General features: G+C 36.8%; 2 long non-coding RNA genes across 2 annotated transcripts; both read left to right on the top strand.

The window, feature by feature from the left end:
• Window positions 1-27,234: 27,234 nt before the first annotated feature.
• On the top strand, window positions 27,235-123,905 carry LOC140001419 (uncharacterized). The gene is made up of 3 exons (XR_011806638.1): window positions 27,235-27,347; window positions 39,131-39,223; window positions 123,327-123,905. It is a non-coding gene; the product is annotated as an uncharacterized lncRNA (long non-coding RNA).
• LOC106017520 (uncharacterized) lies at window positions 80,654-93,674 on the top strand. Its single transcript, XR_001191015.5, has 3 exons — window positions 80,654-80,991; window positions 88,852-89,088; window positions 92,147-93,674. It is a non-coding gene; the product is annotated as an uncharacterized lncRNA (long non-coding RNA).
• Window positions 123,906-144,179: the final 20,274 nt, after the last annotated feature.

Below are 144,179 nucleotides of genomic sequence, written 5' to 3'. Positions count from 1 at the left end.
AAACATTTTTTTCAGAACTGGATATTCTACAGAAAAAAGACACAATCAAAAGAGAAAAGGAAAAAGCTGGTCTTTTTATTAAACCATAAGTTGGAAGTCATCCAAAGATAACACTTGTATGGTAATTGATGTAGAGGTTATGCGACAGCAAGCTGAGGAGATACACAAAAGGTTGACATATCCATGTGTGAATTGTATGGAGTGTTTGTTTTCTGTGTTAAAAGAAGTCAATGTGCATTCCTCCTGAATGTATTCAGAAAAAATATTTTAAAAGACAAAGGGAACAGAGACCTCACGTGCCTCATTACTACACATTCTACCTTTCTGTCTCTTTGTCCCAGTCTCTTCAATCAGACCGTCACAACATTTTCATAACTTTGTCATCATTATACACAAGCGGAATATCAAAGATGAAAGAAGGGATAGAAATAAGATGACTGCAGAGTATGCATGTCATTTGGTCATGTCAGCAGTTGCTAATTAACTTATCCCGTGTCTTATCACTGTACAGTACGTGTCATACATACAGCCCAGTGATGAGCTGTTCATCAGATATTCAGCTGAAATTAACTCTGGCATCTTAAACCACAGAATCAACTAGCTTGAGAAGAGAATATTGTAAATAATTAGTTTCTTCCTCCATTGCAATTACTCAAATGTGTACCTATAACCACCAAAATTACTATAAGCCACATCCTATATAACATGCTTATTCTCAGTTTTTCCCTTAATTCTGTCCCAATTTACAACATATCAGTATATTGAATATTGAGCTGTTATAGTGACTGTTTTCCTTTATTTTTTCTTTTTAATGTGTGTACTTTTAAGTAAGCCTTGAAGCATTTGCTCTCTGCTGCCTCCTGAACAAGCAATGTCTGAGATTGTATGCATTTTTTTGTTTTGTTTTGTCTGAAGAGATAAAGGCAATAGAGAGATTTAAATTTTATTAAGTTGTAAAATGGGAATTTCTTCCTTATAAGGAAAGGAAAGTGAGGGAGTTTGTAGTGTCAATTGAATTGAATAATCTTTTTCTTACTGACACAAAACAGCATGAACTTCTTAAAAATGTAGATCCACCTAATTCCTCTTTTGAAGGCCCTACTGACAAAGAATGGTCTTTAAAAATTACTCTGAACTGTATAGTTGCCTTTACATGAATAACAACCTGTTAAAATATCACTGTGTTTATGCTCCATGTGATTGTGCCTAAGAAGGGAGCAAGGACTGCTGGCTCTGTACACACCCAGGGCTCTGCCAAGCAAATTTGGGTCTTTCCATCTAGCATCTCTTCGCATGTGATTAAAATTGAACAACAAAAAAATCTGGAGATGTTTCTGTTGGGTAATGCTAGTTCTATAGCATTAAATTCTGGTAAACTGTGCTTATTATGTCAGATCTCTGGGGGTGTCAGCATTTGAGAATCTGAACCCAGTAGCCCAGGGGCTTCCACCTCCCCAGCAGCTGTGGTGGACCTAGGCAGCCACCAGCCTGTTTTAGGTTTTCCCAAACTGTAATTTTTAAGGTTTCTGTTAAGTATTCATTTCCCATTTTGCTCTTTGAATACTTTTTTTTGTTTTTGTTGTTGTTGGTTTTGTTTATTTTTTGAAAAATTTCTCAAGGTATGCTTGTCCTGATGGGAGGCACAGAGTTGCTGTGTTTAAAAGGAAAGTTTGCCAACAGCTACCATTAAGTGGTGCATGTGCAGTGCTGGAGAGCTTGAGAATGACTGTCACATCAGGACCTGCAAAGCAATGGTTGTATTTCAATGTTGGAGCCAACACCCAAAAGGTCTGAATCAAGTTTTACACTTTTCATTATATTATAAAAAAATCCACAATACCACTCACAACCTTTTCACATTGATTCACCTTTTCACTTGCACCTTTTTCGCATTGATTCTCTCTGAGAAAAACATTAACACCAGAATTTTTCCAAAAGGGCAAAAGGGTGGAGATTCTTTTTTTTTTTTTTTTCCTTTTAACTTGACCTTTTCTACCTTAAAAATGTAGGCCTGATAGATGTGGACATGTGGGTAGTAAATAATGATCAGAATTGTCCCTCACGGCTGGAGTCCCATCAGGAGAAGGTTAGGGTGGTTGGGACATGCTCAGAGGGGAGGTGCTGCCAGGACAACCTTGTAAGTGGTGGGCTGCCTTATGCAGAGCACTCCTTTGACAGCATGATAGTGACAAGCTCATTCATTACAGTCACAAAGAAGTTTTGCTAAGTAGGCTGAGGACAGTTTCTGAGGCAACATCAAATGACTTGGAGGTTAGGAGTGAATTAGCAGCAGACAGAAATCCTTAACAAAAGCAATGTTTCTGCTTTCTTTCTTGTGTGGGCTTGCAAAGCTCTGGAGTCCGAGCTTCCCGAGTAAGATTTGTTTCTCATGGTTGACTGAGGGGGGAGCCTGGGGAACTAGAGGATTATCTGAGGTAAATGCACTCATGAGCTGATTACTCAGATTGTATTCCCACCTAATTGGGTTTTCATTTGACGCAGGATGTCACCCAGCTTCCACTGAAGTCAGGGGAAAGACTCCCTTTGAATTCAGCTGCCATTGGATGTGCTCTGGGTGCAGAGTGCTGGCACCTACTTCAGCTGTCAAAAATTTTGGTTCCTGTCATATAGATGACAGGAGATAAAACAAGATTTAAAGACAGAGAAGGAAATTTAAATATGTTTCAACATTTGCTGCATTTGGAAGCTGAAATGCTGCCAGCAATTTGATGTGTGTTTTCATATGCTGTACAAGCTTGCATTTTTGTTTGTTTTTAATACAATAGAACAATAGTCAACAGACTGTGGCCTTAGACTCAGGCTCTGACAATTCTTTACACTTCCCCTTTACAACCATGTGAAGCTTTGGCTTTGCACGTTTGGTATTTACATCTTATCTTATCTTATCTTATCTTATCTTATCTTATCACAATTATTCAGATATTAGCTTGGGAAATGAAAGCAATAATATATGTCGGCATATATGATGCTGTGGTTTTGCCTCATTTCTTCTTTTCCTTTCTATTTAATTTATTTTCTATTTAATATTAAAACAGTGGTAACCTGTGAACACTTGTTCTGGAAACTACATATGAATATATATGTTTGTGTGCCCATGTCTAGTTATAAATAGATGCTGCAGGAAACCGAGGAATTCACTATGAAATTATGAGGTGGGCACAGTGAAAAAATAGATGAAGCACAGTGAAGCACAATTATTTCCTCTTTTTCACTTCAGTGCAGGGAAAAATGATCCAGCTATTTTGTTGCTAGACAGGTATGACATCTTTCAAAGAGGTACAATTCTTCTATCGTCTATTGATTAGCAGAAAAATTGGAAAAACAATTTACTTTCCAGAAGCTGGCAAACTCTTTACCTAAAGGCAGATGTTATAGAGTTTTGTGCAAAATACTTGAGGGTTTGCTCAAGGGAAGGCAGAAATATCGACATACTGATCACCAGTGTAGCAATAGGTTAAGGTCAAAAGAGTAAATTAGACAATGAGCTGAACTTCTGCTCTCCTTTGCTGTAAAAGGAGTGAATATGAGTAACTAAGATGACATTAGCTCCTAAATTTCTCCTATAATTGAATTACATTGATAAAACTGTTCTCCTTGTTTGGTAGATCCCTGCATAATAAGATTTCTCAATTTGCATGCAGATTAAATTGACCTATTTGCACCCCCAGGGAGCAGAGAATGTAATCTGCAGAAAATTTGGGAATTCCTGCTGTATCTAATGTCAGGGAGTGATGGTTGCACGCTGTGGTACTGTGGAAGCTCCTCAAAATGCTGGGAGCCTTCAAACGACTGCTATAAAATATATTTTTCTGCCCAGGATGTGTTTGTATGGGAAGAAAGAAGACAGATAGGTAGTCTGGTCGTATGTCCCTATTGTATCTGTCTTTGGAGTTCTGAAAAGGCCAGTGGCTACAATTTTTTGACAAGGAATAATTGCCTTAGAGCTATCAACACTTTTGCCTGTATTTTCTTAACAGGGGTAACTTGCAACTGCCATGTCTTTAAAGTTAAGTCTTCCACTCCTGCTTTAATACTGTGCTTCATTAACCACATGGAAGTGTGGAAACTTCATCTCCAAGAAATCTTTGGGAGAAGGAAAATAATTTATGGGGAATTAAAAATGAATTTTGTCAAATCAAAAATAAAGAGACAGTTATTTTAAAGAAGGTACGAATGCAGGGGTTGACTGGAACTGGTAGCCTGGATACTATTTTAAGAAAATTTTATTGTATTTTTACTTCTGTCTGGAGCAAACTTGGAAAGGACTAGAAATATCAGAGGAATTGGCCCTATGCCAATAGCAATTTTTTTTAAGAACAACACTTTATTGTTTTCACATGCATTGACAGCTTTTCTTTGGTCTTCAAAATTATATTTAGACACAGATTGATTTAAAATGCTTTCTTTAGAAACTAATGGTAGGAAGCTGGTTTCATTTTGCCAAAAAGTTTGTATGTGGGAGGAAGGGAGGAATCTTGTAAAGTTTGGAGGCTGATGTATTGTACACAAGGACCACCCTTCAACAAATGAAAAAGCAAAAGTTTAAAGCCTTTCAGGCCTTTCTTAGACTGTGTATGGATCTGTCAGCATTGTCGGTACAACTTATTCACACTGTTCAAGTCCTTATGAAAGCTACTGAACAGCCTGATGTATAAGTGACTGAACAGACAGCGCTCTAGAGCTTTGAGTAAAATAAAAAGCCACTGTTTCAGGCTCCATGCATCACAACTAGTGCTTTCTAGGAACACAGCCAGTCTAAATAAAACACAATCTTGCTGTAATTTTATACAATACTTGAAAAGAAGATGAAGGCTGTGCCATGCCATTCAAAAATGCTTCTCTCCCACATTTTTCCATAACCAAGTGATAATTTGACTTGACAATATGCATGCCAGATTTAATTATGCTTTCACATTCAGCTTTCCATTAACTATTATACTTTCCTTTGTTAGCTGATTATGCTATAACATTTTATTTTCCAGTGCCAGAATTTCCTGATGCCTCATTTACTTGCTTTGAAAAAATAACATCTAGCCTAGGTGTTTGATCTATTATGCATTTGGGAAGGATATATTTTAATGAATACATGGTTGATCCATTGAGTCTGACCGTTACTTCACAATATAAGGCTAAAAGGGCAAATGTTTTTGATGGCTGAAACTAAGATGCAAGTGCCCATCCTTATATCTCTTTTGGGTGCATATGGCATTCTTATTTGAGGCGAGGATAGTAGGAAACACCAAGTGCAGAATATAGACTTAATTCATGTACACTGAAAAAACAACAACTCTGAAGAGCATAGAATTTACTCTTTCTGTTACACGTCTCTGGTTGGGAAAGCCGTACCAGAAAGGTTTTATCAAATTTTCTGGAGGATGCTAACTTGGTTGAAGACATGAAACAGCCTGACAGTTAATGAATTTGATATACCTTGGAAGCCTTCCTTTGGATTATGCCCATGGCATATTTTATTTTATTTCTATTTGAACTGGTACTCTAAATACCTCACTTGTATACCAAGATTATTTTCTATTTCATGTAATGGAAAATTTCCTGACTAGATACTGTATAAAGCTCAAGATTGTGTTCACTTCTTCTTTTTATGGACAAGATTATTATATTTTTAATTATTTTTTTGTCTCTGCATGGGCAAACCTTCCACTAGACCAGGTTGCCCAAAGCCCAATCAAACCTGGCTTACACTTCCAGGGATGGGGCATCCAGAACTTCTCTGGGCAGCCTGTTCCAGTGCATTGTCACCATTATAATGAAGAATTTCTTCCTTATACCTGATCTAAATCTATCCTCTTTTAATTCAAAACCATTACCCCTTGTCCTGTCACTATACTTCCTGATTAAATGTCCCTTCCCATTTTTTCTGTAGGCCCCCTTTAGTACTACAAGGCTGCTCTGAGGTCTCACTGGGGGCCTCCAGCCTGAACATCACCAGCTCTCTCAGCCTTTTTTCATAGGAGAGGTGCTCCAGCCCTCTGATCATCTTTGTGGCCCTCCTCTGGACCTGCTCCAACAGGTCCATGTCTTTCTTATGTAGGGGGCCCCAGAGATGAACATATAAGTTCAGATAGGGTCTCACATGAGCAGAGCAGAGGAGGAAAATCACCTCAATTAAGGTGTCATGTAAATCTGCATTTTCACTGCTAAAGAGTGGTATATCTGAATATTACATTCTTTAGAATAATTTAATTCTAATATCTTGGATATTCCAAATTAATTGTGTCTAAACTGCTGTATATAGTCTTATACTGAATATAGGTTTTCATAATAGTTTAATCTGTGAAATCATTTATTATCATGTCTTGACAAAACAAACAAACAAACAAACAAAACATCGATTCCTAAACTGCTGCTTTTAAAAATTGTTCTAAAATAGGACCTCTTTCCAATTGCAATCCCCAGTGTTCAAAAATGATGGTACCAGCTTAAAAATTATAAACTGCAAACATAAATAAATTACAGGGTCTTTTTTGTATTTTGAACATTTAGGTTTCATATTTCCAAGCAATTTTTTTTCTCAAACCACAAGTGTGGATGATTCATTTATTTTAACAGAATATAGATGAGAAGAGAACCACAATAACATTACTCCAGGAGAAGAAAACAACAATTCTCATGAGTTTAAAATATAATCATGAAAATTTGCACTGCTGGATTCTCCAAAAAGGCTTATTTTTATTATTATGCTGAAATTAAATTATTTAACTGTAGCAGGACTATAGTTTTCTTTGTAAACCAGATTAAGCTGAAATTGGCTTCCATTAAAGTAAGCAATGAACATCAAGACTTACTGACACGAGAGTTAATATTTTGCTGAGGTAAAGCCAAAGTCTACATTCATTTTGAAGGGCAGTAAATCTTCAGTTTTCCACAACATTAAGTCAGTAAATGTCATGTATTAATTTCCTTTATTTATCTTTCTACCATAAATACTAACTAAAAAGAAAATGCACTGCATAATGGAATCAGGTATAAAAGTACTTCAAAAACATTGAACAATGAAGTAAATAGATTGGCTCTGAAACAACTAAACAAAAATCTGATTCTCTTATACAAATATTGCACACACTAGAGCCAGATTTTCTCTACTGTTGCTTTCTGAGCTTCATAGCTATTGTCTGTCAGTGAAAATATATTTCTTTATGCTAACCATTGCATGGCGTTGATGACAGGATATTTCTCAGGTCACCAGGAACTATGTGTGCATGCTGTAAAGATCAGTAACACCTTCTGTTATGCATGAGACAAAGCCAAGAGGAAAGCAAGGCAGCCTATGGAGGACTTTTATGATGTATCCCAGACACAACATCTGTAGGTCAGGCTATATTCTTCGTTCTTTGAACTTGCTGATTGCATAAAGGCAGAGGATTCCTTTTCCAGCTTTGCATCTGACCTGAGTCACAGTGACCTAGTATCTCAACTCTGATGCTTATGATGTAAAACTGCTTGCTTTCAGCCCTCTGTCCTGCAACATGGCCTCCTTCACACTTCCATAACCTAACATGTCCTCAAGGACTGGGCTCCTATGCAGCTTCTGTTTTGGTGCATGTACCCATTTTGACGCCCCTTTTTCTGTACTAACTACATTTCAGGTTTATTATATATATATATGTGTGTTATTTTTTTTGGATGTTTCTATATCTGAGTTCTCCAAATATCCTTTGAAAATATGGTTAGATTTATGGTCGTTTTTCTCTACATTTTTTTTTTTCAAAATCAGGTAGAAAATTTTAGTACAAATGTAATTACAAGATTAGATATACTTAGTTAATAAAAAAGTATAAATGACCCCTTTTTGATATTCCTTTTCCCAAAATAGATTGACTGAAAGTGGCAATCGGTCATCCTTAATTACACAGGCTGTGACAGAAGAAATGCTTTCTAGCTTCTGTTCCCTATTTTTTTTTCCTTTGGCTGTAAAAAAGGACAAGCAGAGATAGAGATATTTATCTGCAATGTGTACCCAAACTCCCATTATAATCAGGGGTGATACAGGCAGTGTAACAAGTACAATCTAGACTGCGATTCTTAGTCTAAAATGGATATCTAAAATTGCTCTGCAAAGTGCCTATTCTCACTGCTTGTGAAAAAGTCTGGAATAGGTGTCTAGTTTCAGAATCCACTTTGTCTGCAGTTAGTCATGAAGTCACATGAGATAAATCTCATTCCAGGCCTTCCCTTTCTAAGCTTTCCCATTCTCAGTCTTTTTTATGGTTTAAGTATGAAATTCTCCTCAGCAACTGAACTAAGTTGTCCATTAGCTAACTGGGCTAATATCAACCTGACATGGTTGTGTTAGAACACCAGCTGGTCTTCTGTATTTTCTAGTGTTGGGTTAGAATACGATTTCCCAAGCATTCATTTATTGTTTAAAATTGACTGAAGAAATCAATAGAAAAGAAAATCTATTGAATGTCTTCTGAATACAACCTAATAATAATAGGCAAACAAATGATTACTGATAAAACCCAGAAAACGCTAACATATTAATATAAAATTTTCTCTCAATTTTTTTTTTTTTTTTTTTACGCGAAACAATTTCCTGTTGATGTTTTACTGACATCTTAATTCCTATAACATGAAAATAAAGGGATAATAGGAGTTACTGTGATATAAAATTATTCAGACTTTTTAATTAAAATAATAAAATTATTCTTTTCAAGACTGTAATAAAAAAGGAGAAGAACAGAGAATATGATATGGCAAAGCTTTGGCTTTCTAAGTGACATTATATTTCTATTACAAGGAAATTCTCAATAATCAAAAGATCTTATGACAATTTCACTGATTTTATTTGTGCACTATTACTGATGGCTGAAATTTCATTCACTTCATTCACTATAATTTGTACTACTTGTACACTAGTTCATAGCTAGAACTGAAATCTACTTGTTCACTCTTTCCTTTTTTCCTCCTCCCTAATGGTGTCTAAAACTACAAATTACAAATTAAAATTACAAATTCTGTGAAGGGTATAGGTAATGTATCTGACAGCAAGTCTTAGACCCTGAACTTTGATAACAGCTGTATAGCAATATGCAAAGACATTGAAACAGGTCTTATAGATTTCACTGAGGGGATAGGTCATGGGTGATGGAAATTTTGCTGTTGTCAGTAAAGATTCTATCTTTATTGACATCTATGGGAATGTGGAAATTTATAAAAATGCTGATGGATGTTTATCACAATCTAAGTTTCACCACAGTTGCAAGACCGTAAATGTAAAGTTATACTCTGGATTGAAGGAATCTTGTGGGCAACATCCAAAGCAGAATAATGAGTGGGTAGGAGGGCTGCATTGTAGCTTTACTATGTTTCATCTCTGAGGCATGTTAGATCAATCTAAACATTTGTCTAAAGCAGTTCTAAGAAGAACCTTTTTCTATTCCTGGAAAAGATGTATGTTCCCCCCCCCTCAACCATGTGCTTTGTGTTTTGTAGCTGATGTCTGTGTAATCATTCATGAGTATTTTTCCTTCTTAGTCCAACAAGTTTCTCAGCTACAGCATAAAATAATTTTATTTATTTATTTTTTTAGAGAGGGTTAGAAAGAAGGAGAAGGAGGTTTGAAATGAGAAAAATCCCAAGGAAAACTTTTTTTTTTTTTTAAGAACTTTGGTGAAAAGAGAAGATTGACAGCATGCCCCCCCCCCCCCCCAAAAAAAAAAAAAAAAAAAAAAAAGATTCTGGAATATTTCTTTCTAAGAGTCCCATAAGTGTTTTTAAGAGAGGGAGATCTTTAAATTGTCTTCATAAAAAAGAAAAGCTCAGATTTTAGAGAAGACACTATTACCTATTTTGATTTGTTTTCTTGGAAGAACGTAGACAATTCAAGTAGGCTTGGTTGAAGCACTTGACCAAGCTAAACATGAAACTGCTGAGGCATAATAGGAACTTTTTTAATGCCTATTTCAGATCTTATGGTCTGTCACACTGTACTACAGTCTGTACATTATGGTGGAAGGTTTATTTTTAAAAAGTAACTAAAAATATGCTGTCCTCACTACATTCAGAGGAGATATACGAGATTATGACTGGAAGTGACTGTCAGCAAACACTCATCTTACATCACTATCTACAGTGAGGCCATGGCTCCTAGTCCCACCAAAGTAGGACTTGAAATAAATATTCCAAAAGAAGAAGAAAATGTTGTAGACAATCCTGTAAGCTATTTTGGAATAAAAGTAAATGTGCTAAAATGGGAGTAAATTAATCCAATCAGTCTACTAAGTGATGTGAATGATATGGAGGAGCTAAATAGAGAATGATTACTGTTTCTTGTAACAGGAAAATATGGAGACTATTCAATGAAATTGTTAGCCAGCAAATCTAAAGAAAACAAAAGGAAGTAATTTTTCCCATAATATGTAATTAAACTGTACATCATTTTGCCACAGAATGTTGTAATAGTCAGAATATAAACTGATGGAAAAAGAGATTAGAAAAATTCATGGAATAAATCTTGGCCACAAAATTTGAATGCAAAATCCAGCTCAGAAGGTCATAAACCTCTGATTTCCTGAAAATGAGAAAGCAAATGAGCAGAAGCAGCACTATCAAGTTTCTGAGCATCTTTTCCTATGCATCTGTCACTGGTTACTGTCAGAAATGTGATATTGGACTAAACAGACAGTTTGATATTAACTAGTATGAAAGATATTACACATTAAAAATGATAGAATATTTTTCTCAAAACAATAAATTTGTAAATATAGAAACAGAAAAGTCTTAGAGATTAAACAATATTTCTTTTACTCAGCAACTGTTTTTCACAAAGAAAATGTTCAAATAAACTTTACTGACCTGCCAGCATACAATTTTTTCACCTCACTTGTGGTTAGAAATAGTAAAGCTGAAATAAGTTATCAATTTAAATATTTTCTATGCATTTATTCTCTGTTGAGAAAAGAGAAATGGATTACTTGTGTCTGTTACAAAAGCACTGGTCAAGTAAGATGGGTAGCAAAAAGTGACCATCTGTCACATGTTATTTTAGTGTTAACCTCAGTCTCATAAAATGGGGCCTTCCCAACTCTCCTGTGGCAGTGTAAAGCTATTTTAATTCTACTCACACCCTCTGGGCATCAGCATGATTTGGAAACCTAATAAAGTAAGTCATCAAAGAACAACCCATGTGTCCAGAATTTGTATTACTACACTACAGGGAACCCAAGCAGTGCTATCTTTTAAGCCATATGTCTTCTAAAGCTCTGTTTAAAGACATAGAAATCAATGTGATTTTGTTGGAAAGTGCCAAATAAGACTAAGTAAGAAAAGGTACACAGAATGCTGACAGTGCACTTGAGTGTTTCTCCCACAGGAACAGAAATGTTGCTAGCTGGTTGTTCCATCTTCTTGAATCAGAAGAATCATCCTCTGTGCATTATTTTTATATTAAAGAATGAAAACAAAACCGACCACCAACCAAACAAACAAACCACAAAACCCAGGGCTTTTCCTAGTCTGTCCCACATTTAAACTTGTTTCTCGGATGGAGAGAAGAAATACTTAACTTCAGCCCTGTCCACATTGTATGAGAGTTAAAAGGGGCTTTGTGCATTATTTCCATTGAATACTTTGGGAAAATTTCTTAAGAAATTTGACATGTAGGCAAGAAGACTGAGATAATCCTGTGCTGTTGGCTCTAGTCATTTAACATCAATACATAGGCTTAGACTTCCTTGATAATCATGTGAACTTAGTCATTCTAGCCTGCTACAACTATTATTTTCATCCTGAATTAACTGTCTAATAAAGATTAGATAAACCACATCCTATCAATGTTCATTTTCTTCTATCAACTTTAATGGAAACATATGATGACCAGCTCCAATGAAGCTGCATATGCTCTGGATGTGTAAAACTAGGTGAGATGAATCTTGTGTACTGTTCCCTGACTTCCCATGTCCACCTACTGGAGCAGGTGAAAACCTCCTTGTGTGATTACTCAGGGATTCAACATTAATTAACTTGAGAGTCCATAACTGAGCATTCACCCAGTCAATAATGTATACAGAGACATACCTAGAAACAAAACAACTAAGATGATTCTTAAGTAGCCATCGCTCGTCCTTTCTCTAGCTATTGCTTGCAGTTGTTTTCTTTTATTTGTTGGCATTTAATCCAGTGAAGTGTTAAAAATCTTAACACTTGAAAGGCCCTTTCTCTTCCTCTGTGCTTCCTCTGGCACAATTGTTATAAATAAGAATATTATTAAATTCTTTTAAGGTAATACCCAACAGTCTTCATGGCTTGTCACTGTATGACAGTCACTATATGATTAGAGGTCCAGACCCACAGGCAGTTCACCTAGGACAGTGATGACAGACATATCAGTACTTAGATATCATCCAAGTATCAAATAAAACTGTAGAGTAATTGAGAATTAAGGACAAGCATAGACTGAATAAAGAGGTAAATAACCTACATGAACTTTAATTTAGTACAATTCTTAAAAAGATCTCAAAATATTGTTCCACTCACATTACAAATTCAGCTGTAAATGAAAACATGTGCATCCTTCAGATTACCATTATTAGACCTAGGATCTTTGAATACATTCATTTATACAAAAGATCTAGTTCCCAATGAGAGTGTTTAAGCTCTTGCATTCCTTTTGTATAGTACACAAACATATTAGAAGCAATATATTCTCACTTTTTTTTTTTTTAATAAGTATTAAAGGCATATGTGGAGAATAGCTAGAGCTTAGTGAAAATGCAGACTCAGCACTTGGTAGTTTTTGTTTGAACTCTCATGGACTGGCAAGTTCAACAGTGATTAGAGTAGGAGACTGAATGTCCAGGTTTATAGGCTCTTTTCATTATTATTATTATTATTATTATTATTATTATTATTATTATTATTATTATTATTATTATTTATAAATTCCTATGTATCCTATACATAAAGTTACTTATAAATAAAATTATGTAGTCTCTCATGATAGGCAAAATACAGACAGAAGTGAGCTCTCCCAGTTTGCCTGAGCTTTCAGTCACAAGAAAACCAGGTGAAATAAACCTAACATAGTGCTGAGCTTACGTAAATATACTCTGACTCTCACCAGGGTTCATCATTTTGGTCTTCTCTCATCTTCTCATGTTTGCTGAATCTAAAGATTTAAACCTGTTTCTAGAATGAGGACAGGACCTTCTCCCTGGAGATCTTCAGAGATGTCAGGCTTTCTCTATTATCTGCAGAGAGAACTGAGGAAGGCATTTCAGTCATAGTATCATAAGGTCATGGTATAATAAAATCATTTAGGTTGGAAGAGACCTCTAAGATCATCTGGTCCCACCGTTAACCTAGCACTGCCATGTCTACCACTACATCATGTCCCTAAGCAAAACATGTACAGATCCTTTAAACACCTCCAGGGATGGTGATTCAACCACTTCCCTGGGCAGCCTGTTCCAATGCTTCACAACCCTTTCAGTGAATACATTTTTCCTAATATCCAACCTAAACCTATGCTGGTTCAACTTGGGGCCATTTCTTCTTGTCCTGTCACTTGTTGTTTGGGAGAAGAGACCAAACCTCACCTTGCTGCATCCTCCTTTGAGGTAGTTATAGACAGCGATAAAGTCTCCTCTCATCCTCCTTTTCTCTAAGCTAAATAAGCTCAGTCCCTCAGCTGCTCCTCATAAGACCTTATCTCCGGACCATGCTGGACCAAGCCAGGATGCTGTTGGCCTTCTTGGCCAGCTGAGCACACTTCTGGCTTATATTCAGCTTATATCAACCAATAGCCCCAGGTCCCTTTCCACCAGGCAGATATCCAGCCACTCTTCCCCCAGCCTGTAGTGCTGCATGGGGTTGTTGAGCCCCAAGTGTAGGACTTGTCACTCAGCCTTGTTGAACCTCATACAGCTGGCCTCAGCCCATCAGTACAGTCTATCCAGATCCCTCTGTAAAGCCCTCCTAGCTTCAATCCTACCTTCAAGCAGATCACCACGTCTGTCTAACTTGTCATCTGCAAACTTAATAAGGGTGTGATCAATCCCCTTGTTCAGATCATTGATAAAGACGTCGAAGAGAACTAGATCTGATTCTTACCTTAAACTTAAAAGCAAATTAAATGTCTATGTAAACTGAGCTGGATCCCATCCCAGAGGTCCACCTCAGTTGGACACTTAGACAATACAGTTAGAGGAATATTATTGTTATAATTGTTAATTCATACCTTAACATGTAACTATTTTTCTAACCATGTTAATCTATGTATTTTTTAGTATTCCATTGTGCAAAATAATTAAATTGAAATACAAAACCATCTAGAATTCCTGAGAATAAAAATAGTTGTCTGCAAAATTACATGAAATAATATTTTAGTACAAATTAGGGATTTTTTTTTTTTCCTGTGAAAACTATTTCCATCAATTTTCAAAAAAGTATAAAGCTATTTATTCTAAGTGGCTGGTATGATATTACTGAGATTCAGAATGGGAGCACTAACACAGAAGAAGATAATTTTATGGTACTTTCATTCCAAGATGGGGAAAAGTTATGACATTAGTTTTATTATTTTTACTTTGAAGACAGATTTTTTTTTTTGTGATTATTTTTTGGCGATTTTTTTGGTTATTATTATTTGGTGATTTTTCTTTGTTTCGTTTTGTTTTGTTTTGTGATTAAAACAAAGAACATTAGCAAATCCCATCTATGGTGTTTCTGCTTTTTTATTTTTGTGCCAGAAGACTCACAGTGATATAGGACAAACTATGAAGCTTTGACTGGACTAAACCTTCCCTCCTAAGCACTATGTTTCCTGAGACCATAAACTGTAAATATTTTATAATCAAAGCAGTTGATGTACTATTTGTCCTGGGTGTTTTATCCCTCTCTGTAGTGACAGATTACCAGGAGCTGATTGAAAGGCTACTAAAGTCAATATGGGTCTTTTAAAGGACATCAATAGGCTTGGAATAGGTTCTTACTTCAAACCATTTGTGGCTCAGGAAAATGTTTACACTTTATCATCACAAACACATAACAAGTTTGAAAATAATATCTGCTCAGAACTAGAGCTTCTGTCTCACAAGATAGAAACAGTGGTTGTATGTTGGAGGAAATCCACAAACACAGACTGGAAGAGAAAGAAAAATGCTTTTCCAAGAGATTATATTTTTTCTTTCTTAAGGAAGTTTTTTTTTTTTTTATTTTTTTGTACTATCAAAATCAATCTTGTAGAGGTGGAAGGGAACAGAAAATAGAGTCAAATAATATCACAACAAACAAATATCACAACAACTCAACACAAGTATGATGTGTTTGAGTGACATTTATGCAGTAGGCAAGGGGAAGAAGGTCGAAACTAAATGATCTTTAAGGTCCCTTCCAACCGTTCTATGATCCCATGCTTCTATAGCAGTGTATATTCAAACAGCATCAGGTTTGAGTGGCTGTGATTTTTTTCCGACAGAAATGATCAAAAGTTTGCTGAAAATAATAATCCATCTTGGTGTGGATAATAATAGCAGCCTATGTTGATAGGAATAAATCAGTTGAAACTAGATTCATTTAAATATAAAATTTTCCTCTATAAATGAATCCTACTGAGTACTTAAGAGTGCAAGAGAAGATTTTAGGACCCTGACATACTGCCACTGGTTTTGGAAGGCTGATCCATAGGCTTTCATCTGAATCTCTTCTCTGGGAGAGAATGCCTTTTATTCTTGTCCAAGCAAGACAGTCAACCAACTGTGATCTGTTGGATGCTCCAAAGACTCATATGTTATACAAAAGATGAGCAAATTATAGCAAAATCTTAAAATGGTCTCTAGGGCTTAATCATAACAGTGGTACAGGAAGCAACAATCTCTGCTCCTTGTTTTCTTGTCTCCTTAAATCTCTTTCTGTAGTCTGTGGTGTATGACCAACACAAAGTAATGTGTACAGGGACAGTGACAGACAAAACAAGGAGGGAACTCTTTATTAGAGGGGGAATTCTTTCTACCACTTTTAGGAGCTACAAGCAGTGCTGGCAGATCCTGAGAAATCTGCCTAAGTTAAAAATTAAAAATAGGTAGTTAAAATGATAAATGTTTGTAGCTTCTTCTCCTTTTTATTTTTTTTTTTTTGATTCTTCATTTAATTAAGCTCTGTTGCTTTAAAAAGATATTTAAAAACTGCATTATAATCTAAAGCAGACAATTAGTAATATCTCTGTAATTGTATGAAATTGTATGTGGGAGAACAAAAGCTTAATGTTGTTTTGGGGGAAGCAAGCCAATTGTAAATTTAGCCCTGCAGCTGATTCCTCAAGGGCATTGGCACGTGCCACTGTGTATAGCAAAAGGAACATGACCCACCTAATGCATGCATGATCTCCATAATGGAAAAGAAAAAAGAGTGAGGTCTAGTGAGGTCTAACAGAGGGCAGGGACCAGAATTTTGAACAGATGGTATTCAGGGGCCCACCGGCTGCTTGAAAGCCAGGGAGTAGAGAGAATAGGCAGATAGTAATTAGCAGAAGGTGATAAAATAAAAGGGCATCCAGGATCCCCCAAACATCTGTTTAAAAGAATAAAGAGCCTGGTCTGACCCTGAGCCTTAATGATCTTAAAGGATACAGTTTAATTGCTTGGAAAAAAAAATACACACGCACTCCACGCTGAGCTACAGTGAGTCCTGTTTGGGGAGCATTGCAGGAGTTTGTGTAATTATTAATTTGGTGTATTTGTTTTAGAAAGATTATATACAGCATTAAGCCAATAAATGAAGTGGCTATAATCAAAATGCCAACTGTCTTTTCTTTGAATCAGCAGGCTCTTAACAAAAATTTGAATTTCAGATAACATACAAATTGATATTACTTGCTCTGCATTTTAAAATGGCTATTTTTGCCTGTTTGTCTTGTATTTATATGCCTACATCTGTCTCTCTTCCTATTTATTTACATAGAAAGAACCTAGATCCTGAGTTTGTTTATCTGATTTAAAGTATTTTGTGCTCCACAAATAGCTGCTAATTACAGCATCAGAGACCTGATTGCAGTTGTCATCATTTACTACTGACCTAGTTACTTAAGAATCACTGCTGAAATTCAACCAAGGAAAACCCTGACTCACAGTGAGGTTTTATTTATTTATTTATTTTCCATTCCAGCAACAATTCAATACCAAAGTCCATGATAAAAGTGTTGTTTACATCCTAGGTAATTCTTTACTTTAAACTTTTTTTTTTTTTAATTGGTGTTTCCCACAATGAATAGCTTCATTCACTGTTATTAAACAAAACAGAATGAAACAAAACAACTTCTTTTCAAACCAGAGATAAACAGCAGTTGCATTGCAGTAGAAAGATAGAGCTAATGATTTTCTGGAAATGTGTACTTATATACCAGTGTGAATGTATGTGTTAGATCTGACCTGTAGAATATTTTCATTTGCATTCTGAAAAATAGGGTAAAAAGCACTTTGAGAAAATCACAGGTGATGCTAAATTGGAAGGTGCTGTAAACATGAAAAAAACGACAGAAATAGGTCTAAAGGGACCTGAAAGAGATGAGAAAATTAGAAGAAAATAACTGTGTGCCCTAAGGAGTTTGAAGTATAGTATGATTAGTAGATGCAGTGCAGGTGAGGTAATTAACTGTGCATAGTTAAAGGCAGCTATCATTATCACTGCAGAGGGGTGCTATTTCCCCATTCAGTATGAATGAAGTTGCCTTATTGTTGCACAATGTAATAATCACATACTAAAATAAGCATTGCAGAGAGGTAAAAAAATCTTCAATAGCATACAAGGAAATTACTTAAAGATCATCAGGACAGAAATTTAATGGTTCTGTATTAAAGCACTATATTCAAAATGTCATTTCTCTGAGCTTCAAGCTGAAAGTATATTAGAGATTCCATACAAATTTTGCTTCAGGACTTCTGTGTTAGACTTTAACAGCTAGATTAAATTTAAGCCTGCTTTATTTAAAGTAAATTTTCAATGTAAGCACATCATGAACACAACAACATTATGTTCAATTGGCTGTTGATGACTCAAGCACTTTTTATTTGTTAATTGCTAAATTCAGGCAAAAAGCAACCAAACAACTAAACAACAGCAGTCAAATCCTATTAGCTTTTACTAAATTATTTATTAGGGTCTACAATGTATTGAGGAAATATCTTTGAATGTGGGAGGCTTGCTTGCAAAATCTTGATCTATGCATTGTTCCTTTTGGATTTTATCTCTGTAGTAAATGGAAAAATGGAAATAGATTAATGGTTACAAATTAGTCTCAGCAGAAGTTAGAGAAGACTCCAAGCTTTACAGGGCTCTTCTAAGTAACATCTGATATGAAGTAGGGTGTGGTTATTTTATTTTGCTATGTGATTTTGTAATGAGTCTCCACCACAATCAAATGAAAATAAACAAGAAATTGAGCAATATGAAATGTTAATGAACTGAGATCTGAATTGTGCATCGTTACCTATATGGATGCATTCCTCAGAGCATCCTTTCCTTTCTTCATCTCCTTCCAACCGGGGAAGGAATTTGCTTAAGAGATTGCAACCCTAAACAATAGGTGCTATGAAATGGTGTGAGCCATGCATTGGTAATTAGGTGCAAGTCAGTCTTACACACTTTACAAAAGAACCTACATCAATATAATTTATACTTTCATGCACTATGCCCTTTGGCTGTGTTAACCAAGGGATGAGGCGATAAATATAACAGCACAGTTTTTCACAGTAGTCAGTGTAGAAGTGCATCTGCACAAAATGCTGAAATGCTTAAAAATTGCACAATCTTTTTTATTTTTCTTTTTATTTGTGGCTAATTATTTTGGAATTTTTATTTTTACCCCAAAAGGCTAGAAAAGTACTTTATTCTTAAAAAATGAAAACTGCCGTTCTCATGTAATTACTTGGTTGAGAAACCAAGGCATAATGAAAAATTCCAGGAAGAAGGAAACTCAGAAAACTCAGGAATCTGACCATAATGTATACATTGTACAAGGCAAGAGAAGAACACACACTAGTTCCTCTGTGTGAATTCTACATATTTTATGAAGTCTCATTTCCTCCATATTTTATTTTTTCCCCTATTGATTCAAAGAATTATTGTATCTTTGGCCTGCAGTCCTTAAATATTCAGGGTTCATAGCATAAACATAAAAAGAATATAAAAAATTTGTAACTTTAGTGATATTGCATATATTTGTTCATAAGGCAGTTCAGTGGTTTAAACATTTTTCAACACTTGAAACAATTTGCATATAGCTTCTGATTTCTTCTGGAAAATATCATTTTTGAGATAGGCTTGTGCTCTTTGTTAAAGTGCCACAAAGGCATATTTCTCACGTGCCTGTAATACAGATTGGATCTGCAGGTATAATCTTTATAAACTTTGTAGTGGTTGCATAATGATCAACATTTTTGGTGAAAAGCACTTGGAATATATTTTGATAGCTATAAGAATACTTCAAATGATGAATTGCAAGACCTTGATTAAAAAAAAAATATAAGAGCCCCTGATTTTCATTTACCTCTATACCTCTATAGAGGTCTCTCTATATCACATTAGAAGTGAACTTTCAAGCTTTTTTATAATTCCAATGCACTGGTAAAGGTCATCAAGGTAAATCCACTTCAGAGTATCCTGGAACTCTTATTTGTGAGTAAATTCATGTGAAAAGGTGAACACTCTACTGTGAGAGGCATATGTCCGTTTGTTGGTGTTTTTATACCCATTGTTGTAAAAGCATTCTGTTATTAGGCTTGTGTGTATGACTGTCAGCTCACTGTGGGTCAGAAGACACTACCTGAGGAGGGGATGGGGAATGATGTGAGGAAGGGGATGGCAACCCCAACTGGTACTGGGCTATAGGACTTTTTGGCCTTTTGGAGGGACCCACCTGCTGCTGGCTGGCTGAGGACTGCAGGAATCACAGAATCACAGAATCTCTAGGTTGGAAGAGACCTCAAGATCATCGAGTCCAACCTCTAACCTAACACTAACAGTCCCCACTAAACCATATCCCTAAGCTCTACATCTAAACGTCTTTTGAAGACTTCCAGGGATGGTGACTCCACCACCTCCCTGGGCAGCCCGTTCCAGTGCCTAACAACCCTTTCAGTAAAGAAATTCTTCCTAACATCTAACCTAAAACTCCCCTGGCGTAACTTTAGCCCATTCCCCCTCGTCCTGTCACCAGGCACATGGGAGAACAGGCCAACCCCCACCTCACTACAGCCTCCTTTAATGTACTTATACAGAGCAATAAGGTCACCCCTGAGCCTCCTCTTCTCTAGGCTGAACAAGCCCAGCTCCTTCAGCCGCTCCTCGTAGGACTTGCTCTCCAGGCCCCTCACCAGCTTCGTCGCCCTTCTTTGGACCCGCTCAAGCACCTCGATGTCCTTCTTGTAGCGAGGGGCCCAAAACTGAACACAGTACTCGAGGTGCGGCCTCACCAGAGCCGAGTACAGGGGGACGATCACCTCCCTAGCCCTGCTGGTCACAGTGTTTCTGATACAAGCCAGGATGCCGTTGGCCTTCTTGGCCACCTGAGCACACTGCTGGCTCATATTCAGCCGACTGTCCACCATCACTCCCAGGTCCTTCTCTGCCTGGCAGCTCTCCAACCATTCCTCTCCCAGCCTGTAGCTCTGCTTGGTGTTATTGCGCCCCAGGTGCAGGACCCGGCACTTGGCCTTGTTGAACTTCATACAGTTGACCTCAGCCCATCGGTGCAGCCTATCCAGATCCTCCTGCAGAGCCTTCCTACCCTCGAGCAGATCGACACACGCACCTAGCTTGGTGTCATCTGCAAACTTACTGAGGGTGCACTCAATGCCCTTGTTCAGATCATTGATGAAGATATTAAAGAGGACCATCCCCAGCACTGAACCCTGGGGGACGCCACTAGTGACTGGCCTCCAACTGGACTTGGCTCCATTTACCACAACTCTTTGGGCCCAGCTATCCAGCCAGTTTCTAACCCAACGAAGCGTGCGCCAGTCCAAGCCAAGAGCAGCCAGTTTCTTGAGGAGAATGCTGTGGGAGACGGTGTCAAAAGCCTTGCTGAAGTCAAGGTAGACCACATCCACAGCCTTTCCCTCGTCCACCCAGCGCGTCACTTTGTCATAGAAGGAGATCAGGTTCGTCAAGCAGGACCTGCCTTCTATAAACCCATGCTGACTGGGCCTGATCGCCTGCTTGCTCTTCAAGTGCCGCATGATGACTACCAAGAGGATCTGCTCCATGAGCTTCCCTGGTACTGAGGTCAAACTGACAGGCCTGAGTTGAGGTTTGTTCCTGTGTATCCCCAGGAGGGCACACACCCAAGGGAAGTGCCCAGAGGGTTGCAGGATATTTTCAAAGGAAGCCCAGGCTCTGCTAACTGGTGGAGGGATGAGTAAGAAAGATGCTTTATAGATGCACCCTCTTGACACCCAGGCTTATTAGATATACCTAATTCAAGTAGGCAAAAGCCATCCCAGTCCTAGTGGATCAATTTACTGTCATTACCTAATAACCAGCTAATGAATCCCCTGACTTCACCCTTTACCTGCTCTGCAGAATGTGAAGGGCCCAGTGGTCAGAGCACCCCTGGCTGGGTGGGCAGCAGGGAGCTGACTTGTCAGAGGCACCGACATTAAACATGGTGATGGTACTCCAGACACCCCTAGTTAGATGAGACACTGTCAGCTTAAAAAGTAGGTTACAAATAATCTGCATTACCTAAATGTATTTAAAATAAGCGTGTCAAAGTCAAATGTGATAGGCAAAAGGTAGAATGACTGTAATTCATAGAGAAAGGAGCATCATCTGAGGGACCCACTACAGCAGCTCACATGTAGAAGGTGCTTTTAAATGCTGTTTATGCTGCATTGTCTTAATACGGATGGGATGCAGCCTAAACTAGGGTAACAGACGAGAAAGATGCTAGCAGTAAATATTATTAAAACACAGATGCTGTTTGCACTGTAGCTCTACAATTGGAGCTGGCACAGTACAGTTCTGCTGTTGTTTTATATCTCTCTATATAATAACTATATATTTATGCACAACAGCAGAACCTTATCTTGAGCTAGACAGAAGAAATATTTCTATACATTTTCATGTTATTAATGTGACTAATTCTCAAAAAATTCTGCATTATTAGGGCAGGAGAGATAATCTCCAAGCTGGGCATCAGTTATCTTTTCCCAGTGAAAGACCAGGATACAACAGCATTCCAAAATCCTGCTTAGGAGGTGAGTCACTACCTTTGCATTTCAAATCAATTTAAATGCAGTTCCTGCTTACTTGTTATACCTGGTGCTTGGGCTTCTGTGTTTTCCCTACACCTGCTGATGACAGCACTAATCCATCTAAGAGGAGGAAAAAACACTGAAAAATGCCTGCAATCAGATTTGTTTGGGATGTCATTAGTCATCAGAGGAAAGTGTAAAATCTCCCAGAGATAGGTACAATTTTGATTAGTCCTTAAATAATCAGAGAAAAACCTAATAAACTTTAAGTGCTCTAAACACTATTTTGAGACATACAATGGAGATTTACTGTAGGAATTTCAGTAAACTGGGATCTTAAGAATCCAGTTATATCTTCTATATACTTATTTTACTCCATCTTGATTTTTTATATGAATTTACCTTGGGATTGTACTTGGTTGTGTCCTGTCATGTTGGGTTTATGTGAGGGGAAAAAAAGGAAAAAAAAAAAAACCAACCCCACCTGCCCTAGGCAGTCCATATGGAATGATTGAAGTCATGGTCACATAGTTGTTAAGTCTAAACTGGGCATTAGTGACTACAGGCTTAGGTCAGGTATGAACGCATATTTTTACAGCTATGTATACATGTATCTGTTGAATTAGCCAGGGTGCATGATGTGATATTTATGCTGGCTGCAGTATGGCTGCCCCACACTCCAGGCTGAGCTACCTCCTAACTTCTGCTCAGTCAGTTGCTGCATTGCTCATATAACTGAGAGGCTGTACACATGCTTGGAGAAAAACGAATGTAGCAGACATCTCAAGCTCATGAGCAGCCACTGGTGAGGAGGCTCCTTGTGAACGAAGACACAGACCCAAGTTCTTTGGCTCTAAGGCAGACCCCCTGTGTCCATAATCACTGCTTTTTTTTTTTTTGAAAGAGCTCTCTGGAAGATAACCATGGGGAGGATGCATTTTCATTTGCACTGCACTGCTGTCCACAGAACACCCTGGTCTTCAACTTTCCGCATCATTGATCCCAGCTATAGGCCTCAGTAAACTATGTATTTTATATAAATATATATATATACACATTCTACATATATATAGATATGTAGTCCAGTTAAGTCTGATCATGGCTCCCACACCAGAATCTTGCTTGCCATAGCCTAAGCAATAATAGTGTGATCAAAGAGGTGAATGAAAGATGGAAGAATAAAGACACCAGAGCTGCCATTGCCTGTTAAGGACTATTAATCTGCCTCTGAGAACAGGAAATAAAAAATTTTAAGGAGTAATCACAAACTGTTTCTGCATTAAGTGCTTGACTGCTGCTTGTGATTTAACTCAAAACACACTTCCACAACCTTCCCTCAGGGCTCATCTCTGATTATCCAGCTCTACATTCATTCATTCATTCATATAATTATAGAACAATAGAAAGGTTTGAATTGGAAGGGACCTTAAAGACCATCTAGTTCCAGTCCCCTCCCACTAGATCAGGTTGCTGAAAGCCCCATCCAGCCTGGCCCTGAACACTTCAAGGGTGGGGCATCTGCAGCTTCTTTGGGCAACCTGTTCCAGTGCCTCACCACCCACAGAGTAAAGATTTTTTTATATCTAATTTAAACATACCATCTTTTAATTTAAAGCTATTAACCCTTGTCCTATCACCACACTTCCTGACAGAGTCCCTCCCCAGCTGTCCTGTAGGCCCCCGTTTAAGCACTGGAAGGTCCTTCCTGGAGCCTTCTCTTCTCCAGCCTGAATAACCCCAACTTCCTCAGCCTGAAGCACCTAGGAGAGGTGCTTCAGCCCTCTGATCATCTTTGTGGCCCTCCTCTGGACTCGTTCTAATACTTAACATGTCTTTCTTGTGCTGGGATTTCTAGAGCAGAACATATTGCTCCAGGTGGGGTCTCATGAGAGCAGAATAGAGGAGGAGAATCACCTCCCTTGACCTGCTGGCTGTGTTCCTTTTGATGCAGCCCAGGATATGTTTGACTGCAAGTACACACTGCTGGCTCATACTGAGGTCATTGTCAACTGACTCCCCTCCCCTAGATCCTTCTCATCAGGAGATGAGAAGTAATTCATCAATTTTGGTAATTCCCCCAGCCCTGCCTGACCTTGGCCACTCCCACTTACAATTCAATTCATAAGACCCCCACTCCTCAAGGAATGGAAACAGAAAATTTTTGGCAAATGAATAATATATTTGGTTCAACTAAAACAGTATTTTTATCTTTGAAGAAGATATTATAATCTACTCTGAAAAAGTAAATCTGTAGGGTTTCTAGCAATTAAGAATAAGAGAAGAAATGCAGGGTAGTAGTGGGTAACAAATAGCATAAAGACAACCCACTTTTCCTGGTTCCTCCTGGAAATAAGGAGAAGTAAAGTTTTTATTCATCTCTGAAGTGGACTAATGACAATTTAAAAGAACAGCAGATAGCTGAGATGCGCTACAGACCAAGAGTTATTACAAAACTGAAAATATCCCAGAGCAAGAATTAATGCATTTCAGAAGGATGCTTCAGAGAAATCATAAAGTACAGTCATTACTCCAGAATTTTAGAGTCTTTGTAAATTATGTGCTTAACAGTAGCCACTTTATATCTACTGGCTTAGGAACAGAACAATCTTTGCAAGGTTGGAGCTGAAGACCATAGTTCTGCAAATGTTTATGCATGAGTAGAGAGTAAGGAGAGTCCTAAAAATCTCAGTATGCTGTGTGTAAAGAAAAAAGTCTTAAGGAAAGGAAAAGGAGAGTCATATTTTTCAACCATAAATAATGTGGTATCCTTCAAGACAACTATTTCATGGACGTTATGTGTTGAAAAAAACCTTCTATTTTCATAAGTGACTGGCCTTCTAGAAATATTAAAAATTTGGAAGAAAGAAACCTGCAACCATTAAATAAATCTGCAATGTTATTGAAATAATATTTTAATTAAAAAGCTAGAGCATTCCCCACCCGCCTACCCCACTTCCATCCTGAAAAGCACTCTCCTTGCTTTCGTGAGCACAAGCAAATCAACACTCTGTTAGCACAAGGTAGCTCTTGTTTGAATTGTGTGCCCTGGAGATGCATAATGAGTGCACATGAACTGTTCCTAGGGGGTTTCAGATTCTGCGAAAGGATAGAAATTAAAGTGCCCTGCATATGTGGTCTGGATCTCATGAAGGGGGTAGGTTAAAATAAAAATAAATCAGTTTTGTGAATTTGAACTTGATACATAAAAGTTGGGCCATAAAACTATAATTTCCTTCACCCAACATTTTTTATAGCTGAAATTTTCATCTCTGGTGGAGAATTTTTATGGCAAGGAGGTTAATGGCATTCAGAAAAGATTCTATTACCTCCAAAGAGGTTCATTCAGAGCCGGGTGTGTAGATCCAAAGCAAGTCTGTGACTCCTCAGAACTAGAGATAGAAGAATATACAATTTTTAAGTCCAGTAAATAAACCAGTAATGAGAATGAATTTCAGGCCAAGACGGGGTGAAACAGAAATTATAAAATAGTTTTGGCAAAATCCTGTATTAATAAATTTAGGTGATCTGAAAACATTAATTTAAGCTGAATTACCTTTTTTTTTTTTTTTTTTCTTTTTATAAATGTAAATCTGTAGCAATTATGTAACCATTTTTATCCTTTACTTGCTTAGATTTATGACACAGATGGAGAAAAAATCTGAAATAAGAGTTCAGAAGTTCATTTAGAAAGTGATAGAATATAGAAGCAAAATATGTTGATAATAAAATATAATTTTATTTCTTTTAATTTAGTTATTTCATTCATTAATATTTTTATTTCCCTGAAATCACTCTGATTGTAATCACCTTCTTTTCTGGCAAACATTTAGACTATTGACATTACGACATACATGTAACATAAACTATCAGCTTTATCCATAGACAGACCCACTTGGCTTAAAGAGTGCATTTCTTCAAGACTTTGTATTCAGTGAAAAAACTACAAATTGTGAAAATGATATGTATGAAGAGTAACAACACATTTCTGATAACCAGATTCAATATTCTAAAATCATTTTACTTTGAAGCAGTCAACAAATGCATGCAGATGTTACTGGACAGAGCTTTCAAGGCAAAACTTTCATACTTAAGTGTCATCTTGACCTTTTTGATGTCCACAGCAAAACACTGACTGCTACCACTGCACCTGCACATCTGAGCAAAAATAATTTATATGTGATAGTTAGGCTGATGAAAGGTGACAAAAATTCAGTTGTTGAAGCAGGTCAAGGGAATAGTATATTATTTGTGAATAAAATAATTAGCTAAATACTGGCAGAAAAGTTGCTATTTGTTTGCTGACTGGTGATGTCTACAGTAGATTTATTGACTCCAAAAGTCACACATTAAAATCTTTACACAGCAATGATCCAGAAGTCACACATGATCCAGAAGACTAACTCAAAAATGCCAGAGTGGAGAAAAACAGCACCCATGGGATTCCACATCCCATTTGTAACAGAACTGGCAAGCAGTTATGTCCCACTGTGTCTTCACCATGTTGATGGTTTATTCATTCCACATCCTATGGTTCAGCCTGAGCAACCCTGCTGAGGGCTTCCTGGGAGCTACAAGAAAGCAGAAACCACAAATCAGCCAACCTTGATTTAATAATCCTTTGGGAGAAAGAGTGCTTGTGCTTTACTCTGCTTGCCTTTTTGTCTGAAGAAGTTACTTTTGAAATTACTAGATATTTTTAATGGGATTTTTCACTGATAACTCCAGTTTTAGGAGATTTGACTGATTTTTTGTTCAAAGCTCTCTGTTCTGATTTGCTGTTATTTTTATTTTATACTTCAAACAACTTCACCACCAACCCACTCTCTAATTCCTTTGTTCGCGATCAGTCTGTGCCATTTAAGAAATGAAGCCTGAAACGCCTAGATAGTAGTATGAAAGCAGTCAGTGTACAATACTTACTTTTCAAGGAGCCTGTTCATTTCAGGCCTTATTTAGAATTGTCCATCCCTGCCTGCTCTTAAAACAACCTTATTTCTGTCCTAGGGGCTTGTCGTAACTCAAACAGCCCTGCGTATGGCTCATTACATCAATGGCTTCTTATGGACTCCATCTCCCAGCAAATCCAAAGGACATTTAATTATTTTGGCCTGAAAGGTAGGTGTTTGGAAATTCTCTTTGTCCTGGGGATCTGTACTACCTCTAAGTTGGGATGTCTTTCTGTACCTAAATCCCTACATCTTGTCCCACATCACACTCTTAAATGTCATGGCTGTTCCCTGGCATGCTGGTAACCTGTTCTGGGTGATGCAGTCACTGTCCAGTTAATTACTGAATAAAATTCATAACCAACATACTTGTATATGTAGAAAGATCTGTCATGGATGGAGTGCTGAGCATGGTGTATAGTGCTGGAGGCTAGTGCTTTGGTCTGATTCAGCATTCCCATGGCCACACAGATCAAAACTTGGCTTCAGGTATAAGCCAAGCATAGTTGTGGAATATATTATGAGAAGCAGATTTGGGATTGGAGACTGAGCAGATGCTCTTACATGAGGAATATATCCTCTTTTGCCCTGCTTCTGTGTTCTTGTCTTTGGTCATCCTTTGTCTACATTTAACATTTGCTCTATTAAGAAAATATTTTAATATACATCCTTAATAGGTGACTCAATTTTCTTTTAAAGGAAGTGTAGTAAGTAAAAGTCCCTGTGGTCAGATTCTTAGCATGAATAAACATTCATACTTATATTCATTCCACTTTGGGATTGGCAAGTGCCTTCTCAAATACTCAGCAGCTGCCTTAATGCTCCATGGCTAAAAGTTCAAGGTGATGACCCTGTAGCTCTTAATAGATTGACATACAAATGACAGTTCTGGCTCTGTTGAAGGTTAGAGTACAAACCACGCTAATCAGTTTGTTACAGCATCCAATTTCTCAATATTCTCTTTATCTTTCTTATTAAAATGTACAGGCTTTTGCTATTCCCTATCGCTGATTTTGTAATTTAAAAACAATTTCCTTGCTGTGAAACCTTGCACATTTTTTATTGCTCACTTGTATGTGGAAGAACCAGGGAAGCTGGTGATGTCTCCAGGGTTTTTGTAGCCCTCAACACACTGGAAAATGTCTGCTTCACCCAGCTTATGGTCACACAATAAACAGTCACTAAACATTTTGCTATGCCTAACATTTTGCTGCCATAGGCAACCACTTAATCTGCCTACGTAGTGGAGCTAGCCCTGAGGGGATGCAATATGTGTTGGAAAGGACAGATTTATAATAAAGCATTAGCTTTCAGGACTGGTAGAAAAAAATAGCTGTTCATTTGAGATTTCCTGCTATATTCTCATTTGTTCCAAAAACAGAAGTGTTAAAGATTTCTACAACCAAGGTTCCACATAGATTGCTTCTATAAGCAGATTTGTTTCCACCTCACAATCAGTACTATATTTCTGCTTTAGGTTGTACCCTTTTATCATATAAGCATCCTCTGTATAAACCAGACTTGAAAGGTACCCTTGTGAACCATGAAGAGACCAAAGTGAAAATCCATGACAGCCAGTTGGAAATGAATTCAGCTCTCATGGTTTGACTCTCCTTTTTGTTTACATTTGCATTAAGTAGCACAGCAGAAGGAGGCACTATGCCCAGGGTAGAGGGGAACCCCTCTCCTTTGGGAGGCAGGGTAGACACCGAGTCTCCATTTAAACCTCATTATGACATCAATTCATGTGAAAAAAGAAAAATCACAGGTTTGCGGTTCATGCCTGTAATAAGCCCTTTAGAAACAAGCTGCTCTGGCAACGTAATTTAATCCTTGCTACTTCCAGTTTTTTTAATAATTATATATTCCTCTGCCGTAAGAGAACCAGGATTTGTTGTGAATCAGGTCACCCTGTAACTGTTTTATATGAATGAAGAACTCACACTGATTCTTAGAGTCTGTTATGACTCCTCTAATTTAAGACCATTACCTGAAACAGACGTATTTTATTTGGCTTTTTCCATGTTGACAGAGTGTGCAAGCTTGCAAAATGATCTCCAAGTGCCTCTATAGAATAAGACTCATAAGGCTCATTGTGATAAGTGAGACCAAAGTAACCATAAAACTTGTCAGGCTGTCTACGCTCCACGTGAGATGCTTGGGGCTCAGTGAAAATGTGCACCCCACTCCTCCCACCTAATGAAGGAAGAGGGGCTCACTGTGGCTCTTATAAAAGAGATAGATTTGCCAGGAAAACCTTGTTCTCCCAGAGGTATATTAAAACATCCGTGCATGGCTGCGCTACTGCATTCCAATGTCTTAAGAAGGAGCACGGTTCTTGGAAAAATGAAAGCTTTCAGCTCCACAATGTTTCATTAGTCTTATTTTTTTATCCAAACTGAGTATTGTAGTGCCAGCTAATGAGCATACAGAATGGGCAAGAAAGGTGCTCAATGGCAAAAAAAAACACGACTGATATTATGTTCCTCTGTTTTGGGATTTGAGCTCTGAGTCAACTCCTGTTCCTTACTGCACAGGCTGTGGTCTTGATTTTTTGTTCAAGCTGAGATATAGCCATTACAAATGAATAAGAAAAAAATGTGTTTTTATGCCACCTTTGTATTTTCTTGTATTTGCACTCTGGCTTGTTGGCCTAAACTACAGCCACTCCAATGCTAATCTAATTTACACTTGGATTGGAAAAGTTGTTCTGGCATCTGAGAACAGCGACATCTGCCAAGGGTGCAAAAGCAGTCTGTTTATTTTATTTTTTTATTTTTTTTTTTTCTGATCACATTGCATGGTATAAGTGCATGTACCACATCACCTGGAGTCTAAAGCCTTGGTATTTTTCCAATAAATCTCCATCAGCAAGCCTCCACTGACCCAGCCAACTCTTGAAATATCTTTAACAATAGGCATAGTAGTCACAGGATGCCAGGGTCTGTGCTGGCTTTGCTTCATTCAGATCTAACATATATATTTTTCAGAAATGTGACTTGTTATGATCAAAGTTGCATAAAGGTACCATTCAGACATATTCAGCTAAGAAATAATTCTTCTGTCTTGAATCTACAGACTTATGAGTAATGTGACCAGTTCTTTTATGCACCAGTAGATGAAGCTGTTTGTATGTATTAACAATACCCTGAACTTAAAAAAAAAAAGAAAAAAATACACTCCTTTGTTTAGAGAATATTTTTTTCTCTTCTTTTTTTATACTCTTTTTTTTTAGTCTTTCCCTAAAAATCTGGGAATATGCTCTTGCCATGCATTTGAGGTTATTTGAGAGCTTGCTTTGGTCACTTTGAAAAGTTAACGCATCAGAGCTCATAAATGCTGCTGACAGGCATGGTTCAAGCTTAGCATATGTGTTAATACAATCATCTCCATTTTCTGAGTTTGAAGATCTGGCAGAACAAATTCAAGTGTAACATGATAGTGATCTGTGAAATCATAAGAGGCATGGAGAATCTGTATTGGGACTAAACTCCTTCCCTTGAATGTACCAGGACTCATTACATAAAATTAGGAGGCAGACACCGATTGAACACCTAAAAGTGTTTTTTCACAAGGTCTAGCTAAGATTGCCTTGCCACAATATTTGGGTGCACTGAAAGCTTACAGAAGTTCATGGTCAGCCTGGTGAAGTTACTTGGGAAAAAAGTTAAGGAAATCACTAAGCACATACAAAACATCCATCTTCTTGAGACCTTGTCTTCTTGAGACACTGAACCCTTGGTAGCTAGAGGCCTGCAGGTTACGTAGATCAAATATAACTTGTGTTTTTTGGAACCCCTTCTCAAGCATCTGATTTTGGAGACATGAGAGGATATTGGATTAGATGTGCTTTTGGGCTCTTCCAGTGTAGCAGCTCTATGTTACATTATGTTACGCATTATATTACAAATGCCTGAAGTATGTGAAATACCTTGCATTCCTCTGCAAGTCACATGCGTTCTTCAAAGGGCCTGCATCTTCCTTTAGACACTGAGATTTTAACTCTTAATCATCTAAAATTAGGTGAAGTGAATCATTCCTTGAATGACACAAGCATTTCCCAGAGGAAAGAGTATCTCTAGTTAAAAGAGACTTGTCTAAGAAAGAGATTGCTCTCTTGCTGTGTTCATAAAATTAATTTACACTAATAAAGCTTTTCAAGTAGGGACTTTCTCAAGGAATGAGCTCTAAATCAGTTTGAAAAACCTGGACAAAACTTATTTTTTAGGTTAGCTAACTGTTCATAAGTAGGTTTATATACTACTGTTGTGGTATAAATAAAAAGGTAAAATGACAATATGAAGAGGAAATATAGTGTCTTCACACAGCTGGATTGTCAAAAATGTATGATACTTAGTGTCAACTAAGATAGGCTGAAATGCAGGTATTTGCTACAACATCATAGCTTTTCCATCATTAACACATATGACTTTATGTGATGAAGGTTTAAAGATCAAATCTGAAACACATCAGTGCTCATTATTAAAGTAAAACACGTCTTAGAATGATTACAGTTCAGTCACCTTTTAGTCCCAATACCAATTTATCAGAAGGTAGTATATTTGATAAAAAATTGTATTTTCTACTTGTGTTCCTACATACTGTCCATAGATAGTACTCTAACTTGTGAGATTTACATTTGTGATTTACAATGGCTATCCTCAACTCCTGATTTTGCCTGTGTAGTATTATATGTTGTTGGAGCATTCTGATATGATTAATATCCAAGAAAAAAAAAGAGTTTTATAAATGGAAAAATTAAAATGATACATACTTCTCTTATCTGGACTACATGCCACTGTCTTGTAAATAACACACAGGTAGGTCACATAACAGGTTCAGTTCTGAGTTAAACCTTACAAAGAGTCAGCAATATTTTCCTTTCAAGGCAGATAAAAGCAGGTTGTGAATGGGCCCATGTGTAAGGAGCAGATCACTACATCTTAAAGCATCTGGCTGGATGTTAACTCTCCCTGCAGCAGCCCATACAGTGCTGTGCTCTGCACTTGTAGCTAGAACAGCTGTGTTATCACGCCGGTGTTGTGTCTACTGCTGAGCAGTGCTGGCACAGCATCAGGACTCCCTCTAACTCTCCTAGGGGGTGGGCAAAAAAGTGAGAAGAGAAACATCACCTGGGCAGCTGACCTAAACTAACCAAAGGGATATTCCATACCATGTGATGTCACACTCAGCAATAAAAGGTGGAAACAGGAAGAAGAGGGGAGGGGTGGGCTCTCGTTGGTCCTCCTCCCGAACACCGGCTATGTGAGTTGAGGCCCTGCTTCAAGGATGTGGTCAAGCATCACTCATTTGTGGGAAGTAGAGAGTAATTTCTTTCCTCTGCACTTCCACATAGTCTTTATTTGTTTTGTTTGTTTGTTTATTATTTCCTTTTTTTTCACTTTCGCCCTCCCTTTTCCCCTTTCCTTTTTTTTTTTCCTTCAGTTAAATTATTTAGTTAATAATAGTCTTTCCTTAATAATAGTAATTATTGTTATTATTTCCCTTTAATTAAATTATCCTTATCTCAACCCGTGAGTTCTTTACTTTACTTCTTCCCCTCCTCATCTAAGGAGGGGGAGTGAGAGAGCAGTTGTGGTGTTTAGCTGCCTAGCACAGTAAAACCACCACAGGACATACTGCTATTATTCTTTTCATTCAAGTCTTTAGTAATAGTTGAATGTTGACATATTAACGAATTTTGGACGTAGGTGGAAAGACTCCAAATCTAGGAGGCATCATGAAGTGTTATTGGCTAATTAGGGCATGTATTCTCCTATAGTCATGCAGCCTTAAAGCTGATGCGGAGCAGACATGGAATGGGATAGGATGTACTTCAGATTTCTTGGCAATAATGTGCTTTACAACTGCTCCAGATGGTTTATAGCTCTTGCTCAAGCTCTTTGAGTTTAAGAAAGTGTTAGATTAGCAGAGTATTACAAATAAAAAGTATGTTAGAAGCCTGTTAAGGATAGAAGCCAGGAAAGGCTCAAAAGTTATTGAAATTCTGGAAATAAGGTTGTCTTGCATATTTTACTACTCTTTCTGTGTGTGCACTTTACACAGCCCTTAATTATAGGAACACATTATGTTTTATAAGATCTCTGTCTCACTCAGTGTTCGCTGACTGAACAGTTATTCAGTATATTGTTATCATTCTTCAATGTCTGGCCTCTCATTTATTTCACACTACTGAAGATCCCCTCTGGAGTTCTCAGTTGTGCTTATCAATGTGATATGTAGTGCTTTCTAGACAGTAATAAGTCTGTTTCACCGTGTCTGTGCAGAAAGAAGAGCTATTCTCTATCTCACAGATGAAAAACTGAGCACATAGGCTATGTATCTGAGGTAGCCAATCATGAATGCAATGGGTGCTCTCTGAATGAAATGGGTGCTCTCTAGTTTTGTATCCATGAATTCATATTACCCTTAAAAGGTACATGACTTCCTATCTGAAAGATACCTATTTATTCATTTGAAACAGGAAACATCAGCTCTTCTAGTAAGACCTGGAAGAAATTGTTGCCACTCTTTGACAGTCATGTGCTATCGTATGACTATACTGTTAATACAGTCATAACCACACTAATAAACCAAAGACAACCACAATATAGAGTCAAGCACTGGTTTGACCTGGCTTCAAATACCCAGTGTCTCAATAGCAGAGGACTGTTCTCAACAGACAGAGAAGTTATCCTATGATGGGAAGAGAAGAGAGTTTAGCTCTAGGGAAGCAAGTTGCATGTTGCCAGTGGGCATTAGGATCAAAGAGTAGACATGTTTTATTTACTGAAGTAGATTAAGACATTTGATAGCATTCATGTCATCCAGTTTAGATGCCTGTAATCTTATAATTAATCTAGGTTACTTCTGAGCTAATCAGAAATATTAACAAAGCATATTCTTGATAGGAGACAAAGTAGATAGTAGCAAGGTAGGTTCTAAGCCCTTAAGACCATTCAATAAAGGCAGTGAATAGATATAACCAGGGAGGCTTGATTCAAAGGGCTATTACAGACATATTATTATTATTATTATTATTATTATTATTATTATTATTATTATTATTATTATTATTATTATTATTATTATTATTATTATTATTATTTAAATAAACTTATACAGCTCTAAGTACTTTTACAACATTTTTCTGTATGGAGAGTATAAAGTCATATTCTTCTCAGAGGTGTACACTGACAGGATGAGAGGCAAAGAACAGATTTATTTGACAGCATAACCCTGGGCTGTATTTGCCATGTGATGTACTCCTGACCCTTGCCTAAGAGTGTGGTCCTAAGGAAAAACTAGGAAACCCAGGTGCGACTGCAAGCTCTAGGAAAGAGAGTGTTGGGACATACATGTACCTCTTCCAGTAACTCTCTCATTCTCTTATTCCCATTTCCTCAGTTCTCCTCATAGTTCCTATTGTCTAGCTATCTTTATCTCTCCTCTGGATGCCTAATCGAATAACAAATCAAATGTCTTCTTCCCCTTCCCTGTCACTCCATCACAGCAATGGAATCCTCTATCAATTTCCATTTACTTTCTTTTCATGTCCAAATTTTTCATCTTATTTATCCTATTTGCCCTCCTGATTTATATATATATAAATTTATAAAAAATATTATATATATATATAATTTTTATTATATAAAAATTTATAAAGTTTATATATTTATAAAATTTATATATATATAAATTTTTCCTTACACTTTCCACACCCTGGACTACTCATTTGATCTCAGCCACTTGCTTTCTTGTTAGTCCTACATCTCCAACATCTTCTAGGCTGTTCTCAGTGTTGAAGCTCAGGCAAAAGGCAATTTTTCATGGAAACACGGGAAGACATAAGGGGACAGGAGAAGACTTTCCTTGCCAAAGATTCAAACCCTCAGCTACAGAAAGACCCTGTTTAGCAACATTTTTAGTATACATAAAATAATATATTATTTTCCTTTAAGAAATATCTGAAGTACTGTTATGAAATTTCAAGAGATACATTTCTATCCTGAAACAGACACTCATAAGGGAATTTTTCCAATTCAGTGGTTAAAGACTGGTAAATTTATAAGCAACTTAAGATATGGTATTGTAATGGGGCATGACTTAAATCTTGAGAAATGTACGAGGGTTTAATAAGAGCTAGCATGGCTTAAAGCATTGTTTACATTATGCTGTAGAAGATCAGAGTCTATTGAATCCTGTGCATTTATAATTTGAGAGGCATTGGTGATGAGTGAAAACAGTGTGCCATTCCTCACTCTGATGCACAGAGAGAAAAGCATGATAAATCATATCAGCAGCTGAAAATGTGCCAGGCAATAACTGGGAACAATACGGCCCCAAATCCTGCTTCAGTAAGACTGTTCACATTTTTGGCAGTTCTGATTGTCCTCTCTTACTTCTGGTTCCAACCCACTGCAAATTGAAACTGTTTGTAAACTGTCCATAATACTGGCGTCTGATTTTTTTTTTTTTTTTTTTTTTCTGGCAGCATACTTCAGAAGCCAAGTTTGGTACTAGTTTAATTTACAGATGAAATTCATGAGAACTTTCCAGGCTTAGAAGAAATTATTGCCTTCATTACATAAGTTTCCATTGTGGAACATTTATACTTTCTCATGGAGAGGTTGGTACTCCTATTACTAATACAACAAGCTTTCTTTTTTTTGAATAAGCTTACCAGATGAAAAACACAGCGCCCCCAAACATTTCTGTTCTTTCCCAAATTCCAACTTGAGCATCACCAAACAGGACATTTAGTTGCTAATTTTCTATCTGTTTGTGAGCTTGAGGACCTGCAATTTATTCTCCTAGCTATTTACATATATATACCTAGTTATACTTCTGAGAGCTAACGATAGAAATATTTTAAATCATCAAGAACATAAAGACTAATGCCACATTTTGTCTTATCATTTTGTTTAGGTAACATGAGCCATCAAATAGAACAGTCATCTAATTATTTTAAAGCTGAATTAAAGACTTTGGCTTATATAAAACACAAAAATTAAATTGCATAGCACTTATTGGATAGTAATGTATCTGAACAAATCAGTATTGATTTTATATAGCCTACATAGAAAATCCAATTTAAGTGTAGTGTTTTTGGATTCAGTTTAATAAAGTTAAAATCTTCAAAGAAGAGATCATTAAAGTAGTTATTGCAGAAAGGATTAAAAATCTATCAAACAGATGTAGAAATGATCACTCCTACTATCTTTCCTTGAATAATTTTTTCTAAAATATAAATCTTATACCAGAATAGATAAATGCCGTGCTGAAAGGACACATCCTGTTAACTTGTGTGTGAAGAGACAGCATTTGTCTCTTCCTGAACAGTCTAAATTTTCTGTGCAATAACTTAAAAAAACTCAATAGTTCACTGAACCAAGAAAAAGAAGGTGGTAGTGTTCTGCTTTATGAGAGTGATGGCAATCTGTTTCTTCAAAGTTTGTGTTGTTTGCATGCTCAGAGACTGAATATGTGAATGTAGTTGCAAAATCATGTATATACCTTTTAATGTAGTTGCATATGTCTCCTAAGTTACTTGGCCTTAAAGGAAAAAAAAACACACTACACTTTTGTACATCAGTGGATGATTAATGCATCTGAAAATGATTAAAAATATATATTAATCTGACAAACTATCACTTTAACTTATCTTTTTGATCTTATCATCATCTCATCATAAATGTTTTTCTTTCTGAGGCTTGAGTGTACACACAGTTAATTTGTGCACCTATTAAAGAGCTAGGCAGTTGTGATTTTGTGGATTTTATACAGAAATGTGGTAAGGCCATATTCTTTGCTTACTCTTTCAGACTAAATACATCAGACATTTGCTTCCATAGTGAAAAATCAGCTTTCTATAGTTAGTGTAGTCCCTTGTGCAAGCATGTGGAAAGTGGAAGGAACAACTATTACTGAAGTAGGTGTTCAGGACTGCATGAACGATTATTCTATCCACTGTGAAGTACCAAGAACTGAAAGATGAGAAGTGTGGTTATTTTCTTCCTCCTTCATCTAGAATTAGAGTTCCCCTTGCAATGTCAAACAGTAACACAACATGTTCTACCTAGTTCAGATTTATTGATTTTTTTTCATACAATTTATTGCAAAAACATGAGTTTATGCTGGCACAAAATACTGGTCTCAAACATAGGTAATTTCAAAATAGCAAAAACACATCTTGTTTTGGGGATAGTACTGGTGATTTAATTTTAATTTTATTTTTTTTCAGAAGAGTACATAGAGATGGTGTCTGGAAAGGAAAATACTGAGTATGTTGGAAAAAATATCTTTATTTTTGTATGAAAAATGTCTAAATCATGTTTACCTTTAAAATTGCTAGCCACTGCAATAATGTGATCAGCAAACACCAAATGGATGCATTAGTTTTGCAATATTCAGTGATGATATATATAAGGACACACCAGTGCCCATTACCAAATAAGCAACCCATCACTTAAGTGAGACAATGCCATAGAGAAGCTTCTGATGGAATGTGGGATATGACATGTAGACCAAATGTACATTGCATTTGTTAGTTTTCAGTGTGGCTTTTGCATCTGACTAAAATGGCAGATGAGGTTAAAAAGATATCTCCCTGCCACTCAGCCTGTACTAGCTGGGTTATTTGTGTTGCAGGCTCTGTCAAGGAAATGCCAGATATGCAGCTCCCTGCGTTGAGTGCTTTGCTCTACAGTGTTTTAACGAAAGGCTTCAGTGAAATTCTCTCTCTCCTTCTGCTGGCCTGTGATAAACTCTGTCCTCTAAAGAGGACAGCTCTGGATGCATAACATCGAATTAAGAATTTTCCTATGTAAATGGAATTTTGTTTGTTTGTTTTTCAATTACAAGAAAGTGGCAATATGCCCAGTAAACTGCTTAATAGAAGTTTGACCTTAGTCAAAATGTTTAAATTCGTTTCTGGAAAAACTTAATTGGCTATACTGATTAATGTGCACCCTTTATTCTGTGCAATTGCTGAGTACTTGCTAGTATCAAAGGATATCTTTCTCAGTGGGGGAAAGTCCTACACCTTCTCAAAGCTAAACCAATCATGTAGAAAAAGGTTCTGTATGTGGAGTTACTTATAAAGACTGTACATCTTTGGGGAAGTGATTTAGCTGATTCAGCAGAGATAGTGGGCTTCAACAGATGAAAATTGCTGTAATCCTTCTTTTATTTGATTGTAGGATTGTAGCACAAGACCTGGAGAAATACAAGGAATAAAAAGTCAGAATATTGATAAGTTTCCAGATACTACAGCAAAGAAGACTATTATTCATTCAACATTTACAATACAAAAAGATTTTTTTTCCTTTATATTAACTATTTGATTGTATTCATTTTAGAGAAAATTGCAAATGAATTTTTTTTTTTTTTTGTGTCTTCTTCAAATAGACTGATATGTAACCAATGCATCCTAAAGTATAGCTAATTTGTCATCTACAGCTTGATGCACTAGCAAACTAATATAGTGACAACAGAAAGAAGATTAAGCATTTCATACCAGCTAGAAGGTGATCATTCTTCATAATTTATCCACTTTCTTTTTAAGACTGACTTCCACAAGACAAATAGATATTTGCACATGATGCAATAGATTTTGAAATGACTGGGACATTCTTCACTTATCTCAATGATAAACTTCCTCTAGCCTATGGATTTCTACCACTTGCATGTCTTTCAACAGTTTTTTCTCCTGTGGGATCAAAAGATTATTTTGGGGGCATAGAATAGTCTATGTTCCTTGAAATCTAGTTAAAACTAACCAGATTTATTTTATTTTATTTTATTTTATTTTATTTTATTTTATTTTATTTTATTTTATTTTATTTTATTTTATTTTATTTTATTTTATTTTATTTTAATTACTTTATTTTATTTTTATTTATTTGTTTATTTGTTTATTTATTTTTTATTTGTATTTATTATTTATTTTAGATTTGGTATGGAATGCTATTCAGGATGCACAGAGGAAAATCCTCATCTTGGCATGGTCTGACACCCTTCAGCTTTTTACTTCAGAAATTCTAGGTAAGAATTTTTTTTTTATATATATGTGATAATATATTACCCTGTGTTCCAAAGAAGAGAACTGGTTGCTTAGAATAAGAAGTAAATGAAAAAATATCCTATTGTGCTGTGATTCTGCTGTGTGAATGACGAAATTTACTATGGCAGGAAAAACACATATTTTTTTTCACTTAGATGCTGGCAGATAAAATACTTTTTAGCCTACTCCAGAAACTTTATTTTCACTCAATATAATTAATTTGAAGCAATCACTTTCAGTCAACACCCATTCCTCCTTTCCCACCCCATTTTCAGAAAGGTGCTGGAATAATAGATTCAGAATCCACATTTTGTGTGTGTGTTACACACACAAGCGGTACACAAGCAGTAATGCTGATGATGTCTCACATTAATCTGGGAGTAAACCCAAGTACTATGTAAAACCTTTTTTTTTTTTTTTTTTTTTTTCCTAGAATTTAGATTGTGGATCAGCCTCCTTTGCCTATTCTGTTCCGTGAAAGAGTTTAACTGGTTAGAATCATATAGCCAAGCCAAGTATTTTGGAAAAAATATTGGTATTTTTGGTATTAAAGAAGATTTATTTCCATTTATTGGATTTCTGAGACAAGAAATGAAAGAACTGAAATGACGTCCTATGAGAAAACCTTGTCATCTTGATATTTGTGTCTTACCTTACTTCAGGAAATAGCAACGACTCCTATAAAACCAATTATATTTAAAACTGAAGAATATTAACTATCTAATACAAACTCTGGACTCTTTTATTTTCATTTATTGTGTCAATGATACCAATTCTCATTCATTTTGGTTGGTCAAGGAAGCATGCACGGAATCGGTACCTTACATGGAGCAGAATCATTCCTTGTTTGTTTGTTTTTGAATCTACTCAATTTCTTTTCTCTGCGTAATTTTGCACAGTGCAAAAGGCAACAACTGAAAATAAAAATAGGCAAACACTACCTAATTTATTTGCCATTAATTTATGAATTTGTGACAGATTGGTGAAGTTTCTTGCATCCTAGAATAGACTCAAAAATGCTTTGATAATCTGTCTTAAATCTTTGGTGGCTGAAAAGATCTGCTTTATGCTTTTGTCTTCAGTTAGTTGGCATAACATATTTGACTGAGGAAAATTCCTCTCTTCATTTCCCATGTTTGTGCCAGTTCACGTCTTTCAGAGAAGGTTTCTTGGGAATCAATATTTGTCACTATTCTGCTAAAGCAAACTTCGTTCCTGATTATAAATTATAATTTATAAATTATACCTGTTGAGTTTAAAGTAAGGGGTAATATTTTTCTGTTAATTCCTATTTGCACATTTAAAAAAGATGGAGTAGGCGTTTCAGAGAATTTCCAGGTGAAATTCACTAAATTGCAGAAACATTTTAGAAATTACTGGGAAACAATATAATGACAGTGAATTTGCATGTAATGGTGCAACAAAGTTACAACACTAAAAATTAGGTGTAATCTTATTTAATGATTTTGATCATTTTAAAGGAAAAATATTGAATGACTTGAAATTATATTTTTATTTTGCTGAATTTGATGGTCAGTGAAAATTCCTGGAAGCTGGCAGTAAATATTTATTACTTTATTAAATTATTTTTTAAACTTTATTAAATTATTTTATTTTATTTTATTTTATTTTATTTTATTTTATTTTATTTTATTTTATTTTATTTTATTTTATTTTAATTTTATTTTATTTATTTATTTTTGTCAGACACCCCATGGTAGCAGTCACCAAATCTCAAAATATGAGAGAATGAATGCGTATAAGACCCCATGCTTTTATGATTTGTCTATCACTTAAATCATAGGTGCTCCAAGATGAGATAAAAATAAATTTTGTAGTGGTATATTAATGAATCTGCCCCAAACAATTATCTTAAAATGATGAGGATATAAATTAAATTCTTCTCTACTGTTTTGGAGGAATCTTCCACTCAATTCAACTGTCAAATCAAGTCAAATGTCAGCATAATTGGTTGCAAAGTAGTCCTTAATAAGTCCTTAGTAATCAGTATTTCATCTGTCAGTCTAATTTAGTGTGACTGCAATGTTCATAATTATAAGAAGTTTTAGAGCTGTAGTTAACAACTGGAGAGGCAGGGGGGCCCACAGAATGCTTCGGTGAGCTGTCAAGAGATCAGAAACATTTTAAAATTTGAATGTGCTTTTAACCACTTTACTGTGTAAAACGAGTATGTTAAATGTCATCTTTAAAGGCATCTCTGTGATAATAGCATGGACCCAACGAGATGTGAATAATACAATAATTTGCTGCCATTTTACTAAGTGATATGATAATAGTGCTGTGCCATTACTTGGAATACTTCTTATTAAGTGCTAGTGGATTAAATATCAAATGCCCTATTGTTCTAACCAAACAACTTATCCATCAATTTTCTGATATTTTTATCCAAAAGAAAAGAAAAATTTTAATGTTACCATAGTGTTCCTATAGTAACAGTTTTGAATGGAACACATTCACTGTGCTGATAACAGGATAAAACAAAATAAAACAAACATTGCTGAATTAACATAATAGGCATTAAATGGCAGGAAGAGTTGCTTGTGTGACCTTGGAATCCCGGAGTGTCTTGCCTCTTATTTTAACTCAGCTCTAATTTGGGGAAATAAAGTGTAGCATTTACAATAATCTTAAAGAAGGTTACAGATGATTAATTTATAGGACTGACTCCCTTTCCTTTCTTCTGGTATTATTTAACATGATTTACAATTGCATTTGATAGACAATTCCAGTAGAACTGTACTTCCTTGTATACATTTCCATGGCACCTAGAACAGAAATATTCAGTTGTCACATTTTGGTGAGATTTGCTAATTTGTACCAAAGCCATCTGGCTATTTTAGAAGGCCCACTCAGCACACCTTCTTCAGTGTTTTGCATCTGGGACTAGCTGGCTCCAAGCAGCCTGAAAGAATGTTAATATAAATCTACTTTCTACGGGAAGATAGGGAGGATTCAGGAGTTGGACTCAATTATCCTTGGGGGTCCCTTCCAACTCAGATATTCTATGATCTATGTGACCCAAATCAGACCTCCCAAAATCTCTAACCTTTTAAGGTTCAGGAGGAAAAAATGGGTTCTAGGGTATATCTGCCTAGTTGCAGATGAAGCAGATCACTCCTTAGATTTACGTGCTCTTTCCATCAACTGGAAGTTAGATGGGATGAACTGTACACTTGTCTGTAATCTTTGTGATACCTCAATAATATCTGCGTTGGTCCAAGTGTCCTTAGTTTGCCATTTGAATAGCTCCAGAGGTAGCTACTGCAAAGGTTGCTGGGATCACCTCACAAAAACATTGTACTGGGTCTGCCTGGAATGTTAACTTTCCCGGCAGCAGCCCATACAGTGTCGTACTCTTCACTTGCAGCTAGAACAGCAGTGTTATCACACCAGTGTTGTGTCTACTGCTGAGCAGCAGTGGCACAGCATCGGGCCTTTCTCTAACCCTCCTAGGGGGTGGGCAAAAAGTGAGGAGAGAAACATCACCAGGGCAGCTGACCTAAACCAATCAAAGGGATATTCCATACCATGTGATGTCACACTCAGCAATAAAAAGTGAAAACAGGAAGAAGAGGGGAGGGATGGGCTCTCATTGGGAAAATGTGGGTCCTCCTCTCGAACACCAGCTATGTGCGTTGAGGCCCTGCTTCAAGGACGTGGTCAATCATCACTCATTTGTGGGAAGTAGAGAGTAACTTCTTTCCTCTGCACTTCCATATAGCCTTCATTTATTTTATTTGTTTGTTTTCCTCCCTTCTTTTTATTTTTCCCTTTCCCCCTCCCTTTTCCCCTTTCCCTTTTTATTTCCTTTTAGTTAAATTGTTTAGTGCATATTAATAATTATTTAATTATTATTATTATTTCCCTTTAATTAAATTATCCTTATCTCAACCCGTGAGTTGTTCTTTGCTTTACTTCTCCCCCTCCTCATCTAAAAGAGGGGGAGTGAGACATCAGTTGTGGGGTTTAGCTGCCCAGCACGGTAAAACCACCACAAACATAAGGGTTTATGCACATAATTTAGATTAGGCTACTTTTGACTGGATAGAGTATGATACAGTAAATAGAAGCTTGTATCTCTTTTTTAGAGAAAGATGCAGAATGGATAAATTAGACACTGGCTTTTGTTTCTGTTCTTGTTTTAATCTGAGCACACTTCGCTGATGCTAGTGACAAAAGCTGGGAGAGCTGGGAGAATTTATTCTTCCGGTTAATATATTTGTCTCATTGCAACAGATTGTGTGATACGTACTATGTATTAAAGAATTTATTGTTCCATACATACCTAATTTATTTTCAGCATTCAAAACATACATTCTGTGTTGGAGTTTTATTTTAATCCTCACTGGAATTTCTGAAAAGAAGGAATAGTAGTAGATAAATGAGAAAAAAATCTGAAGAGAAAGATTCAACTGAAGCAGGATCATGCTACAACTGTAGTACTGACACAAGACGGATGCTACAACCTGTGAAGGTAGAAGACATATTTTCAGCACTTTCTCCCTATAACTTACACATTTTAAGTCAATCTTAAAATGAACTTTCTACAGTTAAAAGTGTAGAGACAGTGACTTTGTACTTCAGCCACATAGAAGTCACAAGTCAAGAATTATAAGCATAATAGTTCAACTTGTCCATTCCTAGGTTGCAGAAAGACTTCGTGAAGAACTCAACATACGGTATCAAGAAGGTACAAGTGACATATTTTCAGTTATGAGAAGCTGTTTAAAGTGTTCAGTGCAGTGAATTACCACATTTCAAATACAAATCCCTACAGAAAAAAGTGATATGTGTTGTTCCAAAATCCAATAATCACATATCATCTTTGTTTTGAAATATCAGAGGAAACTACAACAAAATCACAGTCAACAAGAACAACAACACCAAAAAACAAAACTACTCCTTACTTTCCTCTAGAGGCTTTCTTATAGATGAGCAAAAAAACCATGAAGTCTGCTTTGACTCTGGCTACATATGTGAATCACAGCAATGTGAATCATACTGATTAGAGCTATGGATGAGCTGTGAAGATACTGAGATGTCCTGCCTAAGAGGAAGAACTTTCCCTTTAAAATCTCATTCAGCTGCTGCAGTATTGATGGTGATGATGAGAGCATACAAATCAATGGTTGGTTTCAAACCAATGGCATATAAGCAGAATCAATTTTATCTGTTGCAGTCTTCAAAAATTCCTAGAAATGCTTGTTCTAGACTCTAAATTCTGTTTAGTCTCTCTGATTTCTGTCAAAATAGTCTGGAAAACTAAAATTAACCAATTAACTACACTAAAATATTATATTGCAATTAATAATGTTTGGGACATTTTTTATGCTTTCCAACAGAAGGTCATGTTTCCATTCGAGAGCTGTCAGAGCAACTTTAGCACGTATAGAGAATAGCAATAATTATAGTGCATTGCAGAACTCCTTTTGCTCCAAGAAAAAATCTCACAGATTGTAGAATACTTATATCCAAAAAAGAAAAAAAAAAAAAAAAAGAAAACTTTCTGTGCTTTACTTAAAAGATTTGACCACTTTTTTTAGACATTATAGAAAGTGTTTTATTTTTCCTTGTAAAGCCAAATACAAATGATACAGTTTAGAAATTGAATCAGATTTAATTGCTTTTGGTGCCAGATGGTATAAAGCTGTCAAGTTTATGGCATTTTAGAGTAGATGTTTCTTTCAAGCTGGTAATATTATCATGTGAAGCCATTTTTTTCCTGATTGTCAATATATCTTTGCAGACATTATTGCACAGAAGGTTATTTTTCAGGCAGCGTGGGGCAGAGTCAGCGTGCTGGGGGTCTGCCCATACAAAGAACAGCTGGCGGTTGAAGAATATAATTTCTAACACTGCTCTGATGCTGTATAGGAATTCAGGCAAAGATGCCTACATTGCACTACTTATTTTTTTGGAGACTAATCTGCAGCATACAATTTCCAGCTGTGTATCTGAGATTCTATCTGAGATGCAAAAACAGGAAAAGAGAACAAGATAGGAAAAATCCTCAAGTGTGATTTTATATTCATTAGTTTGACATGTGGAAAATGTTATTCCCTAAATCAAAAGATAAAAAACAACCAACCAAAAATCTTTAAAAATCAATAGTAAAAATACCTCCTCCAGGTTTCTATGTTGTTTAGATATGAAAAGTTAAGAAACGATTACTCCTGTAGAGATTGTTATCTTTCTCCTGAACTACCAGATCAATTTTAAATTTACTAAGCATGTTACTGTTTTGTTTTATTTGAAAAATTGTTATGCAAGGGGTTCTTAGTATTCTGGAAACTCTGACACAATTTAAATAGTTTTATGAATGTTGTTCAAACCAAAATATCATCCATTTTATCTCAAACAAATAGATACTAACTAGTTATCTATTACAGTCTATTTTTTTTTTCCCTGCAGAGGTTGTGTATCTCTCTTGTGGCACACATTTTATTTGACATGTCTTGTGATTGGAGTGGTTATATGCATTCAACATTTTACAAGGTCAGAATATGAAGGGATCATTTTTTCCAAAATCAAAATAATAAGTCACAGGAAACAGAAAAGCAATCCTCCACTCCTTTGTGGTGATTCATGCAAGTGAAAGGCTGTATTTGAAATAATTCTTACTGAAGCCAAGAATATTTTTATGGTCAGAACGTAGCCCACATGGTTCTCAATGTGAGATTGTTTTGCTAGATGTTATGCTATATAAAATGACAGTGCTGTAGAAACATGAGTCTCTAACAACTAACACCGTGTAATATTTATATACGTTTTCTTTACCTATGGGTTACTCAATTCCTTCTTTTTCTGAGACAAAATGATCCGTGGTTATGTAATTAAGAATAGTCTCAGAATGCAGATCTTGGGGTGTGTGAGATTTCAAGTACCTTTATGACTTACAAGTCCTTTCACTTCAGTCTGAGGTTTTGCATGCATATCTGCATTGTTGATCTTTGAAGGTAATCAGGATGATGCAGTGGATTACTGACTGTTAAAATGGCTGTCATTGGTAAAACAAGACATAAGCAAGATATTTTTAGGGATGTTTTTGTTCATTCTCAATGTTTATGTACATAGCTGTAAAACTGCTACAGTGCTGGGATCCTGCATGTGATTTTATGCTGATAACATGGCCCCACCAGCTAGGGCTATAGGGTGGGACTGGGGCCCTAGGATATACTATAGCAATTCAAGAATGTATAAGCTGCAAGCCATTTGTGGCGGAACAAGAAAGGACAGGTTTTGTGTGTTTTGAGGTGAGCATATGAAACTTGACCAGTTTTAGGGGACAGCTTCCAAAGTGGGTATCCTAGCACCCACTGGAGTGACTGTTCTGGACTCAGGCCTGAAAATCATTGCTGCCGTACTTGATAGGATCATGAGAGAGTTCAGGCTGGATGGGACCTCAGGAAGAACCAGCTTGAAGTCAGACCCAGGTGGCTTATGGCCTTATCCAGTCAGATCTTGAAAATTCCCGAGGATGGTGAGAGACTGTACAACCCCTGTTGAGAGCTTCTTTCAATCCTTGACCATCTTCATGAAGAAAAACGTTATCTAGTTTGAACATCTCTTGTTCCAACTTATGCACATTGCCTCTCGTTTGCCTACCATGTCCCACTGTAAAGAGCCTGGTTTGTCTTCCCACAATCTCCCTGCAGGTGCTGGGGGACTGCTGTTTGTTCTACCTGCAGCCATTTCAGCCCCAGCCTGGACAAGGCCACCTCCCTCTGTCTCTCCTCACAGGTGCTCTAGCTTCCAGCCATCATGACAGCCTTGTGCTGAGCTCACACCTGTCTATTGATGTCTGTCTTGTACTGGACAACCAAACCTGGGCACAGCGGTCAAAGATGTGGTTGAAAGAAGGCTGAGTGGGAGGAGATAGTCCTTTGGTATGCTGCCTCTGCTGATGCAGTCCTGTAGGCTGTTGGTGCTCTTTGCTGCCTGGGCACTGCTGGCTTCTGCTCAGCTTGCTGTCCACAAGAGAAATTAAAACAAACAAACAAACAAACAAACAAAAAACACAACAGAGAAGTGTAAACTAGGTTTCTATTTTTAACTAAATAGCCTATTTTTATTGGGGTCTTATGTTACCCAGCTGTCACTCTTCCCCTGCCTTTGTGATGACTTTGCTGGTTTCAAGAAACCATATGAAGAAAGGGTAGGAACAGTTTCCTTTCCAGATCACTCCTAAATCCCTAAACCACCTCTGATGTTTGGGCCCTTGATCTGGACTCAGCAAGAGGAATATCAGTCATGACAGTCCCCTACATCATTGTAGATTTATTGAGACCAGTTATGTAACTAATGTTTTATATTCCAGTGCAATTAGTAGGAGTGTTTTCATTTTATTTCCTATAACTTCTATGTGTGACTGATATGTTTTTCCCATATTTTGTACAGTTTCATGTGCCATTTTTTGGGAAAATTAACTGTGTAGCAGTAAAAATTGGTAGCATGTCTGTCAACCCAACCAAGTGTCTGGGAGATGATCATTTTTATTGTTCTGAATGACTTGGGTTGTTTATCACAAGCTTTTAAGACTTCAAAGGAAAAATCAATATTAATCCCCTGCTGGAAACTAGAAGCATCCATTTTGTCAATGGGTCTAATCTGCCATATTTGATGCAACTGCCAGTGTAATAAGAAAGCCTCATTAATACCAATGAGGGTGGATGATTATCTGCCTTTTTAAATGATCATGTCCTGAGTTGCTTAATGTTCACATTTTGGAGAGGAAAGTTTACGCTATCATATTTCATGGTTTGGATACAATTAAAGCTCTATTTTTTAAAAATTAAAATTTAAATTGCATCACAGCACAGAATAAACATTATTTTAACTCTGTGTTTTACAATATTTTAGCCTCATGAGATTACAACATACCATAGGGTACAAGCTTCAGATATTGTTTTTGCAGCACACTTAATGAAATCTGTTTCTTAAGTTGATGTTTTGTGTGTCTGTTATGTCAGCTTCTTTTAGCTCTCCTGGGGAAGGGGAGAGGTTTCTTTTTCTTTTAGGAATAACAATACAGATTATAAAGTAATCCATGAATGTTTATGTCTTTTTATTTTATCATTTATATTCGCATAGGTCAAAAATATAAAATAAACTTAATTAAACATACACTTAATTAAGGTGTATGTTTCCACTTTACTATGAAATTTCTGATTTTGATGCCTTCAATTTCAAATGAAAAATCTATTTACCAGAAATTACCACACTTAGTTACCTATATGCAAGGCAACTATAACCTTCCAAAATAATTGCACGTGAATCTCATAATTAAGGGAAAAGCTAGAATATGTGTTATGAGCAACCTATGAAGTGTGTGGCTCACAGTGCAAAAAATCAAATCATAATACCTGGAGTAACATACTAAGTTTTTCTGAATTGTAATAAGGTCATTGATCTAATCTCAAAGAAACAAATTCCTTAGCACCCATCTGCATCCTCTTTCTTTGATTCTTATTAATATTTAAACAAGTTTTAATAAGAAGACATTAAGAAAATTATGGTGAGCTATAATTAAGTCTTATGAAGCATTGCAGTGAAACCATTTTGAATTAAGATGAGCTTTTGTCCTTAAAGCATTCTGTTAAATACATGTTTTTGTTTGTTTGTTTGTTTATTTTGGGGGGGTAGGGAGAGGACTATTTGTAAAATATTATTTATATCTTGAACTATCATTAGGTATCATTTTTAAATCATATAATAACACTGGAAAACAGCACTTATTGTACTACTTTGCAAGTAAACTTTTTTTTTTTTTTGATCTTCATGTTTAAGAACATTTTAAAGATCTTTTATGCTATTTTAGGGGCATGAAAAGTATTATACTTTTTCTAGGTTTTCAATCTGCCTTGCTTATGCTCAGCATATGATGAAATACCAGTTTCAAAAACAGCTTAATATGTTCTGCTGGAAGAAAGGACTGTTGCATATTTTCAGTGGAGTAAAGTAGGCGGTAGAAAACTAAAGAAAGCCAGAATCTGATGTGATGCACAGACTCCAAATACCTGTTCAATCTTTGGCACTCTAGATCTATGTATTTTTATCAAAGGAAAAGGATCACAGCCTCACAGCCTTTTCTTTTACAGAATTCTGAAATGTTTTTGTAGTTGGTAAGACAGATCATTTGGTTTCAGGTTTTTCCTTTTTTTTTTTTTTTTTTTTTCTTCCCTTTTTCTTTCTTTCTTTTTAGAGAAAGAAATCAATACTGTAATCAATCACAGAGGCACTGACTGATTCCTCTGGCAGTCCCCTAGAACTAACAGTTGATGAGGTCAGATAAGGACATGACAGACTGTCAGTGTTGGATAAACCATTTCTCTTGGGTGGATTAACACAATATTTGTATCTGCAAGGAAAGACTGCCATTTCTGAGTGTTTCTTGAAAGGATTGGGAGGAGGGTCAAATAAAAGTTATTTCAATTAGCTCTATAGTCAAATTACCAATCAGTTAAGTGACCTTAAGTCAGTCAAGATGAAAAAAAAACAAAACAAAACAAACCACCACCACCAAAAACAAAAGCATAAACAACAAAAAATCAAATGTAATGGTGAACTTTTGTCTTTAATGGATTCTGTCATGCCCTCCTTTGACTTCTGGTAGTCTGTTTTTCACTTGACAATTGTCTACTTGCCAATTATGAAAACATTTCGGGAACTCACATCAGCTGTAGGCTCCTTGCTTCCTGCCTATTATGCTATAAAATATGAAAAATATATATTAAACACAGTTACCTTTACCATCTTCTGCCTTTTACAAATATTTTACAAATAACAATGATAATAAAAGGTCAGAGTCATGACAGAACTTTCTGAGAAGTCACATAATCTGTTGAACCCTCTCACAGGAAAAAATGCTGGAGGGTAAATGAGAGAAGGCTTTTATAAAACATTGGCTAGGCAGTTACAGCTTTGCATTCCAGTTGACCTTTATTTATAACATTTGCCCATTTATTTATGTGTGACAGTAAGAGAATTACACAGTGACAAGCCAAAACCCTGCACTTGTATATGCTCTATGGAGTTTAAAGGCTTGTCGAGGGAAGGGAGCTGAGCTGAGGTGTTAGGAAATGGGGATTATTGCTGGGCTGTTAGCCATTAGATCTGTGGTAATTACTGAGTAGAACCTCATTGTCCCTGGTTCAGTGAAACCTCCTAGCTAGTGGGATATGATTTTATCTTCAGCTATCTAGCGAAACAGGACATAGAAGAAGATCACCTCTCACTCAGTAGGTGTCACAGTTCTGGTGTTGCATAAATGATGTCTGTAAGCACTTCTGATTCTTTCTCATTGGTGAGATTAAAGCATGTGCTGAGGGCTTGGCAGAAAAGCAATGGATGTAGGCACTTGTTTTTCTGAGATATATTTAAGGACACTGCTGAACTGAAGTCCTGCTGAACTGAGAATGTTTTGCTTAAAGAGGAGACTTAATATATGCCTTCACTATACTATTATAATGCCTCCCACAAATGTTTGTCCACAAAACACTGCTCTGAATTACCTCATTTTATGCTTAGAAATAAAGATCAAAAAATAACAACAAAGTAAGTGTGCATCTAATCTAGGTGTTTGCATTTCCTTCTCTGGCCATAAGGAGATACAAAGGGAAATTAGATTGTTTGGCACCAGACATGAAGTATGGTGGTGTGGAAACCCTTGCCAAAGTGTTGTTGGTGGTGATTTTGTTCTTTTATCAGGAACATCCAAAATGTGGAGGGAAATCTCAAAAAAACCTCTCCCAGTCAACGAAAAAGATACCTAAAGAGGGTGATCTCTCTTATTCTACAACATCTTATCCTAAATTAAGTTGGATGAATCGCTCTCTGAAGATAACTATTTCTCTGATTAATGCAATGAGATGAGTCCCAATCTGAGTCTGACTTTACCGAAAAGAAGCATGCTTGGCTTCAACTAATTGTGGCTAAATATACAATGCCTCCATTACCTGAACATTCCCATAACCATTCATGGTTAGGTATTATGTACCAGTATTCTTAAGTGTATATATTTTGGCTTGATCTGTTGTCTAATTATTTTTACTAACAAAATCCTCTGATGGGCAAGTAAGTTTGACTATCCCTGGAAAACCCTCTTTGGTTGAGGTGCCTTACTTCAAGGACTGTATAATTTTAAAGCTGGCCACACCTCACATTTATCTCTTGGATGCATTTGGATATGAGTGAATTGCAAAGATCACAGAAGTTTGTATGGGAAACCCACGAAGAATCAAGAGCATCTAAAATTCTGTGTCATATTTTATCCCTGAAACCATCCTTTTTTTTTTCTCTCTCTTCGAGGGGCAAGATAGATCATTTCTGAAGAGGAGATGACCTTCAGAATAGCATTTCTTTTGTATTAAGACATGAATTAAAATAGTGCCTCAAAAGATTCTGCACAGCATTTGGTGGTTAAATGTCTTAACTAAATATAGGGAGGAAACACACCCTTCTTTGTCAGCTAGAATGAGAAGTAGTTTCTAGTAAGTGACAAATTACATGAGCTGATCTAAGTAGCCCAGCAATGAAGAAATGCTTGTTACAATAAGAGAATCTGATTATAAATCAGAAGAGTGTTTTCTGCCTGTCCCTCTTGGTACTATAATTTTGCTGCTGTCAGCCTTTCCTTCAAGAACCGAGCTCTGAGCTGCCCTGGAGAAAAGGGTTTTGCCAATACTAATGAGAAGGGTAGGAATGTTTGGGAGTAACTGGGGAATAATTCCTTTTTGTTTTGTTAGCTAGTGAAATAATGGCAATAGAGATAATGTTAATGAGGTACAAATCTTCCATGCATTAGTCCTATTTGACCTTGGCTAATGAAGAGCAGACAAATCCCCTTGAAAATTGAGATATAGAGATTCCTGTGAGACAGTGACCACCACTGTGGAATAGCATGAGTGATCACACACCAGGATGCAAATATATTGTGCAAATACACAGACAAACTGTGTGTAAAATCTAAACATTATTTTAAGGTTAGTTACATCACATGTAATATCAGAGACACAAGTCAAAAGCACTCAGACCAACTCAGCTGCACATCACTGTAAAGCAGAAAATCCCCGGTTGGGAGGTACAAAGCACTCATTTCTGTTGTTCAGGATTCACAAACCACTTGGGACTAGATTCGTATCAGCTATCTGAGACATTTAAGTGAACAGAATAGAGAAAAGATGAGAAATGGCATTTTTAATCGTTGGGGTAAGACTGACACTGCCAGCAGATGCATATGCTTTTTGGAGGGACTATCTCAGTGATAGGACTTATCCTTTTGAGTAGCTTACTTTTCTAGTGTATGTTTTTCATGAGCATATCAATCTCAGAATAATGTCTGAGCTGTTTTTGCTGCAGTTCAAGGTGATGGGGTGAAAAGAAGTGGATCAGTTCAAAAATTAAATTGCTACACTTATGTATTTGGTAGCAGAGCTGTGTCCGAAATCAATTAAACAACTAATAACTATGTCAATATTTTGATACCTTGGCTGTGTGTCCTTTTTTGTATGTGTGATCTCTATCTTTGTGGCAAGGTAGACAAGTAATGTTGGAGTCATTACAGTGATACTGCATACTCTAAAGATTCCTCTCAACAGATAGATTTCTTCTGATAGGATGTACTGGCTTCATGATTGCTTTGTCTTTTGCAGTTACAGAGAGTCATCTGTACAGAAACAGATCTTCGTGGTTTTGTTTTGCTTTGTTTGTTTTTAGGACTATCTTGCTTTTGTCATCATTTTGGGCAGGTGTATAAGAACAGGTGCAAGAGGACATCAGTGAGCTCTGGCTGTGCTCCAAGTTGCTTAGACAGGATATGAAACCCATGTCCATAATGTGACTTTGGAAACCAAGCTCTGTATTTTCAGTTCAGCTCTTTCTCCAAAAGTGTACAAGCTTTTCTGATTTCAGGCTGACTGAGTAGGATGGATGAGTAGGTATAAAGACAGACCAGAGAGTTCACATTTAGACACATATAAAATTTATTTATTTATTTATTTATTTATTTGGAACTTGGCATGTGGGAATTCTTTCTAGTTGAAGAAATAGAGAGGCTGGATAATCCCTTGCCATATCTCATAAAGTCTGAATTCCTGATTGAACCTGAAATTATGGGTGATTGTCATTGAAGCGAGAAATGGGAGCAACAAAGTGGCTTCATCAAATTTCCCTAAATTTTGTGGAATTTATCATGAGTACAGATAGTTTTAGCATACACTGTTAGGAAATACTGAAACAATTTTTAAAAGAAAATGTTGAATAATTGCACCTTTAAACCCTTGGGGAAAACATTATCCACTGAAAATTTTAATAAGAATTTTAGTTCCAGATAAAATAAAAGCATTAGCCTATGCCCAATGCATACTTAATTGCTGCTTCTGTTCTTGGCTGAGAAAATAATCTATGTAAAAGGGTAATTATGAGCAAAGAAAAGTAGAAATCAAGTGCTAGAAGAGAGCAAACTTGTAAGTATGTCCTGGTCAAAATGTTTTTCCCTTAAAGTCCCGACTATGGCTTTTAGCTTATTCTTTGTTATTGCCATATCACCATTTAATAATATAATTTTGTAGAATAAGGAATGGAGAAATGCCAGTCGACTAACAATTGTATTTCAAGGGTAGTAGTTTCAAGACACCCTCCTAACCTATTTTCCCTTTAGTAATATTAGCCTCTGCTAAATCAGAAATTTCATTATGCATATTCTTCATCAGTGATTAATTTCACAAAAGGATATACTACAAAAGGATTTTAATCTTTTGTATATGGCTCATCATATATCTTAGTGTTAAAAGGCAGAATTAGGAAAGTAAAGAGAATCTTCCAATTATTGTTTAATAATGACACAATTTGAAGGATGAGTCTAGTGAGAGGAAATATTTTAAATCTATGTGACACTTGAAAATTGCTTTAAGTTACTTCATGCATTGTGACATATGAAATTCTTCTTGGGGCACAACAGATGAAAAGAAATATTACATTAAAAAATTCAAGGAGCTTATTGTTTCATTAAATATTTACCAGCCATTCAAACTTTAGTGGATTTACTCTGCAACTGAACAAGAGACCTTAGGGTTTACATCTGTAAATCTTTGTGCTAGTGCCTACCAAAAGTTATTAAACTCCAGCCTTTGCCATGGTTGGAAGCTATTTAATAGATGAATTTAGAGTGCAGATGTTCTCCTGTATGTTTTAATCACTGAGATAATAAAACCAGAACTTTTAGATAAAAATTACTAACCAAATGCTTGAGCTAAGCAAAAATTATACATACACTATATTTACATCATAACAAAAATATGATAAGCTTGTGCATGCAATCACAAACTCACTGTCAGGGTCACCAACTCCTCCTTAGAATGGGAAGAAGAGAAAACACTGGAAAGGAGAGAAATGTTTTCCCCGAGGCAGAATTTTTCAGATGAGACTATCAAAAACTGGTTAAATATCTTAACTTTTTGGCTCAGGATATACTTTAAAACTGTAGATGAATATACCACATTTGCTTCCTTTAATTTACACCTAATTCCTTTTCTTATCTAGAGGCTCCAAGGATTACATTCACTTTGCAGGTTAACATCAGATAGTATGTATGGGCTGAAAATAGTCTTCAGATGTATCAGCTATATCATGTGCATAATACTACATAAACAAACGTGTAATCCTGGGGCTGTTTCAGTGATGTTAAGAGTGATGTAATTTGATTAACTGCAGGAAATGATATGGACCACATTAGGGTCTAACTCTCAATTGCAGAACCATAATATTTATTTTAATATGTGCATTTTTGTATATGTTCTGTTCTTTTTGTCATTTTCATTATTGCTGCTGGGTCTCAAATTCTGGGAGTCATATGCCATGGAAAAGTCACACTGCTTTACTTATAAAACATAACAGAAGTCTCGTAGTAGACCATAACATACCCTATTCTGTCAGTTTTTTGTCTTCCATCACTTCTGCTTTCACCCTCTATTGCTTGACACATTAATATAAAACACCTTAATATAATGTGGAATACTGTGTATAAATATTTAAAATTATCTCTAGTTATATAAGCATTTCTTGTTTCAGTTGTTGGAGAATTACTTGGTATTGACTTGAGATAACTATTCTTTATTGAAAAATAAGATTTTTTCATGAAATCAGACATGATGATGAGTGAAATGAGCTGACCAGAAAATCACTTTTTATTTTGTGAAAAAGTATAGAGGTTAATAAATTCCTTAGATACTTTTCTTCATTCTTTTCCAGAGATTTAGGTTTTCAGCCAGTGGAATTTTGGAGATGAAATGGTCTGTTTTTCTGAAAAAGTTTCATTGGAAACTTTTAAGACAACTTTAGAAATAATTTAATTAAAAAAAAATAAAAAGTGGAAAGAAAGTGCTGCTTTTGGAGAAATACAATTACAGCTGGGACAGTGAGAGAGTATCCAAAGAGGAAAAGAGCAATCGTTACACCAGGACTTGTCTTGTGGCACTGGGGAAAAATAATTCTGTAAGTTCCCTATGCATATGTAGATAAGCATAGCATCCCCATCAGCCATGCACAAAAATCAGATTAAAATTTGATGGTAACTGGAAGGAGAAAGGAGAGTCTGATATAGCAGTAAAGTTTGGAGAACAAAAACACACAGCAGGCACTAGAATCCTTCTCCAGTCCCTTGACCCTATTTGTGTGTGTGTGAATGGCAGGGCTCTGCCTCTTGTCACCATGATATTATAGCAAAGAATAGGCAGCTTTTGAGTGAATAACTTAACTGAATGTTGGTTTGCCTTCAGTATCACCTCAGTCAGATGCAAAAATTATCTTGGTCAGGATCTGATTCTTTATGTACTCTATGACACAGGCAGTGGCTCTAATCTTAGTGACATATGTGGAGAATGTGTTCACTGTTCTGGTGTCTGTTCTGAAACAGCCAAAAGTCCTTTAGCTCTTCAGATATGCCAAAGGTTCAGAAGCACTGAGTACTGCATGGTTTCTCTCAGCCTGTACCTACAGAAGATTTGTCCAGCAGTGATACTGCTCTGCTCATGTGTTGAAATTCTCCAGCCCCTGCCCTGTCTTCCAGAGTTTAGACGTGCTGCCACCAGCTCATCTTTACAGTCAGAAAAGAACAAGACACCTAATTTTTACATGTAGTGACTCATCTCAGCTGAAGACACATATCTAAAATATATGGACTGAATCACTTTTTGAAGACATGTTTTTCTTTTATTTTTCTATAATAGGAGCCTGGGGAGACAAATTCAGATCTAGACATCCTACTTATTGTCATCCGAATTGCCTCAAGGTGATTCCCGTTCTTTTACTGGAACAGCTAACATCTATCCTTGGGTCTTGCCCCCAGAGCACATTAAAGCTTACTATTATTGACTGGTACTCAAGCTCACCACTGGACTCAACTGTGAGTTGACTTAATAGGAGCTTCCTGAGCCATCATTATTTATTATAAGGGCTGATATGGTTTGGTGAGCTTTTGCCCTGTTTAGTCTTCTTCCGCCTTCAGTCAGAAGTGGCTGAAATCCCACCCAGGTTCAGAAGTTCATTGCTGCCGAGGCAGAGCCTTCCAGATGCCTTCCAGAAAAGTCTCATATTCTGGGACATTTTTCTGCCTTGCTGCAAAATGTTCTCTTTTTATCTTAATTAAGTGTGGTAATGATGGCAGCATGTTGGGGGCAGCAGCACCGCCTTAGTGTCCACAATACATCTCCTGTTACAACAGCATTCAGCCACTTTCTCCTAAATAACTCCTCCACGAGTGGCAAGTGGAAGTAGCAGGGTGACGCTGCAGCACTTGGCTTCAGGGGTGGCCAATTGTCTGCAGCAGAAATGGCAGCAAGAACTCCAGTGGGGTGAGAAGTGCTAAGCAGGAGTAGTTATCATAGCTCTGTTTCTAAATCTTTCACAGCTGCTGTACCAGGCAGTCCATGGAAATGAAAATATTGCGATAACAGTTCTGTCCAAGCTGATGAAAACTGTGTGATAAATTGCACGGATTACTGGCTAGCCTTTATCAGTTTATGTAGTAAGACCTCAGTTTTTCTCTTTTCCCTCTCATTTCAGCTCATTTTTTTGCATGCACACAATGATTTTATTTCAATAGACTGCTTAAAATTTCTTGTTGACTTTTCACTCTTAGTTCATATTAGTTGTCTGAATTGTAGCATGCAATTGGTAGTGATAGGGACTTTCTTTCGGGGCAAGTTTTGGAACTGTAATCACATTTTCACCTCATCATGTCTTCATATTCTCACTTTTGCAGTGTGCTGGCCCCTGGCAGTTGATTCATCATGCGTCCCCAAGCACAAACATGGACTGGGACATAGAAAGCAATAATAGAGTAGAATAAATCATATTACAGCCTCATGTCTGGGGGAAAAAGATCAGAGAAGGCATGCCGGCTGTGAATGTAAATGTATTGTATGGCTTCTGGTTTGTCAGCTCAATGGTGTAGTTGTGAATTTATGGAGTCTAGGTTTTGAAAAATGCAATGCTAGCTGCTTTGGTCAAAATCAATACCAGTCAACAGAATGAACCAGATTTAACTGGCAAAATGCTCTGGCAAATCATTTAATGTCTGAACTCACAGAGATACTGTATGTGTTGCTCACAGTAAACCAATATTTACTGATCTAAACTGGATTATTAAGCACATGCTAGTTGCACAGGCACATGTTTAATATTTTTATTAGCATGTGACGGCAAGAATACTTTATTAAAAATTAAATGAAGACAAGAAATGAGCAGGCAGTTCTATGCAGTTATTTATTTAATCATTCATTTGTTGTTTTTGTTGTTGTTTTCCTCTCCGCACAATTGCATGACAAGACCTACAGTATTTCCACACATGAATAACAGTGATTTACTGAAGAACGCACTTGTTCTAATCATTTGTGATACATCTTCCAGAAATCTCATATGAAAAATTGTACTTCCAAAGTGTCTTGAAATTGTTCACTATTATCAAAACCCTTTCCTTTCTGTTGAAAACTCCCATCCCTCAATATAGAAGTGTCATAGATGGACTTAGTACCAGACATAATATAAATGCAGGTAGCATGGTTAACAAAATGCTAGTTTGCTATCTATGTATATAGTGCTGTATCTCTCTGAGATGGTAAAAATAAAATCAATGCTGTCCTTACATGTAATATTTATTGTCAAGAAAAAAGATACATACTATAATATAAAAATAAAAAAGATTCATACTATAACCTAAGAATATATAAGAAGTTACACGATTTTAAAAAAGAAAGCTATATTCTTACACCTTAGATGCACAAATTGTTATATTTTGCTTTGGAAAGCATAAACAGCAAAGGGCTAGCTCTCCTTTCTCCACACAAACCAGTATTTCATGTAGGTTTGACAGGTAACTATAATACCTAAATTACAAAGGACACAAACAGCACAAAAATAAAATGTTAATGTAGTTGAGATCACAATGTTTTCTGCTTGTGTAAGTAAACATAACTAAAGTCCAGACTTATGCAGAACTAAAGTATCCCTATTAAGAATATTAAGTCCTTTTTTTCAATTATAGTATTTATTTATTTATTTATATTAGCAATTTCTTCACTAGTTTGGGTCCCTGAAAGTGCTTATGCAGCAAATACAGAACACAAAAATGAACACAATAGGCTAACAAGTCACACAAGAAATACACAGAGCTCTTGGAAAGAGCCACAGAATAGATTAAGGAGCTAGAGACTTTGGCACAGAAAGAGAGGCTGAGAGAGCTGGGGTTGCTTAGCCTGGGGGAAACAAGGGATCTTATTAATGATAGACAGTTAAGAAAGAGACAGTCGCTTTTCAGTTGTGTCTGGTGACAGTAAAAAAGATAATGAGCACAAACTGATGCACAGGAGTTTTCCTCTGAACATCAGGAAACTTTTTTATCGTGAGGGTGATGGAGCACTGGCACAGGTTGCTTGGAGAGGTTGTGGAATCTCAGACCATGGAGATATTCAAAATCTGCTGGGGCATGGTCCCAGGCAAACAGCAGCTGGTTGTGCTCTGCATGATCTAGATGATCTGCAGCGTTCCCTGCCAACCTCAGCCTTTCTGTGATTTTGTGATCTGTTCAGCTTTTTCAATTCTCATTTGTTGTCTGCTGTTATGTATGCAGACTTGGGAGAATTATTGATTTCACTATAATTTCTTTATTACTTTACATGATTACTTGTAGTTATGTAGATTAATTAATTATATATATGTATATATATGCATTTATATTCCCTCCCTCCTCCCCCCCCCCGGGAGATTAGATGATACATAGGTCTACAGTATTTCTGTTGTCTCTTTTGGAATCATAGAATCATAGAATATCCTCACTTGGAGGGGACCCGTGAGAATCAAAAAGTCCAACTCCTGGCTCCACACAGGACCACCCAAAAATCAGACCATGTGTCTGAGAGTACTGTCCAAACACTTCTTGACCTCTGGCAGGCTCAGTGCCACGACCACTTCCCTGGGGAGCCTGTTCCAGTGCCTGACCACCCTTTCAGTGAAGATCTTTTTCCTGATATCCAGCCTGACCCTCCCCTGTTGCATCTTCACGTCATTATAGAATAACAGAATATGTTTTAGCCCATCTATTTGTGCTTTTTGTCTTTTAGGTGCTTTTAATAATTTGTTAATCTCTGTCATGTTTTGAATTTCAGAATGGATTTACGTTCTATTTATTTTATTTATTTATTTATTTAGTATTTTTCTCAAACAAAGCTGATATGGAACAGATGCTAGAAGCTACAGGTTAATGCCTGAACATCTTTCATTTTTGAGAATTCAGAAGTACTTTGTGTTTCCTGAGTTGAACATAAATCCTGTTTATCCTAATACCCTTTACAGTGTTTAAATTATGTTCTGAATGAATTAGAAAATTGTATTATTTCAACAGTTTGGCCTACTGACTCTGAAAACATCACATAAGGATGTTTGATAATCATTAAAAATAATTCATGTTTCTTCTCTAAGCAACAACTTTGTCCTCTAGTATGTTTTAGAAACAACAATTTCTAACCATTATGGGTACCTGTAAACCTGAGGACCCACTCATATAGAAAACAAACTTTACCATATACCAGATTCTTTACAAAAGGTTTTTGAATTTTAATAAGACAGGAGTTAATAATGCTGCATTCTCATTTTATTTCAACCAAAGACAGATATGACCCAGAACAAGAGTGATCCATGCATATGATCCTAGAGAAGATGTCATTTTGTATAAACATTATACCTGGTCCTTAATGATGCATTCAAAGGTACAAAAAATGAAGGAAGCTGTAATGGCGACAGGGTAGAAGGAAGGGTTCAACAGAAAGAATGTCATCAGTGGAGGAGTCTCCATCTGGGTGGGAAGACCCAAGTGCCAGGAGACAGAAGGGAAGCTACGCTGGAAATTCCCATGTTCCATTCCAGGTGGAAGGAGTGGGGTGCAGTGTGAGTAATGTATCTAGGTTAGCTGTGCAGAATTTGGATGATTCTGCTTTCTTTAGGATCCTTTCCTTATTTTGTTCATATCTCACCTATGAAAATTTGGAAAGAAAGATGAAGCAAAATGTCCTTTAAAGTAGGTGTTTCAAGTTTCAGGCTTGAACGTGTGTAATGTTCACTTTAAAATATGACATCTTACTGGGACATTTAATCTTAGACTGTGCAACATTTAAATTTTGTGATCAGCTTGCTTAACAAAAATTGACTGATCCATCTGTTTGAACACATTAGCTCAGAAACAAAAATGTCTCCTATACAATATCAGTACCTATATACAAAGAGAAAATGAATAGAAACTATAAATACCTGTTTGGTTTCCAAGACTGTGAAATGTTTCTTCAAGCTCTGCTGGTTTAATCAATGAATGGAATAGATTGCATTTGTTTATGGTGGTGATAGGCTGGCTAATGACTGACTGCAGTTGGAAAGAAGCATAAATATTCAGAACAAGAAATGCCCAATGACACTTACAGAAGGAGCAGTTAATCCACCTACATTAAAAATGTAGTGGTGGGATTTTGAAAATGACAGCTTTGAAATTGCCATGCAAATTTTCTGTATTACTTAGTGTGCAACAAAAAAGCACATAGTTATATTTTAAGTAGTAATAAATAAAACGTGTTCATAATAACAGTTTGCAGAAGTATTAAAAGCATTGCTTTAAAGGGTCTACTCTCCAGTCCCATTTTTTTTTAGACATTCAGGTGCAGAAATTTGTATTTTCTATATTATTTATCTGGTGATGAAGCATTGTGGAGTTTTCTGATTTACTTGTCAAATGATTAGTCACAAATTTGTATTATTTGTAGTTAGTAGACTTAGGGAGATAATAATGAAATTATTTCTGTTTTGGGAAACAATACCAAACATTTTTATTCACTTTGGTTCAGGTGCCTTTGAAAATGATGCTGTTTTCGTTAGGATTCAAGCCAACACTGTATTTGCAAATGGCCAATCAGTCCAGAATTTTGATTTCAAAAGGGCCATATGGTATGGTCAGGCATGCAGCACAGGTTTTAGTCATGGAGGGATTCTTCATCCCCAATCGGGAGCGGGCAGCATTTCCCACCAAGGAGGAATCACAGCCTCTTTGCAGCTCCCTGAGGTCAGCATACAGTGTTGTAGTAGCTGCAGAAAGGTATAGCATTATATTGTACTTGGAATAAACATAGCTCTGAAGCTGTGACAAAAAATAAGGTTAGAAACTTCTTAGACCTTTCTGCCTGTTCCTGCCCTCCCTCCACCCCCCCATTAATTCTTTGCAGAATATAGACGTATGAGATTGTTGGGGTCTGAAGGAGTAAAGAGAATCCATGACTTTGTGTTAGCAGCTATACATGGGTGTCTACATTTGTAGAGCTGTAATGAATTGCAAAATTAATCCAAAGGTATTACCTTTTGCTGAAGGTTTTGGCCATGAATGTGGTGAGAGAGACAGATTAGGGGAAGGACATCCCAAAACATGTAGACAGGCTGAGTGGAAGAGGTCCCTCTGCAAATCTTGCCAATCCACCCTTCTGAACTGGAAGCCAGAATATTTTGGGGGGATGGAAGTGTTAAAGAAAGTCTTCAAAATAATGCTTGAAACTTGGTTCAGTCCCAGTTTCAGAAAAACTTGGCTTTGAATGGGTTGAGAAATTTGAGTCTACTTCATATTCTCATTTTATTTATTTTTTTTTTTCCAGAGAATATACAAATTCTCTTTTTAATGAAAATGGTAAAAATAAAACACAAAGATCCTGTGCCTCTGCTCACAGCTTCAAGTCTCTTTTGTTATTATTCTATGACAGCTTTTAATTCTCTTAATGTTTTGTTTGTTTTTTTTTTTTTTTTTTTTTCTCGGGGGCCCACATTACTAACCTATGCCTGGTGCTTCTTTGCAGTCTCTTTTCCATTTTTTTTTTCTTTAATTTTATTTTTATTTTCAGTGTAATCCTTCCAAAGCCGCTGGCATATTCAAGAAACAAAAGCCCTTCTCTCCCGATGGACATTTTTTTTTTTCTGTGAAGAAAGATATCTGAGTTGAAAACTTCTATATTCATAAAATAGTCATTTTTTTCAGTCATGACAAAGTTAGATTTGGGTGTTACACACATAATACACAGGTATTCCAGCTCCCTCATACTCATCATAATATGGATAGAGTGAGACACCTCTAAAGAGAGATCACAGGTGTCCATATAGTAGAATCTGTGTTTGAGACTCATGGGACATATCATGAGGGAAATTTGGAATTGCTGTTCTTTGAGAAATGAAAGAATTCCTCCCTCCTCCCACAATGTTGAAATGTTTATGCTTTTTTTAATGGAATAATTCTGTTTGACATTAAACTATGGTGCTGCGGGAACAGTTCATGCCTCCTGTGATCTACAGTCTCCATCTCCCACAGTGTGTGTGAGGAAAACATGGTGCAACAGTGCACGACGTATGTTTTCTTTAGGCTAGCTGAATGGGGACCTGATGTGTATGAATACCGAGAGACATCGTAGTACTATAAACAGTTTAATATTGCACCGATGCAAAACAGTTCAGTTCAGTTAAAAAAATAAACGTTTTTATACTTGTTCCAACAGAACATTGGATTTATATAATTTTTCTTAAGAACTTTGCAAAATCATTTTTACTAGAAGAATAATTACCATGAACAAGGTAATGTTATTGGGTCTGATTTAAAAGGCAATTTCTGAAACAAAATCACAGCATAAGTTACAGTCACATAGTCATACAAAAAACATTTTCTTGCTTTCTGGGGACTTGTAAACTTACTACCATTAAAGGGCTAGATGCAGAGATAGAAGGCTTAATTCTTTAATTAATGACATGTTTTCATATTCTGAAAATGACTGCAGATCAGCATGAAAATCCTGTCAGTAACATATATGATTTTTCAGCTTATGTAGTTCTAAAAATGACTTTTCATACTTAAATAACTGTTTGGAAAAGTTTGGTCTAATATTTATGTTTGTTGTGTCTAAGAAACTCTAATAATAGCAGCTTTTACATTGGTTATAAAATAAAATTATGATCTACAGTATATCTGAATAGTCCAATATTCACATTACTGTCATGATGATAAATTAAAATGCTGTTCATCTATATGTATATGGAAAATTGGGAAAAAACCTGAGTCCAAAAATCAAGTAATTTATACATATCTACATATCTCTGTCTTTTCTTGCTGTTGCAAAACAAACAAACAAACAAACAAACAAAAACACAAAGAAGTGAGTAAGGCAATACTCAAAGATATTTGCTTTTTTTATAGAATGACAGATTAGATGTGGAAACTTGATTGAAAGCCAGGTTAAACAATTGAAATGGCTACAAAACTTAAGACATTCAGAGGGAAAAGTATGGGAAAGAGTAGAGAAAAACAATCAGAGAACTATGCTGTAAAACTGATTTTTTTGTTAACAGGGATCTTGTGGGATGCTTTTTCAGCTTTTGCTTTTGATAGCAAGGTGCATTTTATGGTTTTGTTTGATTCCTGTGCCTTTATATTGGAGTAGAATGTAAGAGAAATTGAATGAGAAATCTGCCATTTACACAACATTGGCAAGACAAGATATTTCAACTTACTCATTGAAATGGAATAATGAAAGGTTAATTCAAAACCACTCCCCCACATTCCCCCCGCCCCCCCCCCCAATAACTGCAATTTTAGTTTAGTCTTGGGGAAGAGAATTCAACTAGTTGATGAGGCTGACCAGAGAAGCATCTCTAAAAACAATACAAGGGAAAGAATCAGGGCAGCAAAAGAAGCTGGTACAAGGAAGAGGAGAATAGGGACTTATTTCGATGACATTGTGAGACTGGTCTAACAAGCACAAAACATAACAGTTTCTTTCCTTAATGCTTACTTTTAGGAAAGCCCAAGGAAGAAGAAACCACAAACCATGTTTTCTGTCTTGCTTCTTAGTCAAAGTGCAACTCAATCCATCTTTGAAGCCTGGAAAAGTCTCTTAGACATCTTTTAGCAAATCTGAGCACCACACACATTAGCTGTTCTCATTCTACTTAATGTCAGGCTATATTCCCTTTGCTAGTGTTTTTGGAGGCACTTTGGAGTATCTTTTTTATTTTTTTTCTCTCTCCTCCGCCCCCCCCCCCCCGAAGAATGCAAGTGTAATACTGTGACAAGATGTAAGTAAATATATGAAATAAGTAAATGTAAAAGAACAGCAACAAGGACCTCTGCAGAAGGATGCTCCTCATACTGTTTGAATTCCCTTTTTGTCCCCAAAGATTGCTAGGGGAAAAAAAAAAAAAAAAAGAAAGAGAAGAAAAGAGGACAGTGGTTTCTCAACCATATTTGAATAAAACCTCTACTCTGTGAAATCAGGGCACTGCTGGTAACAATCACCAAGAACTAATCACAACCCTCTGGAAAGCCTGGGCATACACAGCCCAGACTGATTTCAGTGCAGCTTTTTGTAAATAGTACCAGGAGCATGCATGTGTTGTGCTCTTGCAAGGCTGAAATAGACAAAAATCGTTTCAGTTCAACTAATCAACTTCTAATTTATGGTAAACTGTTTCATGAACATGTCTCCATGTCTCTCTCCCCTGGGAGGAGAGAACATCTTGAAAATACAATATTAAGAAATGGAAATACTACTGGAAAATGGCTCTCTTTAATAACAGAGCATGCTGACTGCCCTCATTTCACCCTTCTTCTGTGCTGCTGCCCTCCTTCTCACATAATTTCAGGTAGTTTCCCTGTCTCTTTAGCTCTACCTCTTGCAATTTTGCTCTTAATGTACTCTGCTAATTACAGCTTTTTGTACTCAACAACATCCTCTCCCCAATACTCTCCTTTTTTTTACACCTGTAGTCCTGATACTTTCATTTGTGGGATCTTCTCTGATATGAAAATCTTCTTTATTCTTACAGTATGCAAATCTCTTCTCTTCCCCACCTGAAACCTGACTCCTTCTCAGAGCATTTTTATTACTTTGATCCTCTCTTTGGTGGCACACATTCCCATCCAGAATTGCTTGAGTACTATACTCTCCCGATTAAAATATAAGCTCATTAGAATTGGCAGGTTATTCAGTTATACATTACACAAAATACCACATAGATCTAATATCTGATTTAGATTTCACCCTCATTTTCCTATCACAATTTGGTTAGCAGAGCCTGATCTATCTTTTTTACTTAAAACTGTTATTGACATATACTGACATATATTGACATATATCTATATGTCAATATAGAATATGAGTATATTCTATGAATATAGAATTACCAGAACAAAAGAGTTTCTTGCACATTTTTGTAAAGACAGATGTGATACTTTGGAGGAATTATTATCTCTCTCTAAGACCTCAGATGAACCTTCACTTTGCACAGGGGAAACCTGAACGGCTCTAATCCTTACAAGTCAATTATCATCTAAACTGTTCATTTCCTGCTACAATGCAAGATTCATAAAATCTGAATGGGATATGCATTTTTAATGTTATGGCAGGAACCATAAATATTGTTGGCCTTGTTTGCCAGAGTCTTAATACAATAATGACTATAAAGCTGCAGGAAGGAAAAATATCTAAGATGTACTGGTTCAGTTTCATAACCCAATAATTTTGACAACCTTTTCAAATGATTAAATAGGCTTGAATAAATCCAGGCCCTGAAGAATTAGCTCCGTTTGTGAAACTCTAAATGTTTTTTTTTTTTTTTTTTTTTTTTTTTTTTTTAATAATGCAGGAGCAGGTGCTGGCATTTCAGTTCAACTAATTAGCTTCTAATTTACTGTAAACATCTTAGAATTCCATGAACATGTCTCAGCAGTATCTGAGAGGAAACAATCTACTGGTTCAATAAATCTTTCCTGAAATACCACTGAGAATTGACTACATAAAGTGCATGGCCTTATTTAATATAACTGTTTCTTTAGAATACAATGAAAAGTGAGAAAACAGTTCTGGTCTTTCCCTCATATTATCATTATCTGTGTAAAGAAATACTCCATAGGAACTTTATATTAATGACACCATTACTTTAATTTAAAAAGCTATGCAATATTGTTTTATATTCAGGTGCACTACTGGAATTCTTCCACACATTAAATGTGTTTGTAGTAATATTATCACAGGAATCTTCAACAATGCTTTGTTACATTTCTACATAGGTGTGATTTGTGTGTCTAATGTGATTATCAAAATGCAGCAGTAAATATTGCAACATTTCTCTCATGTCTAGGTTATCGTCTTTCATAAAGTGGTTGCATTTACAATTAGAAAATTCAGATGCAACCATTCATGAAAAATAATACAGGAAATCTATCTAAATAAGCCAGATTTCAAAATGTTTATGCACATGTTAAGTATATCAAAGCTTAGAATTTTCCCAGCTAATTAAAATTATAAACACTATTGACTTGAATTTCCATACTAGTACCTGTTAGTCACATACTGATTATAATAAATTAGTTTAAAACAATGCTGCCTGCTCCTGTTTCTATTTTATTAACTTTAGTTTATTTCTAAATGAAGATACTTCTTTTAAGATACTCCATAGATATAGAAATGTATGAAAAAAAATGTTTTATTTTCTTCTGACTTCATCTTTGAAAACAAAAGACAATTCCTATTGTCTTAGTACAAACTGTAGGATTTGTATTTCCTCATCTGACTGGAGCCCTAATTACCTCAAAGCGTGTTTGCAAATCTCTTAGGCATGTGCAGAAGTAGCCTTGCTGAAACAGAGCTGGTGAAACAGTGAAATCCATCTCAGTATTGCTACACTTACAGACTTGTTGGTATCAGTGCCAGCCAATGAACATTCTCTGTCACAGATGTTCATAAGCATCATTTGCATTGGTATAGCTTATTGTGGGACTATGCAATGAACAGAACAAGGAACTGTCTGAGGCTAAAAAAATGTTGATTTTGGTTGCAGAGCTTTTTTTGACCCACAGGTGTTCACTGATCTGGTTCTTGTTCTGGAAACAGAAACAATCTTCCCAGAGCAGTGGAGGGGGTGATGATGGGGCAGTAATGAGTTGATTAAAGTATTTGTGTCACCAGAGGAAGTGTATTTAGAACTGTAATTTCTGAGACAACAAAAGTCTTTCAACAAGAGTCTTGCTGAAAACTTGTCAAGGGCCTGCTAATACCAGACTAAATTAAGATTTTGGATATCTGTATTGCTTATTGAACTTCAAAGATACTAAGTTCTCATTGTATTTGAGGAATTCACTCCAGAAGGAATGGTGTTTTTCTGACATGACACTTCCTCAACGTTTCACGGAATATTTTGTGGGAGAAAGTGAACGTAGATATATGTGTCTGTTTTTATCTACACCTAATCATTTCATAGTTTGGATTTTTAATTAGTAAAGGAAATCTTAAAAGTAATTATCATGGATTGCATAACTGGCTAAAAAGCTGGATACCAGCTGGAAAGAAAAAAATGATAGAAAACTCTGAGGCAAGTAGTGTTAATTCTGGGGATTCTGGTGGATGAAAAGCTTGACTTGAGCCAGGAGTGCACACTTGCAGCCAAGAAGGCCAACTGCATCCTGGGCTGCATCAACAGAGGAGTGGCCAGCAGGACAAGGAAGATGATTGTCCCCTTCTACTCTGCCCTTGTGAGGCCCCACTTGGAGTAATGTGTCCAAGTTTGGGGCCCCCAGAAAGAAGTGGACCCACTAGAACAGGTCCAGGGGAGGGCCATGAAGATGATCAGAGGGCCAGAGCACATCTCCTAAGAAGATAGGCTGAAAGAGCTGGGCATGCTCAGCCTATAGAAGAGAAGGCTTATTGCAGCTTTTCAGTAAGTAAAGGGGGCTTATAAAAAAGATGGAGAGTGACTTTTTGCTCAGGCAAGCAGTTACTGGACAAGGTGGAATGGTCTTAAAGTAAAGGAGATTTAGAATAGAGATTAGGAGGGAATTCTCCACTCAGAGAGTGGTGAGGCACTGGACCAGGTTGCCCAGAGAAGCTGTGGATGCCGCATCCCTGGAGGTGTTCAAGACCAGGTTGGATGGGGCCCTGGGCAACCCAATCTACCATGGCAGGGAGGTTGGAACTAGATTATCTTCAATGAGACTTCCAACCCAAGTTGTCCTATAAATCTATGAATTCCCATGGTTTCTATAATTGTTCTTTTATTTGATATCTATTTTATTTAAATAAAGAGTGTTTTGTTAAGTAGGGGTAAATAAACATTATAATTAAAGTAGTGTGAGTTGAGAAAAATAAGATATCCCAGGAGTTAGGATCTGTTTGGAAGAGGGCTAAGAAAAAGTCAAAATACGATTATGTTTATGTGTGGAAAAAAAGATAATAGAAACTGATAGTGATGCACAGAGTAGAAAAACAAATTAGCGTGGAGTTGAAAATCATGTAATTGCAGCCCTTAAGTAACAGGGCTTGACACACAAACCGATAAAACTCTTGGGTTGTTTCAGTAGAGGTTTTCTGTCACTCCATTACAGGAACCACTGTGCAGTTCAGTGCCCATATCCTTGTGCAAAGGAAGCTTTATTTCTGTCTGAAAATCTGTTTCTCATGGGATGGTTTGTATCCTTGTTTCCAGGTTTTCTTAGCAAGATAACAATTATCCTATACCCTAATATAAATTAGTTTAATTGTATTTAACTAAGTTTAATTACATTAAACTAAGAGTGACGTGTGTTCTCAATGTACATTCCAGGGTAAAGGAGACTCTGTCCTACTTCTCAAGGCTTAAACTCTGTACGTGCTGATCTCTCTCTTAAAGGAACCAGAAAATGCTCCCTCCATCCCCAAGCATGATTACATAGATCCAATTGTTTAACAGAAAGGGATATTTATTTTTTTCCTACAGTTAAGATATTGTAGAGATTTTATTTTTAATATCCTGCCAGATTTTCTGAACTGTTTCCAAACTGAACTGAGTTGTCTTCCAAATAGCCTCAGGGAAGTTTATGGCTACATATCTTTATTCTGAAAAATGCAAGCCTTTGGTTTTGAAAGGAATCAATATTTTGTCTCCATGCTTAAAGGGCCAGGCTAGGGAACCAGGTAACCTAGCTTCTTTTCTTCCTAGTAGTGCTACATATGCTAGAAAGTAATTCTGTATGTTTTTTTTTTTTGTTTTGTTTTGTTTTTTACAAATCTGAGACAGAGCAGGTTCCACAATGCAGAACAACATCAGTCTTTCTGTCTGTGAACCTGGAACAAACAATCCCCCTTTTTGGGCTAATAGCTGGCTATTCATTAATGTACATTAATGTAGCTATTTCTATATAAGGAAGATATTTTTGACATGAAAGGATATTGTGATTTTCCTAATGAGAATCATAATGAGAATTTCATTTCTCGTACCTGATTTATTTCTGTTTACATCCAGGAAATGGAATATTGTGGAGAGTGATAGACAAGTTATATCTTTATAGAGAAAAGGGCTTGTGATTAAGGAAGTCAGTACTTATATAAACTTAAGTAAAGCTGCACTGGTAAAAGAGGATACCTGCATCTTTGCAGCACTGAGATCTAACATAGCCAGTTAGCTGAATGCTGATGGATTGATTGATGGACGGATGCCTGACACTCAACTTTTGTATCTGACTGTAGTGTTTTTTATGAATTGCTGATTGTCATTGTCTCCACATGACTAGCTTTGGCTACCAAGTCCTCTGGTATTAAGTCCTCAAGTTATGCCTTGATGGCAATGGACAGCACAATTCCTTAGCAGAAAATTCTTAGCAAGTATACAAGTGACTGCTCAGTGAAGCATTGTAATTAAAGAAGTGATGGAACACAATCTACTAAATTCAGTCTGTCAAGGTGGAGAGGAAAATGCCAGTGCAGAGTAATAATCTGAACAGTAAACTCATAAAATACTCATTCTTTGTTCTGATGTGGACCATTTAATCTCTTTTTCACCTAATCCAGTAGCTGGGGAGGTTCCCATAAATAAATATAGTAAACATAAAAATGTTTATTTAATATAAAACTATTGGAACCTTTTACAGAAAACAGCAGCTGATAGTTCATAAAGTACTCAGTACTGCATTCCTAATGATGATGATTACAAGGAATAGGTTACAGTGTTAACCCTGATACGTCACTTTTTACAGGATTAGTGTGGAAGGTATTTGTCTTCAAACAGTGAAGATTTTTTTTTTTTTTATACTGGGGTTAGTCTTTCTTTTATTTTATTTTATTACTAGTAGTGTTTTACCTTAAAACATATATTCTTTTCCTAAAATTTTTCAAATATATTCAATCATTTTATTTGTCATTCACAGAACAATAAACCTATTATAATTTTATAATGACTATATATATATATATATATATATAATTATATTATATATATATATATATTATATTATATATATATATATATAATATATATATATATATATATATATAATATTATATATATATATATATATTATATTATATATTTCAATATCAGGGAACATATAAATGAATGTTTTTAGGCTTAATTGTTATGCCAGTTTGTTCTATCACTGTCCACACTCATTTCTGGTGTGTTCAATATAAGAGAAAGTAATGAGCACAGAGTGGCTGAAGTGATTGCGTCAGAATCTCTGCAATTCATAAGTATGAACACATACTGAAGATCACTGAAGATTTTTCATAGAATCATAGAATCATAGAATATCCTGAGTTGGAAGGGACCCTTAAGGATCATCAAGTCCAACTCTTGACACCGCACAGGTCTACCCAAGTTCAGACCATGTGACTAAGTGCACAGTCCAATCTCTTCTTAAATTCAGACAGGCTCGGTGCAGTGACCACTTCCCTGGGGAGCCTGTTCCAGTGTGCAATCACTCTCTCTGTGAAGAACCCCTTCCTGATGTCCAGCCTAAACTTCCCCTGCCTCAGCTTAACTCCGTTCCCGCGGGTCCTGTCGCTGGTGTTAATGGAGAAAAGGTCTCCTGCCTCTCGACACCCCCTTACGAGGAAGTTGTAGACTGCGATGAGGTCTCCCCTCAGCCTCCTCTTCTCCAGGCTGAACAGGCCCAGTGCCCTCAGCCGTTCCTCGTACGTCTTCCCCTCCAGGCCTTTCACCATCTTCGTAGCCCTCCTCTGGACACTCTCCAACAGTTTCATGTCCTTTTTATACTGTGGTGCCCAGAACTGCACACAGTACTCGAGGTGGGGCCGCACCAGCGCAGAGTAGAGCGGGACAATCACCTCCCTCGACCTACTAGCGATGCCGTGCTTGATGCACCCCAGGACACGGTTGGACACAGATTTTTAATCTGTTTTAAATTGATCATGAGTGATGAGGAGAAAAGAGGACATGGTATTTCTCCTTCAGGACATCCATTTGTTGTTCCATGTGTTTCTGTATATTTAAAGTTCTGGGCATTGCATTTTAATCTTTTAATACTATCTTTTAATACTAGGTAAAGCTTTTAGCACTTTTCTGTATCATTAAGGAGACTGGTATCCTTTTGGGAGACATGTGGGTTTGTGAGCAGAAACAATTATTCAATGAACTGATAAATTCCTGGCTCCAGCTCCCCTCTGCCCAATCTGCCCTATTATTATTATTTTTTTTTTATGAGTGATTTATGGTGGTAAGGGCTCATCCATCCCAAATTTTAGTTGTCTAGAAATTATACATATATATTATGTATATATACATGTATATATTATATATATGTTATGTATAATTATACATTATACATATGATTAGTATCCTAGGATTCTTTTACATTAAAAACTACAGGCCCCTCTAAGGGCATAGTCACCTTATTTTAAGACTAGAAATGTAGTTAATTTGTTCAGATGCCTGTAAATGTCAACAGCGAGAGAAAGGCAGTTTTAGGGCAAGATTCATCTCTCTTAAAGTAGACATCTAAAATAGATCAAATGAATCCATGTTAGGAGAGGTGAACTGTGCCCTAACACAAGGAAAAATGACTATTTGTTGGCATTGAGTATTGGGGGTTTAGATGATTAGTTTAGATCAGAAATCCAGCTTTGAGATACATTAAGTTGATTGATACTTGCAACACAGACTGCCTGTGAACAACTAGCTCTGCATAATGTTAACTGTTTAGTTGACATAAAAAATGTAAGTCCATAAAAAATGTAAGTCCATGGCACTTGAAAGGAATCTGAGTTTACAACAGAGCCAACTCTTTCATTCGCATAAATCGATGCCAGCTCATAGAACAGAAAAGTACCATGCTGTTTTTTAACTGCTGAGAGATTGACTTAGTAGGTGTATTGCAAATTTTGCTTAAGCTATTTAGGAAAAGCTTAGAACATGCTTACTGCACCATCTAAATAATCATCATCTTATCGTAATTACCAGAATCTTGAAAATTTCGTGCTGTACCTCCAACATCATCAAATATTCCTTGAAATGTGTAAACGTGCACTGATTTAATTAACTCTATGGTAAGGTGTAAGATACCCCACAGATGGATACCCAGACTGGGGAGTGCTGGAATTAGCATAGATTTCCATTTTTTTATTACTGAAATGCACAGAATCCTGTGCTGTCATCCTTATGTAGCTGATAAGGGGATCATGAACAGTATATTTAGCAGGGACTTCTATAAATGAATCACACTAGCCTATGCCTGATCACCATTTCCTCCGTTCCTCCACACTATTATTTCCTCTTTTTTATTTATTTTTTTATTTTTTGTAATTTTTTCCCAACTTTTCCTGCACTGGAAGTGGGTGAGGCTGTCTGCCATCAGTGAAGATGCTGTCTTCCAATGAAAGGTAATTCTAGAAAAATAGTTAGCACATTAATATCATCTCAGTTTAGGCTCCCTAGTTTCTTTCTGGTATTTCCTGGAAAGATGTTCATAGGCCCCATTTAGCTCACTTGTGGTAAATTCTACATATGTGGGGCATACTGGTTTTACTGTACTCACACAAACTACTTGTGTGGTATCTTCTCAGTGTATGTGAGACCTTGGACTCCTTGAGTATCCTGTAAGGTAAATGTGCCCATGAATCATGAACTGAGATTCCTGGGGGTCTGGCAGCCTATCTGGACTCACTGTTTTGATTGTGCTGCCACTCTTCTTGAAGGCCCAACCCTCAGATGCAGGTGTGCATTTGCTGCACTGTATGGCAATTTTCTATTTTAGAATTCCAGTGAAACCTTATCAAGGTCAGTAAAACCTGTACTTCTGGATTTCTGTGCTATAGAAATGTCTGCCAATGCTTTCCTTTCTCCTTTCAGTTTTTGGTTGACAACAACTTCTCACATTACTGTAATTATATTTTGTCAAGCTCCACCCATTTGAAAGCTATCTACAGTTTTGACTAGGAGGCATTGAAGCCACTCGTCCCTTGAGCAGGGTAAATAGGAGTATATTGAACTTGTAATCTGACTGTAGAATGCCTGAATTTTTCTTTTGTTTGGAGAGCAGAACACAATGATATTTACTCTAGGAACAAGTATTCTGGGACTGCCTCTGATGCAATGACAGTTACAGCAGTTATGTTAAGAACCGCACTAGTAATGGAGCAAGGCAACTGAAATGAGGAACTTTAGGCAAAGCTAATTGTTAGAAATCTCTGTTATACTTATGATTTCTGCCTTGCCAGACCTGCTTTCTTTCATGGTGCAGCATAATAAACTCATCTTTTACCCGCATCGTAAATAAGAAAGCCTGACTATATCCTGGTCATTTCTATTGAAAATGGGACTCAATTTATTTATACGAGGACAAACATTCACTTTCGTTGCTCTGAAAGTGTGTGGGGGACTAAATTCAACTTACAATTGAGTAAACATATTCCAACTTATTCAATTGAATAAATAACACACAAACTTAAGCACACTGGTGCCTTAAAATATTAGGATACAACATTTGCTTATTTTATTCTAGGTGATACCATATATGACAGAACTGCTGTGCCATAGGCTATTGTTATTATTATTATTATGTTAAAATAAATAATGCCTGTATATTAAAGGACTGATTTTTATTTGGATGATGCATACCCTGAAACATACTGTGCAGCGATTAATGTGTAGAGTGTATACATATGTGCCAAATAGAGAAAGCTTCTCACAGTGTATGCACAAAAATAACACTTTTTTTTTTTTTTTTTTTTAGGTAAATCTTTTCAGCATTATATCGTGTTTATATATTCCATATATTTTAAAATATTTTCACATACAAAATGGTATGAATAATTCAGCTTTCTGGTTGAAAATTATTATATACATTTAACTATATTTAAAATGCAAGAATTCTTTAATTTAAAGGTCAGATAATTTAGCCAGATGATTTATGTTGGCTACTGATATCTTCATTAATGAAAGTTGTTTTAATATGTTTGTTAATAAGGTGCTTTCTTTAAGTCTATTTGAACATAAAATTGTTCACTCACACCAGCTGTATATAATTTAGCAACTTGGATTATATTCAGTCCTATAAAATTTCCCAGACAGCCCCATAAAAATGTAATAGATCATCTACATGGAAAACACCTCTGCTATTACACTATTGACAGCTAAAAGTGATTACATACTTCTCACTGCAATGGTATTAGTGATGACCTTCAGGAGATAAATTTTCTTTCAACACATTGACACCTGATGAAAAGATGTTAATATGTTCAATGGTCTGTCTGCTATCTATCTCAGTAGATACACATATCTGTATGTATGTAGCTGCTCAGGTGATGAAGAAGTTAAAATAAAGTTTTATGTTGTAGTATATAACAATATCTGGTACTTCTGCAGGGTAATATATGGCCAGCAGTGTAGGACCTGTCCTGTCTCTTAACACATCAGTAAACTTTGTCCTTTATAAATTATCTGTAGAAAATATATCTTCACTTTTAAATGAGATGAAGGATCCTAGTTATAAAGCAGCTCTTTCCCCACCCTCCCACTTTTGTCCTCATGTAGTGAGGAAGGTACTCTCTTATTGCTTTGTCTACCTGGTGAGAAAAAAAAATAAATAAATGCAACAGAGAGGGCAATCCCTCTGCAACTATTTTTTCTGCAAAAATCAGCAACTAGTTTCTAATACCTTCTCCTACAGGTGTCCAAATTCTTCAGGGAAGGGACTCTTGTATTGGAATAGAAGATAAAGGTAAAGGACTCCTGCTAGGAATAATCTACTTTGATTTTCCTAAACAAGCACGAAGTTGCTCTTACTGTTAAAGGCAGATTTACATTGAGTGCATAATGCCAACACCTGCTGAATCCACTTAGTACAGTGTGAACACTCCCGTGGACAAGTCCTGAGCACATAAAAGCAGGCAACAGGTGGAGATGACATGCCAATGAGAGAACAGAAGGCAACAAAAAGGCAGCATTGGTCAGAGCGATAAATAGTTGTCACAATGCACCATCTGCTGAAAGAGTACCAAGAAATCTGTTGTCACAGCCACAGAACAGAATATTTGTGTTATATATATATGCTTTTCCTAGTCACTCAAGATCATCTCCAGTTTGGGCATCCTCCCCAGTCAGAAGGGAATTTAGAATATAATTTTAGGTTTTGAACATTGACTACATTTGACATTTTGTACATTGACTACAGTGTAGCCCAGACCTCGCTCTCACTGCTGCACAATCTGTCTGATCATCAAATCTCTGAAGTTGAAAAATCTTACGCTTATGTAAAGTGGGGAGGTGTTGTATGTGATACTCTTTGCCCATTACTATATGAAATAGAGATGAAATTACCCTAATTTATTTTTATTTATTTTTATTATTTAATGTCAATATTTATATTTACATTTATATTTACATTTGCATTTATATTATTTAATTTTTATTTTTCCTTTCCTTTTTCCTTTTTTTTTTGTGGTCTTTTTTTTTTTTTTTATTTTTTTTTATTTTTACTCACTTGTAAAAACTTGTGCTTAAACCAAATAATTAGCAAAATTAAACAGGGCAGCAATTGAATGAATGGTTGTTATATGAGTCCCGCTATGAGAGACAAATGTTATAATTAAAGAAGCTAAGATCTTAACCTTTATCTGAAGTATAATAATAAAGAGGCAGAATGAAAGAACTCTGATCACCTAATGATGGACTGGTCATCTGAGCAATCCATTGGGGTTATTTTCTGGATAACTGGAATATTTCAGATCTCACCAAATATTCATTAAATGCATCTCTGCCTCAACAGGTTGGATGTTGTTTGATTTCATGAGATTGAAAGGGTTGTATCTTATTTTGTGTTTCAAGATGTGGAATTTGTTATTTTTATGTGGCATACTCTTATTGTAAATTGGCTGGAGAGTGGTTTTCTGTGGAGCTTGGCAGGTACTACGATGGAGAACATGCCATGTCACTATGAAGCTCTACAATTGCTGCCACGCTTGCTATCATGAGTATCTCTTACAGATACAGATAACATTTCACAGCTGCAAACTGAGTCTTTCTCAAAATGGCCATGGCTTTCAGAGACTTTGAAGGCTTGTGCAGGATGACTGCAACAGCTGTGGGAATGTAACGTATGTAACCAGTGATCTTCAGGAAACAAATCTATGACAGATACTCAGCATAGCTTATCATGTTCAAAGACAACATTGCAAACAACAGGGTGAGAATTTTCTTTTTTAACATATAAGTAAAAAATAGTCCAGGCAAACTGAAGAGACTTTTTTAGAGATCCTGGGGTCCTTGCACAGCTAATTCTCTTAAAGAGAATTGAAACTATGAACCCTAAGTGATTATGAAAATTAAATTGTTAGTAAGAGGCGTGATTATTTTTTAACAGCATAGTTATGCTTGTAGAAGTTCCATGGTAGACTTAGGAATGCAGAGAAATGTAATGTCCAAGTAGAAGCACTTTTGCATTGATAAAAATACATAGCCTCATAACATTTGCAGGAACAATTTAACAGCTAACTCTGTGTCATTTGCCTGTGGATGTTAGATAAGATGAGATGAGATAAGATTTTTAATCAAAGTTACATATGAGACTCACACAGCAACTTTGGTCACTTGGCCAGTGGTAGATGCAGTTATCCCACCATAAATATACTTATGATAGCACAGCTTGGTTTGCTCTGAAAAAGTCTGTAGGAATGATTTTATATGGTGTATATGACATGCTTTGCTCTATATTACAGCAGAGGATCGTATTAGTACCTGGCCTTATTTAAGGCTCTTACGTGTAGATTATAACATATGACAACATATAACAATATGACTGAAATTGCAGAACTCTTTTGCACAGTACTAAGAGAAACAGTGCATAATACTTATGGTAATAAGTGCAGTAACAGTAATGATACTTATTGTAATGTAACTATGTCAATGGGGAGTAGAAAAGGAATGGAATCTGACTTATTTTCCAGTTATATTAGAGTGTTTAGAAGCTGAACTGCATCCAAACTAAAGCATTGTATACTTACCACTTAGTGCCCAGTGTAGCATGGATTTAAAATGTATACTATTGCAGTAATGGTAATGAGAAAATACAGGATGCTTGACCTATAATGTATCAAATGCACCACAGAGTATGTAAAAAAACTATAGATTTTAGACTGGCTTTTAAATATCTCCCCGATATCAAAATGAACATCAACAATTTTTGCTTATATTCATAGATGGGCAAAAACTGAGACTATGAGTGTCATTAAATATCTTTATGATATTTAATAATAATTTATCTTAATGATATTTATGATATTTAGGGTTGTGCTCAGTGGCACTGAGTCTAGTTGGAGACCTGTAGCTAGCAGTGTCCCCCAAGGCCCAGTCCTGCTCAACCAATTCATCAATGACCTGGATGATGGAATAGAGTGCACCCTCAGCAAGTTTGCTGATGAAACAAAGGTGGGAGGAGTGGCTGATACCTCCAAGGGCTGTGCTGCTGTTCAGAGGGACCTGGAAAGGCTAGAGGGTTGTGCTGAGAGGAACTTCATGAAGTTCAACAAAGGCTAGCGCAGGGTCCTGCACCTAGAGCAGAATAACTCTATGTACCAGTACAGGCTGGGGGCTGACCTGCTGGAAAGAAGTCCTGAGGAGAAGGATATGAGAGTCCTGGTGCAGGAGAGCAGGTTAACCATGAGCCAGCATTGTGCCCTTGTGCTCAACAGGGCCAATGGTATCTTAGTGTGCATGAGGAAGAGTGCTGATAGCAGGTTGAGGGAGGTGATCCTACCCCTATACATCCTGGCATCCTGGCTTGTATAAGAAGCAGTGTGGCCAGCAGGGCTAGGGAAGTGATTGTGCCTCTTGACTTGGCTCTGGTGAGGCCACACCTCGAGTACTGTGTTCAGTTTTGGGCCCCTCACTACAAGAAGGACATTGAGGTGCTCGAGCGAGTCCAAAGAAGGGCGACGAAGCTGGTAAGGGGTCTGGAGAACAAGTCCTAAGAGGAGCGGCTGAGGGAGCTGGGCTTGTTCAGCCTGGAGAACAGGAGGCTCAGGGGCAACCTTATTGCTCTCTACAGGTACCTTAAAGGAGGCTGTAACTAGGTGGGGGTTGGTCTATTCTCCCACTTGCCTGGTGACAGGACAAGGGGGAATGGGCTAAAGTTGTGCCAGGGGAGTTTTAGGTTGGATGCTAGGAGGAACTTCTTTACCGAAAGGGTTGTTAGGCATTGGAACAGGCTGCCCAGGGAAGTGGTGGTCACCATCCCTGGAGGTCTTTAAAAGATGTTTAGATGTAGAGCTTAGTGATATGGTTTAGTGGAGGACTTGTTAGTGTTAGGTCAGAGGTTGGACTCGATGATGTTGAGGTCTCTTCCAACCTAGAAATTCTGTGATTCTGTGATTCTATACTCAGCCCTGGTGAGACCTTACCTGGAGTATTGTGTCCAGTTCTGGGCTCCCCAGTACAAGAGGGACCTGGGGCTCCTGGAGCGAGTGCAGCAGAGGGCTGTGAAGATGACTGGGGGACTGAATCATCTGTCATATTAGGAGAGTTTGTGAGAGCTGGGCCTGTTTAGCTTGGAGAAGAGGAGGCTGAGAAAGGATCTGATCAATGTGTACAAATATATAAAAAAGAGGGTGTCAAAGAGGATGGTGCCTAGTGACAGGACAAGAGGCAGCAGGCACAAACTGAAACACAGGAAGTTCTGACAGCATATGAGAAAATATTTCTTTACTGTAAGGGTGACTGAACACTGGAACAAGTTGCCCAGAGAGGTTGTGGAGTCTCCATCTCTGGAGATATTCAAAATCCACCTGGATGTGATCCTGTGCAACACGGGCCAGGTGACCCTGCTTGGCAGGGGAGTTGGACTGGATGATTTCCAGAGGTCCCTTCCTACCTCCACCATTCCGAGATTCTGTGATTCTGTGATGATGTAATAATATTTTTAAATATTGAAAGTTCATCTGGAGTGGTGTCCTGGTTTCAGCTAGGATAGACTTAATTTTCCTTTTAGTAGCTGGTATGGTGCTGGGATTTAGGATGAGAAGTGTTGATAACACATTGATGTTTTAATTGTTGCAGAGCAGTGCTTACACTAAGCCAAGGACTTTTCAGCTTCTTCCTCTGTCCTGCCAGTGTGCAGGCTGGGGGTGCAGCAGGAGCTGAGAGGGGACAGACCCAGGACAGGTGACTCAAACTGGCCAAAGGGTTATTCCATACCATCTGACATCATGCTACACAATAGACAGGGGTGGCTAGCTGGGATGGGGGGGCTGTCTGCTCAGGGATAAGCTGGGCATTGGTCAGTGGGTGGTGGGCAATTGTATTGTGCATCACTTGTTTGTACACATTATTAATATTGTTGTTGTTGTTGTTATTATTATTATTATTTTCCTTTCTTTCCTGTACTAATAAACTGTCTTTATCTCAACCCATGGGTTTTCATTTCTTTCTAATTCTCTCTCCCTATGCCTGAGAGGGAGTGGGGAAGGTGAGCTAATGGCTGTGTGGTGCTTAGCTGCCAGCTGGGTTAAACTGTAACAAGTGGTATTTTTAGATTGTGTGTCACAAAAAAGCCCTGCCTGTTTTCCAAAGCCAAGTCCAAATTAACGATCTTTTCTTCTATCTTGTATTTTTGTTCTACCATAAGAATATTATTTTCTTTCCAGATCAATTAATTTTGGAAACAACTGTTTCCAGAACAGTTCATTTCTCTTTACATGATGAATTGATGTAGTCAGAAAGGGGCTGGCCAGTCCTCAGCTGGCAAACAACTGTGTGACGCTGTACTGTAGGTAGATATGTGCCCTCATGCCTGTAGCTGAGAGCATTGAAAGTATTTGAAGTTCATCAGTCTTCCACAAAATAAAATCCTCTTTCATTGAATTCACCTCTGGTGTCACTGAAGACAAATCTGGCAGTTCATAAAATTGCTTAGGTAAGTAAATTATTAATTTTAGCCTTGATTAGCTTATTTGGCCTAAACTGCTGATATTTTCCCTGAAACTGTGGCCAGGCTTCAGGAATACCACACAGGAAGGCAAGGAAACATCTGAAAGACTGAGAGAAATGTTTATATTGATCTTGTCATTGATCCACCTCAAGGCAAATACACACGATAAAATTTGCATTAGCAATGGGCTTTGTGAATCGCACCCCATTTTGCATAGGAAGAGGTCCTGCTTGTCACATATGAAGCAGAAGCAGTTGTGTGACATAAAACCACTTCTCAGGTTTTTCACAAGGAAACCATAGCTCAGGAAAAATCTTTTAAAAATGTTTCAGAATTATGGATGTTTAAGAGAACTCTACTTTGAAGCTATTTTTAATCTGAATAAAGTGTTCCTGAGCTGTTGATCATGGCAAAGTCCGGTCATTGTGGCCTTTGAGTTTTTCAGTGCTTTCATTTCAAAATTAAAAGCAGACAGTTTAAATGATTCAATATGGTAAAAAGCCAAAAAATGTAGTTATATGACATTTTGTGAGTGTCATGGGCCTTTTAAATTTGAAGGTTTTTTTTTTTTCTTTTTTTGTCTTTAGCAGCAGAAGCTGTGCATTACAATATCCACAAGTACTGCATGACTTAATAGGAGGAGGTGACTTGCTTTTTTTTAATTTTTAATTTTAATTTTTATTTTTAATTCCCTATATTATTTTCTTTATAATTAAACTCCTTTTATTTATTTATTTATTTATTTATTTATTTATTTATTTATTTAATTTTTATTTTCCAGAAACAGAATACAGCTAATGCCTTTAAGCTTTTGAGCATGGTATCTTACTAATTCAAACATTTAAGTTTTTAACCTTTGGAAAGGATTCAAGCTATACTAATTTTCATACAGTTACTTATTTTTAACACTATAATCAGACCTTAACTATTGTAGGTGTTTTTGAACACAGAGAAGTTGTTGAATGAAAGACTATTTTAACTTTAAAAATGGATCTAATGTAATCAGTTAGATACTTTGCCTTTTCTCTCTCTCTCTCTTTTTTTTTTTTTTCATGGAAAAATATATGGACATTGAGTTGCAGACTTAAATTAAAAATCCTAACTAGAGAGCTGTAGCCCCAGGATGAGTGTTTGTGCAGAATGTTTTAATCTAGGAACTCCATCTCTGAGGTAAGATTTTCATGAGAAATTTGCAAATAAAAATAATTCTGCTTCTTGCCATTCATACTTGTGAAGACAGTAGGTAGGATAATAGAATTGCCTTAGCAGGTATTTATTGGAAAATCAGTTCTGATAAAAGATGTGGAGGTAGAGTTTCTATGAGAATTAGGTATTCCTAAAGTTGTGGGTGGTGAGAAATGCAAATCCTGTTGTTGATTCCCACTCACAGGAATTTCTGTTCTCTGTTTTTATCCCTTTTCAAGAAGCTATAGTCTTGTGCAGTGAGAGCTGATATATTAACTTGACCCTGTCCCTAAGAAAGCTATTATCTATCCCATTGCTGTGAAGCATCTGAACCATGACTTTGGTATAGTACTTTCAAGAAGAATATAACTTCATTATCTTCAGACACCTTGCAGAGCAAACACACAGGCTATATCACCTGTTTTTGTGAAAAGACATGACTTTTTGGAACTCGTAAGTTACAGTGTTTACTTTTTTTTTTTTTTTAAATAAAAAAACTTGTTTTTCATATGTAGTTTTAGCATATGAAGCTATTTATATGTAGTTTCAACCCACTGCATGTTACCAATTCTAAATTCCATTTACAGATTTAATTTTCCAATCCCCACCTTTTTATTTTAATCTTGTTCAGTGTTTTTAAAGCTGTTACTGCAAAGCAGTCTTTTAAAAACATAAATTATCAGACACAATTGCTTTCAACCACATTATCAGCAAATGGCAAGAGTGCAATCAAACTAAGTGCTTCTTCCTGTTGTCTTTCATGCACACACACACCCCACAGACAAAATCACACTTGAATACATTCAGCTAAAACAGCTGATGAAACCTTTTTTCTGCTTTTCCCATGTGGCAAGTGAAGGGAAGAATGTGTCCCTGCACAGTGGTGTCATGACTTCCGCTATGCCAGTTTCTTTCCTTTGCATGGATCTGCCTGTCGGTCACACTTATGTCACAGAAGTTTGGAGGGGTCATGTTTCCCTCCCACAGCAGCTGCTGTGCTTTTTCCCTTTTCACTCTCTGTGTTCAGTGGTCCTGTCACTACTAAAAGAAGTCAGGTACCCCAGTGCCCTCAGTTGTGCTGCTGTGTAAGAGGTGATATGAATCATAGAAGCTGGCATCCGGTCTCTCCTGCAGAGCACTTCCAGGCAATGGTAGAAGCTGTCCAGCTCATTTTCTCTGCAGCATCACAGAGATGCTGCAATATAGAAGCAATCTGGCAAACAGAGGGAAAGAAACCAAACAGTTCTCACTATGTCTGTGAGAACGTAGTATCTGTCACAATACTTCAATTCTGAAAGAATACTCCAATTTTAAAAAATAGTAATATTTCAAAAACAGGCTAGTTTTATTCACAGAGATGGGAGCAGTAAAATCCCTATGTGTATTAGTTCATTCTGTTTCACTAGACACTAATTGTTACTGCTAGGTTTGTATCCAGCAAATGGTTTGTCACCGTTTATAATGATGTCAGCTGAGTGTTCTTCCTGATGATGATGGCACCAATCTGAACCCCACAGAAACCTGCAATCCCCCTCTACTCTGCCCTGGTGAGACCACATCTGGAATATTGTGTCCATTTCTGAGCCTCTCAGTTCAAGAAGGACAGGGAACTGCTTGAGAGAGTCCAATGCAGAGCCACAAAGATGATTAAAGGAGTGGAACATCTCTCGTATGAGGAAAGGCTGAGGGAGCTGGGTCTTTTTAGCTTGGAGAAGCTGTCCAGAGGTATTGTAGAGTCTCCTTCTCTGGAGACAAACAAAAACCCACCTGGACACATTCCTGTGTGACCTGATCTAGGTGCTCCTGCTTTGGCAGGCAAATTGGACTAGATGATCTTTCAAGGTCCCTTCCAATCCCTAACATTCTGTGATTCTGTGACTGGATATGATGGCTACATCCACAGAGTTATTTAAAAATGCTTTATCATTGCAATACTTAACCACTGTGGTAGTTTCACTTCAGTGTCTAGCTCAGCTTCACCACACTGTTCTCTCACTCCCTCTCCTCAACAGAACAGGGGGAGAAAATATGAAAAAAATGCTCATGGGTTGAGATAAGGACAGGGGGGTCATTCACTAATTAGTCTCATGGGCAAAACAGACACAGTGTAAGGGAGATCAAAGTCACATATTGCTTATTAATAGCAGATTAGAGCAGTGAGAAATAAAAATGAACTAAAAACACCTTCCCCCCCATCCACACTCTTCTATGTCTTTACCCTGAGTGGTGCAGGGGAACAAGGAATGGGGGCTGTGTCAGTCCCTGATGCTGCATCTCTGCCGCTCCTTCATGGTCACTGTCTGTCCCTGCTCCATGTGGGGTCCCTCCCACGGGATGCTGTCCTTCCCAAACTGAGCCTGCGGGGGCTGCCCACAGGCAGCAGCTCTTCAGGAACTGCTCCCACATGGACACCATGGTACCACAGGGTCTATCCATCAGGAGCAAACTGCTCCAACACAGGTCCCCCACAGGCAGCAGCTCCCTCCAGACCCCCTGCTCCTGCGTGGGCTCCTCTCCACGGGCTGCAGCTCCGGCCCGGGGCCTGCACCTGTGGGGGCTTTCCATGGGCTGCAGCCTCCTCCAGGCCACATCCACCTGCTCCACCGGGGGCTCCTCCACGGGCTGCAGCGTGATCTGCTCCATGTGGGACCCATGGGCTGCAGGGGGACAGCTTGCTCCACCAGGGACCTCTCCACAGGCCACAGGGGAACTGCTGCTGCCTGCCTGGGGCACCTCGTGCCCTTCTGCACTGACCTTGGGGTCTGCAGGGCTGGTTCTCTCACATTTTCTCTCTTCTCTCTCCCAGATGCTGTTGCATAGTAGTTTTTTCCTTTCCTATATATGCTTTCACCGAGGTGCTACCACCTCTACCCATTGGCTCAGCTCTGGCCAGTGTTGGGTCCCTTTTGGAGCCAGCTGGAGCTGGCCCTTACCTAACATGGGGCAGCTTCTGGGCTCTTCTCACAAAAGCCACCCCTCCAGCCAGCAACCTGCTGCCAACAGCTTGCTGCATAAACCTAGTACAACCCTCAATATGGCCCTGTCTTTTTATTTAAATCCACAGTAGGTACTCAGATTCCTCACATAACACATCCTTATTCCTCATTATTTGTGATACCTAACTGTATCTGAGGCAATATTTTGCTGCTGTGTCTGTGTCTCTTGTATAACCTCCCCATGCTCTGTAAAGTTCTCACACATCCATGTGTCTCCCAGAGCTCACAGCTCTCAGTGAGGATGTCCTGGCTGCTTTCCTCTGAAGCTGCAGCCATCCACTCCCACAGAAATGTTTCTATCTTCGATATTCTGTCCTGATCCATAACAGAGACATTTCATCTCCTCTTCTATTTTTTTTTTTCTCTTTGTCTTAACTTCCTTTTCTCCTACATTTCTCCTAAAATTCATACATGAAATTATGTTTATTGTCTGGTCTACCTTCTCTGCTTGCCATCACAACCCTATCCAGTCTAAATATTAAAATCTTGGAATCATGGAATCATAGAATGGCTTGGGTTGGAAGGAACCTTAAAAATCATCTAATTTCACCCCCCATGCCATGGGCAGGGATGATGCCCCCTAGATCAGGTTGCTCAAAGCCCCATCCAACCTGGCTCTGAACATTACTATGGATGAGACATCCACAGCTTCTCTGGGCAACCTGTTCTAGTGCCTCACTACCCTCTGAGTAAATAATTTCTTCTGAATATTTAAATTAAACCCAGACACTTTTAGCTTAAAGTCATTAATCCTTGTCGTATCACTACACTCGCTGTCAAAAAGTCCCTCCTCCGTTTTCCTGCAGGCCCCCTTTAGGTACTGGAAGGCTGCTACATGGTCTCTCGAGAGCCTTCTCTTTTTCAGGATGAACAACCCCAACTCTCTTAGCGTGTTTTCATAGGAGAGGTGCTCCAGCCTCTTGATTAGACTTGTTCTAATGCATCTATGTCTTCTGCTGGGGGCCCCAGAGCTAAACATAATACTCAGGTGGGGTTTCACAAGAACAGAGTAGAGAGGGGATTTAATCTATTAAAAATTAAATATTAAGTAAAATAATATTAAATGATAACTATATTAAATAAATATCTTGAAATATAATGGATAAATGTACAATAGCTATAATATAATATGATATGTATCAGAAATGTATCAGAAACAGTGTGACCTGTGGCTTGTATCAGAAACAGTGTGACCAGCAGGGCTAGGGAGGTGATCGTCCCCCTGTACTCGGCTCTGGTGAGGCCGCACCTCGAGTACTGTGTTCAGTTTTGGGCCTCTCGCTACAAGAAGGACATCGGGGTGCTTGAGCGGGTCCAAAGAAGGGCGACGAAGCTGGTGAGGGGCCTGGAGAACAAGTCCTACGAGGAGCGGCTGAAGGAGCTGGGCTTGTTCAGCCTGGAGAAGAGGAGGCTCAGGGGCGACCTTATCACTCTCTACAGATACCTTAAAGGAGGCTGTAGAGAGGTGGGGGTTGGCCTGTTCTCCCACGTGCCTGGTGACAGGACGAGGGGGAATGGGCTAAAGTTGTGCCAGGGGAGTTTTAGGTTGGATGTTAGGAAGAGCTTCTTTACTGAAAGGGTTGTGAGGCATTGGAACAGGCTGCCCAGGGAGGTGGTAGAGTCACCATCCCTGGAAGTCTTTAAAAGACGTTTAGATGTAGAGCTTAGGGATATGGTTTAGTGGGGACTGTTCGTGTTAGGTTAGAGGTTGGACTCGATGATCTTGAGGTCTCTTCCAACCTAGAAATTCTGTGATTCTGTGATATGACATAATGCATAATAACAATAATGTAAGTATATAATTTAAATATATTTAATTATATTAAATAAAATAATAAGTATTAAATCTCACCTCCCTCTACCTGCTGGCCATGCTTCTTTTGGTGCAGCTCAGGATATGTTTGGCTTTCTGGGGTGCAAACACACAGTGCCAGCTCAGGTTGAGCTTCTCGTCAAGCAACACTCCCAAGTTTTTCTCCTCAGAACTGGATTTAATCCATTCTCCATCCAGTCTGTATTAATGTTTTGGACTGCAGAATCTCTTTTAGTTTCTCTTTCCTTTTCATCTGTTTACTTCCTCCTGTCTTTCCATGAACGTATCTCCCGTTATACTTTCCCCGCTTTTGAGGTTGCTTGACTCTTGACCCCAGTTGCCTTTCCAAGTACTGCTTAATCTCCCTTTATGATTTCATGTCAAAGATAATGTGTAGTTTATACATTTTTAGGTGCACAGAGGTGTCAGAAACTGAGAGGCATAAGTTGGTATTCAGAATTGATGTTTGTAATCTGGCTCTAGGTCTTTGTGCTAATGTTTGTTGTATGGAAATGACAGTTCAAAGTACATTGGAGGCATTTCTGAATTAGAATGAACTTGCTTACCTTTATTCCAGGGGAAAGTTTTCCTTATTGATAGTCAACTGTTCAACTCTTTCAAATACAAATTCATCAAGCTTGCAAAGACAAAGTCTTTTCTAATTCTGCCTTATTTCATTCATCAACGTGGCAGTTTTTTGTTTGTTTGTTTGTTTTTCTTCCCCTCACACCCTCTGATACCTAAACAATTATTCTTCTAACAGATGACTGATTTAATTTTACAGTTTAATAGATCTATTTTGCTGATTGCAGTCCTCACATATGTTTATACCACCTGAATAGTTATTGCTGAAATGTATCTAGTTTCTGAGAATAGTCTTTTCTTTGCTCTTTATAGAAGAATAATAAAAATGAGTTAACACTGTGGAGCAAATCTTCAGCTGATGTATATTAGTATTATTTCACTGGCTTGAATCAGGATGAAAGAGTCTAAATTCATTACTTTATTTCCATTCTTTAGTTAATAACATAGACAATTGGACTAGCCAGATGCTGTGCAATGGAGATAACTGTAATGTTCAAAATGCTGTGTCCCATGTTGACACCCAGCCACAAGCCAAAGCTTTGCATCTGTTCAATGGCCTAATAGAAATTCAAGCTATACTGTCAAAAATGGCTCAAAAAAAGTTTAGATTTATCCACTTTTACCAGGGGACTGCAAATGAATATATGTCATGATTTTGGTTGAGCTAGTGTACACTGCACAGTTTTTCTGGTAATGTTTTCTTCCTGAAAGCACATATTTGACTTCATCCATGTTTTAGAAGCATGTAAAAAACATTTGTTTAAGTTTCTGTATTTTAAATAAGGACCATGGAAAGAGCAAGTCTGATCAGTCTATCTGAGCTGATTCAACCAAGTATTGTAGAAAAGTGTGTGACTTCCTTTTGGTATTATAGCCTGGATAAGAAGTATGAATGTAAATTCTGTATGCACGTGTGAATAAATCACCCCAAGATGCTTGTTCTGAGAAGGGCTTTGCTCCAAAACTGGCAATGTCCAAAGGAAATGAACAAAGATAAACTTTGCTTAAGCTGGCCATTAGTGGAATTAAACATTAGGCAGTGGAATGCCAAGTAAAATTTGAGAGAAAGTCATCTTGAGAAGCACTTTAGGAGAAAAGTGAAGATCTCTAATTGGATAGAGACCACATGGTGCAAATGAGGCCAGCAAGGCAGGTCAGATTCCCCTCTCTAAATAGGCCTAGCAAGACCATCTCTGTGGTCACACAAATGTGGCTCAATGGAAAACACACATCTAGCTTTTTAATCTCCTCTTTTCTCCTCCCAAGGCCATGGAAGATTTCCCTGAGCAAACTCAGCCATGGAATACCTGCCACAAAAGGACATTTATATGACATTGCAAGGGAGACACAGAATATACAAGCAAGAAAGACAACAATATGCAGTGATGCTGGGGTGTCTACATATTTACAGCTGTGAAATGTGCTGTCTTGACAAAGATACAAAGGCAGCCAAGTGCACTCTAACAAAATTGCAATGTTGGCAGCTGTGTCCAGGAACAACAGGTACCACTAAAAGTTCCTCACATGGAATTCACGTCTTTAACACCTCTATATTTACTTTAATTCTTCGTCTGATCATTCATGTTTTTCTACTATTTGTCCTATCCCACTACCTTTTATCTTTTGAGCTCATAGCTGAAAAGAAGATTGTATTTCAGTGTGTTCATTAAAAATCACATCAAAAAATACTTACTGATACTATGTATGTACAGTATGTTGATTTTATGCATTACTAATCATAAAATACTGTAAGAAGTTGCAAAAGAATTGAAGTAAAAAACAAAAAAACCCCTCAGATTCCTCTCCAGAGACTATTTTTTCTGAATTCAATTTGACATACATTATGAGTTTTGTATATAAGGCGTATGTTTTCTAGAAATTACATTTGTTCTTAATTCGGAGAGTAAAAGAGCCATCATAGCTATGGATATCAAAACATGTTACACATTTTTCTTCCATACAACAAGAAGCACACCATCAGGACTGTATTAATTTCCTGTTCTCTTCTAGAGCTGTAAACAAGTACTATTCTTCTGCTTGTGGCAATCCTGTCTTTTCTTTTTAACTGCATGGTACCAGGCTTTATTTGCTTCGATTTTATTTTTTTTAGAATCTTTTACTTCCGTTTTTTCCCCCTTGTCTTCTACCATTAAGTCATATATCCTGAACTTCTTGTCCCATTTAAGAAGCCCTATAAAATCATTCCATAAATGCATTGTATGGCACTGTGGGAGCTGTCTACCCAGCTCCGGAATCTGTGAGCCATTCTTCCACAACTCTTTGAATGCAATCTTTCAGCAAATTTTGTATCCACTGAGAAGTTTATCTGTCAAATCCATATCTCTCTAATTTGGTGACAAGAATGTCATTTGGGACAGTGTCAAATTCTTTGCACAAGTCCAGGTAGATGATGGCAGTTGCTCTTCTCTTATCTACTGATGCTGTAACCCCATTATTGAAGGCCACCAGATTTGTCAGGCATAGTCTGCCCTTAGTGCAGCCATGCTGGCTGTCACCAATCACCTCCTTATTTTCCATGTGCCTTAGCTTAGTTTCTAGGACGATCTGCTTGGCACAGTGGTGAGACTAACTGGCCTGTAGTTCCCTTGATCCTCCTTTTTTTCCCTTTTTAAAAATGGAGGTTACATTTCCTCTCTCCCAGTCAGTGGACTGCCATGACTTCTCAAATATAACGGATAGTGGGTTAGCAACTTCATCCACAAGTTCCATCTGGACCCATGGACAGATCTCAACAGGTCCCATGGACTTGTGCATATTCAGGTTCCTTTGATGGTCTTGAACCTGATCCTCTCCAACAGTGGGTGGTTCATCGTTCTCCCAGTCCCTGCTGTGTGCAGATGTGTTTTCTATTCCTACTGATCCATTTTGGTTGGCTACTGTTAAAAAAAACAACAACAAATAAACCACCAACCAACCAACCAACCAAACAGAAGAATTTAGCTATAACTCAGACATAGGTAATTGAATATAAGAATCTTTCTGAAATGTAATGTATAGTGAGACTCAAACATAGTATGAAACCACTGTGAATTAACACTCTGGTAAAATGCACAGAAATGGATTTTGACCTGAAGTCCATGGCCAGGTAAGTTAGTTGAACATTTTTAACTAAGACAAACAAGCAACTGGTTGCAAACCATTTGTCTTTTCTTTAAGAAATAGCTTATCTGTAGAAAGTTTAGGTGATATGTTACAACCATGAACTAAGATTCCTTTACCCCTTCCTTCTTCCCATGCACAAAGTCTCTGTTGGAGATTTCATACTGGTTAAAAGATAGAATTCATAGAAAAAATATAAATAAAAAAATATCCTTCAGAAATTTGTTTCTACAGAATCCAACTGGTTAAAGGAATCAGAGCTGACAGAGAGCACTCAAAAGTAATGTCAACAGCCCAGGTCTCCCTGGCAGAAGTGCTAACACAGTAAACTCACAATCTGAACTGGCTTTTTTCAGCTGAGATCAAATCTCTGGCAGACACCCACTGCAGCTGTAGTTTTATTGACAGTAATGATATTTCTGTTTTCAAATGACAGAAAATATGTTTGGTAATTTCAGATTTTTTTCCCTTTGGGTCAAAGGTCTTTTTCACACCTTTCATAAATGGTGGAAAATACGCAAGTTAAGTTGTCTAAAAAATTAGATCTACAGATTATCTTCAATGTTTGAGTAACAAGTTTATTTTTACCAGAACTTGCTATTGAGATATTCTACACACATTTCCTATTAATGGGTTATACCATTGTACTTCTCATTATTCACTACGTATTTCATGAACTGAAAATTATCTTATTGTAATAACGAAAGATAGCTACCATGGTATTTAGTTGTTATGTCTAATAGTACAGCATTGTTAGAAAAATAATATAAATATTCCTATCTGATAGAATATAATTTTGGATTGTGAAATATCAACATAAACAATTTTCTTAAAGGGGGGAAAATAAATGATTATCATCTCACTTTAGATACTAGGGTTTGAGGCTTAGATAAATCAAATGTCTTAATCTTGTGAGGTAGGAGTTAACTGGGATCTTGTAGTTTGCAATCTACTGTCTGAAATCTAACTATATTTGTGCATGTGCATGTGTGCATCCATTCATCTGTTCATCCAATCACCCATTTATTTCCTTTTTTTTTTCTTTCTAGGATACTAAATAGTGTCTGATTCACAAATATATGGAAAGAAATCACATTAGTAAACTTATTAAGGGAAGATGTTAATGACAGAAAAATCTCAAAGACTTTTGAAGTGCACTAGCATTACTTCTTTGCAGGTGTTTGTCTAACTTGTTCCTTGAGTCCTTCTGTGGTGGAGGCTTCATCAACTTCTCATGCTGTTCCAGTGCTCCATTGTCTTTAATGTTTAGATTATTTCATAATGCTTTTTTTTTTTTCTTTTTTTTTTTTTCCCTTTCAATTTACATCCATTATTTCTTTTTTATCCTTCTAAATGTATTGAAAACTATTGTTCTTTTTGTGTTTGTAGTAACAGCTTATACAGCTGAAGACAGTTATCATGTCTCCTCTCTGTCTTGTAGGACACTTGGTCTAAAGAAGATGTCATGATATGACAAACACAGCTATTGAAGAGGAAAGCTACTCTTAAAAGATAATATGCTAAAGATGGAAATTTTAAAATATTAAAAAGATAAAGCATTTTTAAAAGATCTCCTAAATTACAGTTGTCTATAACAGCAGTTAAAAAAGTATTTTTTGGAACTACCTGCTACTCTAAAAGTGCTAAATATATAGACTTTTCAGACAGCTGGGATAATAAACATGATCCCTAGGCCTTTACAATTGCAAAGACTCTGAAAACATATGACTTTCATCAGTGTAAATCAGAAACGGTGTTTTGGAAGGAGGTGTAAAATGACCGTTTTCTACAGGATACAATGAATTTAGGCTAAACTGCATTATTTGAGGAACACTCCTGCTGTGGCTAACTAAAGAACAGGTCCACGGGCCATTCAAAGTCTACTTTTAGAGACCATTAAAACAATACTTTTATTTGTTTGATTGTTTATTTGCTATTTATTTAATATTTTTATCCATAACACTATTATGAAAGATATTCAGAGCGTTGAGGCTTGATTCACATGAATTCCATACAAGCATAATTCTACATTTATAATGGGAAAAGAGAAAGGAAAAAATGAGATTTTTATATTATCTTACAACATGCTATAATGTGCTGAAATGATTTATTCTTTGTATAAATAATTTACAAACATTTATAAAGTCTTAATAAAGTGATATAATAAATAGCATTTTTCAGTTTTAAGGTAACTACACCTGCACAAAAAGAGTTATCTTTATGGTAGAAAACACAACAAAGGACTTGAACAGTGTTTTCCCTTCTCCAGCTTATTTTGAAGTAGAATTGAAATCATATTTAACTGCAATTTTACTCTGGCAGTAATTTAGAAAAATAAGGGAATATTATGAGCCTGAACTTCTAGTTTCTCTGAAGTATTTTGTTTTGAAATGCTGAAGTTCCCAACCTGTGCTAGTGTATACCTGGTGCAATCTGACACTGAGAAATACTGGAAGGATTCTTTAAAGAAGAATCCCTCAGGTCACAGCTTGTTCCACTGCAGCACAGCACACTATCACTTCTATTCAACTTTGACCATTTTTTCACAGTAGATCTTACAGAAGTAACAAAACCATACGTTGAAAAGAATTTGATGTTATTTTACCTCTGTGAAGTTTGCAATGATATTGTAAATGAAGTGTGTGTCTGTGGGAAGGCTGAATAAAAAATACAATTTACTGTCAAGAAATAGATGAATACTGGTCCATTTGAAACAATAGAAATTGTTCTCATTTACCATTAGATGGCATACATACAGTATAAAATACACGATTAAACAGAATTCCAGTGTACTAGGTGAAAGGTTAAATATTACTTCTGTAGCATAATAGATGCATGCTAAAGCCTGCTAATATTTGTTTCCACTCAGAATTGTTATGTCTAAAGAATTTCAGACTCTTCACTGAATACTTCTACATAACTGGCCAAATAAGTCTATGCTGCTAAAAGCAGCTCAGTGATTGTTAACACTGCAGCATTGCTGTGTATTCAGCTCCTGCACATATACTTCCTATTTTTCCTGTTCAGTGAGGATTTTCCATTAGTTTAAGTCTTGTAACAGACTCAGAATTTTCTCCATTCCTTTACAGTAGATGTGTGGCAAAAGGAATCACAAAAAAATAAAAATTAAAATTTAAAAAATCTGTAGTCTCAAAGTATATGTTCAGTGAAATTCCAAGCATTTTACTTGAAAAAAGAAATGCCTGAGTTTCTTCTACCAAAATGGGACTGTTCTTAATTTAGAAGTGCTCTAAGACAATCTATCATACCAAAATAGTAGCTGACTGTTTTGACTATTCACTGTAGACGCAGCTCTACACTGAATAAGGGCTCTAACATGTTTAATTGTGATCACATGAGATATACACTGCTGTGGAGTTATGAAAAATGCAGTCCTCCTGGCTGTGTCAGAAAGGAGGGGATACTGTTCAAGGCTGAGAAAGAACACGCTACTTGGTACTTGTAGTGCCTGGTAGCATCATCCATCTTCCTCTGAAAACCTATGCGCTGGGTATGTTTGTCTGGCTTGCTCATTAGCTGAGCTTCACAGTGTTGCTTATCAAAACTTTTTAATCTCTTGGTTCAGAAGTGGGAAAGGGGTGGAGGTTAATGTATAGTTACAGCCTTCTTTCTCTCTTAAACAGATGGAGAAAAAATATAAACTGTAAGGTCCTGCCAGCATACTCTTCCCAGTGAAAAGATAGGTAACTTCTACAAAATTTCTAGATAGTAAGTCAGGAGGAGAATTCAACCCAAAACTTAGAATTGACAACTTTTTCTGAAAACCAAACCAAACCATTGAATTTTTGGAGGATATTTGAGTGCAATAAGAGAACTTTTGTGTTTATATGCCCAGAAGCTTATATAGAGAGGATAAGAATTGATATGTTCCCTCTCATGACCTGATTCACTTCTGCTTCTTCCTTAGTGGTCAGATCATCCTGACTCATAAGATGTCTTAGTAGCAGATGTCTTATGCACAAAATGTCACAATAACTTAAAATCATCTCTAAACTAAACTGTTTATTCCCTTATTTGTTTTGGAAAGGAATTTGCTGAAAGTTAAGGTAATATCTTAGCAGATTCTTGTAGAGATGCATACAGCAAACTAAATGTCCTACTGATGCTACAGAAATGGCCAGTGTATTATATTGCATACAGTTAATTTTTAGTACATCTTTGTTCAGCCCAAAAAAGATTTTTCAATTTCGAGTGGGTCTGGAAAACACATTTTTTTCTCTAATAACATAAAAATGATACAGTGAAGCATATTCTAGACAGGAAGAGAGTCTGGGATTAACATGTAGATGTATTAAGCCCAAAAACATTTTGTTGCTTGCTTTAGAGAATCATTTTTCTAAATCACACTTTGTTTCACTTGATTTCTGTCACATAGACAAGGATGTTATTACATATAGCATTGCATGCATGTCTGAGGTATAGCACCTGAATAGTTATAGTCCAACCTTAAGAAGAGGTAAATGCTGCTAGTATTGAATGTGTTAAGTAATGGAATAAAGGGAAGCCCTTGAAATCTGGGAATACAGGAAAACAGAGAAATTTTGGAAAGTTAAATAACAAGGCAGGAAATATTTCTTAACTTTTAATAGGTGTTGTGGCAGGGAAAACTGCTCAGTTCATTTAGTTTATATGAAATCAGTATCAAAACAATTTAGTTATTTACCCTTTATGTGAAATTAGACAGTAATCAGTGAATGCTGCCGGATGGAAAGGCAGCTGTTTCTGGCCCAGGCATAAATTGTGATGCTGGGAGCAACTTGTGTCAGTGTTAATCCAAGCTGTGACTTGTGCAGTTTCCAGTAAAAAGAATCTACCCTCCAATTACAGATGTTCACCCTTCTTTCATACGTCTTCCCAAGCTGACTCTTTCTGTTTTTCAAAAGTCTGTTTGTAATTCTCTGGTCACAGTTCAACCTGCCTGAAGGGTGTCATCCTCTGTAACATAGTCAGTGTTACAGCAAATGCCCTCCTAGGTAGCTTTTGACCATTTAATTCACTTGTACTGGGTACACTCTATATGTTAACAAGTGTTGCTACCCAGGCCATCTGCCAAAGGTGGGCTCTGCAATCACCCACCGCAAAGTTTCTAGTTAATTATGATGCTTTTTAACTAAATATTGTGATTAGTGTTTCTTTCAGAGTTACCTGATACTTCTTCTAGGCATGTGTAGTATTTGTTTCTCTTCAGGACAGATGAAAGTCTTGTTAACTTTGCCAGTCTTAATAGCTGGTAGTCTGCCACACATTTGTAGTATACTTTAATAAAAAGCTCACATAGACAAGGTTGTTATTACATCATTGCATGTGTTTATATTCAACTGACTGGAAATTGGGATTTCCACCTCCTAGGAAATTTTTGCATTTCTGCAAAAAAGAGAAAAAATCAACTTTTTTTCCCAGCTTAAAGTAAAAGGTTGTAAATATGCTTTCTTTTCCTTCATCGGGAGTTGTAGAGACAATGATTGCTTTTTGGGAAACACTGAAGAGAAGAGGAACAGTTTCTTTATTTTCACTTACAAGCTCCCATCTTGGCAGCAGACTGCCTTAGGTCTTGAGGGCCTGCGACATGAGGAGCACAACAGCCCTTGCTCTCTTGAAAGGTCTTATGGACTTGTGTTGCAGAAGAACTCTGAATACTAAGTTCACAGAAGCACACCTGGTAAGCTGCTAAAAAAAATGGGGCATTTCAGAGCTTCTCCAGTGTGACAGAGCTTCTCCAGTGTGACAGTGTGACAGTGTGATTAGTGTGACTAATTTTTAGTGTCATAAAGTAAATTTGTGATGCAGGGGGAAATTGTAAATGTTCATTAGTTCTCTTATTTGACTGAGCTTGAACCATAATCTTTATGTGCATTTCACTCCAATTATAAGTTGTGGGTTTTTGGAGACGGGTGGGGAAAGTCATTGAAATAATATGGTAGCTTTTGGTTCATTTCTCACTATACCTTGAACAGACAGGCAAAACAGATTCTGGTCTAATACCTGGTCATAGCTGGGTACCTAAAAGCACAGAGATGTTGGAAGAGGAAAGTGAACGGAACACTAGTCATCACAAGGATGTAAAAGGCACATTGCAAGTTAGCTTTGCATTTGTTGAAGCTGTTTCATCAGACTGTAAAGTAATGTGATATTTAAATGTAACTACCCAGAAAATAAAGAACTCAGCTAGTCCGTGCAGGACAGAGACTGCACTCCAGTCTTCTGTAACCTTTTGTAACCTTCTGCAATACAACAAGCTGGAGAAAGTGTCCACATCCACCCCCCACCCCCCTCCCAGATTTGTCTGTAGGCTCTCCTCCAAAAATTTATGGCAACAGGAGGAAAACTGCTACCAAAACTTCAGTACTGGATATGGGGAAAGCAGACTTCAGGTTGCTCAGGGAACTAGTCAGCAAGGTTTCCTGGGAAACTGCTTTTGAAGGCATTGGCATCCATCAGTGCTGGTCAGTCTTTAAGCACTGCCTCTTGAAAGCACAAGATCAGGCAATTCCAAAATATCGGAAGTCAGGCCAGCCTGGCTGACCAGGGATCTTCTACTGGAGCTTAGGCAGAAAAAGTGTATGGCTGCTGGAAGGAGGGTCAGGTGATGAGGAAGGAATACAGGGATGCTGTTTGTGTTTGTAGGGAGAAAATTCATGTGGCCAAAGCCCAACTAGAGTTGAAACTGGCCATGCCTGTGGGAGACAATTAAAAAGTATTTTTTAGATATGTGAACAGAAAAAAGAGGACACCACAGAAAACATAGGTCCGCTACTTGATGGGGAAGGTCTCCCCACAGACAATAATATAGGCAAGGCAGAAACATTTAATGCCTTCTTCGCCTCTGTCTTCAACTCTGATGATGGGCTTCGGGACCCAGGGTGCCCTGAGCTGGAGGACCACGATGGTGGGAATGACAAACTCCCAACTGACCCTGAATGTGTGCGGGATTTTCTGCTCTGCCTGGATCCATATAAGTCCATGGGTCCAGATGGGATTCATCCCAGAGTGCTTAAAAAGCTGGCTGATGTCATCGTGGGACCTCTCAATTGTTTTTCAATGATCTTGGGAATCTGGAGAGGTCCCAGTAGACTGGAAGCTGGCAAATGTTGTGCCAATTTTCAAGAAGGGTAAGAAAGAAGACCCTAGCAATTGCAGGCCTGTCAGTCTTATGTCAGTGCCTGGTAAAATTATGGAGAAGATGATTCTTGAAGTTATTGAGGTGCACGTGGGGGACAATGCAGTCATTGGTCCCAGCCAACATGGGTTCATGAGGGGTAGGTCCTGCCTAACAAATTTGATTTCCTTTTATGACAAGATCACCTGTCTAGTTGATCAAGGGAGACCAGCTGATGTGATCTTTTTGGACTTCAGCAAGGCTTTTGACACAATTTCCCATAGGATCCTACTGAACAAAATGTCCAGCGTACAACTTAACAAAAATATCATATGATAGGTGAGCAATTGGCTGACGGACAGAGCTCAAAGGGTTGTGGCAAATGGGGCCACATCTGGCTGGCGGATGGTCACTAGTGGGGTACCTCAAGGCTCCTTTTTAGGGCCAGTCCTCTTCAATGTTTTTATAAATGATTTAGATGTAGGACTAGAAGATGTTCTGAACAAATTTGCCAATGACACCAAGCTTGGAGGAGCTGTGGACTCAGATGAGGGTGGAAAGGCCTTGCAGAGAGACCTGGACAGATTGGAGAGCTAGGCAATCACCAACCACATGAAGTTTAACAAGAGCAAGTGCCGGGTCCTGCACCTGGGACGGGGAAACCCTGGCAATACGTGCAGACTGGGCAATGAGACACGGGAGAGCAGCCCTGCAGAGAGGGATTTGGGGGTTGTGGTTGACAGCAAGTTGAATATGAGCCAGCGGTGTACCCTGGCAGCCAGGAGGGCCAACTGTATCCTGGGGTGCATCAAGCACGGCATCGCTAGTTGGTTGAGGGAGGTGATTGTCCCACTCTACTCTGCACTGGTGCGGCCTCACCTTGAGTACTGTGTGCAGTTCTGGGCACTACAGTTCAAAAATGACATTAAACTGTTGGAGAGTGTTCAGAGGAGGGCGATGAAGATGGTGAAGGGCATAGAGGGAAGACATATGAGGAGCTGCTGAGGTCACTGGGCCTGTTCAGTCTGGAGAAGAGGAGTCTGAGGGGGGACCTGATCATGGTCTACAACTTCCTCATGAGGGAGAGTGGAGAGGCAGGTGACCTATTCTCTGTAAACACCAGTGATAGGACCTGCAGGAATGGTGTTAAGCTGAGGCAGTGGAAGTTTAGGCTTGACATCAGGAAGAGGTTTTTCACTGAGAGGATGTTCACACACTGGAACAGGCTCTCCAGAAAAGCAGTCACTGCACCAAGTCTGTTGGAGTTTAAGAAGTGTTTGGACTGTGCACTTAGTCACATGGTATGAAGTTTTGGGTAGACCTGTGCGGTGCCAGGAGTTGGACTTGATGATCCTTATGGGTCCCTTCCAACTCGGGATATTCTATGATTCTATGATTCTAAAGATTTCAGGAATCACTACATGTGATATGGATTCACTGATTATTTCAGCTCTTATAACTCCTACTGCCTTGCACAATGAGTCTCCCTGCTTAGTGTGCTGCCAAGGAGATATTGCCTAGCCTGCAGTCAGGCTATTCCTTTCTCAGACATTTTTTTTTTTTAATCAAAATATGCTATATATGTACAAAAGACAATCAAAATCCAAATGCAACTTACATGCCTTCCACCACAGTGAAGGATTCACTTTTTGAGGCACTACTACCTCTTAATTTTGAATACCAGACTACAAAAGCAACATGAAAAGCAATTGAACGGGAAACTTTGCAAAAACAAGGTCTTGGTGAGATGTACAGTTGTACTGGAGATATACAGTTCAGGACATCACTAATCACCTCAGCCTATGTTTTTATGGTTCTGTCACACACTTAACAAGATTATCTACATTATAGTTGAGATGAAAACCTAATTCCTCTGAGAACATTATGGAGCACATAAGAATAAAATGTTGTTACAGATAAATTGTCCAAATTCCAACACAATAAATTGTGTTGCCTTTAACCAGGTTACATGTACAGTTACCTAACTTCCAGTTACCTCCTGGTTCTTTTCTTTCTTCGCTAAATGTGTTTTTAACACTGCTGAATGCTTTTCAGCTTTCTGTTTCATTCTACCATGGTTTTCTTTTCTACAGCAGATGAAACAGTGTTCTTGTAAAATAGTATTTTCAACAGTACACTGGATGAATTGTTGTCTAAAAATTTAATAATATATTTTATTTTCATTATTCATCTTTAAATTTTATGAAACAAAATAAAATTGTCATGATACATAATGTTCATTTGACATAGCTTGTGGCTAGGTTCTGGTGTGTGAGTGCAACTGGTCAGAAACATTCAATACCATCTGTTTCCTTTTTTTTTTTTCCTTATGTGTATATATATATATATATATATATATATATATATATATATATTTCCAACTTTTGTTGCTCTGCTAGCTTCAGTTAATTTTGCCAATCATAAACATTTTTGACTGAAAGGAATGCCTAATAGAGTGGATCAGGAACTAAAGATGGGGAATGAGGGCTGTGGTCAGTCCCTGACGCTTTATCTCCACTGCTCCTTCTCAGTAACTCTCTGCCCCTGCTCCACTTGGGGTCCCCCCCACGGGATGCCGTCCTTCCTGAACTGAGCCTGCAGGGGCTGCCCACAGGCAGCAGCTCTTCAAAACTACTCCAGCAAGGGTCTGTACCACAGGGTCCATCCATCAGGAGCAAACTGCTCCAGCACAGGTCCCCCATGGGCGACAGCTCCCCCCAGACCCCCTGCTTCTGCGTGGGCTCCTCTCCACGGGCTGCAGCTCTGGCCCGGGGCCTGCTCCTGTGGGGGCTTTCCATGGGCTGCAGCCTCCTCCAGGCCACATCCACCTGCTCCACCGGGGGCTCCTCCACGGGCTGCAGCGTGGAGATCTGCTCCGTGTGGGACCCATGGGCTGCAGGGGGACAGCCTGCTCCACCAGGGGCCTCTCCACAGGCCACGGGGGAACTGCTGCTGAGTGCCTGGAGCACCTCCTGCCCTTCTGCACTGACCTTGGGGTCTGCAAGGCAGTTTCTCACTCCTTTCTCTCGCAGCTGCTGTTCCCCAGCATTATTTTTTCACCGTTTCTTAAATCTGCTCTCACAGATGTGCAAACAACATCACTTATTAGCTCAGCTCTGGCCAGCATTGGGTCTCTTTGGAGCCGGCTGAAACTGGCCCTTATCTGACATGGGGCAGCTGCTGGATTCTTCTCACAGAAGCTACTCCTATGGAACCCCACTGCCCAAACCTACCCACTACAGACCATTTACCATTTCAGACAGATTTGCTGTAGACTATACTTCAGTTAGTGTCCCCACCACTGTGCTGAAGAGCTTAGATCAGACAACCAAATATATTCTGCTTTAATCAAAACTATATGTCACTTGTCACAGGAGAAGAGGAAGAGTATGAGACCCCATCAGTGTAGAATTGCTTAACAGGAATGGCTGGTCTGTAACAGTAGTTATTCTGGGTTCATGGGGAGGGAATTGTCTGCCTCATGGGGAACTGAAGCTTTGCAGCTTGCTCTATTGCAACCACCTGGTGGTTCTTTTCTTAGGATGCAGAAAGAAGAAGTAACAATCAAGGTCAAACAGTTAGAGACAACTGAGAGTAGTACAAAGATGGTCCAAAAATTACATTAGAAACTGGATATATATATATATACATTTGATCTATGAAACCAGTATCTCTGCTCAAGTACTGCAAACTCTGGGGATGCATTCACTTTCCTTGCCTTGTTGATACAGTATCTGTCTTTATAGGTGAGATTTTCAAGGCTGAATTTATCCATATTTGACTTTTTTCTTTGCATTTAATCCTGCTATACTTTTGTCAGCACGGCTGAGGAGTCCCTCCTTTTTTCAGTTTTTTTTTCTTCTATCCAATGCAAAATATTTCTGCAGAGCAATAGTCGCTTTCAAACTTTTCTATTCACAAGCTTCTAACTTCTGAAATCTTCCCTCAAAGGGCTTGCTCTTCAATGGCTCTTTTTCTTTCCTTTCTGAACTCTCTCCAATTGATTGTACAGCTTTCCTGAAATGAGGATTCAGGTCTGTACCTAGGAAGATGAGAAATGTCTTCCACTCCATTTCATTTTCCCCATCTTTGTGACAACCATTGCTTTTATTATTATTATTTATTATTATTTTCTTATCATAATATTGCCATGAAAGTTCTTGTTGAAGTAAAAAACAAGTTTTGATATTTATGACTTTGCTTCCCAGAATAGTCTTTACTATAAGGAATACAGTGCTCTTACTAAATATTTCAGGTGGGATCCTCTGGTCAACTAGACCCATCCTGCCAGTAGAGAAAACTCTATATACTATGCAGCACAGTTTGCATGCAATAAAAGGAGTGGGTGGTGAGAAATATTGTGGCCTTTCTTCATCTCCATCTCTCTGAAGGACCACAGAGGTGGTTTTCAGTGGTCCCTGACATTGCTGAGTGCAAGCATGTGCTGGCTGGGAGAACCTCTTGAATTCTTTCATGTTTAAAGAGCAAGACAAATGTCAGAAAAAAATAAGCCCCCAAAGGAGCAATGTATTAACATAAGCAAGTTATAATGAAGCAGGAAATGTGTCATACTTCGGTGGCTGAAGCAGGAACTGGCAATGGAGATTCTTAAGCTCTATTTTTGACCTAGTTATCTAGCTTTATGACACTTTTAACTTAACCTTACTGTGCTTGTATTATGTAATATATGGTCATATCTTACCTCAGAGGTTTGCTGCAGATTTTCATTTCTCTACAGAATTTGGTGATTCTCAGGGGAAAAAATATTTAAAATGATTCATTATTAACTTATTCCACATCCAAGATAATTTATTATCTCATGACATTTCTGCCAAAAAAACGCTTTGTCTATGATATTTAAAAAGTGTACTGAGGCATGCAAGCCTTTTAAATCTCACCAATTCTGCAGTGTCATGGGTGGCTTAGGGCAAAAGGAAGATAATAAGTATAGGCCATTATAAATATGAGGCCATTATGATCACTGCTTTCATTATGCATCAATTTAAATGATTATTTTTACAGGTGTGATATTAGAAAGGAATACAGAATTGCCATAAGGAAGAAAAAAATCTTCACAATTTATAAAAGCTTCAGGTTTGACAAAAAAAAAAAAAAGAAAGGAGCGATCTCTTCTGGAATAAAAGTAAAATGCTAAATGTTTATTTTTCTAATTGATAGTTCTGTCATCCATCAGTCTGTTCTCCACTTCCAAATCTGAAGAAATCTAATATGGCAACAGGAATCCCCACATCACAATTTCTTTCCTTCAGAAAATGCTAGGTTTGCTCCTTAAAGACAATTTAAACTTCATATTTTTATCCTCCTGAATTTCAAGAGCTAGCAAGACTTATAGGATGAATTCCCACATTCAGTGATTTTGTTTGTTTTAATTTAATTTTTTTATTTTTTGTCAGAAGACTGAAATAGTCCTTTACATCAAAAGGAAGCGTCTTCAGGGATTTGCTGAGATCAGTTAAAGCACTCAAACCTGGACCTTGGTCTATTTAGGGTGAATGGGGTGAAAGTGAAAAGAGAGAGGATAAAAACATTTATATAAAGAAACTACATATACTCTTTGAAGCTCGTTAAAGGTAAGAGACAAGTTTATCAAAATTCTCTGTAAAAAAATACAAGGACTCAGGATAACTCTCACAGCTCTTGGAAAATACCAGATCAAAAGAAAGAAATTAGACAAATTTTGAATGTCACCATTAATTGTCCAAATGATCTGTTTGTTGATAAAGGGAATCTTTAATTACAATCTAAAAACAGAATAAGAAGATAATACTGACTATCCTATAGGTCTTTAGAGTATATTTGTAGCAACTTCTGTTTCCAAATGCAGCAGAAGCTGTTGGAGATGACTTTTAGACTGAAATTCTTAACTGGAGGTGAAACTCAATTTTAGGGAAAGTGATTCCCTAGTAAGTTTTTGTGTCTATGAAGAAAGTAGAGTTAGAGAAAACAAATACTCTAAATTTCAGGAAAACAAGCAAGCAAGCACAAAACCACAAAACAAACAAACAAACACCTTAGGTCTTGAACCAGTAAATAATGTTCCAAAGGAAATAGATCTACTGAAAAAGATGGCATTTCCTAACAACTAATGCTAAAGCACAGGAGCAAACTGTCCTGATGGTCTGCAAAAGAAAAGAGGGATCACAGCTGAATAAGAGAGCTGTGGCTAGGGCTTGGGAAGAAAAAGAGGGTTTGTGACCTTTAGAAGAAGGGGCAGGCCACTCTTCAATAGCTTTATTAATGATCTGGATGACAGGATTGAGTGCACCCTCAGTAAGTTTGCAGACACCACCAAATTAGTTGTGAGTATTGATCAGCTCAAGGGAAGGAAGGCTCTGCAGAGGGATCTGGATAGGCTGGACTGATGGGCTGAGGCCAACTGCATGAGGTTCAACAAGGCTAAGTGCTGTGTCCTGCGCTTGGGGCACAACAACACCATGTAATTATAAAAGCTGGGGGAAGAGTGACTGGAAAGTTGCCCAGTGGAAAGGGACCTAGGGATATTGGTCAACAGCCGGCTGAATATGAGCCAGCAGTGTGCTCAGGAGGCCAAGGCCAATAGCATTGTGGCTTGTATCAGAAATAGTGTGGCTAGCAGGACCAGGGAAATGGTCATTCCCCTGCCGTCAGCTCTGGTGAGGCCACACCTTGAATACTGTGTTTGGTTTTGGGCCCCTCACTACAAGAAGGATATTGAGGTGCTGGAGCATGTCCAAAGGGCAATGAAGTGCGTGAAGGGTCTAGAGACTAAGTCTTATGAGGAGTGGCTGAGGGAAATGGGGTTATTTAGCCTGGAGAAGAGGATGCTCAGGGGAGACCTTATTGCTCTCTAAAATCGCCTTAAAGGAGGCTACAGTGAAGTGGGACATGGTCTCTTCTGCCAAGCACAAAGTGGAGAGATGGCCCTAAATTACACCAGGGGAGGTTTACGTTGCACATTAGGAAAAATTTCTTCACTGGAAGAGTTGCAAAGTACTGGAACAGGCTGCCCAGGGAAGTAGTTGAGTCACTGTCCCTGGATGTCTTCAAAAATTGTTTAGATGTAGAACTTGGTGACATGGTTTAATGGTGAACTTGGCAGTGCTATGTTAAAGGTTGGATCAGATGATTGTAGAGGTCTCTTCTAACCTAAATGATTCTATGATTGTATTCAAAAACAAAACAAAACAAAACAACAACAAAAACAACAACAAAACATAAACCTGATGGCTGAGATGTAAAAATGACAGCAAGGATGACACAATCTGCTCCTTCCCCTGGGAACACTATAGGAGAGGGGAGACAAAAAAGGAAGCAGGGAGGCAAATATGGAGCTCCAATGTGCAGGAGAGTAATCAGTATAAGCAATGTCCTCCAGCACCATGGAACAGCAAGATAACAAGATAACAGCATATAAGAGAAAAAGAAGAGGAGGAGAATCTGCTTAAGAGTGAGATAAGGTGTTTGTGGATCTCTTATGCTTGAGAACTGTGCTAGTCCCCAGTGTTGCATGCAGTCTTGCTAAGAATATCTATAGCTGGATGGGTTAGCAAAAGCCCTGTGCAGCAGTAGCTGGGAAAGCAAGAAAAGTAGGCATGGAGAGCAGCTGCCAAGCAGGAGTTGGGCAGGAGAACTGACAAAAGACAAATCCAAAATCCAAGACCTAGTTGGTGGAGCGGGCAGTAGTAAGGCATAGCTATCAGGGAAGGCCTGCAGGGCAGGCAAGGAAAAAGTTCAGCTAGTGGGAGCTGAACTGGAAACAGGGAGTTTCATGATGAATGGGAATGAGTGGTGGAAGCAAGTCATACTGCAAGATCAATGGCAGCTTAGGTCAGATGTTGCTACCAAGCAGGACGTACCAATTCCCAGGTGGATGTGATGCTGCTGCAGAAGTGGGCCTAAGTGTTTGTATTTAGTGGAAACCAATGATTAATCAGTTTGGCGAGTAGAAGAAAACAAGGGATTAAATTTATGTTGGCTTTAGTAAGAACATGGACATGATTCTACACATGCAAATTAGGAAGACATGGTTGGGTGAAATTAGTATGGAGTAGATAAAAAGCTGTTTGAAGAAAACTGTGCAGCTTTTATTAACTTTTTGCCAAAAATGGGAGGAGAAATCATGAGGGCTTAGATGGATTTATTACCAGTCGATATTTTACTTAATCATGATGGTAATAAGAATGATGTAAAAGAAAATATACTTTAAGATGGCAATATGAAGTTAAATGTTGTTATGGTAATTTGGAAGAGGAGGAGAGAGATACAAGTTTAGATTTCAAAAAGTTCTCGATGAATTAGACAGAGTTAGTAATCAATAAAATGAAATTCAATAAAGAATAATTATTTTGTAGGAGAAACAAAATTTAGAAATACAAAATGGAGAATAACTGGTTAATTGGCTGTGTTGCAGAAAATATATCTTGAGGTTTGAGCTCACAGGTTCAACTTAACGCAGTGTGCTGTCAGAAGGGCAAATACCTTGCTGGGATGCATCAATAAAATTGTTCCTCTGCACCCAGCAGGTAATTTTCCCTCTAAACAAGTGTAGCCTCAGCTGATATATCCAGGTCTGGGCACCAGAGAGGAGGGCAACGAGAACAGAAGAAAAATGTAATATGAGGTACATATTAAAATAGTGAGAAGGGTTGTAGGGGAAAGGAAGACAGGGGACAGACCCCCCAAAAAACAAACACAATGAAAACAAACCAAACCAAAGTAATCACTAGTTTTATTCTTCTTCATGTCCACTGGAGCAGGAGCTTACCAGTTCCAGGCTAGGAACGATGTTAATAAGAAACCTGCAGTGTGGAAGTGTGTGTCGTAGACATAGGAAAGAGCTGTTAGGGAAGCACAACAACCACGTCAACTACAGCTAGGTATGTATGATGGAAATACATAGGCTAGAGGTTTACAAAAGGCATTTGATTACTCTCACCTCAAAATGCTGTATGGTCCATTCAAAGTGCAGTTGATGTTGCCTCGGGGTAGGGAATACGTAGCCCCTTTTTGCCTCATGTTGTAATGCTTATTATGGCATTCACACACCTTGCAGGGTGATCCTGGGTGTAGTGCCTTCTACAGTATCTAATTTCATAATTACTTCTAACCAGCGAATTATAGTTATTATTTTTACAGATGGAGTTCAAATCAAATGGGGATGCCAGGATCTTTCCCTGCCTCCTGGCCAGTAGGGCTGGAATTTCACTGTGTTTAGGAAAAGTGGAAAACCTGGCTGGCTGCCAGACTGCAGATTAGAGCTGCTGAGATGCTGTCAGCAGCAGTCTTGATGGTAAATATTCATGAGCTAAAATGTGCCAATATTCACGTTTGGTGAATTGCATATTCAATGCTATTGTCTATACCACTTTGTAAAGGTCATTCTGGCATCTAAAGTTAACTAAAATGACTGTTCCACTGTAAAAGAACACCATTCTCTCAGAAAGTGTGAAACCTGTGCATTTTCAAGTAGTCTATGTGGGCCACTTGTAAACACTTCTGTTTCCATTATCAGGTGACAGCCCCAACATACAGTGTAGCTTTAATTTAGCAAGAACAGCTGTTGGTTCTGCCCAGCTTTCACTGATTCTTGCTGTGCCTTATTTGACTTTAAGAGTACAAAAACTGCATCTAGAATCTCAGAATTTCATTCACTTGTGCAATGGGTTTTTATCTGCAGTGCTTTCTTCAGCACAACACAGTCAATCTGATGTCTTTTCAGTTTTTGAATACAGAACAAATTTTATATAAAAAAGGAAAATCATTCCACTTAGTTTTACTTCACAAACTGCTTATTTTGGGATGGGGCAGGGAAATCCCATATTAATTTTCAACAACAAGAAGGTATTGCTGTGGGTGAATTTCTGTCAGAGCCAAGGAAATGATTTTTTCAGCCGCAAGAATTCAGTGCTGCAATGTCATAAGAGCATGTAGTTATTATTCTGAATGCTATGCAGACTGTAACATAAGACAGAAAAAAGTGCTCACGAGGAACATATTGAATTATAATAAATCTGTCTCGTCTGGAGACAATGATGAGCTGGCACATTTTGTCAAGTGGCAGTCACATAGGATGCTGTGTGCTGCATACATATTACTGCATTAGCAATAGGCGGAGAGAGGATGGCACCGACAGGGGAACTGCTCAGACAGATAGGTTGATCATTTGTATTCCAGAGCTCAGCAAGTGCTCAATTCACTGATCCAAACCAAACATGTTGAAGTCAAGGCCTGTTTCTATAACATGTTTGATATACAGCTGAGCAGTAACTGAATCAAAACAGCATCTCACTATTTCTGTCTGGTGCCTTACTGGGTGGTGAAAGCAAGTGAAGCTTTTCCTGGCACTAGGGGTATGTTGTATGCAAATGGACCATCTCCGTGGTAAATCTTTAATGTGGCAGACAGAACATTAATTGCATAGCTCCCCAGGATCATGTTGCATGCCCAGTTTCCTTAAGTTAAATTATTCCAGTGATTCTTCTCTTGATGGAGGATTCCAGACATTGCAATCCTACTGTGTGCCGTAAATTAGCTATTCTGCAGTTTGCCTTCAAGTCCTAACTAACTCTTGGGGCAAATGACATTTACATTCACAATATATATCTAACTAAGAGAGCCCAGTGTGTTAATTACAATTCACATTAATATTGTGAAATACAATCTAATAAATAATGTGATATAATATGGTGTAATATGTCTGTAGTTACGGTATCTTTCTATTGTGGGTACAGATTCCCCTGAAGAAAATGAAAAAGCCACACTTTCAGTTTTTTAAATGACTAAATGGCAAAAGTGATCTTCCTGTACATATTATAAAACTAATTCCTGGCATGCACACTGTGCTGAGGGATCAGCGTTTTGCTCTTCGAGCTGGTACTAGTGAGGCTGTATACTCATGCACGTGCACCCAGATGCACACACATGTACTCAAAGGCTTTGTTCCAGCTGCTTGCACTGTAGTGACCTCACCTTTTAGTGTGTGCCCATAACTTAGCATGGCTTCAGATGTGCCATGAGCACAGTGATTCTCCAGAGGCAGAGGTTAACAGCATGACATTGCAGTCTTTTACTTTCTTTGAACATTTTTTCTTTCTCTTAATCTACACCCATTTACATGTACAAGTGAAGGTCTATCAGAAAGAAATTAAGGGCTGCTCAAATTTTTATGCATGTGTAAGTATGGTCCCTTCCATTTTTCCAGAGAGCATTCTAATGTAATATCCTTCTCATTAGAATGAAGTTGCACTGTTTTAGAAAGATTAGCCCCATTTGTGATGAAGAAAAGAAGTTTAGTCCTTTCCAAAAATAAAAGCACAACATCTCCTAAGATAGATGTCATTTGAAAGAACTGTCTAATCCACCTTGTCCTTTCCCCAACAGTTCCTTATTGAAGTTTACTTTTATTCTAATTTCTCTTCAAGAAAATAGGCCCTCTTGAAAAAGTGATATATCTCTGGTAAGTGAAAAAAACAAACAAACAAAAAAAAACAAACAGGGAAGGAAAAGGGAAAATTTTAATTTACAATGGTGAGGAAAAAATGTGGGTAAAAGAAGGGGAAAGAAGATGATTGTATGGAAAGACTGCTTATTTTCCAAATTTAGAATTCAAACAATGACTTTCCTGTTGCAGCCCTTTTAATAATACATATATGTAACAGGCAGGAGATGCAAGACTGTCTATAGTAACAAGTAAGCAAGCAAGCTGTATATTTCTGGAGAGCAACTTTTTGCTTAGTCAAATAATGTCATATTTATTTATTTATTTATTTATTTATTTATTTATTTTTAAATTAAAAGAGGGTAGGTTTAGATTAGATATAAGAATTTCTTTACTCAGGGGATGGTGAGGCACTGGAACAGGTTGCCCAGAGAAGCTGTGGATGCCTCATCTCTGGAAGCGTTCAAGACAAGGTTGGATGGGGCCCTGAGCAACCTGATCTGGTGGGTGGCATCCTTGCCCATGGAAGGGGGGTTGGAATTGGACGATCTTTAAGCTCCCTTCCAATCTAAGATTCTATGATTTCTACCAAGAGTGAGTGTTAGAAGGAGGTGCGTGCCCTCTTTGACCAAATACATCTCCAAGGAAAGCGATACTTGGAAAAGAGGAGTTGAAGAAAGGTTATTTTAATGGTTTATTTAAAAAAGCACATAAATAAAACAGCTAGAATACAAATAAAAGGAACACATCATGGAGTCATACAAGTCTAAATCAAAGTGTTTTAGTAGGTATTCCCTGACTACACAGCTTTGAGTCGATCACAATATAGAAGAAAATATATCCACAGTATGTTCTTGTCAGCTTGACTTAGTTAATGTAGACATTTGGAAACATACATTTGGAAGTGCCTTTATGTCTGCAATGTTCTACCTACTGGATTTGGGCTTGCAATACTGAACATGGGTTCAATCTATGACTAACTTTATTTTTTTTTCAACAAAAATAAGCAACAGATGAATATTTTATTTTCTGCATTGCGATCTGATTGTAACTTGTCTGTTACTTAGCTCCAGCGTGTTTTAGTTTGTCCTGATCCTATAAAAGAGAATGGCTGGTAGCTTAAACATATAAAGCTCCTTGTTGAAGCAGAATACTTTAGCATGCAAGCCACATTTTCTTTGGAATTTTTAATCTTACATCCATTGAAGACAATGTAAGCTGTGCAGTATTAAATCCTTTCCAGACTCTCTTCACTTAGCTTACAGTGGAAATTATTCTAAGGTATATTAAGATTGTGATTAATATTTTTTCCCTACAGAAATAGATTGCCTGGTTTATGTGTTTCAGCATGTCTATGATTCATATTTGTGTGTTCTTAGATGGGGGGAATCTCTGAAATGCCCAATAAGTGATACAAAAAGAGATAGTTTGGGGACACCGATGTCAGCTAATTCCCACTTCTGTCCATACACTTAGGAATAAGAGGAACAGAAAAGGAATTGTAATGACTTTTAAAGTTGTTTGTTTGTCCCCTGGGGTTCCCTTGTGGAGGTGCTGCTACTTGGCCTCTCTTATGCAGTACTGTGCCTGAAGGCATTTGTTATAAAAAAAATGACATGATGTATGTAACACTGCAGTCATTTTTAAGCCTGCACAATATCAGCTTGAAGAGGCTTCTTTATATGTTTAGTGACATGATTATGTAAGTGGAACAAAGTTCTTTTTCTGTTACATGAGTGTGTAATCTCTAAATGTTTACAATCCAAACAACTTGAAAATGTTGGCTTTTTTCCACTTTTAAAGGTTATACACCCAAGTAATCCCCACAAATACCAAACTGCAATAACATGTATTTAAACTTCAAATGTCTTTGGCAAAATGTTGTGCTTTTAATCGTATCCTGGAAAATGTAAATGTAGTTTCAGAGGTAGCAAATGGTTTATGAAAGGCCAGATTCTGCCTCCTTCACTCTTACAAATTGGGTCTTGGAAAAGTGATTCTATTAAAGGGGTAAAGCCCTTCATAAGTGAATAAAAGTGGTAGGATCACTTCCCTTGTTCACTAAGGGCATTTCTATGGCACTAGATATTCCTCTGCTTGGAGACAAGAGCTATTATTTCATTACAGTACTCTGACAAATGGCACAGAGATATTCCAGGGTCTATAAAACCTCCAATGCAGCAGTAATACTTAAGTCAGACCTTCAATCTTCTTGTGAAATAGAATAGACGTTACTGCTTGGAAAAATTGACAATCCACATTAGTATCTGATCAAGCTGCTGAAACTGGGTGATTTGCCCCTGAATACTTCCTAGCACCCCAGTCATTGATATATGTTATTTATAAAAGAGCATATTTTACAACTCCAAATCTCTTTTTCTCTGAACAACAGTACAGGTAGAAAGGACTGGGGAGATGGGAAAGAACCACATTAACATGAATTATTCTCTATTGCCTCCATAGATCCCCTCAACATCTGTTCAAACTGTGCATGATTTTTATTTACCAGTCTGGTGGTAAATATAAGTATGAAATAACAGGTAACAACTCGACATTCAACCATTATTCTGCGGGCAGTTTATTTCCCTCTGTAAATTTTATTATTTTCCCTGAACACGTGAATAAAAGGGATCATAAGTGAGAACAGAAGGCATTGAAAACCCCACGAGACTGAATTCTTACACTTTTACATGGTTGTAGAAGGAACTGATGAATAATCAAAATATTTGCTCTCAACACTTATAAAATTAAAATCATGTTTCATGTTCCTGTGATACACATTAATCTGCTTATTGAGAGTAGCTGGTTCTGTTCTTTTCACTGAATCATATCACTGGCTATTGAGTAGACATGGAAGAGAATTAGAGCTTTGGGAAATGAAATATAAGGCATTTTAAATTCTTGGCTCTCCTTTATAACCATTATTTTTTACCTAAAATCTGTTTTTAAGTCTTTAGGTGTAAGTACACTGTTTTGGTAGCCAAGTATATATAGGACTATATATGCATAAAATATGTATTAAGGCAGACCAAGTCAACTCATTCTTTTATCTCGTAGCAGGAAGTCAATTCAGAACTTGAAAAAGAGGACAAGATAATATTGGCCACTACTACTACTACTACTACTACTACTACTACTACTACTACTACTACTACTACTACTACTAGTTGTTGTTATTATTATTATTATTTCTGAATAAAACATATCTGAGGTTCCAGTCCTCTAATAAAGCATGTGAAGTGATCTTAAAATGTGCTTAACTGAAATATTCAGAGTATTAAGAGATAGTTAAATAAATTATTATCTATTTAATATATTTCAGAAATTGATTATTGGTTTTTGAGGCACAGGAAAATCTGTCATACTTTCTGATATAAAGAACCAGACCAGTCTCCAAAACATGCATGTACTATATAGGATATCAATTTATAAAACTGGCGGTGAAATATATTTGGACTTATTCTAATCTGCAAATATATTTCATCAAAAGAAATTGCTTTAGATGGAGAAAATAGCTACACATAAAGTCTTCAAATACTATTTGTAGATAAGCACTAATAACTTAATGATGACCTCTGTAGATTGAGACTCTAGACTTCTTTATTTTCTGCCTCTTGCCAGCTGTCTTGATCAACAGATTTGAAAAGTCAGAAAATTACACAGCTTTGAGATAACAGTGATAGAACTAAATTTTTAAGATTGCACGAGAACATAACATTGAACTCGAATCCTATGTCAAAGGAAATTGAAAAAAAAAAAAAAAGAGAAGAAAAAAAGAAGAAAAACAATCTTATATAACAAAAAAAGTAGTCCCCTGTCTTACTGAGACTTGTTAATATTCCACAACAAAATTGTCTTGGTGGAATTTTAGTCAAACTCTTTGCCTGCAACATCTCTCTAATACGGTCCAAAACAAGATTAAATCTTGATGGGAGAATCAGGCCTGTTCCCATGCATAATTCTGCATGGAAGCATGTGACACCATCAAGGCAAATGTCTCTACCCACCAGCTCCAAACTTGGGACAAATTACGGATTGCTCAACTGTTTCCTTAATTTCAGTGGAGTACATAATATATGCTAAAGGGTTCAAGGAAATAAACAGAGGATAACAGACCCTTTGTCCTGCTGTTTCTGTGCATGATTTGCAAATGGTTGTTTAATTCTGACAGTTTTCTTTTGATATGTTGCTTGTATGGTTTTAACTGTGGCTTTTCTAGTGGACTTTTAAATTGGTGGTACACAACATTCTACTGAAGTTAAATGTTTATTCTAGAATTTTCAACCCATTATATGCAACTTGAAGCAGGATTTATTTCTGTGCACTCTCTCAACTGCATAAATATGTTCAATGGCTAACAGTTCCCTTTACTGGACTAGTGGCCTAAACAGTAAGCTTTTATTATTATTATTATTATTTATTATTATTACTATTACTATTACTATCCTCCTACTACTGGTATCCTCCTACTACTGGTATCCTCCTGCCACCACAATGGAAAATATTTTCAGGGCAAAAATCTGTTTTGATGTGTTTCTTGCAAAACACAGAATTGCTCTTGGACTCTACACAGATACAGTTTGGAGTTCTGTCACTTTCTACAAAATCTTTGATTAGTCATACTTACCAACAGAAGTTGCCAACTGCCTTCACAACGCGTATCAGATATACATGTAATATACAAATACACACACACATGCACATACACCTCATACATATATAAATTACTGACCTATGAGATTTTTTTATTTTATTTTTTCTGAAATACTAAACAAGGACATCTCTCATTGCTTTAAACCAAACACCATTCAAGCAGGACAACTCTTTTTTTTTTTTTTTTTTTTTTTTAATATTTTTTTAACAGTACATAGTCAATTCCCTAAATCTATGTTAACATAGATTTAACATAGAACACTGGCCATGTGCTTATCATTTGCTATCTGTTAATTTTTACAGTCTGTTTCACTTCTTGCCTTATTGATACTCTCAACTTAATAGGGCTTTTTGATGCACATATAATATATTATCCCTGCCTGTGTTTGAGGTTTAATATCATTTTAGCCCAAGGAGCTGATTCAGAGATTCTCATTCAATTGCAATTTATTTGCATGTATGAAGCGCATCTCTGTCATTGACATAGACAACATTGAAATGCTGGTTGTATTCAAATGTCTATGTATTATTATATTCAAATCAGGACTCATAGTTCCAATATGTTTTGTTCTGAGGAACGCAGAAACTGTTATGCTTCTGAATGGTTGTATTACCTCCAGTGTTTGCTTATTTGCTATTTATGTTCATTATTTCAACTGTGCTTGCCCATTAAACATAACCCACAAAATATGCTCTCACCCTAATTAAATTAGGTGGTGATACACTCTGTTGTTGGCAGTGAAAGCTGACTCACTTGATAATGTTAAATTTATACGAGAATACATATGGCTTTCATATCTACTAGAAATCTGCATATTTTTTATAAAATCTAAATTTCTCATAACTATAGTATTGAGTGAACAAAAATAATATTTTTGTATTAGTCTGGGGGGGAAGAACTGCATTTTTTTCATTATGTCTTTCCTAATTCATTAAATTATGGAAAGCACTTTATAACATAACAGAAAAAAAAAAGTAAAATGACTAAAATTTCAGGTCATATTTCAAACTGCAATTTTTTTTTCCTAACATGAGGATAAAGAGCTATCAGACACAACTCCCAGAGAAGGTGTGAGTCTTAGGCATACTAAGTCTTTAAATCTGGGCTGCTTTTTTTTTTTTTTTTTTTTTTTTTTTTTTTTCCTATTGTTTTATAAGTTACTGCAGTTACTAATCAGATGCAGGAATCACTGCCTGAAAACAATAATGTAAGATTAGGCTGAATGACCTTTATGATTCTTTCTGGCTTCACCCAACTCTCTCTCTGAGCAAAGTACCATCTCTGTTTTTCTCCTGTGGCCATTTGGTCTATCAATCATTTTGCGTTAGCCTGAGACAAATAAAATGACAGGAAGGCAAATTAGAAACCAGTATTTGGACCAGAAAATGCAAAAGATGTTAAAATTTTAATATCCAGTTTACATGCCTGCTTGTACAACATGTGCCAAGTCTTCATGAATCCAGACACTTGAACTTGTCATGACTGAACACAGAAATTTATATAACTAAAACTCAAAGCCCTTTTAAATAATCCAATAAAAGGAGCAAAGCTCCCACACAAAATCTGTGGTTTGATCCTCTCTTCACCCTGCTGGACACTCAATATTTTGTTACCCTGACATATATAGCAATGGTGGTCTGGAGTTACTCACAGTCTTGAAGTTCTTGAAGAACCTCTATCTTGATATTTTCTTCTGTGCTACTAGAGAATCATGACTTCCTACTTGATGCAGTACATTGCTTTGCCATCCAGTGTTTGGTAGTGGGCAGGGGAAAAGAACAACAATTCATCCTTCTTATGTAAAATATTGCTAGTTTTAAGGAACTTTTTTTTGCACAGGAAGGTACAAGTACTGCTATTGTCTCTGTCATTAAAATGCTGTATAAGCACTCTAATCACAGTTCAACACAGAGTTTGATCATGCAACACACAGTTGCATGATCACTTAAAATGAGACAGTTTGAATATAGTGAATTTAACACAGTGTCTGGACTCATGATGCAGTATGCATCACGTGTTTAGCTTTGAGAGTTGGGTAAATGATACAAAAGCTTTTAATCCTGCCTTAATTTAAATGTGTAATTCAGTCATTACAGCTAGAATTTATGTCTCATAAACTGTATCTGTGAACTTCTTATTGAGAACTTCCAGAGTAGTAGAGAAAACAAAAACATGAGCTGTTTCCATAGACAGAACAATAGCATTTCTACAGCATCTCTGCATAAAAAGAGGAGGATCTTCTGTGAGCAACATGTTTTTAATTCTGGACAGCATGTATTAACAGTCTATCCAATTAACAGTATTAACAGAGTCATGAGGCAGTCATACTAATGAGGAGCAAGTGGTAACTTTCAGGTAGGTGACCATCCCTTTCATCTCTCTGCCTTGAGCAGACTATTCCTCTGCATCTGCCCCTGGAACGGCTAGATGTGAGAAATTGTATTAATTAGCTTAATTGACTTGTCTCCTCTTGATGAACTCTGAAGCTGCAACTTGTCTTGTCAGCTGCACCTGCAGTATGCTAACATCTCAAATTTCCCAAACCCAAACAGGACAGCCTGCCTTCTATAGAAGGATTAGTGGTGTAGATGGCCTGTTCATAGAAGGTGGTGTTTTACATGCTAGCAAAAAAGTGAGCAAAACTCCTAACAACTCCATACATTCAATGCACAATAGCTATGACTGCTCACAGGAGTAGTCTCAACATGCTTGCTAGTGCAATTACATCCTCTGCAACAAGAAACATGTAAACAATGTTATGTTAATTTTACATGTCCTTCCCTCTGTCCCGCAAGCTATGGGTAACACTGGAATATGATATATATATATATCATGTATGATATTCATATATGTAGATGAAATATATATATTTATTATATATATAAATATATAAAAACATATATAAAATATATTTATATAAATATATAAATGTATAAATATATAAATATATAAATAAATATAATATATATATATAATATTTAATCTACAAGATGATTAGATGGTTCTTTAATTAAAAAATTGAGACATTCCATATAGAGGATGTGATACTATTCACATCAATCTTATTTGTTTGTAAGATGCACCCATTTCAAGAAGCAGTAAGACATGTTCATCTTAATTAATTTAAATATTCTCAAATATTAAGGGTATTTTTTAACTTGCAAAAAGACCCTTAGGAACCGAGGTTAATCATATAGGATGACCAAGAAGTAAAAAAAAAAAAAAAGATAAAAAACATTCTTCAGAGAAGTAACTGGAGAAGTGGAATGGAAAGGAGTCAACACTTGAATGCAATAAAACTTGTGAGAATGTATGCTTATTGTGCATAATAGTCTGTGTTACACAACGAATTTGAAATTCTCCTTTTGTTAGACATACTTAGCTGTTGGATCACTTTTTTTTAAATGAATATGGTCTCAGTTACTTAACACTCGGATTTTCACTCTCTTCTTACTTTCTTGCTCTACTCGTGTTAAACAATTTATTTTGGAACTAGATATCACCAGATATTTGTGCAGCAGCTAGCACAACAGTGCTGGGTAAAGACGTAATACAAATTATGAATAAATACAGATGATATTCATGACCTTAGGCAGGTTAAGGGATGAGAGGGAGGTCAACATAAAATATTATTTCCACCTGAATCACTCCTTGAAAATGTCGTATCTACTTCAATAGTACTAAGATTTCATGCTAAATTTTAAATTTGCAGTTGAAACTATTCCCATTAAAGTTCATTTTGAGCCTTAAATTTGTGGGCTTTGTAAAGAAAACATGCTTTAATCTCTCAGTGTTGGCTCTGAGATCTGAGACCATCCTTGCTGTCAATAGGAGTAATTAAAAAGAATGGGAAAGGGGAATTACCTGTCCTTGTTTTTTGATCAAGAAAGCAAAGTAAAGATTTTGGATATGATATACTATAATTAGCATCAGTTTTAATTGGAAGCAAGATAATTTCCACAGGTTATATTGTCAGCAGGATACAGAAGCCTTTTGGCTATGCTTTTTTTTTTTTTTTCTTCTTGTCATTTAAGCTGAACTTGTTCAAGAAAGGAAAGATGTAATTAAAAAAAAAAACAAAGAAACAAAACAAAAACAAACAAAACAGAACATACAGAAGGTATATAAAGACAACCCCAGAGATCAGAAACACACACACATACACACTTAGAATTTAGATTCATTCCAGGCATGGGGGTTGTGGGGAGAATTACTTTCATTTAGATGCTGATAACCCGGGGAGGTAAAGAAGTCCTAGTCCCCACAACATTGTCTGCTTCTCCCTGTTTCACAGTTTCACACTAATGACGTACATTGTGTCCACAATGCAGCCCTGCAGATCTCTTAGTTTCCCCAAATTAATAAAGCCTAACTGCAACTAACAAATGGAGCTTGCTCAGCTATTTTCCTATACTACAGTTCTGTTGGAGTATGTGTGATGCATAGACACATGCTTTCTAATGGTGAGGCCAAGTGGTATGACCCTGTTTTTAGGCAATGACTGGAATACAGGAATCTGTATTTTTCACCTCTGTTAGGAAAGGTGACCCTGCTTCTTCCCTCTCGTTAAATGTGATTTTTCTCAAGGCAGTAGAGTCTGTACAGTCCCAGTGGCTGAGATTATAAGAGCTAAGTGTCCAAAGCAGTGCTAAAACTTCAGTGTTTGATGTTTTGTGTTTGTTTGCTCATGTTTCAAAAAGGGAATGGTTCCCACTTCATTTAAAAACTATTTTGACCTGCCAGACTAAAAGAGGGCTACTACTTTTACTTTTCAAGAGGATCTTTGTTCTTCTCTATTTCTTCCTGACTACTTTCTGTTCAGCACAAACTGAGACATCTTGACTATTGCCTTAACCATACAAAGCTATGATATATTTATGAAGCCATTAGCATGGTCAGAGATTACTATTACACATGGAAATCTACCTATAATCAATAGAATCATAGAATCATTCAGGTCAGAAAAGACCTCTATGATCATCTAGTCCAGCCTTTAACCTAGCACTAGTCCATCACTAAACCATACTCCGAAGTTCTGCATCTACACATTTCTTGAAGTCCTCCAGGGACGGTGGAATCAACCACTTCTCTGGGCAGCCCATTCAGTAACCCTTTCAGTAAATACATTTCTCTTAATACTAAGAGACAACCTAAACCTCCCCTGGCATAACTTGAGGCTATTTTCCCTTGTCTTATCACTTGGTGCTTGGGAGAAGAGCCTGATTCCCCACCTCACTACAACCTTCTTTAAGATAATTGTAAAGTACAGTTAGGTCTCCCCTGACCTTTCTTTTCTCCAAGATAAACAACCCTAGCTCCCTCAGCTGCTCCTCATAAAACTTGTTATCCATTCAACTCCATTAGTAATTTTTCCACTAGTAAGGTTAGGTTCCACTTGCACGTCTTTGTGCAGCAGTCCTTTTTAAATATACATGCATAGAAACATGACACACAGTCAGACATTACTAGTTAATGTTTCTTAATGAATTATAGCAGTTTTCTACAGGACTATCTACAGCTAAGGTTATCTCAGAACTGAAGACTCAGGGATGAGTCTCTACTACATGTTGCATTGTGTTTTGTTGTTCTGCAGGTGCTTTTCTTGAGGAAGAAAGATAAGATAGGACTGGACTTCAGCCAGAAAATGACAACCAATGCCTCGTCTTCAGAAATCATTCCTTTCTTTTTCATTTGTCTCTCATTTCTATGACAGAAGCACAACCTTTTCTACGTACCTGAATATGACTTTTAGCACACAAGCACAAACTAACACAGCATACTCAGTGTCACTGCTCTGGAAAAATATTTCCTTCCGGAGTATTTTTTTGATTTTCAGTTGCCTAACTACATACTTTACATTTCTATAAAGGCTTGGGATGTACTGTTTTGGTAACTAAAAATAAGACACTATTTACTATGGATAATGTTCCATTATGTTCATGAAGTCTCAGAATGGTTTATGGTCCCCATCTATCGGTAGGTGTACAGTCTCAACTTCTTTGCATTAACTTATCTTGAGCAGGATCTTAAGTCACCTGAAGATAAACACTTTTTTTTTTTTTTTTGAGGTGGGGGAGCAGGTCACACAAATATATAGTCTAGCTCTAGATTTTGATTCGCAGAATCATAGAAACATTAAGGGTGGAAAAGACCCCCAAGATCATCTAGTCCAACTGTCCCTCAACCACTAATATTACCCAATAAGCCATGTCCCTATGTACCCTTGCAACCATTTGACAAACATAGCTGCAGCTATCAAATTTCCTTGACTTTTATGCTTAAAAATAAAAAGTCAGAATTTTACATGGCATTAGAAAACCATCTCTTTGGTTTTAAATGTGAATTGTTGTTGAAAGTCAAAGGTTGTTCTCCAGATCATCTCAATGTAAGCTAATGATATATGTGAGTGAAACAGAATTATGGTAATAAGAACTGTTTATGTCACAAAACTGGGAGCCAACATCAAAACATATCATCAAGATATAAGGATGAAGAGCTGTAATATGTAGAAACAGAACTGGGACAGAGTCCTTTTCTCAAATCGAAGTCTTTTTATAGGCCCCTATCAGCTGAAGATGACTGAAGATGAGAGCTTTGTATAGTGGTCAAAAGCATGGGACTCTTGTGAGCAACACATGAATGCAATAAATCCACAGGAAACTGAAATTCTTGTATTTGTAAGTCGAAGTTCTTCTATTAGAGACATGAAGCCAGAATTGACATCATGTAGGGTTCAAATCAGACCACCCTTGACTGTCATATCATTCACATCCAAAAAAATGAATTCTACCTAGGATGATGTAAAGGAGAGATGACTGGGGAATGTAGAGACCTTCAGTGGAAGGAGAGGGACTAAGGAGACTATGAGGAGAGACTGAGTTCATCTTTCTAGTAAAATAAACTGTAAGATATTATTGGTATGAATAAAAAATCTGGCAGATTACTGCCAAGTTGGAGAAAGGAATGAAAGTAAAGGAAATGTGGTTTTAACAGCAGCTAAAATTAATCTTAGAATGGAGATGAGAAGTTTCTCAAGCTCCCCCTCAAGAGTCATGGTCTAAAGAAACATCACTGATTTTTAGATGGAACTAGAAACGTTTGTTGTTGTTGTTTGTTTTTTTTTTTTTTTTTTTTTTTTTTTTTTGTTTGTTTGTTTTGGAGGGGGAGGGGAGCTATATAAACTTTTGGCAATAAATAAATCATCTTTTTGGAAAGTTGTCTTCTGGAATTGCAAATCAGGAAAGCATGTAGTGTAGCAAAGTGTCTCCATTACTATTCATTATGCTCTTTTTGAAATCCATACCTTTCTACATACAGTTTTGTGGTCTTAGCTTTTTGTATGTTTGTCATTTTAGAATACAGTTTGGAAGAAAGATATTCATCTGTAAAAAGCTCCAAGATAGAATTTACACAAAAATGAGATGTATTTATTATTGTGCTCTGTAACTGCTGAACACTGAAGAAAGCTCTTCTTCATAGTTGCTATTATGACTGCATAGTATAAATCACTAATAAATATGACTAGATGTATAAGGCTAGAAAATGTGAGATGATTATTATGATTTATTTCTTTTTTAAAATCAATATTATGTAGTTGTAAAGATGCTCTTCTTTCTCTTGTGTCTTCGAGGAGCTCCAGAGCTTAGTTCCTAAGAACATGAGCACAGGCAAAGTAGCAGGAATATCCTTTAGACCCATAAAAAGAAACATGAGTAAGTGGTACTTCATTTAGTCTACTCCATATAACTGCATTTTGATGTCCATGATCCACATGCTAGAGACAACTATATTTCTACTAAATCCCTTCCTCCCCCCCCTTTTTTAAAAAAATTTGCTTATAGATTGAAAATGAACTGAAACTGAACAAATACTGAAGATCACTCTGCTGTGTGAGGATTTTCTAAGGGGATGTCCCCAGAGGAAATAAAGGTTGTTTTAACTAGGCAAAATGCTAGTATAGTCTATGCATGTACCCAAATCTGTAAGTGAATAAAGTAATATTCATCAATAGATCTAAAAGGTTTTTCATATTTCAGAGTTTCTCAGCTGGAAACCCACCCAAATAACAGAGAAAAACAATTATACCTTTTTTTCTTTTTCTTTTTTTTTTTTTTTAAAATTAAAATGTTCACACTATTTCATGTTGTACTGCTTTTTATTTTAAAAGTCTACTCATAATGTTTAAATGTTTAAATGCTTATAGGTCTATGGTGTTTTAAATCAGAAAATTAATGTCTCTGCAGGTGACAATGGACTCCACTGCATATAAAGCATGTGCAGCTGACAGACACATATAGTTCATTATAGTAGCATGGGCTAAAAGGTTCTTTATTTTATCATAGAGACTTTGTAAATGTCTTGTGTGAATTAGAACAAAAGTAGCCAGTGGGCTAAAAAAATTCCAGCTACTATCTTATACTGGTAATATTTGAATTTGGTTGTGTTATGCTGAGAAATGTGCCATCTCTGCTAAGTGTCAGCAAACAAAACTAGTGTTGATATAAACCATCACCTCTTCATGGCAATTGCTGTTTCTTGTAAAATACTGCTGTTAGAACATCACTGTCACCTACTAAACCCACAGTGCCAGACTGTGCTCTCTTAGCTGTTTGATGCTAAATGTCATGGGGTGTCTTGTTTCATAAAATTCTCCGTACAAAGGACATGAACTCTTGATATGACCCAGATTTCTTCCTGATTGCACCAGCCAAAGCTCTTCTCCCGTATTCTCCAGTGTCAGCTTGTGTGTTAGGAGTTTCTCTCTGTTCTGGCACTCCATGGCCCCATCCTCTAGAAGGGATGATGAGCAGGGTCAGCACTGCTGAGTTTTCTAGTTACCTTATCCACTTCACTGTACTCTTGGGTTAAGGATCTTGAATAGCCTGAAGATCAACCGCCCAAGGGACTATTTTAAATCTGATTAAGTTGACTACTGACTATTCCTAAATGAAGCAGACCTGTGACTGTTTTTGTTTGTTTGTTTGTTTGTTCCTTTTTTTTTTTTTCCCCTGAAGCTGTGCTATATCTCACATGCCCAAACTTTACCCCTTCCCAAATATAGTAGTCACACATCTCTAGGAATAGTCCCTGTTATGTATAACATATACCAGTGTCTCCAAATCATAATATGAAAGAGTAGTAGCTGAGCCAAAACTGCAGTAGGAACTGTGTTGATATTTAATTAATGTGAATGTTTGTGAGCTATGGACTATTTACTAGTATATAGCCACAGAGACTAAGGTCAGTTCTGCTGCTATTAAAACAGATCTCTTTGTGACTGGACATCTGTGTGGTCCTTCTCCCAGAATGCTTGAATAAGAAGAATTTAAATGTAACCCCAGAGACCTCAGCTGGACAAAACCTCTATGTACTGGGCCACATGTTACTTTTTTTTTTTTTTTTTTTTTTTCTAGGCAAAGTATGTCTCACCACAGCGAGTCAAGAGGATCAACTTGTTCTTCTATGTGTGATGGAGCAAAAAGAAACCTTTAGCATCAAAAAAATAGTAACAAGAGAATCTTGTGTCAGCAGAAACAGGCAAAAACAAAACTCTGCATTCTTTTCAAAGGCATTACTATTGACACAACAGTGAGGGCAAAGTAACAAATTTCACTTCAACTTTGACCCTGTTAGCTGGTGTTGAGCTAAAAGTCAAAAGAAGTTACAGACTTTCAGTGTGAGGTCTAGGGAAAAATAAAATAAGTTAAAGATATAGGTTTTCTATATTTCCTCCATAAAAAGTGCCAATAAAGACACTGGAATTCTGAGGACATTCCTGCAGTGGGAATAAGTTTGTTCAGTTTCCTGGCTTGCAAGGGCCTATATTCTGGCCAAATTGGACAATCACCTTTGGAATGGGGAGGGTGATGTTAAAGTTTATGCAGCATTGCTAGCTACAAAAATGCAGAGGATGAGAAGGCACAAAAAGTTTTCTTCAAGGTGTTTAAAGAAAGGTTCATCCAAGGGTTCCTATGGCCTATCATGCTCCTGAACCATACAGCAAATGTATCAACACTTTGATCACTTAATTACTAAAAGATTACTGAAAACAATAAAGAGTATAGATACAAAATGTTCTTCTTTTGCAGAGTTGTTTAATTTTGTCCAATCATTTGCATATATGTATCCATTTGTTACACATTCATTTCAGAAAGTACAATCAAGCTGGTTGGGGTAAAAAAAAAAAAAAGGAAATCCGAAAAACCTAGTGTGAAGATTTATTTTTCTGCCCTTCTCCAATAGATTAACTGATGTGCTGTCTGTGTTCTATTTAAAACTGCCATATACAGTGAGAAAGTGTACGTATTTGTGTATGTGTACTCTAATAAGTCCCTTAAAATATGAGGCTGGAGCTCATAGAATCTTGGGCAATTGTAAATTGAGAATCAAAGCCAATGGGAACAGAGCAGAGATGTTATAGGCAGCAATAAGGACAAAAATAAAATGGAAGAAACATCAAGGATAGACATCCTTATCTTGCTCCATGTTCTTTATTATCATTCATTCAATTTTATTCCTGGCACCAAAGGTAATGTTTTCAGGATAGTAATAGAAGCAGAAATGGTGTACTGCAGATAGCATGTGTTGGAAATTGCCTAACTAAAGCTCTGGGTATGATGTTGGGTAGCACTCTCCCAGTTCTGAAGGTAAGTGGACAACTCAAATACCTGCCCAAGAGAAATGTGAGTTCAAAAATGTTATGCTACTTAAGGATGAAATATTTACAATATTAAAAGAACCACCACCACCATGACCAAAAACAAACAAACAATAAACCCCAAAGACTGTCTAGGAAGATTTTATTTTGGTTTTATTTGTCCAACACTTACTTCAGAATTGTGTACTAAACTGACAAATGATAAAACAAGCAGTTTGTGACATTTAAAGTGTTTAGTTTGTTTGCTTCCTTCTTTTGTTCTCTTAGCCCTTGGACTACTTATTTACCTGACTATCTCTATAAATTGAGCTAACAGATGTTAATATGCAGGAAAGCAATTGACCATCAGAACCTGCAATTACTGACTTCTTTGGTAATAATACACCACAGCTTCATTCTTGGAAAACAAGTACTCTGTGACCTAGATCAGCCTGCAAAGACAGCTTTATTATTATTATTATTATTATTATTATTATTAATTATTAATTATTATTATTATTATTTTTTTTTTCCCCCAATGATCAGCAGTGAATTGAATGCCAGATTCAAAGCTGGCGCTTGAGACCTATAGTGAAAGTAGACTGATTTTTTTATTGTAATTCAATGCAGTAACTGGAAAATTCCTAGTGAAAATCATTTTTTATTCTGCAGGCATGGAGAACAGGGCAGAAATGCCTATTCTTTAAAACTATATTTCTTTGTTTTGATGAGGATGACATTTGGAGTCATAGTATGAAGACAGTGGCAAACTTCATTCTGTAGAGTAGGTTAGACTACACCATTTAGTACACACGCCCCAAACTTTCCCGCTATTTGACTACAAGTCTCCTAAGTAAGTGAGGTTGCACCCTGCTTTCTCCTCCCCTAAAGATTTTTCTTCATGCTCAGGTTTAAGAGGAATAAACTTAAAATAATTTTTTTGGAATAGGAAAACGGTGTATGCAGTCTGAAATATTCCAGTGTTTTGCCACTTTCCAGCAATATATATATATTTAAAGAATAACATTGAAAAATAAAACCACATTCTGCACACTAATACTCTATGTTCATCTGTATTTATTTATTTATTTAATATTAAGTTTGATTTAACTTCTGAATGTTGATAAAGTTAATACTACAAATTTATATATATTTTTTTTTAAAATAAAAAAAGCACTTTGAATCTAGATTAACATTAAAACAAACTTAGAAAAATAAAATTCAGAGGCAAGTTTTAGTTACATGAGTTTCTTTTGAGAATTCCACATTAGATGTTGATCGTAATAAAAGTAATGAAAATTAAGGAAGTTTAGTCAATGAGGGTTTTTATAAGGTCATAGATATCCACTTCCAGGTTATAGAAGGATGTGAATGCATTTTGCTCTGTAGTCCCACTGGAAGATACATAGGATATAGGCTTTTTGCATCTTTCAAATCAATATTTTTGCAAAACCAAACCAAACAAACCCAACACACACACACACACAAAACCAACAACAAACCAATCAACCAGCCAAGCAACCAACCAAACTGCTCAAATGAAATATGACAAACTATTCTGATTTTAATAGAAAACTGTTTCACTAGTGACCTCTCCACATACCCACACAGTGGGTATGGTTTTATATATATGTAAGGCAGAATCAATCAAAGACTTCACAAAGCACTGTATGTAATCCATATGGATACCTTGTACATGTTTATGCCCATACAATGATCCTCTACCATAAGATATTTTTCTTTCAGTTCCCTCTGGAGTACATGCAATTTTTACAAAGGGAACAGCATGTGCTGAACATTAATTGGCACCAGACAAACTCATTATTCTCCGAAAGATGTTGTTCATCAATGGGGAACCATCTGCATTATATTTACATAAGTAACTATTGGTTTCTCTGTTATTACCATGTTGGATCCTTGACAAAATAACAAGGTATTGCTAATATGACCACTTTGATTATATATCCTGCTGAACAAACGAGGCAGAAAAGATATATGACTTTGAGTCCAAGATTAATTAAATTATCTGATGGTCAAATGAGTTTTTATTAAGAATGAAATGGAAAAAAAGTAGTGAAACATACGGATATTTGCTTTGGTGAAGTGAGAAAACGGGCAAGAAAAACTGTTTCTCATTGTGAAAACTAGTTGATATTTAAGGAATGAATGGTATACCAAGGCAGTCCTTGTTCCCGCTTTTGATATTTGGAAGCTCAGTGTTTTCATGAGTGAAGGATCATATGCATAACATCATATTTGATACTCCTTGTTGGTCTTTAAAAACCTTTCCAGTATTATTTTTTTCTTTTGGTCTACATATGCTCTTTGGCAGGGAACCCATTCTTTGGTGTTTCTGTTTTCTAGGAAATGTCTTTACTATTGCAGAATCTTCTCCAACTTTTACTAAATCTACTTCCATAGTATTTTATGAGCTTAACACCAGACTTCACCATTGTGCCTAGTCCTATCAATCATACTGCATAAACTCCAATGTTGTGATGGAGATTTTTGTTAAAATTTTGCCTAGCTGGCTTCAGACTTATCCTTCTCTCAATAGTTGGTATCCACAATCAACCCAATGACTTCACCCTTATCTAGACAACCAATGAAGTCTTTCACCTTTCCTCATACAGGTGAGTCCTCACCTTGTCTTCTCTGGCAATACAAATCCAGATAACTAACTCTACAACATTGACTTTGGTATTGATAAGGATCTCTCTGCTGGTGTCATAATGTAGACTTCTTTATACTTAAAGTAGTCTTCATTTTGTTTTTACAGGATAAAATCCCTTAACTGAAGATTTTGAAATATAACTTACTGTTTCTGAGGTTTCATACTTGATAACACAGTGGGAAGAAAATATATCACATCATTTTTGGAAATAAGAAATACCCCTTAAGTACAGGGCTTAATACAGACAGTTTCTATTTTAATTTCATGCCAGACATGATGAGAATCACATACAAGGTTAATTCAATGACATCCTAATTTATTGGGCATTTGGGATCTGAATTAACAAGATTAGAGATTATAAACTAAAGATTAGTCTAGAGTTGGCTAGCAACAGCCTTTTATTTATTTATTTATTTATAGTAAAGAAATTGTGTATGACACCTAATTTTCAATTCCACTGATTAGTCAAAACTATTATTGAGTTCACTGTACTGATAAAAATAATGCAAACCTTTTACAATTCATTGATTTTTATGCATTTTTAGAACAGATCCACACTTATTGGGGAGAAAATATCTGAATAGATTTTCAGAATTTTTGCATTAATTATGCTAGTGCTGACAAAACATATTCATCATAGAAATTTTCAGAGTTGGAGAAGTGGGAACAGCGAAAAGTCCCACTCAATCTGTACTGTGACTGTACAGTGTTATTGAAACAAGTTAGATGCTGACAAATATTAGATTTAATGATGAGTTACATGGCAGAGTCCACACCATAGAAAGCTTATCTTAATTTAGCTGTGTGGGTGCACTAACTGTGCTTTATAGGCTTGGCCTGCTTACATTTGCCTACTGTTAAAAGAAGTGGAAAAGAAGTGGTCTGTCAACTAGTATTAGTGACTTTATCATTAGTGGAGCTTTTTTTTTTTTTTTTTTTTTTTTTCCCTGAGTTAGTAATATCTAGATCTTATGTGGTTCACACTGCAGTTGCACAAATATTTTTACTGAACTAAAGGAGAGAGATCAGCATGGGAAGTGTAATTCCTTCTGTCTGCAGTGCTAAATTACATTGGATTATGGCAACTGTGGAACTAGATCTTCCTACTATGTCTTCATTTCACTTGAAATCTTTAATATCTGATTTACTAAAGAAAGTCACTTGGTAATAACATCCATGGCATAACATTTCCACACAGCTTAACAAAAAAAAAGAGTGTTGTTTTTTGTTGTTGTTGTTGCTGTTGTTTTGTTTTTTTAAAGTTTAACACTACTTCATTCAAATTTGGGATTCTAACACAAAACAATAACATTGGAGTTTGCAAAGTTCAGATAGATCTTGTTTGATAGATCTTGTTTTTGAAATGTAGTAAATGCAAGGCAGTCTCAGGAAATGTCTTTTGGTCTTATGTGTACATACTTTAGAGTCATGACACGATATTAATATAATACTATATCTTGTCTCCAGCGTTAATACTGTGATTATAGAAAGAAGAATTTTGTCCTAGACATGCAGGAAGAATGATATTTAGGAGATGTTCTTTAATTAGGTCACAACTTTGTCAATCTAACTCCCCTGGGGTTCACTGCCCAATGCTGCTTAGAATATAGATCGTTGTCTCCGTCTTGTACATTTCCATCTCCTGGCAGGAGGAGGGTGGGCAGCTGTCAGTCTTCACTACTCCAAACCCAATTTGAATTCTTTAATATGACCCCTACAGTACTCTTGTCTATAGGGGTTAAGAGGTGAGAAAAAGGAGGTCATTATTTCATTTTTCCATGAGAAGTAGGAAGAGTTGCTGCATACTGGTATCTTTGCCTGAATATGAATGAGTTGCTAGAAAGAACTGCTGCTTTAACCCCAATTTACCTGTTTTAATGCACATAATTGAGAAATAAATATAGTCTGTTAATAGGAACCAAACTATTAGAAAAATGCAGGACTTTCTTAGGATTAATCACACATGATGATTGCTGCTGCTGTTGATGACTGAACAGCTTCTTCTGAAGCTGTTAAAGTTACCTCTGACCAGCATGTTTGATTAGAAGTTTTTAGCATAATTTTTAAGAGCCTATGAATTAGAACATTAAAGTAATAAAATTATCCTTACTAATTTGTTCTCCCATTTGTCTAGTCTTCAGAAAAATTAAATGCAATTTAAAATGTCCTAGAGAAATGGAAGGGTTTAATTCTTTCTTAGATGAGAGTAGAAGACAAACACTGTCTACTTTAGAGTTCAAAGAAGTTTTTCATCTTCCCTACTGCCACATATTGAAGTAAATGGTCTTCAGAAGGCTCACTGTTACAACACAAGTAGGAAAAGTACGTTTGCAGCCATACCTTTGCATTCTTGCTTTGAATATTTTTGGCTAGTACATGTATTTCTATGTATGTAATGGAAATAAAGGATGGGTATGGTGAAGCATTTTTGTGGGAAAGAAGAAAAATGAATTTATTTATGCAGTTTTAATCTGGGGGTCAGATGCCTTAGAGCTCTTTTGCAAACAAGGGAACTCTAGTGAGGCTATCTGGTTTTGGTGATTGTGAGGAGAAACTGTGTCCCTAAATCTTCCTCATGTGTGTGTTACAAAGCAGAACTGGATTTGCATCTAAGTATAATTGAAATTTGACTGTTACATACTTTTGCATAAACTATGGATTTTAATGATATAACTCTTTTTGAAATATAGACAAAAATTATAAAACCAGAGAGAAGAGAAATTGATCAAAATGTTACTTTGTGATTTTATTCTGTCATTTATTATTTATTATTTTTTTCTGGAGTTCGTATAAAGTCCATGTCAACTAAGTTTGGAGAAAATAATGGGGATTCTTTTTCTAATATGGTACTTTCCTCTACAGACAGTATAGCTACAGAATATAAAGTCAGAATAGATAAATTGTTCCCTATTTATATGAGTCCTTTATAAAGTGAGGACTCATTGTGGAAAAGTTCTATAAATGATAAGAAAATATATGTCCCTAAATTGCAAGTTTTACTGGATTCCTGAAATAAAGCCTCTTTGGTTAATTTAAATCTTGATGAACTGCATGAATTTCTGCCAAATTTTGTTTTTCATGACAAACTGTTTTTTATAAAACTGAAATAATTGAATCCTTATGTTGGATTGTTTGGGAATTCAAGAAAATGAATCCTGATGGGTATGAGTGAGAAGGTTAGCAATCTCATTCAACAATATATTCAAGGCACACATATACTAACCATCTATGACGTTCTACACTAAGACACATCAAATCAGGAGACTATATCATGAGTATCAGTTGTAAAGGTGTTTTTGTGAATATATTTCAAAAGCAGCATGCACATGTACAAGAAGTTCATAGGTTAATTTTATCAACGATGGATCAGTGGAGGAGGCAGATAGCCAATGCACCATTAGTTTTGCATTGGGGTTCAAAGCTTATACTAGGGAACACGAACGGCCTGTCAAATTATAACTGATCATTTTCAAATATACACAATGTTTATATATCAACAATGGCATTTGTACAAACTTCTCAGAAAAGCACGTGTTGCCCTTGCTGCCTGGACATGAAGTCCTATGCTGGCTAAGCTGATTCTTTATCAGGAAGCAAGGGCATACTGCTGTTTTCTAATATTGCTGACATTTAAGAACCAGCCTACTGTGACCTTGTGAGTGTAAAGAAACAGAAAGAGTTTTGCCACACTACTTCTTCTTGCAAGGACATATGATTTGTTGCAACTCCCTGTTTCTAAATTATTCTGAGGGGTAAAATGAGGAGATATAAAGAACCTGAATACCTCCCTCCAAATCAGTTCTGGATTTACGTAAAAAAAAAATGTCAACAAAGGCATGCTTTCATTTCATTAGCTTTTAATCACCACTACTTGTAATGCTGCAGACAGCTCAGAGGCAAAGGGAAATCCCAGTACCTATACCTACCGATTATGTGTCAAAGGGAAGGATTAGCAGCACCAGTACTCTGTTTTTGTGGAATCTAAAACATGAACAATAAGGCCACTCACCGTCCTTGAAGCTGTTTAAGGACCTCCATCCTCAAATTTTCCAGAGGCTATATTTTTTGTTTCCTATTTGCTAGAGACCAGAGAACAATATGTTATCATATATATGTCATCATCTCCTTACTGAACCTTGGGAATTTTGAAGTTTTTTAAATAAAGGGTATTTCTTCATAAGCTGGACTGGAGACTGAAGATCCCAAGCACAGTTTGAGCTCCCTATCTCCTTCACCTAACAGTTTAGAATATAGGTGCTAATACAAGTTAAGTCTGAGGCCCCAAAACTTCTGGAGATACTTTTTTTTTTTTTTTTTCCCTTCAAAGTGAAAAATCAGCAAAGTAAACTGTTTCTTTCTCTTTGTGAAGAATAAAACAGACAACAAACAGGGTTGGTATATTCCCTTTCTGGAGCAGTGTCTGGTCTGTCTTCCCACAATAGCTTGCCCATGTCTATGTCCCTCCTCTCCTTTTTTAGTACTGCTCTTCTTTTTCTCACAAAATTCTTAACTATTTCCTGTTTCTCTCCTTTCCTTGCCCTTTATTCAACATTCTCTGCTTTCTCCTTTCCTGGTGCAACAGAACCCATTCCCTTTTACCTCCTCCTACTTAATGTGTAACTACTGTACCTGCCACTGTACCTGAGAATCCATACACTTTCCTGACTGGGACACCATGTTGTTTCTCAGGCTGTGGAAGGTCAAACAGTGCTCAGTGTTTCCCAGGTGCTGAGGAGACGAATACTTTGCTCTGAAAGTCATGCAAATGCAATTTATATAGGCCTGTACTAGGCTGAAGGCTATCTGATATATAGGCATGTAAAGAATTGAAAGGTAAGGTACCAACTCTTTGTTTAAAAAAGGAAAATGTGTAAGATGGGTGGAACTGTGAATGGATGGATTTGGTTTTCTCTCAGCTGAGGGGTTTGAAATACAAATTGAGAGTAAGACACAGCTCTCAGAGTTGCCCACTGACAAGGGACAGCTGTCAACCTTAGAATTATTTTTTGAACATTAAACTCCCTTATCCACTTTTGATTAAGGACAGCATGTTTGGTTTTGCAGAACGTTTACCACTGTCACTGTCTTGAGATAAGTTTGCAAACAACTTGCAAACAAACCAAACATACCAACTGTTCTGTGTGCTTTTACACTTGCTGCATCCCACATAGTAATAGAACACATATTAACACCCAGAACATATTAATCTATTAGAATTGAAATATTTTGAAGTTTTTAATGATGTACTTCAGGCCTGAAATCTGACACTGAAATTGCATTCGTGGACTTTAGAGGAGATAAACCAGTTCAATTACTAAGTCAATTGTACCACATTTATTTTATTTTATTTTATTTTATTTTATTTTATTTTATTTTATTTTATTTTATTTTATTTTATTTTATTTTATTTTATTTTATTTTATTTTATATTTTATTTTATTTTATTTTATTTTATTTTATTTTATTTTATTTTATTTTATTTTATTTTTTTGTTTGTTTCTTAGAGGTTAGACGTGTTAGATGTTTAGATTTTACACCATCGTACTTTAACTTTTCAACATAAAAATGTTAATTCAAACAAAGGCTTTGCTGAACATGAACTTTGATATTCACAGTACTGCAGGCAAAAGAAGTTGTATACATACACACAAGCAGACAAAAAATAGTGACTTTTTTTTTTTTCCTGTCAAATATAAAGGTATAATATGATTTATATAGTGGGTCTGCTCTCACTTGTAGGGATGTTTCTCTCCATGTGTTACTGCCTTTGCTGCATTCAGAGCACAGACTCTTGGAAAACATTTTTCTGTTAAAAAATTAGCAGGTGTTTAAATCTCTGGACTGCTTCTCTTTCTCAGATGTACTGATTTTTCTAGGCACTCTGTAAAAGACATCACTGGGTATTTTGATGAAGTCTAGGAATATGCTTGGTAGTGATAAAGAGAGCAAGTGTCCAGCTGTGTGGCTTCTTGAGCTTCAGGCTAATTCCTTAATTTAGTTTTACTGTGTGATTAAATTCATTATGCGGACTACAGGCTTTCAGGATTCACATTTCAATCCAACTGAAAACAATTCATGAAACAGAAACTGTGCTAAAAATACATATATATATATATATATATATATATATTATTTTTTTTTCCTCATGAGGAGTAGAACAGAATTATCTTGAACTCTGTTCCCATTCTTGCACAATGGAATGATTGGTATGGAAATTCTTTTCTTCCAAAAAAAGACCTGACCTGTCACTTACTACACATTAAGTGTTCTTCAGGACCTTTGTTCCAGTCATACCCGAATAATGCAATTCTGCTTCATATTATAAAGCCAAAGTCATTTGAAGGCTGGCTTGCTGATCATTAGATACTACAATAAGCTCCATGGATCTGATTATGAGATACTGAACTCGTACCAGTCAGAAAAAAACCTCACTCAGCATTTTTGCAACGTTCTCAAAGAATAATGAAAGAAATGTATGTCAAAAGTGTACTTTCTTTTCCCTGTTTGGGGGGAATGGAGAACACGTTTTACGTTATTTATTTATTTATTTTTCAGACAGCACCCTTCAGACAAGACCTGAGTATTTTCTAGAGATTTTCCTTGTACTGATGAATATTTCATCCTAAAATATGCTTTACAGAAGTATACACATCTTGATGCCTTATAGCCCCTCACATAATGTTCGCAAAACTGTTACTTTTTAAAAGGGCACTAATTTTGTAGGCAAATGGCCTATGCCAATTCAGCAGTTGCTCATAGCAATGCCTACTTTGTATATGTCAATGAGTTAGAATCTAATATATTGCTACAATATGATTAATTATGTACTTCCATAATGTTGTGCTTCAGCTTTGAAAACTTGAGAAAGCAGCTTTTTTAATACTTCCTTGAATTAAGCTGCATCACCTGAATAAAATTATATTGCTTCAAAAGGATACTGTTTGTACAATGTTATTCTCAAAACCCTGTTTATGGGTAAAGTGGAAGCAAACCTATAAAGCAAGAATTTATTGAGGTAGAAATAAAATCTTAGCAATCTAATTAAAGAGTCCCTATCAGTCTAGATCTACCCACTACCAAAACAGCAACAACAACCAAACCAAACCAAAACAACAACAACAACAACAAGAAAAGAGGAATAAAAATGCAGTTAAAAATGTTAGACACACTCTTAGTTTCTACCTATTATTCTGGTATTGTGCTCACCCCTCCTGTTTTGTCTTTGTCCTGTTGTTCCTGGTCCTTCATTAGAAAATATATGACCTTAATGGTTTCTCCCTTCTTACTCTAGTATACATTTGGAGTCTTTTAAATGCTTGTTAGCATACTTTTACAACTTTTCTCTTCTTTCATTGGTTTGCAGCTGCATGTTACTCTGAATGTACTGTAGATTGTGCCATTTTTGTGTGTTAGATGCTATGTGTTCTCTATTAACTCTAAAACCAGCTTTGTCCATCTCTAGGTCTACATTTCTTTTAATTGGCCACTGGTTATTTGCTTTCAGCTGTATGCTGCAATTACTAGGTAAATAGCTTACCAATTTAAAAATATTTCTGGTAGCAGGTATTGATTGAAAAAGTGCTCTTGATATTCTGTTACCATATTTTACCCCAAAATGTTGCATAGGCTTGAAGTCACATCACTTTTAGTTGGTTGAGTTAGTTTCTGCTATTGAGCAACACCAAGAAAGTAAAGAAAGTGGATTCTCCCCCGCCCCCCCCGCCCCAACTACAAATGAAATAGAAAAAGTAATTACAGCTCATATTTTCACTTTTAACACTTCTTTCTATATTCTATTACTTTTTTGCATGAAATAAAAATGTAACCAGTTGCACAGCAAGAAGCTATTTGGGATTCTCTCTGGAGACATCCTGGTCAAGTAATTTTGGTCTGTCTTCACTTTCTGGACTGCAATAAACCCATTTATCTGGGCTTAGATCTCTGCATAGCTATAATGACCTATTGCATTCATTCACCTTGTCTTTGCTGCAATCATTACAATATGGCATAAATTTAAGTTTGCCAGAGAACTGTGACTAACAATTACCAAAAACAACTCAAGGAAGGCACCTTAAAAAAAAAAAACAAAAAAACCCACAACAAAACAGACAACTAAATATTACTGTGTAACTCTGCAGTAATTTGAAGACTCATTAAATTCTCATCTCTCTGTTTTTGACAATGCAAGACAATGACACAGAAAAAGCAAAGAACAGTACTGGGGAAAAAATACAAGCCCCATATCATACCAAAAAACCTCATGGTGCTTTTGCTTGGGATCTTCTTACAAGAAAATATGAAATGAGATTTACGTAGTATGTCCTAGTGTAAAGATCCTACTAGGATCTTTATTTTTCTAAAAAGAATGCAATAAGATACTTCCACTTCCATAAGTAGAAGAGGATAAATAGAAAAGATAGGAAGGGATGAGCTCCTTCTTTAGTTCCCTTTCCTCCTTGGTTTTATCAGTATGCCTCCTGAGTTTAAAGAAAGTCATAAGCTTTTATGTGATAAATCCTTAAGTTCCATTTTAAAGTCCATTATACTTCCATGATTTCCAAAAGTTGCTGCTATTCTGAGATGTTTAACTTGTTCCTTATGGAACAAAAATACCTAAGGAATGATAATTTTGTTAATTATGAGAAGAGTTTGGTAATTTGCAGAGACACTTATCTGAAGAGTGTTTTGGTTTGCTATCAAAATTTTAACCTCCTCAGTCTTAGAAAATCCCAACTCATTTCTCTTAATTGATTCATGTAATTTATGATATGAATTATGAGTTGGGATTTTAATAAATGATACGAATCATTTATTTCACAATAAAGTAATTGAATACCATAGTTTTAAGTTCAAAATCGTCATCTGGCCCTTTTGCAACCAGAAGTCAAAGGTCAGAAGAGCAAATATAGGGAACCATGTATCCTGGTAGGCCTGGAGTTTTGATGCATCTTTTAGAAATGCTCTATTACTGCATGTTACAAAGGGACAGGCAAGAATCTGAATATGAGAAAATAGCCACTAATTTAACTCATTCTAGTCCCTTGGAAATAAAAAATTTCTTTCCTTTAAGACATGTATAGCCCAGTGCAGTGAAAAAGTTTGAGAAATGCTGTCAGATAGTTCTGTTGAATGAGACATTTTCATTCCATTCTGCAAGAATGATAGAGTGACAGGAGAATTCTATTAGCACCCACACAAGAAATCATTTTCATGGACAACAGCAATGCTTTTTGATAAGCAAAATTTTTATACTTATTATTGACATGCTTTCAGTGTATGTCAGTATATCTCTATTTCTTGAGAATCATCTAAAGCTTCTGAAGAGAACATTGTCCATAAGGGCAGCTAGGAAGACCAAAACACAGCAAAAATGATAGTCTGGTTAATGGTCATTTCTCAGTGGTAAAGAGGGATCCATGGGGCTCTGTAGTTGCTACTGGGAACCTGAGTTTAAAAAAAAAAGTGAAGATCCGAGGTACAACTGCTCTATTACATTTCAGTTGAATTTACAACCCATTACAATCACAGCAAGTCTTTTTATTGACTTTAATGCTCTTTGCTCTACAATTTTTATGGATCCTACTTTTAATACTTTAAATAAGTTTTTTTTTTATTATTATTTTTTTATTTTTTTTTATTGTGCCAAGGGGAATGATTTAAAAAAGAGTTCTTTCTGGTATTGTTGTGTTTATACTCTTCACTCAAAACACGATTTATAATAGTAAAATATTCACTATCTTGCCGTTCTTCACAAAACAAACAAACAAACAAAAAAAAAATCAATGAAAGATCAATTAATCCCATTAAAGTAATATACAGCAAGAATGGATTTCTTTCATAATGTTTTTATAGTACTGATTGAATACATTGGATTAGATGTGATAACTCTGAAGGTAGTTTTCCTAACTCCTGATTAAGAGTTATGTGGAAAGCATTCACGTAGCTAATGATAAACTAATCTGTTCAGGAGGACAGAATGTTTGCAGCTAATTTATTGGTGACCTGCAACACAGTGTGAAAATAATTTATCAGTGATGTGCAATGTGCAATGCACAGGAAATGAATACAACTATTTTTAGATTCTTATTAATTTGCTGTGATTATAACCATGTGACTCTTCAGTAGCTAGCGAAGATATGTTTTATAGTATAACTGTATGTTGTTTTTGCATTCTCTGTTTTTAATTATAGTACCCTCATGTGAGAGTATCTGGTATTAGAACACTGTAGCTGTAGGCCAGCAATAGCTTAATTGTTCAAGATCCTACGTAAACTAGTTGTTACTTGTGATGGGCTTTCTTTAGAAAAGATTGTATTCCCAGATTGCAGGAAGCAGGAAGTAAGCATGAGGATGCTAAAAATAATATTAATAAGAAGGAAACAAAAGTCAGAAGCTTTATAAATATATTAAAATAATTCATATACTTTGACACTTAACACTGTCTTTCTTGCAACCTCCATTTGACTATATCAATTAAAGTATATATCTTATGATTATTGATGTCTTTTAATATTCCAAACAGTTTTTGCTGACTATTGATATTGGTCCTGAAAAAGAACATACATTTACTTGTTTTGAATTGTCTAACACATGTGAAATCTCATTCTTAAAATCATGCAAATCAGGGAAGTATTAAGAAAGCAGTCATTACAGACTTACCACAGAAATTTTAAATAGCACAGAGAAATGTTCAGCTGTACCTAAAATAAACAATATTACTATGAGAAATCTAACATTTCTCTTTGAATAAGCCAAATAATTGCAAAATAGATAAAGATTTAAATTTTGCATTATCATAATAAAACTCCAAACTGTTTACAAAACAATTTTTTTAAGTTGGCATCATATTACACTTACTGAACATTTTGACACAATGCAATATGCTCAGAAATAATAAAAAAGCAAGCAAACATTTGTTGGGATTACAAAATATTTATATAGCATATCAATAAAAAACAAAAATCAAAAAACATGTTTTTTATCAAAAAGAGATGAAAATCTAAGTGAATAAACAGTGATAATAACTTACAATGTGTAGAAGTAATGTAAAAAACCATTCATTACATATTGAACATGAAAATGTGTTTTTTCTCTCGATAATTGTAACCTACAAACATGCTGACTGCATTTTTCTGAACACCAGTAGTGAATGCCAGCTTGTGAATTTCTCTTAAAATTATTTTTTTCAGTGAAAAAAAGTCACAACATTTAATTTAGCTGTTGGCCTGTTATTTTCATTGTCTGAACAGTTAATGCTACTTGATTAATTTCTAATTAATTGACTAATTTCTGTAGTCTTGTGATTGGCATGCATAGACAGAGATATATATGTAAAGATTCTTAACGCAGACACACTCTCATTTGTGGGATTACTTAAGAGTGGCTTGAAGTCCTTCTCTTTTTCACCTGAAGCTTTGTGTGAATTAAAATGCAATGTATGCACTAAACAAATTCCACTAAAGTATTCCTGTATCATTTGGAGAATAAAATGATTAGTTACTGTTTACAGGAAATATTTTGGAAGACCAAGAGAGTTACTATCTCAGGTTAGAAGGGGAGATAACTGACTACACATGAAATACTGGTTTTCGGTTAGACTGTTTAGGTCTCTTTGGGTGAAACTCCATACAGAGTAGATGATCACTAAGCCAAGAAATAGTGGTTGTAGCACCAGCTGATAAGCCAAAATGGAATAATGTGAGAAACCAACATGAAAGAATGGTAGTTTTAATATATTGTGTTAGTGTCATATTTTTGGTATGAAACATCTTAAACTAATGAAATTATTTTCACACTACTTAGGAAAGAAGAGCTGAGTTTTTTTTTTTTATTTTTTTATTTTATTTTTTTTTATTTTATTTTTAATTTAATCACATAGAAATGAGAGCAAAAGAAGGGAAGGCATGAACATACATGCGACAGAAAAAAGGCTGGTGAGAGGGGAAAGAGCCAGGATGACAGCTGATGCACAAGGGATAAGGTAAGAGGACACGTTCTGCATAAAGGTAAACCTCATCTCACCGAAAGTCCTTGCTGAAACTCCTCATACAACTGTTTGTGTGAGAATGCTTGACTGAACTAAAATTCAGAATTAGTGGCCTCTCTCTTTCTCACCCTGATCCACTATCCTTTCTTCTCTGATGTATTTTGCTTCTCTCTCTAAGGAGAGGAATTTATTGCTGATACCTCCTCAGCTGTCTGCTAGTTCCATCTTCATGTAGGTGAGCTCTTTGGTAATAAATAGCTGGGCTCACTGTTCACTTGGAGAACAACTCTCTCAAGTGTCAACCACTGCCTCCTTCACTACTATGCATTTTGCTTCTCACAATTTCGAGTTCATTTCCTTTTTTATTTATTTTCTCAGATATATTTGTCCTCAAGTTTTCTCTCCCACCACTTCTCCAAGGTCAGGCTGACCCATTCAATTAAATATCAAGATATTTTATTTTTTCATTGTTCTCTGCTTTTATCTCTAGCATATTTGGCTGGGAAAATGTGTCTATTCATGTAGCTCACATCACTGGGGAAGCGGGGTCCGCATCTCTTGAGGGACGAGAAAGGCAGTAGGGCCAGTTAGAGAGACAACATATCCCAGAACAAAAATATGAATGGAGGAATTTTTCCTCAATAACTGCTGTAGCTCAGACTTGTGTCTTCCAGACAGATATGTCTCTGCATATTCTGTTTACACAGTTGCTCAGATAAAAAGTACACAGATCCTTCTTCCCAGTAAGGTACTTCTTGTACAGAGACATCTTTCTCTCTCTCTTTTTTCCTTTTTGAGCTGAAAGTCATGTTTCTGTCATGTCATGAGCTGAACGTCTCTGTTATGTGCATCTCTATTGCCACTATCCTCTGCATACGATGTTGTATGGTGTGTCTGTGCCCAGGTGCTAGCAGTGGGGCTGCTGAACTCCTCTGTGAGGGGAGCCTTGGGTTGCCCCATGATGGACACAACTGGTTCCAGCTGGCTCCAACGGCCCCAGTGCAGGGCATGGTTGGGCCCAGCAGCAAAAATGGCAATGCCTTGTGGAAAATGTTTTTAAGAAAAGGCAGGACAAGTCTAGGTGCCAAACATGTAGATTATATATGACTAGCCCTCATGTCAAATCTTATTTTTAAACTTGTAAGATTTGTCACACTGCTTGAAAAGTACCTATTTTTTTGCTACTCTCCTCTGAGAAGTAGTTTTTCCGCGTTATACAGCTACAAGGTCTTATGATTAAGTACTACACAACTTGCAGCAGAACCAGCATTCATATGGCTAAATTTAGCTATAGTGCTGCTGTTGGCTGCTGATAAGCTAAAATTGCATCCTTTTGATTTGTCTGCCATTTAAAAAATATTTTAGAGGATTATTAAGTTCTTAATCAGAATTATCACTGTCTCTATACCGGATTTAGGTCTTGTGGCCGAAGTGTGATTTCATACTTGACTATCTTTGTTTTCAAAGACAATATGCTTCATAAATTTAACTCCTATAGTATCTTTAAAGGCAGTTAAAAAATACATTCAGTTTTTTATGACAGTTAAAAACTCTTCAACATATTCTGTCAGAATAGTGGGAAAATAAGATAGACTATAATTAAATGTCTGGTATTTCCAACCTTATGGAGAACAAGAGATGATAATTCCTGTAGTATTCTTCTGGCTGGCTGCTTATCTTATCTCTATAAATAAATAATGCCTTTGATAGAGATGTGCAAAGAGTTTTATTGGGTAGAACATTTTTGGAGTGTGAAACCTGTTTGTCACATCTCAAACAATGTGTCAATGCTGGACTCATTTTCTGTTCTTACTGTCTCATTTCTGTCCCTTCAAGACACTTTTAGGAGTGTAACCTCTACATCGCTTTTCCATTATTATTCCTAAAAGGAGTTAACAGCAGATGTTTCAGAGGTCAGCTGTTTGGCTTTGCTCTTGTGACCCATTTGCTGCCTCTCTGAAACAGACTGATAGCAGAAAATTCCACAGGGACAAGTGATGGACCTGTGAAATCCTTAAGATGACCGGGCAGATATCATAATATCATAGAATTATAGAATGGCTTGGGTTGGAAGGGATCTCAAGGTTTCTCATCTAACCAAGTCTTGAAATACTAAATATAAATATTATATAAATATTGCAGTCCACTATGGGAGCTCTAGGATGCTGCATTGTTGGCCATGACTTTTGTTTATCTCAGTGAAGAACAGGTCTAGTCTGAGAGGCTTTGAAAAACCTAGGAAGCACTTCAAACTCTTGCTTCCTTGACACATAGTAGGCAAAAAATGGATGGCAAAATAAAGAGGCCAGAGTGATCACTAACAATGCACTCATATAAATTTTCATTTCCTCTCCAACCTTGACCTAAATAAGAACTTGGTGATATTTTAATGTAAAAAAAGATGAAGTGATTGTGTACTTCTTTCCAAACATAAAGAAGAACAGCAAGAATCACCCTGTTTGCGCGATACACTTCCAGGCTATGTTCTTACAGCCAGACTGGATTTACTCAAAGCAGAACTATGATACCCTTAAAACAGGCATAGTAGAATCTACATTAGCTTTACTCTTGGGTAGAAGAATGCATTATGTTTATGTGTAAGTTATTTCTAAAAGCATCTGTGTTTGTACGCAGCCTCGTTTTGCAAAACGTCCCTCTTATCTTTATCTCAAGGCTATGTAAAATTAAGTGAAACCCAGGACCGGTAAGGTTGGGACACGGTTGTAAAATGTCTTTTCAGTTTCAGAACATCTCAAGGGCTTGTTGACATAGTTGGATGATCTTATCATTCAGGACCCTATTCTCAACACAGTTTTGAAAGATCATCCTGTCTACCTACCCAAATGTTTCAAAGTGAAGTAACATCTTTATTAATTACCTGTTCTTCCATTTATTTTTTTTTCTTTCATAAAACATCTGTCATCCTAAAGCTTTCTCCTCCAGAGTTCTGAAAAAGTCTAAACAAGAAGATGATTTATTTAATATGTTTATATTACTAGTGGTCATTTATTATAAAGAGGTAGAAGATTAAATTACCACTGATAAAAGTTCTAGAGTGAACTAGAAGAAATAAATTAATTCAAGTGAGTAAGAAAAGTGAGATTTAACATTTTTGTCTCCCTGGAAAATAAAATAGATAAACTGTCATAGCTAACAAGTTGTTTCTCAAGTTATTCAAAATGATAAAATTGTCAGGAGAAAAAACACCTGACAGTACTCTATTACAGCATCCTATCTTGAACCTATGGACTTTCTCTCTTGTATTGCAGCAACATGTAAAGGAAAATGAATAATCTTTTGTGCCTCAGCTTCTATAAATAGAACCATACTGATGCTGCCCCATCATGGATATATGTCATACATGCTGACATCTGCCTGTAAATCTGATCAAAGAATTTCCTTTACATAAAATGAGCACATAAAACAACAAAGACAAAACAAAACAACACAAAACCAAAAACATTCAATGCTCACAGGAGAGAATTTAGCTGAGTTTAAATAAAAAGTCACTTTCTGGAAAACTATTTTTTATATATTTTATTTTTAAATGCAACAATCTCCTATTCAGACCTTTGTCTCAACCCTGAGTCTATATCTTTTCAGATAAAAATATATTTTTAATTAGGCACTGCTAGACTTCATAGTTTGAATAGCAGCTGGGATAAAATTAAAAATTAAAGGTTATGAAAATGTGTGTAGTTTAGGGCTGAAAAAGAATTTGACAGAATCGGAGGATTTTCCTCCTAATGAGAAGGCTTATGCCATAAATTCTTTAGTACAGGCTTTACTGGAGATCTTGTTGCTAATATCTGGCACTGGATCCTATTGGAGATAGACTATGTGTGTGTTATTTTTAGTGAGTTCTTCTCTAAGGCAAAGTAAAAGTAGCAAAACCACATGATTTTAATCCTAATTTATGGAACTTTGATATGGTCAGTAAGGAAAATGCAGGTATCTTGAACAGTTTTCTTATCTTTGAGGTCTCTCATTTGAAAGTTAATGGAGAAGATGGTAATGAGCAGTAAATACTATCTCGATACTGGAAGAAGTTACAAACAACAGAATGACCTTTATTCGTTGCCCATGCTTGCTTCATGTTACAGCAGATTTTTCAAATATATGTGGTCTTTCCAAGGAGAAATATTATTATTAACATTTTGAATACCTGCTGTTTGCTGCTGCTCCTTTTTTCTCCAACCTATCTCTGTCTGTCCTTGTGCAACTGACTAGAGAAGGGCTGTGAATATTTTACAGCCATAACTTTTCAAAGACATAATAAGGCTGCACATGTTTTCTAGCTGAAATTTCTCTCAAGGTATCTATCCCTTTAAGTTGTTTTGACCATTTGTCTTATTTTTGTCACTCTGGAAATTAGGAACCATGTATCTCAGTATGCATGTAACTTCTTGCAAAAGGTTGACAACTAGGAGGCCTTTTCCCCTTTTATGATATAACACAAAGGACTGTAATTATTTGAGGTGAAGGACATTTGCTTTGTTTTAAAAAGGGATTCAAGCCTTGGTCTAGCAATATATACACTACAAAAGTATATATCAGACAGGACTGTAACTACATGCTGAAGGGTTGGTAGCACTTTGGTATGTACTATCACGATAAAAATGGCATTTATATATATATATATATATATATATATTTTTTTTTTTTTTTTTCTGGAAATTTATGAGATTCTAGGTGAAAAATGGGATCTGTTGGGTTCTCTTTAACTTTGATAGCAGATTTGAAAAACTGAATTTACTGAATGGGCAACCTTTGTAAATGAGGCCTATCATTCTGTATGAAGTTTTAAGGTTTATTGCTCTCTGGTGAAACACCTCAGATTGAATGTTTTCCTGCTAGACAAGAAAAGCTCCTGTTCCTTCCTTCACCTGGGACTTTACCTTGCTTGTTCTTTCATTCTCTTTGATTCCTCTGTTCACATTCTTTAGTATCTGTGATTCAGGTGATTACAA

This window comes from Anas platyrhynchos, chromosome 1, assembly GCF_047663525.1.
Source record: "Anas platyrhynchos isolate ZD024472 breed Pekin duck chromosome 1, IASCAAS_PekinDuck_T2T, whole genome shotgun sequence".
NCBI lineage: Eukaryota > Metazoa > Chordata > Aves > Anseriformes > Anatidae > Anas > Anas platyrhynchos.
The sequence above is the reverse complement of the archived record's forward strand: the minus strand, read 5'-3'. Positions and strand labels throughout refer to the sequence as shown.